At 39.1% G+C, this 136,637-nt stretch overlaps 4 protein-coding genes and 1 pseudogene across 8 annotated transcripts; 1 reads left to right on the forward strand and 4 right to left on the reverse strand.

Annotated features, from left to right (window-relative positions):
• The first annotated feature begins 28,605 nt into the window (after positions 1-28,605).
• On the forward strand, positions 28,606-31,017 carry LOC125228853. Its single transcript, XM_048133552.1, has 2 exons — positions 28,606-29,213; positions 29,302-31,017. The coding sequence occupies exons 1-2, from the start codon at positions 28,692-28,694 to the stop codon at positions 30,241-30,243; spliced, it is 1,464 nt and encodes a 487-aa protein (XP_047989509.1). The 5' UTR covers positions 28,606-28,691; the 3' UTR covers positions 30,244-31,017.
• Positions 31,018-35,271: 4,254 nt separating this feature from the next.
• LOC125231847 (UDP-glucosyltransferase 2-like) lies at positions 35,272-45,844 on the reverse strand. 2 transcript variants are annotated; one of them, XM_048137428.1, is made up of 9 exons: positions 45,542-45,844; positions 44,331-44,491; positions 41,882-41,978; positions 38,007-38,208; positions 37,402-37,599; positions 36,897-37,119; positions 36,426-36,645; positions 35,991-36,210; positions 35,272-35,453 (listed from the first exon to the last, which is right to left on the reverse strand). In XM_048137428.1, exons 2-9 carry the CDS (start codon positions 44,481-44,483, stop codon positions 35,306-35,308), a joined length of 1,461 nt encoding a protein of 486 aa, XP_047993385.1. In that variant the 5' UTR covers positions 44,484-44,491; positions 45,542-45,844; the 3' UTR covers positions 35,272-35,305. The 2 variants fall into 2 exon arrangements, with proteins under 2 accessions (XP_047993385.1, XP_047993394.1); XM_048137437.1 differs by lacking the exon at positions 44,331-44,491.
• Positions 45,845-52,581: 6,737 nt separating this feature from the next.
• LOC125230080 (UDP-glucosyltransferase 2-like) lies at positions 52,582-84,057 on the reverse strand. Its single transcript, XM_048135087.1, has 10 exons — positions 83,679-84,057; positions 69,352-69,507; positions 68,457-68,544; positions 59,204-59,399; positions 57,897-58,094; positions 57,392-57,611; positions 56,564-56,783; positions 56,111-56,314; positions 55,571-55,586; positions 52,582-52,928 (listed from the first exon to the last, which is right to left on the reverse strand). The coding sequence occupies exons 2-10, from the start codon at positions 69,499-69,501 to the stop codon at positions 52,628-52,630; spliced, it is 1,593 nt and encodes a 530-aa protein (XP_047991044.1). The 5' UTR covers positions 69,502-69,507; positions 83,679-84,057; the 3' UTR covers positions 52,582-52,627.
• Positions 84,058-84,272: 215 nt separating this feature from the next.
• LOC125230054 (UDP-glucosyltransferase 2-like) lies at positions 84,273-106,875 on the reverse strand. Of its 4 annotated transcripts, none has more exons than XM_048135051.1 (10): positions 106,697-106,875; positions 106,263-106,418; positions 92,643-92,800; positions 90,366-90,459; positions 89,869-90,061; positions 87,312-87,509; positions 86,192-86,411; positions 85,657-85,876; positions 85,139-85,358; positions 84,273-84,709 (listed from the first exon to the last, which is right to left on the reverse strand). In XM_048135051.1, exons 3-10 carry the CDS (start codon positions 92,790-92,792, stop codon positions 84,436-84,438), a joined length of 1,569 nt encoding a protein of 522 aa, XP_047991008.1. In that variant the 5' UTR covers positions 92,793-92,800; positions 106,263-106,418; positions 106,697-106,875; the 3' UTR covers positions 84,273-84,435. The 4 variants fall into 4 exon arrangements, with proteins under 4 accessions (XP_047991008.1, XP_047991023.1, XP_047990999.1 ...); XM_048135066.1 differs by having other exon boundaries at positions 106,727-106,869; XM_048135042.1 differs by lacking the exons at positions 106,263-106,418; positions 106,697-106,875 and adding an exon at positions 104,778-104,906.
• A 5,812-nt stretch (positions 106,876-112,687) lies between these two features.
• Positions 112,688-132,155, reverse strand: LOC125230071 (annotated as a pseudogene).
• Between the last annotated feature and the right edge of the window lie 4,482 nt (positions 132,156-136,637).

Raw genomic sequence — 136,637 nt, forward strand, 5'->3', positions numbered from 1 at the left:
AATTTAAAATGCTTTTAATATAAATTATAAGTCTGATAAATTAAATTGTAAATGAAAATATGTGAATAAAAATATTTCAAAAATCACTTTTTGAAGCTCATAACTCATACATAGTATGTTTTATGACAAAAATGTATATAAACTTTTTTGTAGGAAATTGTGTCTACTTTAGTTCGTACATACAAAACTTTTCGATATTCATGATAGTTTCCATGAAATATGAAAAAAAATACATTTTACCCCCCCTAACCCCACCATAACCCCCTCCAACCAGTACTAGGAAGTTTATCTTTATCGTATAAATACGACTATTTAATGCAATCTAAAAAGCACACGTAAAACATATTTTTTTAATTATTTTTAAAAATATACATTGAAACTTCTGTAATCTTTATTATATATTTGACTGAACAGTTTCGTTTTGAATTGTGTATAATAATTACAAGCACTAACTTAGTATTTATCTCCATTTTAACACAAATCAGCATGTGCAACATGAAATGAATCTACCCGTCAATTTGGGTAGATACGGGTAAATACCGGGTAGATAGGTATTTACCGGGTAAATACCGGGTAGATAGGTATTTACCGGGTAAATACCTGGGTGGGTAGATTGGGTATTTACCCACGACCCATCTCTACCTGTGAGTAACTTGTTAAATATGGTACATAAATTCACAATAATTAAAAACATAATTAAAGGATGGCAGTTCAGCCCGCAGCAAGAGCGATACGTGGCTAGCTTCGTGAACTCGCTTCGAAAGTACCCGAGTGTAACCCCACACGGCCCACACCCTCCAACCACTCAACTACTGAAACAGCTCCTCAAAACGTCACGAAATCATTGTAAGTTCAATATTTGTGTCGCTTAACTTCAAACGATTCTGCTTTAAGGTTGAATATATAAAAAATATGTTAAATAATCAATCTGAAAGATAACCAACCTTATAGCAAAATGGATTTACCCAAGTTTGAAGTTAAGCGACACATTTCTCCTTCATCCTATAAACAAGCATTTCTTCATCTACTCTCCAAGGATTGACCCTTCACATCACCGTCACATCATTCCTCATTAGTTTATCTTTTTTGGGAGTCTTCTTTATCCAGGGGTCTACCTCTGCTCGTTCTCTTATTCAATTAATCAAAAACAATATTCTTAGAGGCAGTTCCCAAAACTTCTGTATTCATAATTTTATCATCATCATTATTTATGATCTTCTAATCTGCCCGCGTCAACGTCTTTATATTTCATCTTATCAGATTCTGGAATCATTCGTATCTGGTTCAGAACTTCAGACAGCGTCAGTACGTTTTGTGCCAAGACTAACTGAAATAGCATGACACGTGGGTATATTTCCGTAAAAATACGAAGGAAAAGCTTTTTGCACATCTGTATTCGATACGGAATTCTTATTTAGACGGAACAAAACTGACAATTTTCCTTACACTGTGGTTTTTGATCGATCTACAGAATTAATGGTTAGCAATTCAACAAACATTGCAGAATGTTGCTTATTGTGTGTTTTTACAGCCCCAAAGCAATCCCATAACCAAACATTCTTAAAGAAGCGTCGTCAGTTTTGGGACAAGGCGCGACTCCTTGCCTCACTCAGTTTATATGCCAATAAAGTAAAAGAAAGTAACAAGAGACCAAGAAAGAAGAAACACACCGCCGCAGACAATTATGCAAAACAGAAGGAATACTCTATGCGAAGACTTGTAAGGTAATTTTGCATTGTCTTTCGAGGTAACACACAGAACACTCTAGAACATCATTGTGGGCTAGAATTTTATAGTGGTCGATAACGCTTTTAGGAGCATGATTTGTTTAGAATTTGCTATACGTATAGGATAATAAATTGATGAGTAACACAACATTCACTTATCCCCAGTGTAACCACCTTCGACTACTTAAACAGCGGAGGTCAAACGTCAGTAGGGAGCCGAACTAAAACAACCGAAAACACTACCTACAAGAACGTATTTAGAGAGAAATATCGCGACCAAGGAAGACCCGTGGTGAGCTATTTCATAACTATCCAAAGCCATAGTTACTTCCGTCCTATTTTAATAACACCGCAGAATATATAAGTATAAAATTACAAGTATGCATGCGACATTGAGTTCTGTTGCGCAGCGAGAAGGTCGTCGCCACAGTCGTCGCGGCCGCCGGAATGTATAAAAGAAAGTCGTAGTGAGCCAGAGCTACCCCTAATAACACTCGATTTAGGTAGTATGACAAGTTTTCAGGACGCAAATAAGCTAGGCTAATAGGCTGCCAGATTCACAAGTTAAATATAATAGTAAAAAAACCGGCCAAGAGCGTGTCGGGCCACGCTCAGTGTAGGGTTCCGTAGTTTTTCGTATTTTTCTCAAAAACTACTAAACCTATCAAGTTCAAAACAATTCTCCTAGAAAGTATTTATAAAGTTCTACTTTTGTGATTTTTTTCATATTTTTTAAACATATGGTTCAAAAGTTAGAGGGGGGGGACGCACTTTTTGTTCCTTTAGGAGCGATTATTTCCAAAAATATTAATATTATCAAAAAACGATCTTAGTAAACCCTTATTCATTTTTAAATACCTATCCAACAATATATCACACGTTGGGGTTGGAATGAAAAATAATATCAGCCCCCACTTTACATGCAGGGGGGGTATCCTAATAAAACATTTTTTTCCATTTTTTATTTTTGCACTTTGTTGGCGTGATTGATATACATTTTGGTACCAAATTTCAGCTTTCTAGTTCTAACCGTTACTGAGATTATCTGCGGACGGACGGACGGACGGACGGACGGACAGACAGACATGGCGAAACTATAAGGGTTCCTAGTTGACTACGGAACCCTAAAAAGGCTAGAATACTCATGTGCATTTGCTACCACATGATATTGAGAGCCACAGCTCATCCAGTGCAACGCACGCAAAATCTGTTCAGTGGGTGAAAGAGCTGCATTTCTATTAGTCTCACTTTGAAGATAACCCCCTATTTGCCCTATTGCCCTATTTTTAATTAAGTAAATATTCGACGGCAGTTTTGCTCACCCGGAATTTTTCGTTAAACGTAAAATCCGTTACATCCAAAGTAAAATGTATCCTTTTACGAAAAAATCGACGATATTCATAATCTTCCCATTACTGTCACTACTAGTTGTTAGAACCATTTATTTTTTGATTATGCAGATCGTAAAGCACACTTTAAACCGAGTTTCGACACAGCATTAATCTCCTGTCAGAATTGTACTACAATTTACATAATATGTAAACTTGTAATTACAATTATGTGTTCAATAAAGCACATTTCCTTACAAAATTGTTAAAAATCACCTGTCAAGTGAAAATGTTTATTGAACAGAAATATGTAAAATTGTAGCTTAACTCCTACAATTATGTAAATTTTCCACTATGACAAATTTGTAACTTGTAATTTTTATTGAACAGAAACTTGTAGAATTGTAAATTGTCGGTACAATTTACAATTTGTATTGTTTATTAAATGGGACCCTGTAGGATAAGTAAGGCCCAGCGACTTAGCACTTTTGCCTGTGGCGATGCTGCTTGGCAAAATTGTTCCTTGGGTCAAACTGATCCGATTTATTCCAATAGTCATGAAATCGCACGTGACTACTCCCCACAAAGAGAAGGGGAAGGGGCCGGTTCCCTCGATGAAATCTATGCAACCGACGCCAACGACGAGCGCCAACGCCATCTATCAATGGCTATTTCACGAAATTGATGAACGCTCTAAGGAATAAGGGCTCTTAGTGTAGTGGTTATGCCAGTCGACACTAGATGGCAGCATTAAAAAACACTGGCTTATACTGTATGACATTTTTTCATTTCAACATTAAGTAAATAGCATTCGTTATAAGTAAATAGTATACGTTAATTCGTCGCTCAGTTTTGCCGTGAAGGACGGACAAATAAATAGACACACACACACTTTCCCGTTTATAATATTAGTATGGATTAAAATAAACATTAAGTTAATAAAAACAAAATGCAGTATTATTGTGTGCTACTTACAACTTTCCTTGTTAGTATAAAACCCGAAATTCTTAAAAAAAAAATAAGAAAGTAGAATCTTATAGAAAGAAATAAGCAGGTAAATAAAATCAAATAATCCATACTGATTAAACTGGAAAGTGTGTGTGTGTCTGTTTGTTTGTCCGTCTTTCAAGAGAAGCCGCGGGCAAAAGCTAGTAGAACATAAAAGAAAAAAGTAAATAAAAATGCAAAAAGATTGCGTGAGCCGAGATTCGAACTCACGACACTCATGGCGCAAACGATTCCACCTAGAAGTCAAACCCGCTAGACCATTTGCACATTGTGAAAAACGGCGAATCTTCTGATTCTAATCACCAAATGCTAGTGCCGAAGTTTCGCGCGATGGATACGCGATGACCTTGAGCCATCGCCGTCGCATCGCGTCGCGTCGCGTCGCGTCGCCCGTCGCTCACGCAAGACAGAGCGTTACTCATTGTTCCTGCCGGTGAGTGAGGCAGCCAGAGCTCAACGAGGAAGGACCTACGGAACTAATTAGGACAATAGATTGTCCTTTGAGTCGTCGGCACCCAGGCCCCTTCTAAGTACCTACAGGTTTGTACAAGTTTCTAATGAGTCGGCAACGCACATGTGCCACTCCTTGAGTGGCAGGCGTCCATAGGTTACAGTGACCGCTTTCCATCAGGCAGACCGTATGCCTGTTTCCCACCTACGTGGTACAAAAAAACTGTCGTCGAATTCACCTTAAACATTAAAAACTAAGTCAAAATCGATTGATTCGTTCGGGAGCTATGATGCCACAGACAGACATGTCAAGCGTCAAACCTTAAATTATTATAAAACACTCCGTCGTTTTTGCGTTGGTGGTTAAAAACAAGAAACTTCCTTCAAAACTATAATAAAACACAACTTTCTATGAAAATTGGTCAAGTGCGAGTCGGATTTTGACATTTCCATACAAACAGGTCATGAGCGCCTGACGAAATGTAATGGCAACGTACATTAAATTTCGTACTTAGATTTCGCGTATATTTCGGAAACGATAAGAGATAGAGCAAAATGGACTTCTGATTTTGGTTGTCGATGGCACAATTTTTTTGTTTTCGTATATATACACCTTTTTTTGGACCTATGTGGGCAATATTATGGTCAGTGAAGTTCTAAACGGTCTTAAGCGCCTCTTTTTTAGTAGGAACTTAAGTCATTTTGGAAAATGTTTTTTTTTTTAACAATTTCTATAACAAACGAAACCGAAATTAATTTCTTTATACCTGTCCAACGCGATTACAACATTTTAAGACGTTTAGTAACTACTTGCAGCGGCAGTGAGTGAAATTCGTAATCTGAGTTTTTTTCTCTTAAGTCCGACTTACGCTTGACTGTAGATTTCTAATAGGTTTTCCTGTAATCTACAGGTAGAGGGCTATCTTGTGTATTTTTTTGAAAATTTTACGCTAAGTAATTTCGGAGATAAGGGGGGGGAATGGTCATTTTTTGCGTATTTTCTTAAATTTCTTCTAAATTACCAAAATAAAAAAAATATACTTCAAATGCTTATAAAATGCTCTTTCATTTGATATGTAACACAATATAGTTTTAATAACTTTGATTTTTAATTTTCAATGTTACCCCCCAAAAGTGGCCCCTGTGATTAAATTTCATTTAATTAAATTACATGTCCGTCTTTGGGCCACAGGTTTACATATCTGTGCCAAATTTCAAGTAAATCGGTCCAGTACTTTCGGAGAAATCGGCTGTGACAGAGGGACAGACAGACACGCGAGTGATCCTATAAGGGTTCCGTTTTTCCTCTTTGAGGTACGGAACCCTAAAAAGTACTATTTCTAAACACAAGTCTTTTTTTCAGACCGCCTTTCCAGTTTGTCCGATACTTCAAAGCAGATATGAGAAGCATTTAAAGAAATACCATGCAGTAAGTAATCCTAAGGGAAGCCTGAATGTTTTACTGAATGTCTTAAATGTAATCGTACATAATGAACGTACCTAAACTGGTGTTTAATTATTCAATTCAATTCAATTCAAAATATCATTATTCATGTAGGCCTAGTTACAAGCTCTTATGAATAGTTCATTACATATATGTTATGATCTTAATCTAACCTAATTATCAGAGCAATTTATTGTTGTAATTATTGTTCATAATAATATTGAGTCTATAATATAAATACAATTTCATATAAAAATAATCGTTTAACAAAAAATATATAATTAGGTATATATAAAAATACATGTCTAGAATATTTCTAGGAAAAATCCAATGTCCAAAAAAATACAATATTAATTTCATCAACAATAATAATAATAAAAAACGTAAAAATAAGAAACCATTTCGAATAACAATTAATCCCACGTTGTCATAATTGCCAAGGTTCGCCCGCACGTCATGTAGTTCTCATATTTACCTATGTCAACGTTTAAATATACTCTAGCTTAGGGATTGCAATCCGGCCCGCACGTCATAACATTTACGCTAACATTTGAACGTAGCTCAACAGAAAATATCACTTACTAGATTTACTAGGCCGTTTGGAAGTAAAATAATGTGCTCAAGTCTGATGAAGAAGATTAACTCATATTTACCTATGTCAACGTTTAACGGCGCGAGCTTGAGAAGGCCCTTTGCATAAGACTACAAGAACAACAACGTTTTCAGCATGATATAAGAAGTATGAGGGCACATTGCTACAAAAATCATAAAAAAACAATTCAAAGATTAAATATGAACATTTTTAAAAGGTATCCAGTAAGATTGCATGTGGTTTCAGCAATAGCAAATAATACTAAGGTCAATTACTCTTGATGACTTTAGCTAGAGTTTTTTTAGTTCTTCTTTGCGTGTGAGAAAAGTTAACTGTAAAATAACACAAAATATAATTATCTCTTTTTAAATAGTTATCTGCATGTAGGTAATGTTATAATGTCCGTTCTTAATAACTTAAAAGCTCTATAGGTATTACTGTAAAACAATACAGTAAAAATAATTTTGTTATCCTATGAACGAAAGAATTTTAATGATACTCTAGCTAGACTGTGGACGAACTAATCAGACTCATCCGGCCGGATTGGATATCTTGCAATCCCTACTCTAGCTCTGTGGACGAACTAAGTTAAGGTTACGGTTTCCAAATGCCAGGCGTTTTTTCGAGCCTTTTTGATTGGCGTATGGCGTAAAAGTTGGAACAAAACAGTTTGAAATTCTATAATTATATTTACAAACTTAGTACCTACGTCCCATAAGAAGTACACTGTTTAGAGACAATAGAGACCTAAATATAACGAAGAAAACTTCAATTTTGGTCGGTACAAAGAATTTCACCATCAGACTTCATAGAATTAGATGGATTAGATAGTAACAAAAAAAATAGGCTTGTAATTAATTAATTGGTTATGTTTTTTTCTTGCCACTGTGTATTTTTGTGCGCTGACAATAAGTTGAAAACGCTTGCAGTCGACCTCTAAAATCCCTCACGTGGCTTCGGAGGATTTTCCGACGTGTAGCAAGTGCTTGAAGAGACGACCATGCCCCTGCGAAATGCATAAGCACGTCCGTCGGATCGTAGGTAAATCATCACTATCACCAAGAAATTTAATACTGGACTGACAAAACCCATACAAAAAGCGTAAGGCCTTTTAGGCTTAAAACTAGATGGTGCTGTTCGCAGCCTGCAGCAAATCATATTTTCCCCAAATATGTTTGCGTGTTTTCATGTTTTATAAGAACAAATCGTCACTACTTTTAAAAAATCTCGTATCTCGTGCTTCTCCTCAAAGTTAAAACGCAGTAGTCTGTATGCATTCCATACATACTTACTACAATTTTCTTTTCATTGAGAGACGAAGATACAAGTTTTTTTAAAGTAGTGACGAAATGACAAATTTCTTTATATCATGATATCACGTCAATACACATTTTGACAACAATAAATTTGTAAGCATCATCAGTGTAGTTATGATAGTATTTAATATTCTTAGTATGAAGTATGTAAATCCTATATGTATAAATATAAATAATCCTTGCTATCACTATCAAATCATCAGTCATCACTCCTTACAAAGTAGCCAGAAAAAAGCCTTTTCTTTGGAAGTACTAGTGCTTAGCAATATTTATTTGAATCACGATATTGTAGTCATTTATAATTTTTATAAACCATTACATAAAGTCTGGAGAGGAGTTTTGTCAAGCTCGAGTTCTAATAATGGGATTCACGATGAGGAATATAGGTACCTAATTTCTTAAACCTTAACAGTATAGGTTTGTAACGTATATTGATTTGTATTTCCATCAAATAATCAAACATTTAAAAACGTTTGATGAAGCAAAACTGATGAGGATGATAAGATACGCTCTTTTAAAAATGTTCTATAATTAAATCTATAAATTGATTGGTAAGCAATTAAGTTACCCAACTGGCTTAGACCTGCCGGCGTATCATGCTTCTAATTTTATCACTTATCCACGTGGATAAGACGTCTGTCACGCTTTAGCAAGTATGTCAGTGTGAGAGTGACAGATGTCTTATCCACGTGGATAAGTGATAAAATTGGAAGCATGGTAGGCCGGCTGAACTCTATATTTTATTTGAGTATACTAGTACTTTTATATAACTAGTACATCCGTTTTAAATAACGATTTGGTCTGCCCCTAGATAAAGATGTTCAAGAAATAAAACAATTTGAAGACGCTATATTTTCCTGGCTTAAAGATATTCCTGTTTATCCGAATGAAAGCCCACAGGATACATTTATACGGGACACTATTGTTAAAAAATTAGCAAGAAGTCTTAATAAAGTCGATAAAGCAGATTTTGCTGTTCAGGGAAAAGAAGATATAAAACAGGCTTTAGACAAAATGCCCATGTGGTACCCGCAGGGAGAATCAGAACGAGAGAATTTTAAAAATGATGCTATTGACAACTTGTTGGAGAAAGTAAAAAACGTATATGACATGAAAATGTTTAATCAGGCTACTAGAGATTTTTTTGATGACATACAGATTGGAAAGGAAATCGACGCAGAACAAGCATTAGATAACTTCATTGCCGAATTAAATAAGATAGCACTTAATAGACCAGTAAACAATAACTTATATAGAGATCTACTAAAACTGAAAGCTTTTGAACTACTGAATGGGCTTTACATCAGAAGTAGCGGAAATAAATATGAATATTTTAATAAATTGGCAGACGAGCTTGCAGATCACTTATTGAATGTGTCGGTAAAAACCAAAGACGTGACACAAAAAAGTAACATGGCTGAAGCTATTAGAAATATGCTTAATGAGACCAATGTTCGTATAAACGATAGAGATAGTGTTGAGAGAAAGTTGCACGCTATCTTAAATGATATTGTTGCACATAATATAGACAAAGATAAAGCTACAATGGATATAAAAAGTATACTAGAAGGAAAAGTTCCACATAGTGAAATCGAAAATATTACTAATAAAACACTTTTACTAGCAGAAATAAGTCATGGTACTCATGATGTACAAATAGATCCAGACACAACAGAAATCATACTTGACGACATACGTGACATTTTAGACGACTTCGACGCACCAATCAAGGACAGAGATAAAATTGAAGAACATTTACACAAGCTTGTGTGTGATATGGCCACAAAGGGTGTCAATGAAGATAAAGCTGAATCACGTATTAAATCTTTACTCAAAGGCAAAGTATCCGAAGATCAACAGAAACATATTACTAATAGAGTATTAGAATTGGCTACTGACGCCAAAGAAACTCATTTCAAACCGTTAAATCAAGAAATTAAACGAAACTTAAATGAAGACATACGTCAAATACTAGAAAATTCTGATGCTACTATAAAAGACAAAAACAAAATTAGAGACCATTTCAATCAACTTGTATCTGATGTCGTCACAAAAGGCGTGAGTAAAGAAAAAGCAAGTTCTGAAATAAAATCTGTACTTGAAGGAAAAGTACCAATACATCAACTAGACGACATTACTCAGCAGTTACTAAAATTGGCTGATGGGACGAAAGAAATATATAAAGAAACTAAAATAATAGAAAATGAGATACGAGATCTTCTTAACGATTCCAAAGTTCCAATTAAAAATAGAATGAAAGTCCAGGAAGATTTAAGTCGACTCGTATCAGATATCACCAAAAAGGGCTTAGATGACAGTACAGTAAAAAGTCAATTAGAATCTATAATGAAAGGAAATGTACCGGACCATAAACACAAAGAGATTACTGAACAAGTACTAACATTAGCTGATCGCGTTAACGCGATTGATGATGACGCTAAGAAGGAAATAAAAAGAGACGTACAAGACATCCTGTCTGATTCACAAATCAAGAACAAGAGACAAGTAGAAGAAAATTTAGGTAAACTTGTAGCTGATATAACGAAGAAAGGAATGCATAAAAATAAAGCTGAAACAAAAGTCAAGGCCCTTCTCGAAGGTAAAGTGTCAGAAGATAAAGTAGAAGATATTACTGAACAAGCATTAAAATTAGTTGATCGAGTAAAACCGTTAGATCAGGGAACTAAAAATATCATAAATGAAGACATACGTGACATACTCGAAAATTCTAATGCAAATATAAAAAACAAAGACAAATTAACAGATAATTTGAATAAACTTGTGTCTAATGTTGTCAAAAAAGACATAAGTGCAGAAAAAGCAAGCTCTGAAATAAAATCAATACTTAAAGGAAAAGTGCCAACAGATAAACAAGAACAAATTACTCACCAGTTGCTAGAATTGGCTGATCAAACAAAAGAAATATTTAAAGAAACTAAATTAATAGAAGAAGAGGTACGGGACCTCCTTAACAATGCAAATGTTCCGATAAAAAATAAAATGAAGGTAGAGAAAGATTTAGGTAGGCTCGTGTCAGATATAACCAAAAAGGGCTTAGATGACAGTACAGCAAAAAATCAATTAGAATCTATAATCAAAGGAAATGTTCCGGACCATAAACACAAAGAGATTACTGAACAAGTACTAACATTAGCTGATCGCGTGAACGCGATCGATGATGACGCCAAGCAGGAAATAAAAAGAGACGTACAGGACATTTTGTCTGGTTCTCAAATCAGGAACAAGAGACAAGTAGAAGAAAATTTAGGCAAGCTTGTAGCTGACATAACCAAGAAAGGAATGCATAAAAATAAAGCTGAAACAGAAATCAAAGCCCTTCTCGATGGTAAAGCGTCAGAAGATAAGCTAGAAGATATTATTGAGCAAGCACTAAAATTAGTTGATCGGGTAAAACCGTTAGATCAGGGAACTAAAAATATCATAAATGAAGACATTCGTGACATACTAGAAAATTCTAATGCTAATATAAAAAACAAAGACAAAATAACAGATAATTTAAATAAACTTGTGTCTAATGTGGTTAAAAAAGACATTAGTAAAGATAAAGCAAGCTCTGAAATAAAATCGATACTGAAAGGAAAAGTGCCAACAGATATACAAGAACAAATTACTCACCAGTTGCTAGAATTGGCTGATCAAACAAAAGAAATATTTAAAGAAACTAAAATAATAGAAGACGAGATGCGGGACCTCCTTAACAATGCCAAAGTTCCGATTAAGAATAAAATGAAGGTAGAGCAAGATTTAGGTAGGCTCGTGTCGGATATAACCAAAAAGGGCTTAGATGACAGTACAGCAAAAAGTCAATTAGAATCTATAATCAAAGGAAATGTTCCGGACCATAAACACAAAGAGATTACTGAACAAGTACTAACATTAGCTGATCGCGTGAACGCGATTGATGATGACGCCAAGCAGGAAATAAAAAGAGACGTACAAGACATCCTGTCTGATTCACAAATCAAGAACAAGAGACAAGTAGAAGAAAATTTAGGTAAACTTGTAGCCGATATAACCAAAAAAGGAATGCACAAAAATAAAGCTGAAACAGAAATCGAAGCCCTTCTCAAAGATAAAGTGTCAAAACATAAATTAGAAGATATTACTGAACAGGCACTAGAATTAGTTGATCGAGTAAAACCGTTAGACCAGGGAACTAAAAATATCATAAATCAAGACATACGTGACATACTTGAAAATTCTAATGCTAATATAAAAAACAAAGACAAAGTAACAGATAATTTAAATAAACTTGTGTCTAATGTTGTCAGAAAAGACATAAGTGCAGAAAAAGCAAGCTCTGAAATAAAATCGATCCTTAAAGGACATGTACCAACAGATATACAAGAACAAATTACTCACCAGTTGCTAGAATTGGCTGATCAAACAAAAGAAATATTTAAAGAAACTAAAATAATAGAAGACGAGATGCGGGACCTCCTTAACAATGCCAAAGTTCCAATTAAGAATAAAATGAAGGTAGAGCAAGATTTAGGTAGGCTCGTGTCGGATATAACCAAAAAGGGCTTAGATGACAGTACAGCAAAAAGTCAATTAGAATCTATAATCAAAGGAAATGTTCCGGACCATAAACACAAAGAGATTACTGAACAAGTACTAACATTAGCTGATCGCGTGAACGCGATTGATGATGACGCCAAGCAGGAAATAAAAAGAGACGTACAGGACATTTTGTCTGGTTCTCGAATCAAGAATAAGGGACAAGTAGAAGAAAATTTAGGAAAGCTCGTAGCTGACATAACTAAGAAAGGAATGCATAAAAATAAAGCTGAAACAAAAGTCAAAGCCCTTCTCGAAGGTAAAGTGTCAGAACATAAGCTAGAAGATATTACTGAACAAGCACTTGAATTGGTTGATCGGGTAAAACCGTTAGATCAGGGAACTAAAAATATCATAAATGAAGACATACGAGACATACTCGAAAATTCTAATGCAAACATAAAAAACAAAGACAAAGTAACAGATAATTTAAATAAACTTGTGTCTAATGTGGTTAAAAAAGACATTAGTAACGATAAAGCAAGCTCTGAAATAAAATCGATACTTAAAGGAAAAGTGCCAATAGATGTACAAGAACAAATTACTCGGCAGTTGCTAGAATTGGCTAATCAAACAAAAGAAATATTTAAAGAGACAAAAATAATAGAAGAAGAAGTACGGGACCTCCTTAACAATGCCAACGTTCCAATTAAGAATAAAATGAAGGTAGAGCAAGATTTAGGTCAGCTCGTGTCAGATATAACCAAAAAGGGCTTAGATGACAGTACAGCAAAAAGTCAATTAGAATCTATAATCAAAGGAAATATTCCGGACCATAAACATAAAGAGATTACTGAAAAAGTACTAACATTAGCTGATCGCGTGAACGCGATTGATGATGACGCTAAGCAGGAAATAAAAAGAGACGTACAAGACATTTTGTCTGGTTCTCAAATCAAGAACAAGGGGCAAGTAGAAGAAAACTTAGGTAAGCTTGTATCTGACATAACCAAGAAAGGAATGCATAAAAATAAAGCTGAAACAAAAGTCAAAGCACTTCTTGAAGGTAAAGTGTCAAAAGATAAGCTAGAAGATATTACTGAACAGGCACTAGAATTAGTTGACCGGGTAAAACCGTTAGATCAGGGTACTAAAAATATCATAAATGAAGACATACGTGACATACTCGAAAATTCTAATGCTAATATAAAAAATAAAGAGAAAGTAACAGATAATTTAAATAAACTTGTATCGAATGTCGTCAAAAAAGATATGAGTACAGAAAAAGCAGGCTCTGAAATAAAATCAATACTTAAAGGAAAAGTGCCAACAGATATACAAGAACAAATTACTCAGCAGTTACTAGAATTGGCTAACCAAACAAAAGAAATATTTAAAGAAACAAAACTAATAGAAAAAGAAGTACGAGACCTCCTTAACGATTCCGACATTCCAATTAAGAATAGAATGAAAGTAGAGGAAAATTTAGGTCGGCTTGTGTCTGATATAACCAAAAAGGGCTTAGAAGATGATCAAGCAAAAACTCAAATAAAATCTATAATCAAAGGAAATGTTCCGGACCATAAACACGAAGAGATTACTGAACAAATACTAACATTAGCTGGTCGCCTGAACGCGATTGATGATGACTCTAAGGAGGAAATAAAAAGAGACGTACACGACATCCTGTCTGATTCTCAAATCAAGAACAAGGGAAAAGTGGAAGAAGATTTAAGTAAGCTTGTAGCCGGTATAAGTACAAATAGAATGGATCAAGACAAAGCTGAGACAAAAATCAAAGCCCTTCTCGAAGGTAATGTGCCAGAAGAAAAGCTGGAAGTTATTATTAAACAAGCACTAAAATTAGTTGATCGGGTAAAACCGTTAGATAAGGAAACAAAACAAATCATAAAAGAAAATATTCATGATATTCTTGACAATTCCAATGTACCAACTAAGAAAAGAGGAAAAGCAGATGAAAATTTAAGTAAAATAGTAGCTGATGTATTAAAAGGCATGGATAAAGCCGAAGCTGAAACAAAAACACATTCTCTTTTTATAGATTCAGTCTCAGAAAAAGAAAGAGAAGACATCATTAAAAAGGTTTTATCATTAGCCAAACAAATTAAACATAAAGCTAAACCAATAGATCCAAAAACCAAACAAAATATAGACAAACAGATAAGTGATATCCTTTATCAATCACAACCTGATATTAAAGGCAACCGAAAAATTGAAGAAAAATTAGGAAGTATTGTATCAGACATAATGATGAAAAGAATTAGTAGAGACAAAGCTAAACAATCTATCAAAAATTTACTTAAGGGTAAAACTTCGGAGGATAATGTTAAAGGTATTGTACTCCAGGTCTTAGAGTTAGCTAAACATATGGAGGAAATTCCTAATATGTCACAAGAAACCCTTTATGAAGACATAAGTGACATCCTTGATCGTACTAACATCCCCATTAAAAACAGAAACAAAGTTGAAGAACGTATACGTGATATTGTAAGCGATCAAGTCATGCGCGGTTTAGATAAAAGTAAGGCTCATGATTACATACACAGTACGCTCAAGGGAAATGTACCGGACAGTCAGATTGAAGACATATATATGAAAATATTTGCGCTCGCTGAAAATCTATCGCGAAATAGTGAACATATCGACGGCCCGATTGCTTCATCGACCCAAAATGAAGACAAAATATTATTTGATCAGGTCTTTGAAGTTATAAGGGATTGGTTAAAAAAACGGGATATCCATTTAAGTGATAAGAAATTAAATGAAGTAGCGGAAGGTATAGCAAATGAAACCTTAGACAGGCGGAAGTATTTGCAGCTTAATCCAGGAGCAAAAATCTCAGAAGCTAAGGAATCTGAAATATTAAAAGAACAAATTTATAAGGTTCTAAATAAATTAATAGAAAAAAAAATGGTGCAGTTAATTATGACCGAAGCTGATGACTTAATGGCTTCCCTAAAACAAATTCCAACTCTTCAAGTATCCAGGGATAGTAGCAAACGATTGGTTCAGAATAGTATGCAATTTGTTCAAGAAAATTTAGAAGGTGCATTGCTTAATTGGTTAAAGAAATCACCCATTTATCTAGATAGGGACCAAAAAAACAAAAAAACTCAAGAACAAATAATGGTAGAGTTAGCTGAAGCTCTAACAGCTGTTCTTGGCTCTCAGGAAATACAAAAACCAGGTACAAACTCGGATGAAATGTTGTTGAAAGAAATCACTAAAAACTTAGAGCGCTTCCCATTAGGACCTGAATTTAAATCTATGGATACTCGGAAGCTGGCTAGCCAAATACTAGACTATCTGAAAAAAATTCAGTTATTTCAAGATATTTCAGCAAGAGATTCACAAGGAACAAAGTTTTCGTTCATGTCTACAACAAATCAGTTAAATGATATTGTCAAAGATTGGTGTGACGCATTGCCGCTTTCAAACACAGATGAGGCTTTTCGAATAAAACAAGATCTCGCTTTTAGAATAATACTAAAAGTGGGAGAACTGAATGTTAACCAAGATATATTTAATGACGATATGTTATATGATGAAATTCTGCAAGATTTTATAGATCAACAGCTAAAGAATCTGCCCATGGAAGCGAATGTTACTGACGCCAATAAAAAACGTCTCATAGATCAAATAAAACAAATCAAACAAAAAATTCAAGACGATTTTATTGGAAGAAAATACAAGCAACGACTTCGCGACACTGTATCAAACGTCTTGCCTTCAATAGCATGCGCAACGGCAGAGGACCTGGCTTCGTTTGAGTTGATGAAGGAAAATCTTGCGGATGCTTTTATTAACCTCAATTATTCAGTAGAAGATGACACAACTAGGTTAAAATTTAAACGTAGAATAATTGATGAAGTCAACAAATATGTAAATGACTATCTGAAACGTTGTCCAGCAACTCCCTTTAATACAAGGAAACTTAATGAAGATTTGTATAATGCTTTAAAAAATGTACCAATACCCGATGATGAATCAATGCGAACTGAAGTAGAGTCTGTGCGAATGAAAGATGTTATAAATGATTGGCTTAAAACATTGCCTATGAGTAAACAATCGCCTTCGGAACAACTACATACGAATAAAGTAGTGACACTAATGGCACAAAAACTTCAAGAATTAGAAAAAGGATATCATCCCAATTTTGAAGAAATCGCCGTAGCCGAGATTAGCTCTTACCTGAAGAAGCTCCCTTTAAAAAATAAAAATAATCTACAAGAAATGGCTAAAAAACTGGTCGACAAGATAAAACAAACTGCTGAATCAAGATCCTTTGTTGAAAGGACATCAAAAATCAACGATGACTGTTTATGTGACGATATTCCATTAGCATATTTCCCGAGGCAAACTGGCCCGTCCTGTGCATCTTTTATACCTCCTTGTGGATTAAGTAAAGAAGACCAGAAAAAAATGCAACGAATTAGAGAGCGGGCAATACTTTGTGAAAGTGGCACACAATCACGACGATGTAAAGATGCTGCTGTGGATCCACCACCCTTGGATCATGGAAGTCAAACAGACATGCCTTGTAACAACAAATGTTGTCAACATGCAGGGAACCCGGAACCTGTGTGCTCTAAATCCGCCCAGAAAACTACTAAACCAATACCAGCCGCCAGCCGGCCTTGCACATCCACCCAAGACAATTGGCATTCGAACTTAGGTAACAAGGTAGAATACGCAACTCAAACTCCAATTGAAGAATCTGGCAGAATATGTATACCTTCGTCATTCTTAAACACTGACCACATTTGTCGCCCCCGAGCGTCACTAACATCACGAAGAGTTCCCGTTAAACGCTCACGCGCAGAAACTTCTACTTATCAAAGACCGACGGCGACACCAAGAAGACAATTCACTAGCGCTTGCCCAAACGAGTTCTTTAGCCGTCCGAAACACTGTTCGAGATGTCCTCCCGTACCAGACAGAGATTATGTAAGAAGTGGTTACAGATGTTTTGGGCAAAATCGTGGTCGAATGAAATCACCTTGCTTGTCTTGTAAGAGAGATCCCACTAAAATATGTGATAAATGCATCCGGATGCACATGTGTCCACATCCCACGTGTCTTTATTTTAAATGACCCTTATTTTTTGTATTGTTTGGTTTGTACTACATTGATATTTACGTCAAGTGTTGTTTCCTGTTTAATTAATCAATAAAATATATTTTTTTAATTAGCTTTTTATTTTAAAATGTCATTTTAGCATCCAGAAACAGAGTCAGGGTTTAAATAGTAATACCTACCTACCAATGGCTAGATTGCATGTTAAATCATACGCTTGCCCTTATCCATGCCTTATCCCTTGCTTGACTGTCAAGCAAATCCTCGCTCTGAAAATCGTCCCACAAAAAAATTATATAGGCTAGTTTCCTATACTTAAAATAATAATTTTCCCCTCACTAGCTCGGAAACACGTGTTTTGTCCTTTAATACCAGCGGGTAAAAACGCATTTTATCCACTAGTGGGTAAAGTAATTTGACCTTGAATATAATCAAATTAACTGCTTTAAAATTGATAAAAGTAGGTGAATCTATAGTAATAAAGATGATTTACCACCTGTGGAACTACTGGAAGCAGTGATAAACGCATTTTTTTGCGTTGTAGTTTCCTCGCTATAAGTGGAAAAGTTTTGTGTTACACTCAAAATTGCCTGAAAAACTTGCCTGGTGTAGCCCAGGCCAGGCATAACTTTACGCTCCGCGCACACGGATGCAACCAAGCCCCCCTAATAAAAATTCGTGTAAAATGCATATACTCATCCTTGACTTCCTTATGACTTAGATAATGTATTGAAAAAGGATGGATATATGCTAGTTATTTCTCTTTTTGGTAGGTGGTCCCAGCCGGCGTATCATGCTGCCAATTTTATCACTTATCCACGTGGATAAAGCATCCGTCACGCTTTACTGTCAGTGTGAGAGTGACAGATGTCTTATCCACGTGGATAAGTGATAAAATTAAAATGATACGCCGGCTTTTTGTGTTAGCTAGGGATGTTACTTTGTCGATTCAATTATCGATAAAATATGCACTACTACGTTCTCACCTTAAAAATAATATAAACGTTATATATATATAAAAGTAACGAAAACATACAATATTGATATAAACATTTCATTTGGATTATTATATGGCTTTTTGGCTATGAAAGTCATATATTCATACATTCTTGCCTTTTTGGCTAACCGTACCTACTGATTGCAAATAAATGGTTTGTTTATGTACTTACCTACATAAACGGTCACTTCTCTTCTCTTACCAAGTCCTAATATTACATTATCATACCTATATCTTTGATCATAGGTCTGTATGCCTCCCTTTTTCTGTAACGTGAATAAAAAGGACGGCATGTTGTCTATGACTATATTTCTATGATAGTGTAATATCGGCCTAAATAGTTTGTAAAAAATAGAAGATGGGAGATACGAGTATAAAACAAATAAATACATTCTTCTCTTCTCCTTACGCAAAGACCTAAGTAATTTAATTCATGTAGCATCCCTCTATTAATTTCTAGTCCACCACTCAAGAATCTACTTATACTTACTCAATAATATTTTCTCTATCAAATAGAAAATATAAACAAAACGGCAGTGTAGGTACCAAAATTTATTATTTCAATAGTTTCACCTATTTTTAGTTTCTTTTTAATAATGTTTGAAAATTTCTGGAAAACTAAAAAATACTATAAGTTTAATTCACTAGAAATGTTACATTACCATTTACCCAGTCTGTGATACCTGATCATCATTAATCATTTTTATGTCCTTTTCAATGCAAGAATGTCAATAGAGTTAATGTCGGGACGTCGATAAAAATGACACATCACTAGTACAAAAACATAACCTAAAAACAGTTTGGAGAAACTTCGAAAAAAACATGCACAAAATTATGCAGAATTTAACATGGTAGTAGTTATTATATAAACTATGAAAATATCGTATTTTATGCTTTGTTTAGATCCTACAAATAATAGTATCAATAACTGACCGAAATTCACTAATGAAACACAGCAGGTTCTTGGGAGTTTTCTTTTCTCCATGTACGTGAATTACAGTCCTTAATCACACAAGCCATAATCACACAAGGAACTTGAACACATCACAAATAAGAATTTAGCAGGATCATCAACTATCTATCAGGAATAAACACAATTAAATTAAAAATCGGCCAGACGACCGCCGAGATATTTGATCTAATATAATACGATTATGTACAATTGTAGACACCTGGGGAGACATCTGGGGGCCTGCTCTATTTCAGCTTCTTGGCCTTCTTTTTGGTGAAGTCTTGGGAGTAAAGGAACCGCGAGCATCGCACCTTGAACTTCGTGTTTCCGGTCTTCTTCGGAAATCTAAGAAATATATAAAGTTGAATTTGTAAAATAGCTAAATAACAAGAGAATCATAACAAAGAACAATAATCATTGATGGCGTTTTTAAGGTATGAATATTGATATGTTATTATTGCAAGGTCGATAAAACACATCACATCACTATGCTAAAAAACATAACCTTTCCGAGTTTGAGAAAACTTCCAAAAATATGCATAAATCTATACAGAATTGAATAAGATTTGAATTGTATAAACTACTAATATGTACATTTATATTTCTGCCAGGTCGTATCAATAAATATTATCAAAATTTCAAGAAACTTACCGATGAAATGATATAACCTCTTGCGTGTTTTCTTTTCTTCCTAAATGTGATTTGCAACACTTGATCACACAAGCCATAGTCAGAAACATAGAAATATTACATATAGAATACTAGTTTCCATACAACTCATCGGCCAACAATGAAGCCAAAACCCGATCGATGTGTGCGTGGAACGCGCCTGTTTTAGGCTCCCCACAGACAGTCTTAAAAATTCATAATCTTAAAAAAAACTTGTATGCAATCTAACAGTTCAGATCTGTCAGTGTCTTGTCAGTGTCAGTTTGAACTGTCAGATTGCATACAAGTTTTTTTTAAGATTATGAATTTTTAAGACTGTCTGTGGGGAGCCTTACGCTCACCCCACGCACACATGCATATAAAAAATGTTGCCAGAGAAAAATGATTTCGCTCGAAGTTGGGATTTTTACAAAGTCGTTGTACTTGGTTATAATAATTAATTACTATAGCCTGTCAACCAAATTTTGACAGTAGCAATGTACATCAAACTAAAGTATGGTATCCCTATGAAACGAACAAAAACCAGCAATGTACGTCGAACAGCCACAGATATTTTTTTTTTCAAGGGGCTCGTTCCTTCCTTACGAATTAGATAATGTATTAAAAAGGGACAGATATGTGCTAGTTATTTCTCTTTTTGGTAGGGTGGAGATTTCCACAGATAAGATACAAATGACACGCGAATTTCCACCGATTTTCAAAACTAGTGTTGCTAGCCCGCGATTTTTCAAATTTGCCGCCTTTTTCTAGTGACAAGGTTTGGTTGACGGTCTATACTTAATAATTTTTAGTGTGTGCTCCATGGAAATGTTGTAAGTAATGGTTGAAATGAATTTATTTTAAAAATAAACATATTGAGTGCCTATACAAATAAATTTCTGTTTGGTTACCTATTAAGCATCTGAAGTAACCGGGTACAGCAGGAACCCTTTTGATGCAACTCTGTCCGTCTGTCTGTCTGTCACATTCCTAAATATCTTAAGAACTGTTCTACTTATGCTATTGATTTGTTTTTAACATCTACAATTAAATTGGGAGTGTTATTATAGTGCTAACACATGACCGTGACCGTACGAGGACCCTGCCGCACCAAAGTCATCCAATTACTATCTTGTAAGTGGGAGCGAGAAAGAATTATTCTTTTCTAGCTCCCACGTACAGGCATATATCGAAAGTTGTAGTAGTGCGAAAAGCTTTTCCTTCGTATTTTTCCGGAAACGTTCGTATTTCTCATGCTAGTTCAGTCAATTTCAGTACTTCTTGTACTGAGACTGACTGAAATACGAGTACCATGACATTCGTACGTTGCACAGACAGAAGCAGATTAGTCAGAAATCTAAAATGAAGAAATATTATGCTATAATACTTAGCTAGTATTAAAATTTCGATAAAACAACAAAATTTGTGTCTTTGAGAAAACTTAGGAAATTTTTTTTTTTTCATTTTAAAATGTATTTCTTTAAATATATAACGGCGCGCGGTTTATTTACTTTGTTCGATTATTTTTAAAATAGTGAAATTGTCGGGTAGTTGTGATTTACTCATGACATTTGATTTATTTTAAGAGCGGGTAATCCCGAATGGAGTTGTAAGTGTCATGGCGGCGCGGGACGTCATTTCATTCGTTCAATGAACTGACAGCGCCCCGCACGAGATGGTCGCTTACAAAACCATTAGCTCTTGCCTTTGATTTATAATCGCGAGTTATTTTTGTAATCGGTGAATATTTTTGATGTTAATTAATCCTAATAGTAAACACAGTGATTTAAAAGTATAGTTTGAGTGTTATTTCGTGAATCCTGCACGTGCGCGCCCACACAACATCAATATGTCGAACACGCCTCCAAATACACCTGTTCGGCCTCCCGATACTCCGACATCGGAAGTGAGATTACCAGAAACGGTGCAGGATAACCCTACAGGTCAGAGTGGTGTTATTTTGAATAATACAGACAATCAAAATGTGGAGAATGTTATTTGAAATGCAGCAAAATCAAATGATGGAATTGATTCGTACCATTAAGGAACCAAATACTAGAGATACTAAACTAGTACTTCCTGAATTTAATCCTGAATCACGAGACAGCGATGCTCGGGCGTGGTGCGCTACTGTTGATTTGTGCGTACAAGAAAAAGAGGTGACAAGTAGCAACCTAATTATTGCCCTGAGTCGAGCGCTAAAAGGCACAGCAGCGTCGTGGCTGGCCCAGAATAGTTTTGCTGGGATAACTTGGCCTCAGATAAAAGACTCTTTTCTTGCTCGCTTCGATTACGTCGAAACACCAGCTGCTACTTTATACAGGCTGCTCAACGAGAACCCAAAGGATGGTGAATGTTTAGCATCATACGCTAATCGATTTTTAAGCACGCTAATGAATAGGTGGAGTTCTTTATCAAATGAGCAGATAGCTATAGCTGTAACCTTAGCACATACATCTAAAACTGACCCACGACTACAAAGACTGGCTTTTACTACGGAAATCGATACGAGAGTGAAAATGCAACAAGAACTGATGGCTTATACGTATCGTAAGAGAGGACCTGCGACACAAGATAAACAGTTGGCACAAAATGAGGCTAAACGTCCACGTGTTGATTCATTACGGAGGTGCTACATTTGCAACAAGCCGGGCCACTTGGCAAGTGATTGCCGTGTTAAAAATGACTCAAGTTCAGCATCGACATCGAAAACTACGGCGGATGTTCCAACGAAGCCTTCTTCGCTCACGTGTTTCTCCTGTGGTGAAAAAGGACACATATCAACGCGCTGCATGAAGAAAGAAAATAATTCAAGCGAAGCGGTTGCGGAGCGCCGAGTGAATATCTGCACTGTCAAGCAAGCGTCAGACCAACTGTCTACAAGTCACGGTGAGAAGTATTCATTCTGTTTTGATTCGGGTGCTGAATGCTCTCTAATTAGAGAAAGTGTAGCTAAAAATTTTCCAGGTAAACGACAGCAAAATATAGTAAATTTAATTGGCTTAGATAAACAATCTAGTGGTTTACAGTGTAGTATTCAAATTTTAGCCACGGTCAACATACAGGGGCACTCTGTGCAATTGCTTTTGTATACTGTACCTGATGATTGCATACCTCAGCCTATCCAAGTGGGGCGAGATATATTGACGTTAGGGTATGCAGTAGAAATAACTGAAAGTAAACTTGTTTTTAAGAAAGTCAAGACGGTAGCAGTTTGTGAAGTAGGGTCTAAAGTAAAGGATTTCCAAAACATCAACACTGACATTCCTAGCGACTTTCGCGGACAGGTACTGACATTACTCGAAGAAAACTCAGACCATTTTGTCGAAGGGACTCCAACTGGTAGAGTTAGCACCGGGCAGTTAGAAATTAAATTAGCTGATCCGAATCGTACTGTGCAAAGACGTCCGTATCGGTTGAGTACAGACGAGAGGGAATTAGTACGCGACAAAGTTAAAGACCTCTTAGAAGCTGGTATTATTCAAGAAAGTTGCTCCCCATTCTCGAGCCCCATTTTATTGGTCAAAAAGAAAGACGGCTCCGACCGACTTTGCGTAGATTATCGAGAGCTTAATAATAATACTGTGCCCGATCGTTACCCACTTCCTATTATTTCTGATCAAATTCAGCGGCTGGTAGGAGCCAACTTTTTCACGTCACTTGACATGGCAAGTGGGTACCATCAGATACCAGTCCACAGGGACTCGATAGAGCGGACAAGTTTCGTGACCCCGGACGGGCAGTACGAATACCTTACTATGCCATTCGGGCTCCGAAATGCGCCGGCGGTGTATCAACGTGCTATAAATAAGGCGCTAGGTCATTTAGGTGAGACGTTTGCTGTAGTGTATTTAGATGACGTCATTATTCCCTCCCGCACAGTAGAGGAAGGCTTAGATCGGTTACGCCAAGTATTAGGAGCATTGAGTAGTGCCGGTTTCTCACTGAATTTAAAGAAATGCGCGTTCTTGAAGACAGAAGTAGAATATTTGGGCTATCACGTTTCTGCCGGAGAAATACGGCCTAACCCCAGAAAGATTAAAGCTTTAACAGAACTTGCACCACCCGAAACAGTTTCGCAGTTGAGACAATTCATTGGCCTGGCCTCATATTTTAGGCAGTTTATACCGGGATTTTCTCAAAAGACAGCCCCTCTCTATAGATTGACTTCCGGAAAAGGGAAAGTTGTTTGGACGCCAGAATTTGAGAAGATTAGGCAAGATATTGTGACTATCCTAACTGATAAGCCGGTATTAACTATTTTTGACCCTGATCAGCCGATTGAGCTTCATACCGATGCCAGCGCTGAAGGTTATGGAGCTATACTGATGCAACCCGTTGATGGTAAATTACGCGTGATCGAATACTATAGCCGCCGAACCTCCAGCGCTGAGTCTCGATATCACTCATACGAGCTAGAGACCCTAGCCGTCGTGAATGGCATAAAACATTTCCGGCATTATTTGCACGGGCGTAGGTTTAAAGTAGTTACTGATTGTAATGCCGTGAAAGCGTCCAAATCGAAAATAGACCTTACACCGCGTGTGCACCGGTGGTGGTGTTTTCTACAGACTTTTGAGTTTGACATCGAGTATCGCCAGGGTAAAAATATGAGTCACGTTGACTTCCTGTCTCGAAATCCTCTTCCTGTGTCGACACAGAAAACTCCAAAGGTAGAACAAAAACGTATTAATTTGACAGAGATCTCTGATTCTTGGCTCCAGGCAGAACAACAGAAAGACGACGAAATTAGGTCGCTTATTGCGAAGTTTAATAGTAATGAGCTTAATGACGACTTGGCTAAGACTTATGAGATCAGGCGAGGTGTTTTGCATCGAAAAATAGAGCGCAATAACAGAAGTGCTTGGTTACCAGTTGTGCCAAGACAGTTTCAGTGGGCCGTCATAAACCACGTTCATGAGAACATTATGCACTTGGGGTGGGAGAAAACCTTAGAAAAGGCGTTTTGTCATTATTGGTTTCCTAACATGAATAAGTACGTAAGAAAGTTCGTGGACGTGTAGGGTATCTAAATCACATTCTGGGAAAGTTCAAGCTGAACTCCACCCAATTCCTAAAGTTACCACTCCTTGGCATACTGTTCACATGGACGCGACCGGGAAGCTAAGTGGCAAGAGAGACACAAAAGAATATGTCTTCGTAACAATCGACGCATTTACGAAATATGTACTCTTGCATCATTCGTTAAATATTGACGCTAAAAGCGCTATTAAGGCTTTGCAAGCAGGCATTTCTTTGTTCGGTGCCCCCAAGCGCGTTATAGCAGACCTGCACGGGGAGCATGGTCGCGCGATAGACGATAAAATATCAGGCCGTCCCTATCGCACTTACAAATAGTGCGATAGGGACGGCCTGCTATTTTATCACTTATCGCGCGACCATAATTGCCTGCCAGGGTAGGTGTTTCGCTGGAAAAGAGTTTAAAGATCTCTGTGCAACCCATAACGTAAACCTCCACCTCATAGCAACGGGCAGCAGTCGTGCTAATGGGCAAGTAGAGCGAGTGATGTCAACCTTAAAGAACATGCTTACAGCTGTTGAAACCGGAAATCATAGGTCGTGGCAAGCAGCATTGCCAGAAATACAACTAGCCATAAATTGCACATTTAACCGCACTACTAGGGCTAGTCCTCTCGAACTTCTGATAGGAAAGGTGGCTAGACCTTTGCAGTTAATGACTTTAGATACGAATGATATCGAAATTGACTTGGACACTATTAGAGAGCAAGCGGTCCGAGCCATAAACACGAATGCCTCAATAGAGAAAGATAGGTTTGACAAAGGAAAAGCTAAAGTAAAGAATTTTGGAGTAGATGACTATGTTTTGATTGAAAATCATGAACGTAACAAGACCAAATTGGAACCTAAATTCAAAGGTCCGTTTCGAGTGGTTGAACTGCTTGATGGTGACAGATACCTCTTAAAGGCATTGAACTCTAATCGAACATACAAGTACGCGCATGATCGCTTACGGCGAATGCCGGATTGTTATGTTCCATTGGAGTTGAATTCCGCGCTAGAAACAACCGAAAGTAGCATAGAGTCAGGATGCCCTAACGGCGCTGGTGAGTACAGGCAAATGTTTTTGCTATTTTGTTTGTATGTTGTTCTGTGTGGATTGAGTAATTTGGTAGATGATGGTCTTGGTGAAAATTAGCAACATATCATTAATGAGCCTGGGTGACCTATCGTAGACTTGGTGGCATCACTTGGCCTTGGTGGTATTACTTAGCCTTGGTGGCATTACTTGGCCTTAGTGGCATTACTTAGCCTTGGTGGCATTACTAAGCCTTGGTGGCATTACTTAGCCTTGGTGGCATTACTTAGCCTTGGTGGCATTACTTGGCCTTGGTGGCATTACTTAGCCTTGGTGGCATTACTTAGCCTTGGTGGCATCACTAAGCCTCGGTGGCAATACTTAGCCTTGGTGGCATCACTAAGCCTCGGTGGCAATACTTAGCCTTGGTGGCATTACTTAACTTGACGTATTGGTTACACAAGTTAGTTTTGCTGGTTGTTATTATGAAATTCAAGAGATCTAGAGAAAGATGGTAATTGATAATGTTTAAGTTTGTGTGGTCAAGTTGTATTTCGGTCAGAATGACCGAGCAGGTTGCTGTGTGTACATTGGTGGTTTTATTGTTCACAGATGAACCGGAGAGCAGAGACGATACACACGAGGACGTGTGATTATGCAGGACGGCCGTAACGGCGCGCGGTTTATTTACTTTGTTCGATTATTTTTAAAATAGTGAAATTGTCGGGTAGTTGTGATTTACTCATGACATTTGATTTATTTTAAGAGCGGGTAATCCCGAATGGAGTTGTAAGTGTCATGGCGGCGCGGGACGTCATTTCATTCGTTCAATGAACTGACAGCGCCCCGCACGAGATGGTCGCTTACAAAACCATTAGCTCTTGCCTTTGATTTATAATCGCGAGTTATTTTTGTAATCGGTGAATATTTTTGATGTTAATTAATCCTAATAGTAAACACAGTGATTTAATTTAAAAGTATAGTTTGAGTGTTATTTCGTGAATCCTGCACGTGCGCGCCCAATATACATACAAAGAACCTAAAATTCTTGTTACTTATATTTTAAACATCATTTGGCGGAAAAAAATCATTGAACTGGCAACATTTATAAGACATGGCGGACAACAAAAATTTCAATTTTAGTATTTACGATTTCGTAAAAATATCACATTAAACTCTATACTTTTGCATGGAATGTAATATCGGGCGGTTTATTTTTATTATATGTTGTGTTATAACATCCATTCTCGACACAAAGTACAATAATACTCGCAAATTAATTTTTTTTTCGGGAGATGTTTTTAGAACGACTTGAAATTGAGTACTGCGAGGGCCGTTCGGATACAATCACACAAGTGCGAAAAAAATTCACACTTGACATGGCTGCACTAGGAAGTTCGGACACACTATCTGGTGTTATTAATCTAAGGTCAGAAATGAAACTTGGAACTATCACAAATATACACTGAGCTATTTTTTCCACGATCTATCAGAAATCCTCACAAACAAGACGACCATTGAAGTCGCGCTAAAAATTCGAACCAATATAATACGACTATGTACAGTTAAGTTGTCAAAGATGGAGACCGAGTGTGAAATGACAAACGTATATTTAATTTTGCCGTATAATAAATGGACCCCAGGTCCGTTTTGATGGCATCAGCATTTAGGCGACAAGACTACCCGAGATTAATACAGTTAAAGAAGACGTGGAATATTGTCTCATTCGCTCATATAAAAAAGGTACTAGTCCGTTTGTGACATCAGATTTACAACCTGTCAAAACGAGCTTTGGATTTTAGCATGGCTTCCATGCTTTAGTTATACTTCCGTGATGTCACCGAGCTCTTATTTTAGCATGGCTTCCATGGATGCAACAGTTGCACGGCGACATTTTTTGTCTCTGTCGTGCGTCTAAGGAGTGACGACAGAGACAAAAAATGTCGCCGTGCAACTGTTGCATCCGTGAGCGCGGGCCTTTAAGTAACCATAGAGAACAGAATTGACACATTTCATTTTGACACTGACAACTTGACAAGCGTAATCAATCGGTGGCCGCCAGCTTCGGAGTGATTAGTCATTAGGCTTGTGCCGTTTCGTTCGTTGATCGGAGCGCTCCGATCTCGTTCAATCGCTCCCACGAACTAGTTCGCTCTTTTAGGTCTTTTGCTCATTTAGTTCAGCCAGACCAGCGACCACTGCGGTCGGAGAGATCAGAACGAATGGGACCGAATAGTGTCAAAATGATACGAATAGTCCACAGATAGTAACATTCCGGGCCGAAAGGTTGTAAGTAACCGAAGTTTAATATGAAAACTTGACTTTTTTGGTGGCTCTGCTAAGTAGCTCTCGGTCGGCGCAGTCACACATTCGTTCTCGATCCAAACCGCTCGCGCTCGCCGATCCTATACTGAACTAAATGAGCAAAGACCGATTCTCAGACCACGGAAAGATTCAGTTCATTAGTCATGTTATGTTATTGTTATGTAGTGATACAATTTTAGAAAGGTTGAAATACCGTGACCGTAGTAAACAATATTTTTTTCTTCATTAATGAAATACTTTTTAATTAATTTGCTGCTTTTAACACACAACCCTGTAGAAAAAAGTGAACACGGACGCGTGGACGCGTGTTGTGTAAACTTCACCAAAATAACGAAAATGTATGACACAAATTCTGGTTTTAAAAGTATGGATGTGGCTTCTGGTGTATCAGAGTCAGCTACCTCCCGTCTTCCGGAACGATCAAGAAAAGCATATGACAAAATTTACCAAGACTTTATGAACTGGAAAATATCAAATGATATAGAATCTTTCAAAGAAGATGTGATACTATCATACTTTAGTGAAATGTCGGACAAATTCAAATACTCCACCTTGGCAACAAATTTTTCTATTCTAAAAAATACTTTAGTACTGAATCATAAGGTGGACATCTCAAAATATTCTAAGGTGATTGCTCTCTTAAAAAGCAAAGCAGAGGGCTATACAGGGAAAAAATCAAAGACATTTTCACCCGATGATATAAACAAGTTCATAAAAGAAGCACATGATGATGAATACCTTGCTGCTAAGGTAACCTGTTTATTTTATTTTATTGTTATCCTATTCTGTGGTTTCTATACTATAATATGCACCTATTGATCCTTTATTATATTTACAGGTTGCCTTGATATTTGGCATTGTGGGTGCTTGTCGGCGGCAAGAATTGCACAGACTTCGGTTTACTGATGTTGAAGTCTATGAAGCGAGGATTTTTGTAAAAATCTATAATGCCAAATCAAATACATACCGAGTCTTCACTATCACTGGCGAATATTTTGAACTTGTTAAAAAATACATAAGTCTGCGACCTGATCACTGCCATACCCCAAGCTTTTTCATACATTACCAAACAGGCAAATATACCTCAATGAGTGTAGGTATTAATCAGTTTGGTAATTTAGGCAAAACTATTGCCAAATACTTAGGACTACCCAATCCAGAGTTATACACCGGACACTGTTTTCGGAGGACATCAGCAACAATATTAGTTGATGCAGATGGAGATATTTTACCTTTACGAGGGCAGGCTAGATACAAAACAATACCTGTATCAGAACCAGAAGACTCTACCAGCGACTCAATGTCAAGTTTAGTTGCAAACAAAAGTATTGTAGACAAAAATGGACCAAGTAAACCAGAGAACTGTTCAAGCGACATAACCGAGTTAAGAAATGATGAGTCACATCATTTTCCAACTTCCTTTGAAAACCAGAGTATTGAACATGTAAATATAAATATTTCAAATACAGATGATGTGGAGAACTCAATGGACAATAAAGATGAAGTTTGGAGCCAAATACAGAATTGTTTCTTCAAGAAAAAAACTGACACAAGTGTGAATACTCCAGGCACAAGTTTATCAGAAGACTACTTCGATGATTTAATGGAGGATGAAGATAAAGTGAAGAATCCTACTGAAAATCCTTTAGAAGACAATGGTAACAAAATTGTTAATATTAGTGTGCCGGGTACACCAGGTAATTTGAAGCAAATATTGAGTACCCTAGTGCGTTTCAACAATTGCAATATTCAAAATATTAATATTTATTGCAATAAGTAAGACATTAGTTATATTTTGAGACATGGGTGGTTATGACACTGGCCCACCAGTGTGTAAGGCTGATAGTCCACTATCATATGTTTATCATAAAAAAATATGATCATAGATCTGTATACCTCGTTTTTTCTCCAACGCGAAGACACTCCTTTTTGCTGTGTACTTAACACAGCAAAAGGGAATGTACAAGTTTCTAATGGGGTGGCAACGCGCATGTGACACTGTTTGCGTTGCATGCGTTCAGGTTACGGTGACCGCTTTCCATCAGGCGGACCGTATGCTTGTTTGCCACCGACGTAGTATTTAAAAAAAAAAGGATGACATGATGCCTATGATCATATTTCTATGATAAACATGTGATAGTTACTGGCTTACTGCTAAACATATTAGTATGGTTGTTCAAATGTTCAATAAAATTGTAAAGTCAGTGTTATAATATAAGCACTCAGGGTAGTATCTCCGAATTTTATTATTATTATTATTCAATTATAGGCGAGCAGCTATTCAGCTGATGAGCCTATGTCACACAGTTTTAATGAATGATTATTTACAACTAGGGAACAAACTAAATTATTTTATTGAATATTTTTTGATTTGTTCTTTTTCAAGTAGTCACACTACTATATATATAAATTGTAATAGATATCATACACGACGGAAAAAAAACGACAAGGCCCGCTGGTGGCCGGGGAGTTTGGTATAGTGGTAATGACGTTAGCCGCGTAAGCTGAAGACCCGGGTTCGATTCCCGGCTCGGCCACCAGTAAGCCTTGTCGTCTTTTTGTATGATCTTTTTCTGTGTATGATCATAGTGGTCATGGAAAGTCAGGGAAATGATTTGGAGGTCAGGGAAAAATTTGACACCAAGATTAACAAAAAATAAAACCGCCTTCAAAAATAAGCGCGTTACAAAACACGGAGAAACTAAAAAGCAAAAAATAATAAACCTTTGAATTCAGATTTCTTATCGTATTGCAATAATCTAAACATCCAAATTATAAACAAATCAATTATTTTTGCAGTCGGTACCAGACCTGTTCGTCACCTTGCTATTGCCTGTCTGCCCCACCCAACCATACGCAGGCTGGCACCGACTCCAAAAATAATTGATTTGTTTATAATTTGGATGTTTAGATTATTGCAATACGATAAGAAATCTGAATTCAAAGGTTTATTATTTTTTGCTTTTTAGTTTCTCCGTGTTTTGTAACGCGCTTATTTTTGAAGGCGGTTTTATTTTTTGTTAAAAAGTTTATTTATTTGTTGATTTTTAGTGGTTCCTATTGATATTATACGTATCAGTCCGAATACATGTACACTAGTGAAAGAATTATCCTTTAACTCCTAACCATTGAGGAGTTGACCTTCCATTATCAGCTCAGCCACATAAAATTATTACCATCAGGCGTAAATACTGGTTTACCTTTGAAAAATACACTAAAAACATTACATGTGCCTATAACATTTGAAGAGTTCCCTCGATTTCTCCAGGATCCCATCATCAGACCCTGACCTGGTGCCAATGGGACCATCTAGGGGTTATACCCGTTCGATCAAAAAAAAAAATTTGAAAATCGGTCCACAATTCTCGGAGATATCGAGGAACATACATACAAAAAATAAAAAAACATTCAGTCGAATTGAGAACCTCCTCCTTTTTTGAAGTCGGTTAAAAAAAAAATAAAGTATTGAAAAAATAATATGATTTCTTGGGTTGGCCACATCCATGACAGCATTGACAGCAAAGATCTTCCTAGTAGTGATTGTAAGGCAACTTAGAATTGTCTGTTTAGACTTTTTTGACAAATATAGTACCTGCCCTAGTATCCCAGTGATGGCTAATGAATGAGGAAATCTTCATGCTCTAGCTGACCTTAATCTGTCCGGCCCAAAATCGTAAATGTGGAAAAATCCAGATATTTTTTTTACATTGCGTGTCCCACCCACATATACCAAAATGGCGAGGGGGGGGTAGGGAATAAATTCAGTTATTGTGATTCAGATTAACTGGAAAGTTGCACCTCAATGTCACCATGTACAACATTCATAAGGTGGTGGTTTTGCTAGGGCGACGTGAAAGGGGGATTCTAGCCCTTGACGAACCACGTTGCGAGCCGAACGACAAAGTTACGTCCCTATCCAAATTCTAAGAATCTATCCGACAATCCAAAGCGGAGTTCCTCATAAAGCCAATGGCGCAAAACGTCACATAGAGGCGCAATTTTGTATGAGTCAAAGAAGTTTAGGAGGATTAGTAAGCGTGACGATGAGAAAACTTTAAAGCACTTGGAAACCTAAAGGCATGTACTTAGTGGCAAAACACCTAAATGGGCATCCCGACGCTGACAACAGAGAAAAAATTTCGCGCTCGCTTCGCTCGCATTTACTATTTTAGGTAATACTTCTTAATACATATATTAGTCAATATTTCACGCTCACTATGCTCGAAATCTCGTTTTCATTTCAAGCTTTTGGCTTCCTGACTCTGCCCTGATAGTACCTCGGTACTTCGGTACTCCATTTTGTTTGTTATTTTTTGTACATAATAACTACTATCAGCCCCAGGGACGTATAAGAGGGGAAACATTTTCGCTCTCGCTACGCTCGCGATATTTTTTTCTACCGCAGATTATCCAAGGGCGCCAAAACTCAAACTCGCTCTACCCTGATAAGAGTGCACGGGCCGGCAACTTGTGTAGCCAAAAATAAATAGTATAACCAACTACAGCTTTCGTTAAGTTTAGTTTTATAAAACCAGAAATTAAAGTTTAATAGTTAACCTAAAGATAAAAAAAAACGTAGGTTTAAAGTACTAGCTTTTTGCCCGCGGCTTCGCTTCGTTAGAAAGAGACAAATATTTATTTCAATTTATGAATGATTATTTAATTATAAGTAGGGTAAGATAAGGCAGGAGTTTGTAGTTATTTTTTTTAGTAATAACATCAGTAATTTGAAATACATAATTAATTACACAGTGACCAAATTACAGTACTGAGTGTTAAATGTACTCTGGTAACTACTAACTACCCAGATAATGTTAAAAAGGCCCAGATTTTTGTTAAATGAAAAATCAACTTTGTGTTATTTTCTTTGGTCTCATTTCTAATGGCAATTTAATTTTGAAAGTAGTTACTATGATGTATTTAGTAGTTATTATAATTATCATATACTCACAAATGTTGTATATTAATGTTAAGGTAACCAAAATCTACAACCTATGGAATTGGGTTACTTTTTCTTTAGCGTTTAAATAATTCAGGTAGCAATCCAACAGTTATGTCATTAATTAAGCAAGCACTATAGTACCTAAATACATGAAGTTTGCAATAATGAATTACCTGGCACGAAACTAGTAGTTCCCCCAAAGGCGGCTCACTCCGCGATTAAAGCTAGGAACACACTACGCGGACGTCCGTCGTAAATCGACCGCGGACGGGAATCTGGACAATGAAATTACACATAACCGTGCAAACTATCGGTCGACGGACGTGGACGTGGCCTTGAGCGCACGGACGTCCGATCGAAATCTGGCTCTCTGGATGTTTTGTTCCGTGCACACTGATAGGTCGCGGTCGTTTTACGACGGACGTCCACGTAGTATGTTCCTAGCTTCAATCGCCGCCCTACAAGTACATGCCGCGGCCCATTCAGTAGTGACGACCTTCGCACGGCGCAATAGAATTCAATGTCGGCTGCTCGCGTGCGGTCCGTTTGTTAACGTAGGTAAGAATGTAGAATGGCGGCATTTTGTAAACATCAAAGGAGTGAGCCTTCTGTACTTGTACTATTATCTATTCTGTGGTTCTCCATAAAATAGGCGTAATAATGTAGTTCTTGGGATCGTGATTGCCATTTTAAATGGCAATTCGGTAAAGAATCACTGTTTTTCGAGCAGGCAATGTTTAGGCAGGGTACAGCCTGGCGAAATAGAGTAGAAAATAATTGGGGCGCCACCGTCTATGTAAACCACTTCGCATATGGCAACTATTTTGACACTTCTGTATGAAAAAAAAAGTGTTGCTATGATTAAAAAAATGTTCCATTTGTACCTACTCAAACTGTAGGCAAAGTTGTAGCATTTCACAGAAAATCACAGGTATAGATAGTGCCTAACCTTTAAAATTTGTGTGTAACTACTTTGCACTCTCGTGGATAAAATGCGATTTTGTCATTTGTTTCTGAAGTATCGAGAGAGCCTTTCCCAGTTGGTGTGGTGAAAATAACTATTACAGTTCACGCCAAGTACCCAAGCACAGTCGAGTTCATAATTATGTGTACATATATCTGAAAAAATGTACACATATTTATGAACTGTACTGTACTAGCTCAAGTACGCCGCTTCTATTTAATATGTTTGCAGACTAACCCCCTTATTCATAAACGTTCACACTAAAGTTATCAAGCCGATAAAATTCGTTTGTCCCTTTCCGACGTATTGATGTGATAGAAAAGGACAAACGAACTTTATCGGCTTGATAACTGATAGTGAACGATTTTGAATAAGGGGGTAAGTAGTGTCAATCGCTGCGTGTGTTCGTTGTACGAGTCTATGTGACTGTACAGACCGACTGCAACTGCATGGGAACTGCACTCGAATTAGAACGTCGGCGTGCATCAGTTCCTATTATACAAGTTACATTCTGGCCCGAAGAGCCGGGAAATTACCTAGTGCATTACTGCATTTTATATATTTTAAATAATTGTTACTAAAATGCTTATTTATTAAAATATATAAGTACCTACTAAAGAATTATACCTACAGTTTATTATTGCACCCTATCAGTCAGTGATTAAAGAGATTCCTTAAAACGACGCCTACTGTCTAGAGTTATAATATGTAGTTCAAATTACATGGCCCTTTCTCTTCATGCCGGTGGAAGGGAGGTGATTATGTGGAATATATGACGACGGTGATTCTGACGACTTTTGCCGTCCAATATGCTAGCAAAGTAGAAAGGTAGGCACGATTTTTTTCAGAAAGTTTATTGAGTCTTTTTGCTGTTGCTGATTTCATTGCTCTTCCGCTTTAACAAACATTTCAACAAAAGTATAAAAAATAAAATATTTAAAATTGCAGCATGAGTGCGGGCGAGCGCAGATGCGGCGCGCCGCGCGTGCGCACCACGTGCTCCACCCAGTGCACCAGCTCCGCGCCCGGCGACACCGGCCGGTCGTGGTACATCTGGGATAGCTCCTTGGCTCTTATTCTGTAGCTGTTGAGGAATGCAGGTACAACTTTTTGAATATTAACATAATTATACATAGCAGTTACATTGGCTACCTTCCGACAGCATTAGGTATCTGATCGTGATTAGTCCCATGTACCTATTATTTCCGCGATATCATCGGAATTATCTACTTCTTATAATTTTAACTGAACGAGATAGATTCTAGGCTATTAATTGCTGCAAGATTTGAAGCACATAATAATATATATTCTAATATAAACGTGAACGACCCTAAGAAAATGCTCTTTAAATAAATAAATAAATATTATAGGACATTCTTACACAGATTGACTGAGGCCCACGGTAAGCTCAAGAAGGCTTGTGTTGTGGATACTCAGACAACGATATATATAATATATAAATACTTGTATACATTATCCATGACTCAGAACAAATATCTGTGCTCATCACACAAATAAATGCCCTTACCGGGATTCGAACCCGGGACCGCGGCGCAGCAGGTAGGGTCACTACCGACTGCGCCAGACCGGTCGTCTTTAGCTAGCTTTAGCCTTACCTTACCTGTCATTACTAAGAACCTCCTCAATGGCTAACTTTAAGTCGTCTGCCAAATCGTAAGCTAGCTGTACTTTCCTAGCGAAGCCTTTGTGCACGGCTCGATCTATGTTGAGAGTCTGATCATATCCAACTGGTATACCGACCACCGGCACCCCAAAGAAAACGGTTTCTGTCACCGAAAAAATTCCGCCATGCGTGATGAAAAGACGGCAGTTTGGGTGAGCTGAAACAAATGTGTTACAAAAACAATAAAAATATGTAAACATTTTGCTTGATAGGTTAATTAGGAGACTGGTAATAATGTGTCCTAACTGAATGTCTAAATATATCCCTATACTCGGAGTTTATAACAGGGTTACAGTTCCATTTTGGAATTTTCTTAGTCATCACAAAAACTTGAATAGGAAATCTCTTTTTCCTTTCGTGTCACTATCTTACCCAAAATGCCATGCTGCGGGGCCCATTTCACAATATGTACATTTTTAGGCAAATCCGGCAACTCTTCCTCTAGTTTCCAAATGATCGTTTGTTGCAGATTACTAAAGACTCTTAATATGTCACTTTTCATGGTATCCGGCATATCTTTACTTTTCCATATAGAACCCATACTGAAGTAGATAACTCCATGATATGCGCTATCCATTATTTTTTGTAGATCCTGCATCAGAAAAAAATATAATGTAACGTACCTACCCAGTCCACGTGCAGTACCTACCTAATAATGATTAGTATACTGGGTGGCTCATTCAAATCGGTCACTATGGGAAATTCTGAAACTATATAAGACATACGTAGATCTGTTCTTAGGAACCATGTCATCGATTTTAATAAAAAAAATTGTATATTATATATTCCACAAATACAGTCTTAGAAGTATTGTAAAGGCTTTCGATGATTAGTTTTGATTACCTGTGGCAAAGGTTTCGGTTCTCTTTCAATCCAAAATCCACCAATTTCTTTACAGTTCGCTGGCAGTCTCATTGATTGTCCGTAGACAGGGTGAGAATTTGAAAAAAGTAGTGTGCCATTATACAGTACTTCTTCAAAGGGCGGTAGCTCTCTATTACCTCTTTTGGCAACGTGGGGACCAAAAAGCACTTCGTAATTTGTTTTATCTCTTGATGAAAAGTACCTGAGAAGGTACATCAGTTGTTTACTTAGCACTGAAGAAAGTGAGGAACTCGCAATCAAGTTCTATGCATTCTGTTCAGATGAAGAAAGTTAGGTTAATGGCTGTTATGAGATTGTTGTGTTTAGGTAAAGTCCCCAACAAAGGGGGTCGGTTGGTTGGTCCTGTCATGGCCATAAGGAATAAACGAGCTCGTGAATGAATCTTTCTGGATACCTGTGCAGTCTCGTTCGTTCTTCCACCACCTTTGTTCAAAAGTCTTTCCTACCCAAAAAGTGCACTTACATAAATTTAAAAGCCTTAAATATCGCCTGAATGGTGAACTGCATCATTCGTTGTGCTAAACTAAACGGTGGCACAGCAGCTGAGTTCATGTCGGGCGTGTACGCAGGATTGGATGCTTCATCAATGAGAGACAGCACCATCCAATGCGCCTCCGTAGTCGATGACCAGATTAAAGGACAGTTGAACACCGTCGCGAATCTGGAAATACCATAAAGCCATTGAAAATGGTGTGGTTGGCAACCTGTTGATGCATGGTCTATATATTCGCTTAAAACACTCGCTTCGCTTTTTTTTTATTTGTGTGATGAGCACAGATATTTGTTCCTGAGTCATGGATGTTTTCTATGTATATAAGTATGTATTTATCTATTTAAGAAATAATATATATATATATATATATATATATATATATATATATATATATATATATATATATATTTTTTAACTTGCGAATACTGTCAAGCATGCGCGGATCTAGTGGGGCCTGGGCCTTTACCACGTGACCTCGTCCCTGGGCAAGAAGCTGGATCCGCGCTTGTTGTCAAGTGACTTACTTAAACCTCACATGAAGCAATAGGCTAATTTCGAATACTTAGTATACTTACCCAGCAAACATATCACTATGAAACCATTCAGCAATAACTACGTCGAAGTGAGTGGTATGGTCATTAAGAAGATCTTGTACATTTTGGTTTCTGATTGTCTCTTCCTCATACGAGAAAAACATTTTGGAGGTGGTTTTCATTATTTTCCAATATTGCGACATCGTCTCATTCCATAGTACAGCTTTGATTGTAAATACTTCAGCTACCAGTATAAACATATTGATTATGTGTCGATAGAATAGGATTTTTTTTAAGAATCTATTTAATTTGAATGTCAAAGTAGTCTCGTCACGTTCCCGTTATTTACAAAAGTATTAAATGAAAATGAAAATGAAATATTTATTTTTCAAGTAGGCATATTACAATGCGCATATGAACGTCAAATAAAGCTACGCCGGCTCTAACCCTACGCCTCAGCCTCGAGAAGATTTCAGTCCCCCCTCAGTTGGGTGGGGGGTATCCACTATGGGACCGGCAAGAAACTCGGCGGGCAACTTCTTTTCAAAACATTACATCTTATAATTAACATGCATTAAATAACAAGATACAATTTAACATGCAAAAGTATTCATCAAAGAATATGAACAGACTAGGTACTCTATGGAAATTAATTTCAATAAATTATATTATTGCTTAATAATACGTCGTTCTTCTTCAGAGAAAACATATCAAATTGTCACAGAAGAAAAAGATAATATGAATCTCAATATCATTAAATATGTAATTTACCTACACAACATAAAATATAAAATATTTGATGTGCTGTGTCCTCTATACATAATACAATTATTTTAATTGCTATTCGTTTTTTGTAGTTTCTGGTTCGGGCCATGCATGTTTGTCTGTCAAATAGTCCTCGACTCTGTAATAAGCCTTTAACATCGATGTTTTTTTTAAGTAGTTCTTAAGAGCTGGGAGGGGTAATCTCAAAGCAGTGTCAGGTAACTTATTATAAAAATGAATGCATTGCCCAACAAATGACTTCTGTACTTTACGGACACGAAACTTCTTTATGGCAAGCTTATTTTTGTTTCTAGTGTTATAATTATGGATATCAGAATTCTTAGTGAAACAGTCTAAATTCTTAACAACATAAATTATACTATCATAAATGTATTGGGAAGCTACAGTTAAGATATTAATTTCTTTGAAGAGTTCTCTTACTGATTCACGTGTTCCTAAGTTGTAAATAGAACGAATGGCTCTCTTTTGTAATACAAAGATAGTCTGTATGTCAGCTGCTTTGCCCCAAACCAGAATACCGTATGACATTACACTGTGAAAATAACTATGATACACTAGGCGAGCTGTCTCAACATTAGTCAGTTGCCTGATTCTCCTAACGGCGTATGCGGCTGAACTTAATTTGCTTGCTAGTTTCTTTATATGAGGACTCCATTGTAGATTTTTGTCCAATGTTAAACCAAGGAACAGTGTTGTATCTACCATCTCTAAGCATTCATCATTCAAAAGTATTTTTGTATCGATTGGTTTAACATTCGGCAGAGAAAATCGAATACATTTGGTTTTCTTAGAATTAAGAAGTAAATTGTTGACAGTAAACCACTGCAGTACATCAGCTAACGTGCTATTAATTACATTGTAATCCGTAGATTTTCGGTCAACATTAAAAAGCAGTGATGTATCATCAGCAAAAAGTACTATTTCACAAAAGTTTTTTACTATATATGGCAAATCATTTATATAAACCAAAAAATTGTCTATCACTACTGTGAACATGCATTAAATCGAATTGTAATTATATGTATATGTTTGTTCCTTTTTACGCAGTATGGAAACCAAACGAGTAGGTATAATTTAAAAAATCTTACGTCAGTCGATTTGTTTTTATCTTCCGAGTAAAGTGCACTTCATGATCATTAAAGTTATTAATGTACCTAAATAATGCTTTAACAACTTAAGTCTCCATTATAAAGGTTAGGCACCACAGACATTAGATTCGACAGAAGATTCATAATCTGAATTTGGATTTGTATGCAACCTGTCAGTTCAAACTGACACTGACAGATCTGTCAGTGTCAGTTTGAACTCAGACAGATCTGTCAGTGTCAGTTTGCATACAAATCTTTTTTAAGATTATGAATTTTTCAGACTGTCTGTTGCCGGGCTTATATCAAGTAAAGGAATTCGTTCAAACCTCACAAGGATTATCTATTTGTAGATTTTTGTTTATCATGCAGAAACGTCTCCATGATAAAATATACCTATTATATACTAGCTTTTTCCCGCGGCTTCGCACGCGTTAGAAAGAGACAAAAAGTACCCTATGTCACTCTCCATCCCTTCAACTATCTCCTCTTAAAAAATCACGTCAATTCGTCGCTCCGTTTGGCCGTGAAGGACGGACAAACAAACAGACACACACTTTCCCATTTATAATATTAGTAAGTATGGATATTTTCCCCTCACTAGCTCGGAAACACGTGTTTTGTCCTTTAATACCAGCGGGTAAAAACGCATTTTATCCACTAGTGGGTAAAGTAATTTGACCTTGAATAACGCCAAATTAACTGCTTTAAAATTGATAAAAGTAGGTGAATCTAGTAATAAAGATCATTTTCCCCTCACTAGCTCGGAAACACGTGTTTTGTCCTTTAATATCAGCGGGTAAAAACGCATTTTATCCACTAGTGGGTAAAGTAATTTGACCTTGAATAAAGTGGAATTAACTGCTTTAAAATTGATAAAAGTATGTGAATCTAGTAATAAAGATGATTTACCACCTGTGGAACTACTGGAAGCAGTGATAAACGCATTTTTTGCGTTGTAGTTTCCTCGCTATAGTGAGGGGAAAAGTTTTGTGTTACACTCGGGTGCAAATGTATTTTTCCCCTCACTAGCTCGGAAACACGTGTTTTGTCCTTTAATACCAGCGGGTAAAAACGCATTTTATCCACTAGTGGGTAAAGTAATTTGACCTTGAATAACGCCAAATTAACTGCTTTAAAATTGATAAAAGTAGGTGAATCTAGTAATAAAGATCATTTTCCCCTCACTAGCTCGGAAACACGTGTTTTGTCCTTTAATATCAGCGGGTAAAAACGCATTTTATCCACTAGTGGGTAAAGTAATTTGACCTTGAATAAAGTGGAATTAACTGCTTTAAAATTGATAAAAGTATGTGAATCTAGTAATAAAGATGATTTACCACCTGTGGAACTACTGGAAGCAGTGATAAACGCATTTTTTGCGTTGTAGTTTCCTCGCTATAGTGAGGGGAAAAGTTTTGTGTTACACTCGGGTGCAAATGTATTTTTCCCCTCACTAGCTCGGAAACACGTGTTTTGTCCTTTAATACCAGCGGGTAAAAACGCATTTTATCCACTAGTGGGTAAAGTAATTTGACCTTGAATAAAGTCAAATTAACTGCTTTAAAATTTACAAAAGTAGGTGAATTTAGTAATGAAGATGATTTACCACCTGTGGAACTACTGGAAGCAGTGATAAACGCATTTTTTGCGTTGTAGTTTCCTCGCTATAGTGAGGGGAAAAGTTTTGTGTTACACTCGGGTGCAAATGTATTTTACTTCTCGTGTATTAAAAAACTCGCAAGTTCAGGATTCTATTCTCGAACCACTCGCTTCGCTCGTGGTTCAACTATAGAATCCTTTCACTTGCTCGTTTTTCAATTCCACACTCGGCATTAAAATACAACTTTGCCCCCTTGCATAACAAATAACTATTACTTCTCGTGTGTTGGAAAACTCGCAAGTTCAGGATTCTATTCTCGAACCACTCGCTTCGCTCGTGGTTCAACTATAGAATCCTTTCACTTGCTCGTTTTTCAATTCCACACTCGGCGTTAAAATACTACTTTGCCCCCTTGTATAACAAATAACTATTGTAGAACATACGTGTAAATATCTTCAAGCTTTCACTGACATCCACCACTCGCAGTTTGGGATGGCCAATTTCTTTAGCTTCCTTAGGATATGGCGTAACGATGGTTACCTAAAAATATACAGAAACTTTACCATCTAAAGTCTTAAAAGATTTGCCTTTTCTACTTTTCCGTTTGTACATACATATATCTCTCCAAAATTGGCAGAAAAGAAGATGCGAAGCTCTTCTGTCTGAGCCGTATAGGTTCCGTATGCAAATTAAAGGCGTAAGGCCGTTTTCACATTATCCGATCCGATATCGGGTGTCGGACCGACATCCTACATCCGATAAACGCTTCCGATAGTGTCGGATGTCGGTCCGATAAAACTCATTGTTCCAAATCAATGAAGTATGATTTTGTATATAAGCACTATATTTCAAATATTTTATTGTAAAATTAAAATAACGGGTATAAAAATACTCAAAGAGTGGCAAGTAAAATAAATACTTATAATTTTACATTTAACTATGTATATCGTCTACTAAAAGATGAAAAAATTAGTACTTAATCCGCAATTCGGACCAATGAATGACAATTTTTTTTTTCAACAGAAATTCATCATTAACAGCTGTTTAATAGACGCCATTTTTGTCACGCACACTACTACAAACGTATACCTACATTATATACGCACACACACAAATATTATCGGCCGACAGCTGGCGGGGGTCCGGCATGTCAAAAATGTCAGACGCGTCCTTAGTAAGGGGAAATTAGCTAAAATTAGGTACGGAATAATTAATGGAAGGTTTTTTTAAATTGAAATATGTACCTTATAGACCGAAGTTATTTTTCATCAACCCTCCCCACTCCTCCCCCCTTTGCGTCACCCCTCTACCCTCCCTTAAAGTGCCGAAAATGCGGTTTTTCTCGATTTCTGACAAAAATGTTGAAGATACAGAAAAAGCGCATAGCAACAAAGTAATCCTTAATAAATTTACTACAAATCATTCATTAACACTTTGGTTCTAGCACTTATAGTTTTCGCGCGATCCGTCACGAAAGTTGGTCCTTTGCTGCAATTTTCTTTAATGAATGTTAAGTTTTCGCCCAAAATGCTTACGAAATCGTCGAAATTTGTTTGATATGACTAAAATATTGTAACTCATGACTAAAATAAAATTAAGGGGGAAAACTCACTACCATGGGTGGAATTTCCGATATGTCTTGGAATTCCAGTAACTATTTAAGAGGTAATATTTTCACGGTAGTAGTCGCTAGGAGTACCATTGATCCATATAGTATATCGATGACTGGGGATGAGCTTTTGGTAGCTGTTGGTAGAGCCCTGCACGGGAAGCATGGTCGCGCGATAGACGATAAAATAGCAGGCCGACCCTATCGCACTATTTGCAAGTGCGATAGGGACAGCCTGATATTTTATCGTCTATCGCGCGACCATGCTTCCCGTGCTGGAGTATCAATCCAGAAGCCGTGAGTTCAAATTCCACCCATGGTAGTGATTTTTCCCCCTGAAATTAATTTTCAGTTTATAATATTTTAGTAATATCAAACAGATTTCGTAAGCAATTTGGGAGAAAACTTAACATTCACTAAAGAAAATTGCAGCAAAGGACCAACTTTCGTGATGGATCACGCAAAAACTATAAGTGCTAGAACCAAAGTGTCAATGAATGATTTGTAGTAAATTTATTAAGGATTACTTTATTCATACACGCTTTTTCTGTATCTTTAACGGTTTTGTCAGAAATCGCGAAAAACCGCATTTTCGGCTATTTAAGGGGGGGAAGAGGGATGACGCAGAGGGGAGGGATGGGGAGGGTTGATGAAAAATAACTTCGGCCTATAATGTACATATCCCAATAAAAAAAAATCTTCCATTAATTATGCCAAAATTTTCATACATAACTTTCCAGAAGGAACGTTCTACCTGCCGATATCGGCAGTTCGATGGATAAGAACTGTTGTAGGAGAGTCTTTGCGTTTTATATTGTTTTTTAGTAATAATGATCTATTAAATACATAAACAAAGACCTGGAAGCGCATAAATCTTACATTTTACATCCTTCCTACATCCGATATCGGATCGGATAATGTGAAAACGGCCTAAGTACACAAGTTGCAAAAACAGTGTTGTGACCAAGAATTTTCCCAGCAGTTTCCCAGCACTTGGCAGTTTCAAAGAAGCTGGGAAAATTCTTGGATATTTCTTAAAATGTTCTTTCGGTGCATCAGTACCTAATACAAATAAGGTGAATACTTACTCCAGAAACGATACCTACTTATATACAACATACAAAATAATGCAATAAACACATTGAAACTTATAAATAGAAAATTTGGCCCAGGTCTTGCTCGTTAGGTAAGGTGCCCATAAGGCTGGCCGCGTTGCCCCGCTAGGTAGCAATGCTGATCCGCTGAGCAAAGTATAGACCAGCCCTCTGGCACCTTATACTTACTTCGTGTCCAGCTCCTAAGAGATGCTTTGCATAACCGAAAGCCAGTGTGGTGTGGCTTTTGCTCAAATTTGGAAATACTAGTAACGTATTGTAGGCCTCGCAATCCAACGCTGATTTCAACACAAGTAAGAGAGCGAAACACAGCCATTTCATAATTTTATCTGAAACGGTACGGTAATTTTTATATGATTAGGTTAGGTATACAAAAGATAATATTCTGAGTTTCTGACTAAGTTCCAAGGAGTCTTTTAACTGAGCTGCTCGGCCTACTTTAGTCTGACATCCACGGATCAAAAATTTCACGGCGAATGCACCTAAATGACGATAAGTTAAGGAAATCTTTGGATTGTCCCTTATGGTTATGGCCAATGATCCTACTAAGTTTTAACTGGACAGTTGGACACTGATGTAGGTATAAGTCCGCTGCTGAAGACACTGACCTCCTTGCACAGAAGTTTGTATGCAACGGTGCTCGGTGCTGAGTGAATAATGTTGCTGAATGTACCTACAGTTTTGCTCTATAAATTTTATCCAAATATTTTACCGACGACCCAAATAAATATTTCAAAGAGTGTCTTCTGACCACATTTCTGATATTTCTGATCAAAAGAATTTAGCTCGAACAAGCCTTTATTCATTCGCCTATTTTTAACATTCTAGCAAATGTTTAAATATGTGCATTCGTGCTACAAAACGTTGAAGCAGGGGCTCATTCCGCGATTCTATCGCCGCGCTACAAGTATATATATGCTGGCGGCCGCGAGTTCGGGGCTTAATCTGGGGGCCGATTTTTGAATCTCACTTTCACTAAAATACCGGTTGAAATCGGTGAATTGCCTATTATTTTCAGTGACAATTTTCTGAATTCGAACGCTGTGAGACTCAAAAATCGGCCCCCAGGGGTGGCGCGCGTTCTCACGAAAGGCACGTTCGCACTTTCTATTGGTACTTTACGTCGTGAGTTTTTCGGAACAACATCGGAACGATATCCGAAAGATGTCATTCAGTGTACGTGCTCAATATAGCTACGGGCAGGGCAAGTACGAGCGAAATGCACGATATCCGAATGTCTGAATGAATCCTAATTTTAATGATATCAGTGTGCGTTAGAACTGGCCCGTTGCTAAAGCAGATTATTATGCGTATAGATAGTCGAAATAAATACCCCGCTTACTAATTTTGCATATTTAAATATAGAAAAGGCAACTTACAGGTTATCGTAGATATCTGTAGAAACGTAGAACTAGGAGCGATTTGCTGCCTGCTCTGCGCAGGCCCCGTAGCCGAATGGCATTTCTCCGACGCCAAACGGAAACGAAACCTGTCCGGCTCTGTCGCACCAATACGCAAGAGCGATAGGGATAGATATCTACTAGCGCTTCGTTTCGTGAGCGTTTCGTGAACGTTTGTGCCGTTCGGCTACGCACCCTGGTCACGTTCACGAGTAACACTGGTTTATATTTAGGTAGGTATTGCATACGTCAGTGTTTGTTGTTGTGTATACAAACACTGGATTCGCGTGGTAGTTGTAAAGCTATTTACGTGTTTAGGTTCGTTATTGTTATTTATAGATTGATGTTATCAGCTTTTTATCATTTCGACAAGGAGTAATATAAAATGGTATCGATATCGATCTACATAATATATGGTACAGTTAGCTGCATATGATGCATTTATCGCCTTTTTATACGTATTTAACTTGAACATAATATTATTTAACTAATCATTTAGTGTCTATGTATTTGTTTTTGATTCTAGATTTGTTTCTAAAACAGCAATGAGATTATTGTTTCAAGATATACGTCATATACCTACACCATGTTTTTGTTTTCCTTCAAATTCAACACGTCTGCAGGTTCATTAACAGGATCCAACTAGAGTTTGCATTATCCGACGAGTTTTTATATTCGAATAATTCGGATAATACCATTTTTATTATTCGAATATTCGAATAATTTGGATAATTTCGGATAATTTATTAAACGGAACAAAATTAATGTTCCAGGTGCGTATAAGCGTGAAATTGATAACGGCTGAGATAGATGAGCGCCATAATGCGAAATGTACCTACATATTTTATTTATTTTTTGCGTAAATCAGCAAACTGTAGAAATTAAAACACACCTAGCTCTCTATCTTTAGTTCTATGACTAGAATCTTGCAATCAGATAGTGAGCTGTTGATATAAGACAGTAGTAGTAATTAGTTAGTAAGGTATAAGGAGAAGTTTTTCTGACAACACCTTTATCTTGGAAATGGATGGTAGAGAGGATGGCTTGTTGAGAGTGGAACGTGAGACAACATCATTGGATATAATGATGGTTATAGGGCCATACAGCGTTGTCATGTTATCCGATCCGATATCGGATGTAGGAAGGATTTCAAAGACAAAAATCAAAGATGGCGCCTTGAATGATTTCGAGAATGTATAGGAGTCGGTCCTCCGCTCGATCGGATCGGATACTCATCTTAAATCTGCGGGGGCCCTTCCGGATACACTTCGACCCATCGGGATCTTTTGTGAAATTACCCCCTTCGATCTTAAGATCCTTCAGCTATTCAGGAGCTTCTCGACCATCTCCACGTATCGGATGATGAGGCTCATGGGTAGCTCTCTGATGTCCTTTGGTACAAGGTAGCCTGCTCCAAAGTTCTTCATTCTTTGTCTGGCGAGGGCATGACATTCACACATTAGATGTCTGATGGTCTCTTCCTCTTCGCCGCACATGCGACAAGGAATTTTGGCCAAGATGGGACACGCTGACTACACAGTCAGCGTGTCCCTTCTTGGCCAAAATTCCTTTGAGCCCGTAATGGCCTGTGAACACTCCCGTTATAATTTGGAGTTGTCTTTTGCCTAGCTTTCCTAACTTTTTGCTCCATCCAGATTCAACCCTCCGCATAAAGAGCTTTGAATGCTTCAGACCTAGCAGGGCATCCCACTCTTTTTGGTGATTAGCCTTTGCTTGGTCTTTCATAGCCGTTTTAATGGTTCCTTCAGATCTGTGAAGTTGTCTACAGATCTGGCCTGGCCTTGGCAAGTTCATCAGCATTTTCATTGCCAATGAAGCCTTCGTACGCCGGTATCCATACCAGTTGCACCTTGTTTTGCCTTCCAAGCTTGTTAAGAGCTTGGATGCCGTTTAATACCAGTCTAGAGTCAACTCTGGGCGATGTGAAGGCTTTGAGTGCCGCCTGACTGTCGCTGAGTATATAGATATTCTTTCCTTGGGTTTGTCTAACTATATTCTTACTAGCTTTTACCCGCGGCTTCGCCCGCGTAATAAAAGTATTCATTAAGATTTTCATTTGGATCCGTAGGGACCGTAGGTTTCTCTGTAGGTATATTCATCTGCGATTATTTCGATTGCACATAATACTTTTGCTTGCAATGATTGTAGAAATATTACACATCGACCACAGCGTAGGTAATTCTATATACGCTGGGGAAACCTTTATAAACATCCCACATAGCCCGTATTTCGACACTATGATCGGTGGATAAAAAGTACTTTTTTCTATTATCCCTTACAATTTTTTACATTTTGCTTATACTTATCGCAAACGTAATGTTCAAGCAAGCAAACAACGATCGTCTTAGAGCACTTTGATTGTAAGAGACCGCCGACCGATTATCCGTATCCCTCTAACGATACCCATATTATCCGTATCCGTATCCGTATCGCTATCGCTAACGCTATCGTTATCGCTATCCCTATCCCTATCGCTATCCCTATCGCTATCCCTATCGCTTTCCCTATCGCTATCCCTATCGCTATCCCTATCCCTATCCCTTATCAAGATGTTTAATGATATAACACTTTAAGTTCTCGCGCTTTGTACACATATTTAAAGTCACATACAGGTCGAACGCGATTAATTAACATTATTTTTATCTTTTTTCCCAACGTTTCGGCCAGGTTGCACTGGCCGTGGTCGCGGAAGACTGACGTCCCAGCAAAATGTCACCGGAGATGTAAACAACACAAAACTACCCGATATTAATTTATATAAATGTTCGGGGTAGACAAATAAATATAATCTACCCGCTTTTAGTTAATGTTTATTTCCCACCATGTTTATTTTAAAGGTAAAAATAATGTTAATTAATCGCGTTCGACCTGTATGTGACTTTAAATATATGTTTAATGATTTCTTATCAAGTGCTAAAATATAAAGTTTCACGGTTTTTTCATTTAAAATTAAGAAATCCCATACAAACTTTCAACCTCTTTTTCAACCCCTTCATCCCTTTTTTTCGAAATAAAAAGTAGCCTATGTTCTGTCTCAGGGTCTAAAGATTGTCTGTTCCAAATTTCATCAAAATCGGTTGCGTGGTTTAAGCGGGAAAGAGTAACAGACAGACAGACAGACAGACAGACAGACAGACAGACAGAGTTACTTTCGCATTTATAATATTAGTATGGATGGATAGTATGGATGGATGTACACAGGTAATTATTGGGTATGTCTCGGCTTGGAAGACAGTGGCATAATTGTCCATGCTGATACTACCACTGTAGTCACTAGTCATTTGCATAAATGCCTACGCCCGTACCAAATGCCATCTTGGACCGGATCGGATACTTAATATAAAAAGTTGAAAACTCTTTTCGTAGGCTCTAAACAAAAGCGTCCTGGTTAGGGTCTTAGAACAGGAATGAGCAAAGATATGGGTACTTGTTCAAAACAGAATAACCAAAAAAAGAGAAGCAATTAGTCGAAGACACTTTCTATCCAGGTGTGGATCATTTTAAACCTTAGTTGCACAGTGGCTGGTACCAAAGTACCACTGGAAGGGAAGAGGTGATAAATAAGTAAGTAAATTCTTTACTGTACCACCAACATAAAATATACCAGACATAAAATATAAAAGAATGAAGAAGGAGGAGGTACAAAGGCGAACTTATTTAAACATTCAAATCCAAAACGCCTCAAATTGCTCGGCAGCGATTTGATGGGTTTTAGTTTCCAAGCTGATCAGTAGATCGGCTAAGATTTCAAAGTATAAGTAGTAATTAGACCGATTTTTGTGTATGCATGTAACTAAAGACTTAAAAGGAAAATGCCTTATATTTCTTAGTGAAGTGGAGGGAATTCTGGAGTACTAAATTGCCATGGAACTGATAACAGCTAAATTCGGAGTGAGGCGCTAAATTTCAATTTCAAAAAAACAAGGGACCAGGAAATCTAGGTATAAATCTCCCTTATTAAGTATGGTTTTACAGATAACTTCACGTTAGCTATTAGCAGTAATGAAAGTAGGTTGGGGTAACGTTTTCATATTAAAAAATAATACTTGAACGTTTTTCTGTTTTTTTTTAATCATCCAATTAATCGAATATTCGATAAGAACTCAGTGCGTGGGGTGAGGCATTCTGCTTACTTCTTGTTCACGAATGCTTTCTTTGTTTTGTAAATACAGTGAAACCTGGATAAGTGAGACTTCAAGGGACGACAAAATTTATCTCACTTAAAGAGGTATTCCACTTATTCAGGGTCTCAGTTAGACAGGCATAATTAAATGTTTGTCTCATTTACAGAGGGTATCACTAATAGAGGCCAAAATAGAGGGTATGCCAGTTATAGAGGTGATAAATAAGGTATTTTGCATAAATAGTTATTATTAGTTGCATACTACTTAAAAGAAAAGGTCTTATATTTTATTTAAATACAGGGCTTATTTGCCCTGTATTTAAATAAAATATAAGACTAACGTCATTGTGTCTTAAAACTTTTATAGGTACCTATATTATGAAAGTATTTTTTTAAATATTTTTATGTAAATTATTGAGATTTTAGTTTTAATTACTTACAAATAACCAAGAAAACCCTTAAACTCATCTGAACACAAAAAGGATCAATAGCGTAATTTAAAGATAGGCTAAGAATTATTAAAAATATGGAAGTAGGTTTTCAATGAAGTCCAAGTTACAGAGGTCATAGCTTGACTGTGTCTCAGATACAGAGGTAAATTTTTATAAAATTCTTAACAAACAATTAAGTTCACATACATTTCAAATATAGTCTCAGTAACAGAGGTAAAATATACACTCTGTTTCACTAATAGAGGGAAATGTGACTATAAAATCGAAAAGACTAATCTCACTTATAGAGGTCTGTTTTGTCTCACTAATAGAGGTAAATCGGTGCGAAAGTGTCGGGACCACACCTTGGGTCCCAACTAAAGAGGTTTCTCACTTATCCAGGTCCCACTTAACCAGGTTTCACTGTATTAGTTTGATTTTGAAGATAAATAGGTGTTAACTTGTTAGCAATAACATTATCCGTATTAAGAATTGATCGAAATTGGTTCAAGTGACGTCTACCTATTAAATATATCACTTATAAATAAAAAATAATGTTTATAGAAATTATCCGTTTATCCGGATAATTTCACTTAGATTATTCGAATATTTTCGGATAAAAATATTGGCGGATATTCAAATAATTCGGATATTCGAATATCCGGATTGCAAACCCTAGATCCAACCTTCCCTTAAAGTTAACGGAAATCTATAAAGGAAGGTAAAATTCAAGTAACAAGTACACAATCATTATAAATACTTCTTCTCTTTAATAACAATCAAGTTGCATAATCTTCGTAGTTTTCTAATCACATATACGACAGGGACCGTAACCACCATCATCAGTGCTAAAGCGTCCAAGTACATCTTCTGGTACCAGGGCAGCATGAGCGCGGGGGAGCGCAGATGCGGCGCGCCGCGCGTGCGCACCACGTGCTCCACCCAGTGCACCAACTTCGCGCCCGGCGACACCGGCCGGTCGTGGTACATCTGGGATAATTCTTTTGCTCGTTCACTGTACCTGAAATTAGTCAGCAGCGTATCCTGAACTTGATCATCTGGGTCAGGTCAGACTGCTACATGCCAAAGCAGCAGCGGCAAACGAGATAGAATAGAAAATATAAATAATTTATTCGACAACACGAACACAGTTGAGAAAGATTATACGTGGAGCAAAGGAAGGCCAGGATATTTAGTGCTAAGTATAGAAGAAGATAAAAACATAGAAAGGAGACATTACCATGAAATGGTCTCATCCCAACGTGACCCCTTTTTGGATCATGTTTTCCACTACCTACCAGCGTACCGTAGACAATACTACAAACCTTGTATCACTGGTCACCTCGTCAATAGCTTCCTTTAAATGTTTATCTAAATCGTAGCTCAATTCGACCACCTTGGCGAATCCTTTGTGCGCGGCGCTCTTACTGTTGATGTATTGGTCTCCGAACACTGGTATAGCCATGATGGGCCAAGCGCGGATCCAGCTTCGTGCCCAGGGGGGGGGGTCACGTGGTAAAGGCCCCGGCTACAGGGGGGGTCACATGGTCTATTTGTATGGCCAACCTAGGCTCCAGGGGGGGGTCATGACCCCCATGACCCCCCCCCTGGATCCGCGCATGTGATGGGCTTTCCAAAGTGAACAGATTCAGTCGTAGAGAGTAGTCCTCCATGGGTTATGAAAAGGATACAGGATACAGTTAGGGTGTGCTGCAAAAGATGATATGGTTAACAGTGCCTAATTTATAAGAAAACTAAAAAAGTCGTGTCGCATAAACTGGTACTAGACTGGAAAAAACGTATATAAACTGAAATAGATACCATACACTAAAGAACGATCAAGCCCACTGGTGGCGAAGCCGGGAATCGAACCCGGGTCTCCAGCTAACGCGTCTGACGTGATAAACTGCTACTAGGTGGTGTAGCGGTTTATCACGTCAGCCGCGTTAGCTGGAGACCCGGGTTCGATTCCCGGCTTCGCCATCAGTGGGCTTGATCGCTTTTTCTTTAGTGTATAGTATCTATTTCAGTTTATAATTTATATATAGTGTTACTACTTAAAAAAACAAATCAAAAAATATTTAATAAAATAATTTGATTTGTTCCCTACATTGAATAATTCTTACAAATAGTTTATCATTAAGGTCGATATATTTAAATCAGATACTATTTCAATCATTTCAATGTCAAAATGTGTAGATGATTGTCAATATGATCAATTCTGAATCGGCAAATATCTAATAATACTTAAGTATAACGTAGGTACTCGATTTGTAGGTTTAGCAACGCTTCTTTTTCTGTCATCGAAAGTGTTAAAAAAAAATATAATTTTGTTATTTTCTAGTAGGTATACCTATTTAAGTTTTACTATTTGCCACTACCTACTCTTATGTGTACCTAAAATCGTAAGAAGACGTTTTCTGGTAGGAATTGACAAAGAAAAAAACAGTTAAAATATTATTTTATTAACTTTATAAAACAAGTAATTACTTAATTAGTCTTTTTTTGCTTCTTAACAGGCGATTTAACTAGCCCTAAATTTCTTAAAACATTTTTTGCAATATCACACAACTTCTTCAATATTAATTTCACTACATACAATGCTAGGAGAACTACTGCTAGAAGATCCAGGTACATCTTCTGGTACCAGGGCAGCAGGAGCGCGGGGGAGCGCAGATGCGGCGCGCCGCGCGTGCGCACCACGTGCTCCACCCAGTGCACCAGCTCCGCGCCCGGCGCCACCGGCCGATCGTGGTACATCTGGGATAGCTCCTTCACTCTTTCTGTGTACCTAATACATACAGTGATCATAATTAGAAAAGATTTTTTTCTACTCCCGTGTTGTTATTCGTCATTTACCGTGTCGTGCATAGATCGTTAAAACCCTACATAAAAGATGCCCGCCCCCGGCCGGCGCCCCGCGCACCCACGCATACGATATAGCTCTTACAGCATAGTTAGGTAGCCGTTAAGGGATATAGCGGGCCGCGGGGCGCCGGCCGGGGGCGGGCGGCGGCGCGGGGGAGTGCGAGCGACAGGGTGAGTGCAGAAACATTGCAGAGGACAAGTCAAAATACTTATAGGAAACAGTGCGAATTTCACGAAAGTTATTCTAGAAAACTATTCAAAACTAAGTGCATGGTCGTAGAAAAAGTATTGTATGCAACGGTGTTTAACTGAGTCAAAAAATACTCGTGTCGTCTTAATAACAATTTTCGGCTTCGCCTCAAATTGTTACCTACGCCACTCGTCTTTTTTGACCTCCTTTAAACGCCTGTTGCATAAAATACTATATTAAGAACTAGGTTTTCATATGAACTAGGGTATGCAAACCGGTTAACCGGTTAACCGAAAACCCGGTTAACCGAGACTTTTTGGCCTCGGTTAAAAACCGGTTTTCATAGTCTGTAACCGGTTAATAACCGAAACTATATTTATTTCCCAAAATGACCAAATTAGGTTTAAAAAAGGGTAAAAAGTACGTAATTCTTCAATGTTTTGTAACAATAAAGATTTATTTATTACTTTTCATTCACAACATTACGCACCTGCACTGAATTCCTTAAAGAAGTCATAGTATAATCATGATTTTATAATCTAACTAAACGTGAAGATTAAACAATAGTCCCGAGTCCACTCAAATATACATTTTATACAGTAGAGTCCGGTTAGTATTACGACTTCGCATATACCTAACGTCCAACCGCTTACAATAACCGAATAACGGAAGCACAGGTATTGGTTTGGTTTTCATATGTGATATTATGAAAGTACATCCGTTTATTACGACTCCGGTTTTAACGACCAATCGCTTTTTACGAAGTAATTTTACACAAAATCCGTCAAGTCCGGTAACCGATTACAACGATGAGTGACAACATTTTTACTTGAGGAAACAAAGCTATTTCCACCCCAAGCATGGCCCCTTGTCTTGCCTACAGGTAGCAGGATGAGATTGTAGCCATGTGACTTTTTGGACCATTGTACATACATACATACATACAATCACGCCTGCCTCCCACAAAGGGGCAGGCAGAACACACGAAACTACTAAAGCTTCAGTGCCACTCTTGGCAAATAAGGGGTTGAAAGAAAACGAAACTGGACCATTGGACCATTGTGGTTTTAATAATTTTAACAATTGGTTCGCCTCGGGTCTAATCTTATAAGCTAAATAGAACCCACTTTTTATTTTTCGATTGCGTATAACGTAGTTTTACTTAATAAAAAAATCTATTGTCATATTAATTACGTAAATCGAGGTTCAACGAATGAGACTATTTATTATTACGAATTACGACAGTAATTTGCCGGTGATGAGCAAGTCAAGTACGCATACTAAAACATGACATATCTTTGGTAGATCTGGCAGAAACTTTTTACGCATATATTTGATTCATATAATAGTTCTTGGCAGAAGTCACGTTTGGCAGAAACACCTTACGCAGAATATGCTTTGGCATAAATCATTTCGCAGATTTTTGTAATACCGAATCGTCTGTTGTCATAATCTTGATGAGCATAATAGTCTTCTAGTCGAAAAATACTTTTGCAGATAATATTTGTGCATAATAATTATGCGGCATAAAGTTGCAATTTGCTATTTGATAGTGAGTTGGATGTGTTGGGGATGCAAGATACCTATTAACACTCCTCCTCGCTTCGCTCGTCGTCGTACCTAACGGTGACTCTGGGGCAGTTTTTCTTTTTTGATAGCGCGTAATAATTCTGCTAATGTTATATTATGCCATAAGATTATTATGGTAGGTACATACAATTATGCTAAATCAAAGTCGACCAAAGTAATGTTCTGTAAAAAAATATTCTGCCAAATGTGTCTTATGCGTAGTAGTAATCATGCCAACTAAGTTTTCTGCAAAATTACCATTCTACTGAAAGTGTTTCTGCGAAACATGTTATGCGAAGTGTGTTTCGGACTAAAATTATTCTGCCAGATGAGGGTAACCCCTTATCTTTAAACCGAAATGAAATTCGTTTTGTACGACGTAATATCAGTGGTCCCTTGGGCGTCGTGATAACCGGACTCTACTGTATATTTCAAATTGTATATTGAAATAAAGGGAAAATGAAGATCTTGGTTTTCTTACGTTAATTCCTTGTATTACTAGTGCCTCTGCTCTGGGAGCTGTAGACTTCCGCGACATGCTTAGAAAACGCACAACTGACAAATATTTAGTCACGACAGTTTTAAGCGCCACATACGCTATGGGGACTCAAGTCCTTTATGGCAACTTCTGTATTTTACAAAATTTCCAAAAAACTGGATAAAAATGATCTTCATCGTGCAAGTAATACCTGTTACGATATCATAAACAACAGAATTCTTGAAGGTAATGGTAATATTATTGCGTAGTACGGTAATTTACTAAAAATCCGCAAAACCGGTTAAAATTTGCATCCCCTAATATGAACCTATTTTGGGCTGTCACTAAATTGATTACATTTTAATTTAACCCACTTCCCTCCACTTTTGGAGCTAAAAAGTGTATACCTAAGTATTAGTATTTTGAATGACAATGCAATACTATTGTAGGTTAGGTAGGTACCATTAAGATGATCTGAGTATGTAGCCAAATGCTCAAACGCTCGCGACCATATCTGTTTCGTAGTTAGGTATCTTGTGTATCTACTCTATCGCTCTTGCGCAGGTATTACGCGACAGAGCCAGACTGCATTTCTGTCGGCGTCTGGCGTCGACGATTGCATATTCGGCTACGCCGGCTGTTAATGAAAACAGAAAGTGCCCTTATAAACTCTGTGATAAAACAACGACTCCTAATTGGGTTACAGTTTTTTGTCAGCAAATGTCGCTAGCTTCAAAAGCTTGTATACTAAAATTTTCATTTTATTTTATCTGACTGTTTTGTCCTTTACTAAAAACGCATTTTATCCACTAGGGGTTATTCATAAAGTCAAATTCCTCAATAAAGCCAGCTTCATTTCGGTCCAGACATCTCGTAATAGCCAACTTCATGGGTCCAGCCATCTCGTAAGACAGGTCGACTTTCAGTGCAAAGCCCTTGTTGACAGCCCTCTCTGCGTTGAGGTGTTGGTCAAGTCCATATGGAATCACTACTGCTGGGACCCCGAAGAAAACTGTCTCAGTAGTGGAGAGAAGACCGCCATGCGTGATGAAGACACGTAAGTTCAGATGGGCTAAAACAAAAAGTAGGTTGGTGGTTGGAATTATTGTTTTTTTAACCTACCTATCGTGACCCACTACTTGGCAAAGGCCTCCCAGTGATTTCCATAGCTCCCGTTGTTGTGCTATTTCTGAGTCATTCACACTCGTGAAGGCTTCAAAGTCCCACCTAAGATATAGATGCATTTGCGCACAGACTAGACGTGGCCTTGTTACTTAATTAAAAGAACAATACAATGGCGAAATAATAAATAATAACATACCAAGAATACTGTGTTGCGGCGCCCATTTCAAAATCTGGACATTTTTAGGCAGATTCTGAAGCTGTTCTTCAAACTTCCAAAGTACAGTTTGTTTCAAAGTGCCAAACATTTTCAGAATGTCCCGTTTTAGTTCGTCGGGGAAATCTTTACTCTTGGCATTGCTGCCCATACTGAAGTAGATGACACCGTGCTTGGATTCATCCATAAGTTTTTGGAGATCCTGAAAATAATACGATTGTTGATAAAATTCTTAAATATACACCTGATTTTTTTATTTCAGCTAATTAGAAATTAGTATAGAAAGTAAATGTTTTAGCGATAACTGTAACGCCGTGTCTTGCGTGGGCGACGGTCGCGCGACCGTCGCCGACGCGTCTCATACTTCCATATCGATAAGGTTTGGTTTCGTATGCGTCGCATCGCCGTCGCGCGACTATCGCGCGGCCGTCGCCCACGCAAGCCACGGCGTAAGTAAGTTTTCACATTATCCGATCCGATATCGGATGTCGGAATGATTTCAAAGGCAAAAATCAAAGATGTCGTCGTGTATCGGTGTGTCGGATATCGGTCCTACATCCGATATCGGATCAGATAATGTGAAAACGCACTGACGATAATGATTTACCTACTCGTAACATATTCACTGCCCGGAAAACCTTATCTGTGGATGTCTAAGTATGTAGTAGGATACGGGGCGCTTCTGACGCTTGGCATTAGCCATTACAAAGAGAGCGATTGACTGTATGGCAGACTCAGACTGTTGTTTTCGACTCCATTCAAGTACGAGTAATCATACGAATTTTCACTGTTTTACTTTTTGCTACTTACTGCGGGTAAAGGTTTCGTATTAGGATCAATATGATATCCGGAAATTTCCTTTGTATTCGGAGGTACGCTAACGGGCTGGCCCAGCGAAGAGTGGGAGTTAGTCAAGAGCATAGAACCGTTGTATAGAACTTCTTCGTAGTTTGGCAACGGTCTTCCTCTGATTTGCAGGAATGGAGCAAAATATTCTTCGTACACTGTTTTTTCAGCAGGGCTAATGTAGCTGAAAATAAATTTGATATTTTAATTTTTATTTTAAAAAACTTCGGCTCGCTTTTTTCTCAAATAATCATTTAATTTTTTCTGATGTGTTAGGGCCTCCCCAAACATTTCGACGCCAATCGGCTTTCGCCGACCAAAAATCACTCGGACAGATCATGCGCACGGATGCGCAAGCATCTTACACGTACGGATGCGTAAGCATCTTCATACTGGCGAGCGATTTTTGATCGATTCCGCGTCGATAGATCTGGGAAAACCCCTATGCATTTAAAATTCTGATACTTACAAGTATCTAAGAGCTGAGAACAAGAACATGCCTACCAAGCTGCCAGCTCGCTCAACGAAAGAGAACGGCGGAGATGATGTGGACATGATGCTCGGGTTGAATGCTGGGTTTGAAGTCTCATGGACCAGCTGCAGGACCATCCAGTGGGGCTCAGTTGATGCGAACCAGATTAACGGACAGTCGAAAACGGTGGCGAATCTAAAAAAGGTTTGTATACCACATTAAGGTGTACAAGGGCAATTTCGACTGGTGAAAAATTTCAAGTAGGTAATCAAAAGTGAGCGTGCACGGGAAAACGTCCCACTTTGTCGATTGCTATAAAGCCGCTTTGTCAGTTTATGTCAGTATATAAAGATACAAGTAAATCTCGCCTAAATGGTAACCAACAAAGTGGGACGTTTTACTAAACATACTCACAAATATTTCCACTTATTACTATAAAAAATTAAACTATTAACTAGAATGCTAAATTATGTGTCCACTGGTCACATGTGGCACGCTTGTTTAGTGGACACATAAGGCATTTTACTAAAATGATTTTAGTTAATAGAGTAAAACATAGAAAATATTTCTACTAGTTTAAATTGCAAAAAAATAATATGTAATGTATCAAAGCCTCAAAGGTTAGTTTAGGAGTAAAGGGGCATCCATATTCTCTTCTTAAAATTCTCTCCATCTGACAGTCAATGGTTTTGTTGCGGCAGATACTTAATATCCCAATAAAATGTAGCTAAATTGGGTCAAAGAAATCCAGTATTTCAAACTTCAATAAAGGTGTATTAACTTCACCTGCACTCCTTTCATTTCGCATTTAAAGGATGACAAAACGCTGTGAACGGCCCGGGCATCAATTTCTAAAGGCTCACTCGTGATCTCCTGGTTATCAGTGTCATCACGTGACTCTTACAAAAATAAGTTTTTTTGCAAAAATGTCATTTTTTACACAAGCCGACTTTCTTTCAACAGTCATCTACTGCTCTCTGAGACGTTTCTAAAACTAAAAACCCCTTACTCGATGGGGATACGACGTTTCATAACAGAGCCACCTTTCTGCTCAATCATCAGATCAGCTCCATGATACTATAATATTGCATTGACTGCATTGTCACGTGATTGACATGTGTGCATGTGCATCTGTGCAAAATTTAAGCTCAATCGGAAACCGGGAAGTGGGTCAAATTTAGCTTCTACGTTTTGACCCAAACTAACATACTAACAAGGCAAGTTGAATAAAAGCTTGTAAAGAGTGGCACATCATCCCGTCCCGGCCTGTTCTTGCGCGAGTCATTTGTTTTTCTTTTTCTTACCCGGCATACGCATCACTGAACAACCACTCTGCAATGACGAGGTCGAAACTCTGCGTGGTGTCTCCGAGAAACTTCTTCAAGTTATCATTGTCTAAATTCATCTTTAACATTTTTATCATATTGGGCAACATGGTCAACATTTGTTGGTTGCCTGACTTGTCAAGTATTGTCTTCAGGTTAAACAAGTCATCATTCGCTGAAATCAATTAATAAATAAATATTAGGGGGATATCCAGAGGGGATATCTTATGTTGACCTTACTCAAAACGGAGCAATTACGAGTAAGTATCAGACACATAGCGGCTGTTAAAACGTCCCATACAACCATTTCAGTCGCAAAATCTTCAAATCAGTAACTAACTGTCAAATGTGACATAACGCGTGGTAACGTCGTGCAAACAATGCGACCGTATTGATACAATAACAAAATGTAGTCGTCGTGTGCACTCGTTACGGTAACAAAATGTGTACGAATTTGTGGCTGTCAATGTCACTGTCAGAATGACTTTTAACGACACTTTATTAGTCGACGTTTGCACACATAACGGTAACAACATGTGGACGAATTTGTGGCTGTCATTGTCACTGTCAGAACGGTTTCTGACAGTGACATTGACAGAATTTGTACACACATGTGTAGGTCTGATTACCGAACTGCTCCTAAACCACTGTATCCGCAAATGACAATCTGAAATACGAAGGTTTCTCAAACTGTCTTGTGAAGTTGTGGACTGGTTGCTTTGAATCATTTAAATATGAGCGAATTAAATAATAATAAACGACGACGACCATTTAAGCACTTTTCGACATTTTATAGAAATGTGGGAAAGTTAAGAAAAGTGCAGAATGATACAAATAGATAAGCACTTTATAGTTACTTAATGTATTAAATATATAATTTTCAATTCTTATTGATAAAAATAAAGTGTAGTGTTGCTTTACACAATAAAAGTAGGAATCAAATGAAATAGAGTATTTACTGTGATATTAATAGAATTTCTGTTGCGCAATGATAGTTTTTTTCAGTACAGATGCTGCTTTTTTTAACGCAGTAGTGCGAGCAAATCAAGCAATGATTCATTTCTTGTCTGGTCGAAACTCTTAGCTTATGTTAGCGACGTGCTCAAACGGTTTATTTTAATTTGTTTTTAGGGTTGTTATTAAGTAATATTACTTTATGGTTGAAATTTGGAGGTAGATATACGTGTGACGCAGCGACAAGGTTGTAACGGTTTCTTTTCCGACCGCTCGTCAGTCGGCTTGTCTATCCGCGCGCGACACACGTACATACTGCTCTCATTTAAATATCACGTGGTGTCTGTAACTTTACGGAATAAAACTTTCTTTTCGTGTCCAGTACTGTGTGCTTTCATTGTGGAACACCCTCACCATCAACAGTGGTCACTTCGACCGGATTTATGTTCCATACTCCGCCTACGAAGATGGTTAATACTCGCAGTACAACGCGCAAGGAACGCGAAAGAAAGGCAGAAGAGGATAGACAGCGTCAGCTGCAAGTACCTTCGCAGCCAACTGAAGGAAATACAAACCAGAACAATGACGAAATGAAGATTAACGTCCCCGCGTTCAAACTGTCGGGTAGCAGCGTAAAATCAGAGCGCCGTCCGGCGCCACGAACGGCCGCTTCGCTAACGGGGCCGAAGTCCAAGTCGTCATCGTCGTCTGTCCTGGCTCGAAGAAAACAGCTGGAACTAGAAGCCGCTCAAGAAAAAGCGCGTATCCAAATGGCCCTCATCGACAAGAAGCTCGAGGCTGATTTAGCTAACCTAAGAGATGAGGAACAAGAAAACTACAGTCCACATGATGATCTGCACACTGACAAACAGAGTGAAGTGGAGAAGTGGCTAGAACAGAGCCAACGCGAGCTGGAATCCGCCGCGCAGCAAGTCCCCGATCATGGTACACAGCCGGACCTGCCGTGCCCGCCGCCGGTCGTTGACCCCGGCACCTCTAATGGAGCGATCCATATGCTCGCAAGTGCACTACAAAATCTAACCGCAAGTACAGCTAAACAAAGTACAGACAAAAACCTGCTAAGCCGATTATGTACTCCCAGAGACCTGCCTAGCTACTCTGGCGACCCTTTGGACTGGCTACAATTTAAGCAGGCCTATCAAGAGTCTACAGAAGTGTGCGGATTCAGCCCGAAGGAGAATCTATGGAGACTGAGAAAATGTCTACACGGAACTGCCCGAGAAGCAGTTTCAGCTTTAATGGTTACTGCCACGTCGCCTGACATTGTGATGAAAACCTTGGAACTGGTATGTGGAAATCCAGAGAGCATCTTAACTCGCATCATGCAAGGATTACGGAAACTACCATCTATGTCAAACGAGTACAGTAAAGACATCGTATCATTCTCAGTCAAAGTTCAGAACTTCATCGCAGCCGTACATGCAGTCGGCCGCAAAGAATACCTACACGACGTAAACATGGCAAATATAATTTTATCTAAATTACCTACGGTCATTATATCGAAATGGTCTGACTACAGTTTCCCTATAATAGAAGAAGGCAAGAAACCACGCTTGGAGATACTCGGAGACTTCTTAAACATCGAAGCAATCAAAATAACTACTACAGCGAACATTCACGTCACTGACCAACGGAATAGTTATCAAAATCACTCTAGAAACAAAAGTGATAATAATAACACAAACCGCCAGCAAACGGTATTACTACAATCGGCGGCGCCCAGTGACAACAAGTGTTTATTTTGCCGCGGTGCTAATCACGAGTTAACTAAATGCAAGATGTTTAAAAAGGCGTTAAGGAAGGACCGGTGGCGTCACGTGAAACGCCACGGAATTTGCTACAAGTGCCTGGTGTCCCGCCACGACCGCGAGACGTGCCCCGCGCCCGCGTGCGACAAGGACGGGTGCGGCGAGGCGCATCATCAACTATTACATTATGTGCAAAGTCGCGATAACGATAAAGATGCAACTGTGGAATCTTCACGTACACCGGAAACAGCTGAGTCGGGCCCTACCACGGAAACGGTATCCTTTATAAACTTAAATACTCAAAAAGTGTTCCTAAAAGTAGTGCCGATAAAAATACGCGGACCTAACGGTGTGTTTACGACAGGTGCATTTTTAGATGACGGAAGTAGTATCAGTCTTATCAGTAAATCGTTCGCCGAGCGCGCCGGCCTGCGCGGGCGCACCGAGACTATGCGAGTGAACGGTGCATGGAAAGATAGCCAGTTAGAGTGTACTGCTACAGTTATATCTATTGATGTATCTAGTTATAATGGTAACGATGTATTTAATATAGATTTCCGTGCTGTAGATAATTTAGACATTCCTAAGCAGGACTTTAGGTCCATTGATTGTAATAAATTTGCCCACTTACAAAAATTAAAGGACGAATGGTCCCCTAATGTAATTTCTAGTGTACCTGAGGTTTTAATTGGGCAGGATAATTATAATTTAATTAAGCCGTTAGAAATATGTGAGGGTAAGCCCTTTGAGCCGTTCGCTACACGTACTGTCTTAGGTTGGTCCATACATGGGAAGGTGCGCGGGCCGCACGGCCGAGCGACCCGCCCCGCCCACAACCTGCTGCTGGTGGCGGCGAGCGGCGGCGGCGCGCCCAGCGCGAGCGCAGCCGACGGCGCGCTCCAAGACCTTCATGAGGAGGTAAGACGTTATTTTTCCATCGACTCCTTAGGTGTGTGTAACAAACCTCGTCAGAACAGCGATGATATTCGCGCTTTAGCTCAGCTAGACCGCACGGCGACCTTCGCTGCCGGCAGGTGGCAAGTGGGCCTGCCGTGGCGCGACGAGAATAGCGTGATGCCTGACAGTTATCCTAACGCTCTAAACAGGTTAAAGGGAGTTGAAAAGAAAATGGCGGCGAACGGTGAGTATGCCCAAAAGTACACGGATCGAGTAAATCATTTGTTCCAAAATGATTTTGCACGAGAGGTCATTGACCCACAGTCCACGTCCCCTCACACATGGTATTTGCCACATCATGCTGTGAATAATTTAAACAAAAAAAAACTACGTCTTGTTTTTGACTGCGCAGCAAAAAGTAAAGGTATGTCCTTGAATGATTACCTACTGCAAGGCCCCGACCTACTCGCGTCCCTATTCGGCATCATGGTACGATTCAGAGAGAATAGGTACGCTGTGGCCGGGGATTTGCGTGACATGTTCCTAAGGGTCAAAATACGACCCGAGGACCAGGACGCACTCAGGTTTTTATGGAGGACGGACTCTAAACAGCCAGTCAAAACATATGCTATGACGTCACTAGTTTTCGGCGCTAATTCGTCCCCTTTTATCGCCCAGTACGTCAAAAATAGGAATGCACAGCGTTTCGCGTCCACAATGCCTGCTGCAGTTGCCGCCGTCTGCGAGCAACACTACATGGACGATTACTTGGACAGTTTGCCAGACGAAGCCGCGGCCATACAAATGGTAAAAGATGTTACTTTTATTCACAAACAGGGCGGGTTCGACATGTGTAACTGGACGAGTAACAGTAAGGCAGTATTGGACAGCGTGCCAAAAGAAGCCTTAGGCAGTGCAGCCTTAAGGTTCAAATTAGATCGGCAGCCTGAAGGTGAGAGAACGCTTGGTCTTATCTGGTTCCCCGCTACAGACGAGTTTGGGTTCGATCTGTCGCTCAAACGTATACCTAGCGATATTATTAGCGGTAAACAAGTACCTACCAAAAGGATCATGCTTCGCGTAATTATGTCGATCTTCGATGTGTTTGGTTTCTTATCACCATTCACAATTCAAGGTAAGATAATGTTACAGTCTTTATGGCAGTTATCCATTAATTGGGACGAAAATATTCCAAATAATATTTTCGTCAAATGGACCGAGTGGATTAAACTTTTAAAAGAAATGCATCATGTACGTATACCTAGATGTTATTTGAGTCCTGTAGGCACGAGCGGTTTAGGTATAGGTGTAGGTATAGGTAACCTATCAGCTGGGTCGCCGGTCAGTGCTACGACGCGCGTAGCAGATGACCCCTCTCCCGCGCGCCCCGCAGTCGCCGCGCAGCCGGCGCCTACTACGCCGCCACCTACCTGTCAGGGCTACGCGGCCAGTGCTACGCCGAGTATGCGGGCACCGACTACGAATATGGATTATGGTAATAATTTACAAATGCATATTTTTTGCGATGCGTCCACTAAAGCTATGTGTGCTGTTGCTTACTGGCGCTGGATTTATAATAATGAAATATACGTGGCCTTCATAGCAAGTAAGTGCAGAGTCGTACCAGTGAAACCTTTGTTGACTATACCTCGCGCAGAGCTACAGTCAGCTCTTTTAGCAGCGAGACTTGCGGACAGTCTACAAAAGGATCACAGATTAGCGGTGCAGCGCCGTTATTTCTGGAGCGACTCAACCACATTTCTTTACTGGGTTAAGAATGACGCGCGCAATTATAAAACTTTCGTAGCGAACCGGTTGGGGGCTATTGATGAGCTCACGCATAGCAATGAATGGCGGTACGTACCTACCAAAATGAACGTTGCGGATATCGCAACCCGCGATACTTACGATGACACTCTTTTCCAAAGCGAGTGGTTAAAGGGACCTTCGTTCTTGAGGAGTGACGAGTCATCTTGGCCGCATAACATCGTCAGCCCCGTAGCTGATGAACCTGAAAGATCAGAAATAATAAATGTAATTAGCGACTTACCTGCTACATACTTACCTGTATTTAATCCGGAGCGTTTCTCTTCGTGGTTGCGGCTGGTGAAGAGCACATATCATGTGTTAGTATTCGTGCACAATAGTCGTAAGCAAACTTATGAAGACTCTGAGCTTATGCGTCGGGCCGAGCTGCTTCTGCTGCGACAGGTCCAGGAAGAATGCTTCGGCGCGGAGCTGGCTGCAATCAGAAAAGGTATGAGTCTCGATAAGAATAGCCGAATACTTACCTGGTCACCTTACCTGGATGATTGTGGGGTCCTTCGCTGCGGCGGCCGTATTAATGCCGCACAGGGTGTCACTGCCGAAACCAAGTGTCCGATTATACTGGACGGGCGGCACCATGTGACGCGATTGCTCGTGAAGCATTATCACGTGAGGGCTGCACATGATTATCAGGAGACAGTAGTGAATAATCTTAGGGAAAAATATGCAATCACGAGGATAAGACCAACGGTTAAACATGTAGCAGCGAGATGCATGTATTGTAAAATTCGCAAGGCGCAACCGCATGTACCTGTAATGGGTGAGTTACCTCCAGGTCGAATGGCGCATCACCAGAGGCCATTCACGCATTGCGGCCTTGACCTGTTTGGCCCGATGGAGGTGGTGGTCGGCCGAGGACGCCAAAAGAGGTACGGTGTCATATTTACCTGCCTTACTGTAAGGGCGATCCATTTGGAGATCGTGCATTCTCTCACGACCGACTCCCTTATTATGGCGTTACGACGCATGGCGTCGCGTCGAGGATGGCCAGACTGTTTCTACTCGGATAATGGTACTAACCTACGGGGAGCCGATTCCGAGCTGAAACGATCTGTCCAGGAACTCGATAACAAAGCAGTCAATGACTTTGCATTGACTAATGGTTCAAGTTGGAAGTTTATTCCTCCCGCGAGTCCACATTGGGCTGGAGCGTGGGAACGCCTCATACGCAGTGTTAAGAGGAGCCTTAGCGTTGTCCTGAAGGAGCGGGCGCCGAAGGACGAGGTCCTCAGCACCTTCATGGCTGAGGTCGAGAATATCGTCAACAGCCGCCCGCTAACCCACGTCTCCGTGGAACCGGGCAGCGATGGTGCTCTGACACCCAACCACTTCCTTCTCCACTCTTCTCCTAATACCCCCGCTTTAGGTGCCTTCGACGACTCCGATTTGTTTCTTCGGAAGCAGTGGCGAAAGAGCCAACGACTGGCCGACATGTATTGGCAGAGGTGGGTAAAGGAATACTTGCCGGAGCTACTCCCTAGAAGGAAGTGGAACAGCGAGCAAACTCCACTCAAGGTAGGAGACCTAGTTCTAGTAGTTGACCCAGGAGCACCACGCAATGTGTGGCCGAAGGCAGTCGTCCAGCAGGTGTTCCCAGGTAGGGATGGTCGGATCAGACTGGTTGAAGTAAAAACCAAATCCGGTGTCTTCAAACGGCCTGCGGCGCGCGTCGCTAGAATCCCTTTGGTTAATGAGTGCTGAGCCAGCACTAGGGTGGGGCGTGTTAGCGACGTGCTCAAACGGTTTATTTTAATTTGTTTTTAGGGTTGTTATTAAGTAATATTACTTTATGGTTGAAATTTGGAGGTAGATATACGTGTGACGCAGCGACAAGGTTGTAACGGTTTCTTTTCCGACCGCTCGTCAGTCGGCTTGTCTATCCGCGCGCGACACACGTACATACTGCTCTCATTTAAATATCACGTGGTGTCTGTAACTTTACGGAATAAAACTTTCTTTTCGTGTCCAGTACTGTGTGCTTTCATTGTGGAACACCCTCACCATCAACACACCGAGTAGTCAATAATATTATTACTGGTTAAACTGAGGTAAATTGATGGCGCGTTGATAAATTTAGACTTATTTTATGAAATCACTCGAGCAATTTAATTGGCCATGGTAATTAGCCCACATTATATTACAAATGCAAACAATATTTATCTTTAACAAATTCTTACGCCATTACATTTTAATGTCAAATGATTTTATTTCTTTTTTACTTTGACGTCTCTGACAGTCGCCATTTGAAAAGAATGAAATGAACGAATGATTTTGGGAAAGTAGTCGCCAAAGGGTAACAATGTGTGCACGCGTAGTGCACACTTCTGTCACTTCTGTGACCATTTGTGCCTGTTACCAATCGTCCCCATTTGGGTCGCCGCGACTAAACGTCGACCGTACTGCGACTAAGCATTGAGACCCGAAGACTTGTGTGTACGTACACAAAATAGGAGGATTTGCGTAGGAACGGCGACCGATTATGGTTATAATATGGGGTAGTGATTCAATGCTCTTTGGGCTGTTGTTTGTAACACAACGAATAAAGTACTTATCCGCAATTCGGACCGCACTTTATTGTTTTTTTTTTTTTTTCAGAAAAAAGTTTCAGTCTCGAACTGTCAATTGAATTAAGACAGGTTACCAGGGAGTATAGAAGTATAAAGGAGGAACATCTGTCGAAGTACAACAATCGCAAAAATGACCGGCTGAGGCCTTGTAATTGCAGTTACAAATCTCTCCGCTTGGAGCGCATGTCTCGCTCAATGATCAGTGATGTGACATGACATTAGACGTTCTTTTCTCTAGGCTGATTTCGTCAGACTGAGCAAGTCTAGACGTAGTCCCGTGGTAGTGCGCTGGCTTCGTACGCAGATGTTCTCGGGTTCGATTCTGACAGCGATCTTTTTGCTTTTTGTTTTTTTTTATACATTAATTTTCTTTTTGTGTATTTTTATTTGTGTTTATTTATTGTTTTACTCAGACAAATGTCAATTTAAGCCCTTTAACATTGTTTGCCCCATGTTAGGATTCTTAGGTAATGTTGTAAGTCTTGCGAATGAAATTTCGAAAAGTAGTAACAAAACAAAATATTTTTGGACATTAAAAAAAAAAAAACGAAGAAAAATATCAGTAGAAAAAATAAAAAAGATCTCATCAGGATTTGAACCCGGGACCTCTTGCTCCGTAGGCGGGGTCACTACCGATAAGGCTAAGAGATTGTCAAACCCTTATCTCCCTGCTATTGCAGCGCCACCTATCTTTTCTTTTATATGTGCACTTCTGATACTTAAAGCTTTCGCTCCTTATATTTCTAAACTCCATACAGGTTACACTTTTCAAGGTATTAGGTATATTTTTCCTTCTATACTAATATGTTATCACTGCTGAGGTGATTCTATATGGGACACGAGACCAAAGTTAATAATTTACGTTTGGTAACATGAATTGTGGTTTAAGTAATAAATCTTATAGGACGTACGTGGCATATAAGACGTAAGTGGCAGTTTTGAATGAGGGTAATTTTCAATTAATGGGTACCTATAATGATCACTACCTAATCTATCTGATCCTTTAGCACAACTTGCCTACATAGACATACATCAAGCGCGACTTCAAAATAATATGGAGCATGAACTCGCGCGCGACAAGGCAAGTCTTGCTAGAGGCTCTGGTGGGCAAAACACTGTCCCACCCCATCATGTGCTTGCCCTGCTGATCAAGTATTTCATTTGATAGTTGAATGAAACAAAAGACCGGTTTTTTAAAGACAAATAAACAAAACTTACTTTGATAGTTGTCCAAGTTCTTGCTGAGATCGACCTCATGGTACTTATCGGTCGTTTTACTGGTGGGAAAAGGTGTAACGTATGTGACCTGGAAATAAATAAGTAAGTAGGTAATTTCAATGTTGCATGTACATTGTAAATACATATGTATTTAATGAGGAAACCATTTCCTAGTACTGAAACTTCTGTCCTTGGTTTTTCGGTTCAGTGATAATTAAACTTGTGTTCTTAAGATTAGTGTTTGTATATAAATAAATATACAGTTGTTAGTTGTTTAATGTTTACGTGATCAAAATTGTGTGGGCCTAGTGAAAATGGGTATAACTCAAATTGACCGAGTCACTTTGAGTTAAGTATACCCTTTTTCCATAGGCCCACAGAAATATATTATATTATAGTTATGTACGCTCAGTTCTGATACTAAATTATTGGCTCAAAAATAAGGAAACAATGACAATTCTTTAGTTAAGAGCGTGAAAAATATGTCTTTTGCACGCTCCCTACTCAAGATGACTTTAGTCCCTATTTTTCCCCCTTTTCTTAACATGTCTTATTGAGCGAAATCCCGTGTAGATCTTTTGGATCCTGGGAGGCAAGCACGGTTGCGTGATAAACCATATACGTCAGGCCATCCTTTTCGCACTAAAGTGCGATAGGGACGCACCGATGCGATAAAGTTCATCCAATAAATAGTGTGCTACGCCCGCAGGTGTACAGTCGCCATCAGATATATAAGAGCGCCCGAGGTACTCAAAAATATCTGAACACGCCTCTAACGCCTAGGCAATAGAGGCGTGTTCAGATATTTTTGAGTACCTCGGGCGCTCTTATATATCTGATGGCGACTGTACAAAAATATTCGTTGTAAAGAGTATGAGAAATTAAATTTACCAACCTCATGTCCAGCATTCAACAGGTGTTTGACTGTCGCCTGTCCGAGAATGTTGTGACTTTTGCCGGGCAACGGATACACCACAAGAATTTTGTACGAAGAACACACTTGTAGGAACGTCGCTAATATAATCAGGTACTTCAATTTTTCCATTTTACACTGTAATTAAAAACATTAGTTAATATAGAAATGAAGGTAACTCGACATTACTTATTTTCGATTAGGTGGCTACCTACATAGAGGTTCGTGACGGGGCTTTTACACGGGCAACACAATCTAAGCAATTTACATAGGTACCATTGCCGCGTTTGCTCCATAGTTAGTTGGTGCGTAGCGTATTGAACAAACGCGGCAATGGTATGTAGATTGCTGGCAATTGTATTGCCCGTGTAACAGCACCTTAAAGTAGCTTAAAGAACATAAATATACCGTTCATAAACAGCAAATTATGACCAGTACCGTTGAATAGGTGCACACACATTGAACACTAGTAGGATACGTAGTATTTTCTTAGTAGTCTGTGCTAGTAGGTTACAATAATGCTAGGCGCGCGGTTGACTCGGCGTGCGGTTTAAGATTGCATCAAACAATGTTGTTGTGTACAAGACCTTGAAACGCGCGTTAGCGTCAAGCCGCCGTCATCTGGGTACGTAGCCAAATGCAAACGCCTACGATAATATTGTTATCGTAGCTAGCTAATCTCTATCGCTCTTCCGGATTGGCGCGACAGAGCCAGCATGCGTTTCGACCGGCGTCTAGCGTACCTACTTGCACTATTAATTATTATACACTAGCTTTTGCCGGCGGCTTCGCTCGCGTTAAGTTCGAAAATTTCGGAATGCTCCATACAAACTTCCACCCCCCATTTTAGGGAAGTGGGGGGTTAGAAGGAGACAAAAAGTAACTTATGTCACTCTCCATCCCACCTACCTATCTCCACTTAAAAAATCACGTCAATTCGTCGCTCCGTTTTGCCGTGAAAGACGGACAAACAAACAGACACACACAGTTTCCCATTTATAATATTACTTAGTAGATAAGTATAAGTATGGATAATTATATTCTGTGGTCTAGCGTCAACGATTGTCATTTCGGAGAGACCCGCTGTACAGATTAATCACTTACCCCCCTTATTCATAAACGTAGGTACTCTAAAGTCTAAAGTTATCAAGCCGATGAAGTTCGTTTATCCTTTCCTGTCACACCAATACGTCGGAAGAGGACAAACGAAAAAAAAAAAAAAAAGAGGTCAAACGAACTTTATCGGCTTGATAACTTTAGAGTACCTACGTTTATGAATAAGGGGGTTAGCCTAATTGCAATATAATAGGGGTTTTCTAGGTATGGGGTTCGTCGGGCGAAGTATTTAACAGTTAAACGTGAATTTGAAAATTAAGAGGGCATTCAACGAAAACGTCGTAATAATGTAAAATTGATAGTTTTAGTCGGCAAAATGCTACACTTTCCGTCATCTAAAAGACTTATTAAGTTCAGGATTCGATTAGGACATCTTCTTAACTTACATGTTGTGAGACTGGATTTTTAAAAACTAACTCACTTAATAAATTATGATTTTTTTTCTGGTGCATGTTTAGGAAAACCCGCGAAAAGTGCTGACTTAGTCCGTCTAATTTGTAAAATTTGGATAGTTTTGAATGCTTCAAGTGGTAAATTTGTATTATGTATATCCTGTACTACAATCATCTGAGACTATTTCTTTGTTATAAGGCTTTAGAATAGAGTAAATGAGGATATGATAAATCCAATTTGTTTCAGAAATCACCTCAGAATAAGTGTTAATTTCTTCGAAAACTTACGTGTTTTTGAAGTAGTTTTAATATAAAAATAATCTGCAACGCTTACTCAAACAGATTTTATGCAAAAGTTTTCTATTAATTGCAATTTAATATTTTTGACGATTTTTTAAAAATGCCTCCTTATTACCGGTTACGCGCGCTTGCGATGTCAGTACCGCGGCAGAGCTTGTAGAGGCAGGACGTATGTTAGTCCGCTCCGCACGCGGCTCGACGATCGCGAAGTTATTTTGTCATTGTGTGCGGCACCCGCCGTGTCCAAAACCGCACTTGTGTGCGTGTTTGGCTGTACTGTTGCATGTATACTGCGACCGAAAACTTTGATCCTTGGGTTGACGACTTTGGTAACTAACTAATTAACTTGACTAATATTTTTAGTAAGTATTATTTATTATTGAATATCATTTGAGGTTACTGACTCGTCTCAACAAAATCTTTGACAATAGATGGTACTCAGGATCTGATGATGAAGTCAGATGGTAGTCATGAGTTCTCATCAACCAGGTCTTGAAACCATTTCGTGTTTGGGCTCGTTTGATTCGCCTCAACAAGATCTTTGACAAGAGGTGATGGTACCCAGGATCTGATGATGAAGCCGGAAGGTAGTCATGAGTTCTCATCAACCAGGTCTTGAAACCATTTCGTGTTTGGGCTCGTTTGATTTGCCTCAACAAGATCTTTGACAAGAGGTGATGGTACCCAGGATCTGATGATGAAGCCGGAAGGTAGTCATGAGTTCTCATCAACCAGGTCTTGAAACCATTTCGTGTTTGGGCTCGTTTGGTTCGTCTCAACAAGATCTTTGACAAGAGATGGTACCCAGGGTCTGATGATGAAGCTGGAAGGTAGTCAAAAGAATTCATCAACCAGGTCTTGAAACCACTCCGTGTTTGGGCTCGTTTGGTTCGTCTCAACAAGATCTTTGACAAGAGATGGTACCCAGGATCTGATGGTGAAGCCGGAAGGTAGTCAAGAGTATTCAACAACCAGGTCTTGAAACTCTTCTGTGTTTGGGCTCGTTTGATTCGTCTCAACAAGATCTTTGACAAGAGATGGTACCCAGGATCTGATGATGAAGCTGGAAGGTAGTCAAGAGTATTCCACGACCAGGTCTTGTAACCACTTCGTGTTTGGGTTCGTTTGATTCGTCTCAACAAGATCTTTGACAAGAGATGGTAATCACTCTTTTATACTCTGGCGCATCCACTGTCTCAGTGTGTCAACAGTCAACTAAAGCAGGTAGGCGTAGCGTAGTGTTGTATTTCCTTACAAAAAACCAATACATAGATGTGGACCTTCCTGTGCTCCATGCAATTAAAACAACTTAATATTTAAAAACCGGCCGAGAGCGTGTCGGGTCACGCTCAGTGCCTACACTGAGCGTGGCCCGACACGCTCTCGGCCGGTTTTTAAAGCCGCGTTGGTAAATAGCCGCTCGGCTCTTCCGTAGTTTTCCATATTTTTCAAAAACTATAGAACCTATCAAGTTCAAAACAGTTTTCCTAGAAAGTTTATAAAGTTCTACTTTTGTGATTTTTAAATATTTTTTTAATATATGGTTAAAAAGTTAGAGGGGGGGGGGACACTTTTTTTTTCTTTAGGAGCGATTATTCGCGAAAATATTAATATTATCAAAAAACGATTTCAGTAATTCATTTTTAAATACCTATCCAACAATAAATCATACGTTAGGGTTGAAATGAAAAAAAAATCACTCCCTACTTTACGTGTAGGGGGGTACCCTAATAAAACATTTTTTCCGCTTTTTATTTTTGCACTTTGTCGGCGTGACTGATATACATATTGGTACCAAATTTCAGCTCTCTAGTTCTAACGGTCACTGAGATTATCCGCGGACGGACGGACGGACGGAGGGACAGACAGACAGACATGGCGAAACTATAAGGGTTCCTAGTTGACTACGAAACCCTAAAAACACATTTTAAATATTAAACTTATATTGACCGGGATATAGACCGTGAATATAAGTCTAATGAAAATAACCGTGAATCATTCAAAACTCTTACATTTTAAATATAAAAAAAACTACTTAAAATTAAAGAAAACCGATCTTAGTTCCATTATATACAGAGTGGGGCCTGTAACAAAGGCGAAGAATTGAACTGTAGGCTATTCTCCTTATACTGATCAACATTTATTCAGTGACTTTTAAAAATTATGAAGTCTTTAAATTTTTAATTTTTCATACAAAATAAATATTAGCTTCAATGTACGCCATTATTGTTGTCATTGACGTTGTCTGTCACACTTTAGACTTAACAGAATTCGCAATACATTACCTCTTAGAAAAAACTTTCAAGGGTGATAAAAATCAAAATAAAAGTTATTTTTAAAAGTCGCCGAACAAATGTTGATCAGTATAAGTGCGTTTTCACATTATCCGATTCGATATCGGATGTCGGACCGATATCCCATACATTACAGGCGCCATCTTGGATTTTTTCTATTGAAATGCTTCCGACATCGGATATCGGATCGGATAGTGTGAAAACGGCTTAAGGAGAATAGCCTAGAGTTCAATTCTTCGCCTTTGTTACAGGCCCCACTCTGTATATGTACCTAGAAAACATCATCATCTTCCTTGCGTTATCCCGGCATTTGCCACGGCTCATGGGAGCCTGCGGTCCACTTTGACAACTAATCCCAAGATTTGGCGTAGGCACTAGTTTTTACGAAAGCGACTGCCATCTGACCTTTCAACCCAAAGGGTAAACTAGACCTTATTGGAATAAGTCCGGTTTCCTCACGATGTTTTCCTTCACCGAAAAGAACCTAGAAAACATATCATATACAAAATAAAATAAAACTAAGAAAACGGATTATATTCATTATACGCGATATAATCTGATTCCATAAATTTATTTCATGAGTAACTATCGCGGTGACAGAAGACAATATTATATACACAATTTATTATATTATAAAAGTTTTTTAATTTATTTCTTCCAAGGCTACACACGTTTTAATAAAAAAAACTGTGATAAGTTTAATAATTAAACTAAAAGGTCAAGTATTTATGCACGAAATCATGTATGCAAATATGTAATATATATGGTGGTGTTTTTACGCAAGTATCAATAATGGTTAGTCCGCAACGCCACTGACGGCGTGGCGGTACCGACCGTGAATGCTATCTCTTTCGCTCTAGCCGCACGTAAGGTTGGTTCGAAGAGGATCGCACGCTATGTCTGTACCGCAGGCTACAATCGTTATGCTTCTGGTTATAGTGTGCGTCTGCACACAGGCGCACGCCAGCGCCGCCGGCGTCGAAATGCGAGCAAGCAGATTTTTTGAAAGCGCTCTTAAATGTGCATTGAATTGAGTTTCTTCTGAGGACTTCTCTTTAGGCTTTCCTAGTTTCCTACATCATACTGTACAGTTACGTCCAGTCCAGTACACCTTCATTTGAGGCACTGTGTTTCCTAATAAACCAATTCATTTATGTATAAATCACTAATATGATTATAATACTTATATTGACCGGGATATAGACCGTGATTACCTTTTTGATTTTTGTCGAGCTCCCGATATTTCGACGCAGTTGCATGCATCATGATCACGGAAAACTGACGAAGGCGGGTGGATGTTAAAGTTGCATAGACAGCGCGCGATCTACCCTCCTTCGCGCGCGTCGGCTGCGTTCACTTTCAGCGTTACCACTGGTCGCATTCACACTCGATGGTCTGTCCAAACACACTACACTCACAGTGTCACTACGTTTGTTCAATACACGTACAATGTACGTGATCATGATGCATGCAACTGCGTCGAAATATCGGGAGCTCGACAAAAATCAAAAAGGTAATCACGGTCTATATCCCGGTCAATATAAGTCTAATGAAAATAACCGTGAATCATTCAAAACTCTTATGATTATAATATATGAAAATGTAATACATATTGTCTTCGGTTACCGCGATAGTTACTCATGAAATAAAACTATGGAAACGGATTAAATCGCGTATAATGAATTTAAAATACATCCCGACGTGGGACAGACGAAACGAAGTATTTCCACACGGGTGAAGGAACACATAGCGGATGTCAAGCACCGTCGGCAAAGGTCTGCAGTCTCTGAACATGTCATGGATAAAGTCAATCATGCTATAAAGTTTGACAAGCCTCTGGTTCTGGCTAAGGAGAAGCGATATATACCCAGAATGTTGCGAGAGGCCATTGAGATCAAGAAATATCCAAACTTTAATAGAGATGGCTTTACTTTACCACCGGCTTGGGATCCAGTAGTACATCTGATAATGGAACAAGCACGACGAAGGCTGTGAGGCATTTGTGTTGTATGGTGTTGGACTTTTGCAGTTTGTTCTTTGTCAATTTTGTGTAGATTAATTGGTTAATTATTTTTTAACATAGTAATGGTAATTTTTATTAATATTGTATAACTAGCTTTATTAATAGTGTGTGAACCTGCCTTAGAAATCTATATTATTTGTGGTCATGGTTCGTTAATATTTCTTCTATGTGGGTAGCTTTTGCACATTGTTATTTTTCCTCAGTCACCCGATGACCACGAACGCTGTAAAGAGTTCGAAACGTCGGGATGTATTTTAAATTCATTATACGCGATTTAATCCGTTTCCATAGTTTTATTTCATATTAAAATGTATTGTCCTATTGAATCCCCAGTCTTTGATTTTTGTCACATCAGCTTGGCACTGTGAGCTGTAGATTTTCGTGATATCCTTTGAAAACTCAAAAAAAAACACTCGATCAAGTCACGATGGTCTTAAGAGCAATAATAGTCTTTTGGCGCTTAAGTCGTTTATGGTAACTTCTGCATTTTTTTAAAAATCCAAAAATCGATTTAAAAAATAGTTATTTGTCATACAAGGGGGCAAAGTTGTATTTTAACGCCGAGTGTGGAATTGAAAAACGAGCAAGTGAAAGGATTCTATAGGTTCGAGAATAGAATCCTGAACTTAGCGAGTTTTTCAATACACGAGAAGTAAAATACATTTGCACCCGTGTGTAACACAAAACTTTTCCCCTCACTATAGCGAGGAAACTACAACGCAAAAAATGCGTTTATCACTGCTTCCAGTAGTTCTACAGGTGGTAAATCATCTTCATTACTAAATTCACCTACTTTTGTCAATTTTAAAGCAGTTGATTTGACTATTATTCAAGGTCAAATTACTTTACCCACTAGTGGATAAAATGAGTTTTTACCCGCTGGCATTAAAGGATAAAACACGTGTTTCCGAGCTAGTGAGGGGAAAAATTGTTTAACTGATCACTTGATGTGAATCGGTTGAGAATGACCTACCCCGAACCTACAAAATGCAAATAGGTTTAAACCGTAGACCTACGCCGTCGCTCGGGTCAATTACTGGTTTATAGAAAAGATGATTCTTTGATAGGGCCCCACTGCACACACACAGGTGTCGGTTTTAATACCTTAATAAAATGATCTTAACAATTATAATATATCTCACACGTCTAGCCTTGACAGTGATAAAGCCATGTTTAGTTGCTTATCAATCTTATCATATTGTATTTATCCTTGTGATACTATTAAAATGTCTTATTCTATGTATATATCGTTTGTTCTTAAAACGCCTTACGCATTTAACTCGTACCTAATCGTACTAAAATCATAATAAACAACAGAAAATCTCATCTTTTAGGGTTCCTTAGTCAACTAGGAACCCTTATAGTTTCGCCATGTCTGTCTGTCCGTCCATCCGTCCGTCCGTCCGTCCGTCCGCGGATAATCTCTGTAACCGTTAGCACTAGAAAGCTGAAATTTGGTACCAATATGTATATCAATCACGCCGACTCTTTCTGACTCTTGGAGACCATATACATCTCCAAGGAAAAAAGTAGATTAAGAGGGCATTCAACGAAAACGTCGTAATAATGTAAAATTGATAGTTTTAGTCGGCAAAATGCTACACTTTCCGTCATCTAAAAGACTTATTAAGTTCAGGATTCGATTAGGACATCTTCTTAACTTACATGTTGTGAGACTGGATTTTTAAAAACTAACTCACTTAATAAATTATGATTTTTTTTCTGGTGCATGTTTAGGAAAACCCGCGAAAAGTGCTGACTTAGTCCGTCTAATTTGTAAAATTTGGATAGTTTTGAATGCTTCAAGTGGTAAATTTGTATTATGTATATCCTGTACTACAATCATCTGAGACTATTTCTTTGTTATAAGGCTTTAGAATAGAGTAAATGAGGATATGATAAATCCAATTTGTTTCAGAAATCACCTCAGAATAAGTGTTAATTTCTTCGAAAACTTACGTGTTTTTGAAGTAGTTTTAATATAAAAATAATCTGCAACGCTTACTCAAACAGATTTTATGCAAAAGTTTTCTATTAATTGCAATTTAATATTTTTGACGATTTTTTAAAAATGCCTCCTTATTACCGGTTACGCGCGCTTGCGATGTCAGTACCGCGGCAGAGCTTGTAGAGGCAGGACGTATGTTAGTCCGCTCCGCACGCGGCTCGACGATCGCGAAGTTATTTTGTCATTGTGTGCGGCACCCGCCGTGTCCAAAACCGCACTTGTGTGCGTGTTTGGCTGTACTGTTGCATGTATACTGCGACCGAAAACTTTGATCCTTGGGTTGACGACTTTGGTAACTAACTAATTAACTTGACTAATATTTTTAGTAAGTATTATTTATTATTGAATATCATTTGAGGTTACTGACTCGTCTCAACAAAATCTTTGACAATAGATGGTACTCAGGATCTGATGATGAAGTCAGATGGTAGTCATGAGTTCTCATCAACCAGGTCTTGAAACCATTTCGTGTTTGGGCTCGTTTGATTCGCCTCAACAAGATCTTTGACAAGAGGTGATGGTACCCAGGATCTGATGATGAAGCCGGAAGGTAGTCATGAGTTCTCATCAACCAGGTCTTGAAACCATTTCGTGTTTGGGCTCGTTTGATTTGCCTCAACAAGATCTTTGACAAGAGGTGATGGTACCCAGGATCTGATGATGAAGCCGGAAGGTAGTCATGAGTTCTCATCAACCAGGTCTTGAAACCATTTCGTGTTTGGGCTCGTTTGGTTCGTCTCAACAAGATCTTTGACAAGAGATGGTACCCAGGGTCTGATGATGAAGCTGGAAGGTAGTCAAAAGAATTCATCAACCAGGTCTTGAAACCACTCCGTGTTTGGGCTCGTTTGGTTCGTCTCAACAAGATCTTTGACAAGAGATGGTACCCAGGATCTGATGGTGAAGCCGGAAGGTAGTCAAGAGTATTCAACAACCAGGTCTTGAAACTCTTCTGTGTTTGGGCTCGTTTGATTCGTCTCAACAAGATCTTTGACAAGAGATGGTACCCAGGATCTGATGATGAAGCTGGAAGGTAGTCAAGAGTATTCCACGACCAGGTCTTGTAACCACTTCGTGTTTGGGTTCGTTTGATTCGTCTCAACAAGATCTTTGACAAGAGATGGTAATCACTCTTTTATACTCTGGCGCATCCACTGTCTCAGTGTGTCAACAGTCAACTAAAGCAGGTAGGCGTAGCGTAGTGTTGTATTTCCTTACAAAAAACCAATACATAGATGTGGACCTTCCTGTGCTCCATGCAATTAAAACAACTTAATATTTAAAAACCGGCCGAGAGCGTGTCGGGTCACGCTCAGTGCCTACACTGAGCGTGGCCCGACACGCTCTCGGCCGGTTTTTAAAGCCGCGTTGGTAAATAGCCGCTCGGCTCTTCCGTAGTTTTCCATATTTTTCAAAAACTATAGAACCTATCAAGTTCAAAACAGTTTTCCTAGAAAGTTTATAAAGTTCTACTTTTGTGATTTTTAAATATTTTTTTAATATATGGTTAAAAAGTTAGAGGGGGGGGACACTTTTTTTCTTTAGGAGCGATTATTCGCGAAAATATTAATATTATCAAAAAACGATTTCAGTAATTCATTTTTAAATACCTATCCAACAATAAATCATACGTTAGGGTTGAAATGAAAAAAAAATCACTCCCTACTTTACGTGTAGGGGGTACCCTAATAAAACATTTTTTCCGCTTTTTATTTTTGCACTTTGTCGGCGTGACTGATATACATATTGGTACCAAATTTCAGCTCTCTAGTTCTAACGGTCACTGAGATTATCCGCGGACGGACGGACGGACGGAGGGACAGACAGACAGACATGGCGAAACTATAAGGGTTCCTAGTTGACTACGAAACCCTAAAAACACATTTTAAATATTAAACTTATATTGACCGGGATATAGACCGTGAATATAAGTCTAATGAAAATAACCGTGAATCATTCAAAACTCTTACATTTTAAATATAAAAAAAAACTACTTAAAATTAAAGAAAACCGATCTTAGTTCCATTATATACAGAGTGGGGCCTGTAACAAAGGCGAAGAATTGAACTGTAGGCTATTCTCCTTATACTGATCAACATTTATTCAGTGACTTTTAAAAATTATGAAGTCTTTAAATTTTTAATTTTTCATACAAAATAAATATTAGCTTCAATGTACGCCATTATTGTTGTCATTGACGTTGTCTGTCACACTTTAGACTTAACAGAATTCGCAATACATTACCTCTTAGAAAAACTTTCAAGGGTGATAAAAATCAAAATAAAAGTTATTTTTAAAAGTCGCCGAACAAATGTTGATCAGTATAAGTGCGTTTTCACATTATCCGATTCGATATCGGATGTCGGACCGATATCCCATACATTACAGGCGCCATCTTGGATTTTTTCTATTGAAATGCTTCCGACATCGGATATCGGATCGGATAGTGTGAAAACGGCTTAAGGAGAATAGCCTAGAGTTCAATTCTTCGCCTTTGTTACAGGCCCCACTCTGTATATGTACCTAGAAAACATCATCATCTTCCTTGCGTTATCCCGGCATTTGCCACGGCTCATGGGAGCCTGCGGTCCACTTTGACAACTAATCCCAAGATTTGGCGTAGGCACTAGTTTTTACGAAAGCGACTGCCATCTGACCTTTCAACCCAAAGGGTAAACTAGACCTTATTGGAATAAGTCCGGTTTCCTCACGATGTTTTCCTTCACCGAAAAGAACCTAGAAAACATATCATATACAAAATAAAATAAAACTAAGAAAACGGATTATATTCATTATACGCGATATAATCTGATTCCATAAATTTATTTCATGAGTAACTATCGCGGTGACAGAAGACAATATTATATACACAATTTATTATATTATAAAAGTTTTTTAATTTATTTCTTCCAAGGCTACACACGTTTTAATAAAAAAAACTGTGATAAGTTTAATAATTAAACTAAAAGGTCAAGTATTTATGCACGAAATCATGTATGCAAATATGTAATATATATGGTGGTGTTTTTACGCAAGTATCAATAATGGTTAGTCCGCAACGCCACTGACGGCGTGGCGGTACCGACCGTGAATGCTATCTCTTTCGCTCTAGCCGCACGTAAGGTTGGTTCGAAGAGGATCGCACGCTATGTCTGTACCGCAGGCTACAATCGTTATGCTTCTGGTTATAGTGTGCGTCTGCACACAGGCGCACGCCAGCGCCGCCGGCGTCGAAATGCGAGCAAGCAGATTTTTTGAAAGCGCTCTTAAGTATACATATATTTTTTTTTTCCTTTGCTTAAGACAACAAGAGTCTTTTACAACTCTAAAGTTATTTTAGTTATTCGGTTTTTTTCTTCATGTATAATTTTTTTAGATGTACTTTGACACTTAGAGACTCTATACATCTCTAACATCTCTTATTAATAATCATAATAGCTTTGTACTTTGTATAATTTCTTGTGTTAATATTTTTTTTTATGAATACTTTTGCTTATTAAATTGTATCTTGTTTTTTTTTTAATGCATGTTAAATATAAGATGTAATGTTTTGAAAAGAAGTGGCCCGCCGAGTTTCTTGCCGGTCCCATAGTGGATACCCTCCTCCAACTGAGGGGGGACTGAAATCTTCTCGAGGCTGAGGCGTGGGGTTAGAGCCGGCGTAGTTTTATTTGACGTTCATAAGCGCATTGTAATATGCCTACTTGGAAAATAAATATTTCATTTCATTTCATTTCGACAAAGTGCAAAAATAAAAAATGGAAAAAAATGTTTTATTAGGGTACCCCCCCCCCCTACATGTAAAGTGGGGGCTGATATTTTTTTTTTCAAACCAACCCCAACGTGTGATATATTGTTGGATAGGTATTTAAAAACCGGCCAAGAGCGTGTCGGGCCACGCTCAGTGTAGGGTTCCGTAGTTTTCCGTATTTTTCTCAAAAACTACTGAATCTATCAAGTTCAAAACAATTTTCCTAGAAAGTCTTTATAAAGTTCTACATTTGTGATTTTTTTCATATTTTTTAAACATATGGTTCAAAAGTTAGAGGGGGGGGACGCACTTTTTTTTCCTTTGGGAGCGATTATTTTCGAAAAGATTAATATTATCAAAAAACGATCTTAGGAAACCCTTATTCATATTTCAATACCTATCCAACAATATATCACACGTTGGGGTTAGAATGAAAAAAAATATCAGCCCCCACTTTACATGTAGGGGGGGTACCCTAATAAAACATTTTTTTCCATTTTTTATTTTTGCACTTTGTTGGCGTGATTGATATACATATTGGTACCAAATTTCAGCTTTCTAGTGCTAACGGTTACTGAGATTATCCGCGGACGGACGGACGGACGGACGGACGGACGGACGGACGGACGGACGGACGGACGGACGGACGGACGGACAGACAGACATGGCGAAACTATAAGGGTTCCTAGTTGACTACGGAACCCTAAAAATGAATAAGGGTTTACTAAGATCGTTTTTTGATAATATTAATATTTTCGGAAATAATCGCTCCTAAAGGAAAAAAAAGTGCGTCCCCCCCACTAACTTTTGAACCATATGGTTAAAAAATATGAAAAAAATCACAAAAGTAGAACTTTATAAAGACTTTCTAGGAAAATTGATTTGAACTTGATAGGTTCAGTAGTTTTTGAGAAAAATACGGAAAACTACGGAACCCTACACTAAGCGTGGCCCGACACGCTCTTGGCCGGTTTTTTTAAGTACCGGACAGGCGGACACAAATTAAAACTAGATGCCGATAAATCCTACCTACGATTGTTTTCATTGTATACTATCAATAAGTCTTTTCAAAATTAGAAGGGCATAAAACACAGGTCCTAGCCAACATCACAACTTCTTACGCTCCGTACGAGTAAGCGTATCTTAGAAATCGCTATCGCTTTTCTCTGTAGTGGCGCGACAGAACTAGACTGCGTTTAGATCGCCACGTAGCCTCAACGATCGTGATCGTGGCTATCGCTACGTCTCGACCGGCTGATACTACGAGTAAATAAACTAGCATCATGAGTACTTGGTACTCAATGAGTGCTAGCCAAGGTCGCGGTCGCATCGTAAACACGGAGCGAGATAAACGTGATTACTTAATATTAAAGTGATATTGACGGTCTATTCAAACTTTTAAAAAGCACGTAAGTTTAACTCTGACCGTTATTGCGCAGAAGTCAACGCCCCGTAGCCGAATGGTATTTCTGCGACGCGAAACGCCGCAGAAATGTAGTCTGGCTCTGTCGCGCCAATACACAAGAGCGATGGTCTCTTAGGAATTACAGGAAGCGAAAGGTACGCGTCTCCGTGCGTAGCTATAAGTATTATAGTGGTAGCTATCCCCTCCACATTTCACTCGGCGCTAAACTTACGGGCCGCCATAGATTAAATATAACAAGATCATACCATCCCATACATTAAAATGCGACCGCCTAAGACCGCGCTTACACTCCACCACACATAGATGGCGCCACAAAAAAAATGTCTTGTAGCTTTCGATTATACTTGTAGATGGCGTTAAGTGTCACTTTTGACATAGATTTACGGCTCGGAATTGACACTTAATGCCAATCTACAAATAATCGGTGGCAACAAGGCATTTTTTGTGGCGCCATCTATGTGTGGTGGAGTGTAAGCGCGTTCGTAGGCGGTCGCATTTTAATGTATGGGATGGTAGAATCGTCCCACGATAAGTTTGCAATGATTTTCACAGCCTCGCCAGTGCAGATGTTATTTTAAACGTCAAACTTTGATGAAATTATGACGTTTACTTAACCCTTGCAGAGGCGGGGCTATTAAAATCTATGCAGACTTATCGTGGGACGATTCTATGATCTTGCTTGTTATAAGTATTTAATTTATGGTGCCGCTACTTTGTATGTACATCGTATTTAAAGCTAATATTTTGTTACTAGGTACTTTGAAAAAAATCGTATCTTCTTCTGTCAATGAAAATACAATATTTAGTAACTATGTAGGGTATGCATGGAGTTTGAAATTTGACATAAGTAGGTAAAATTAGATAACAACAAAAGTTTGTTTAAATACGCTGGATACACTAGACAGTGGACGTAAATAATTAATGAACACTAATTACCTAGTATAATACCTACATGAAAATTGATTTTTCATTACTTCTGGTTCCACTTTAGTTACTTACGTTAAGTGTGCAATTTCCCGGGAACTTTTAATATCGTAAAATAACCTTAAGTAACTACTTCAGTTGTACAACTTTAATATTCACAAGTCAGCTTCAACATGTTATATATTCAATATACTTTTTGGTATATACCTGAAGCAGGGAAACTTTACATAATAATTATTCACAACCTAACAACTGTATGCCACAAGTACTGACTGGATACTTACATATTATGTAGCTGCTTGCTTCTCCTAGATAACGATAAACGGTTACACTCAGGTTCTGATTCTCTTTTTTCATCGAAATCAAATTCTACTATCTCGTCAATAAGGTATACGAATACGATGCCTATATTACTCGATTTTGATATTAGTTGTGAAATAACTATATATATTGTTTATCTAACTAGGATGTTTCATAAGATAAATCCTTGTCGCATACTTATAGTATTGAAAGTTTCAGATTCAATTTAAGTAATAACATAATATATTGGTCAAATGTAACGGTGCCAATGTGGAAATCATAAAAGTGAATGCAAACAAGGATCGAAACAGTCACACAACAATTTGAAACAAATTTATCTCACGCTGAAAAAATCTCTCCACGCTCAAAGTTAAAACGCAGTAAGTCTATATGCATTCCTTACATACTGACTACAATTTTCTTTTCATTGACAGACGAAGATTTTTTTAAAGTAGTGACGCTATGTTTATTTGATAGACCTTAATTCTATATTTACAATAGGTATCTAACAATTATATGTATTTTCATTTTATTAATTCGTTTTCTTTTTAGTAATAGGCGCTTTTCTAAATACTTTCCTGAATAATAATTTCATTACTACTTTAATAACATATAGAATTACTAAAATTAATACAGCGAGATCTAAGTACATCTTCTGGTACCAGGGCAGCATGAGAGCGGGGGAGCGCAGATGCGGCGCGCCGCGCGTGCGCACCACGTGCTCCACCCAGTGCACCAGCTCCGCGCCCGGCGACACCGGCCGGTCGTGATAGATCTGGGATAGTTCTTTGACTTTCTCAGAGTACCTGAAACAAAGAGTTGAACAAAAAGTATAAAATTTTATTTTATACACCAAGAGTATGCTGGTCCGCACTCAGTACTTGGTAAAATTATTAGCAGATAATAGATTTTTAAGCCTGTTTCTTGAACCTATCTATCAATTTTGACTCTTACATATCTTAAGGCAGAAATTACAGAAGTCAGGCTACTACCAGTGTTTATTCATTTTCTCAGGTACTGGTACCGCAATCAAGAAAACCGCGTGAGGTAGGCAGGTGAGGTTACGGAACTATATAAGCTCGAGTTTGGCGTCCGGCAAGGTGGTTTAAGTTCACCTACTTTATTTAACATATACGGACGCGCTGATTGAGCAAGCAACACTCTTGTCAGCTGCCATGTTGATGGCGTGTGCATGGTGTCACATGGTGTGTGTTGTAGAAAGCCACTTTACTCACTTAGGATTACTTAGCACTTCTTCTATGGCGACCTTCATGTCAGCAGCCATTTCGTAAGACAGGTCAACCAACTTCGCGTATCCTTTGTTGACAGCTCTGAGTGCGTTGATGCGCTGATCGGCCCCATACGGCATGACGATCGTGGGGACCCCGAAGAAGACAGTCTCGGTGGTGGACAGCAGGCCGCCGTGAGTGATGAAGAGGCGAATGTTGGGGTGGGCTGAAACGTTAAAACGGTATTGCAATATATATGAATAATTGATACCAGGGGCTTGTTTCTCGAAAGGTACAAGCCTTGTATTACAAGTGCGCGAACTGTCAAATCGTATGGGTTATCGTGGAAACACACTTGTAATACAAGGCTTGTACCTTTCGAGAAACGGGCCACAGGCTGCGTAACCAACATAATATTTTTTAACGCCAAAAAGTTTTCAACACTTTAGTTTTCTAAGGAACTGTATCTAAGTAACGTTTAACGTAATCTTAATGTCAATATTTTTAAACAAGTAATATCTCACCAAGAATACTTTGTTGCGGAGCCCAATTCAAAATATGAACATTTTTAGGTAAATTTGGTAATTGTTCTTCAAACTTCCATAGCACAGTTTGCTTCAATCCACTAAACAGTTGCAAGAACTCTTTTTTTAAAGAATCTGGCCAGTCTTTGCTTTTGGCGTTAGTTCCCATACTGAAGTATATTACTCCATGTTTTGCCTCGTCCATTATCTTTTGGAGATTCTGTAAGTGTAAGAATGAGGTGTAGGTACAATCAATCTAGTAACTATAAATAAATGAATACCACAGTTGGCGTTAAATTTGTTAGTACCATTTTTGCAGAATTATTGTATGCAGGACCAATGATATTTGCATTTTTTCTCAAAATTGAAACAACTGCGAAAGTTTGATTAAGACGTTGAAAAAATATCACACAATTTCACAAAAACGAATTTATTGAGAATTGCGAACTGTAGGAACATCCAATCTTATTCCGGCCACAAAGCAAAGTAGGTACCTCAGTCAAAACGTTTACATGTACTACCTACTCATACTTACAGCTGGAAGAGGTTTGGGATTAGGATTGATGTGATATCCTCCAATTTCTCTGACATTCGGCGGTACACTGATGGGCTGGCTCAACGCAGTATGGGAGTTTGTCAGCATAAACGTGCCGTTGTACACTGCTTCCTCGTATGCAGGCAGCTGCCTACCCCGTTTTTCGTACAAGGGCTTGAAGAAGTCATTGTATGTTGCGACCGTATTTGGCTGTATGTAACTGAAACCCAAGTTATAATTTATGATATTACAGTGAGACTTGAAGAAGGAAACACCTCAGAAGGTAGCTCATTCCAGAACTTGCACGTTTTGGGCAAAAACGAGCGGGAGGCCCGTTTGTTCTTGGTTTGCCACGTGTCGAGAAAGTGAGGATGAACTTTGTTTCTTTGGCGGGAGGTACGGTGATAAAAGCGCGACGGTGGCACCAAGTCAAAGAGTTCATCAGAACATTCCCCGTTGTACAGACGGTAGAACAAGCACAGAGAGCCAACATCTCTCCGAAGGCTAAGAGGATCTAAACCGGCTGTGAGATCGGGATCGCCAACAATACGAATTGCCCGACGTTGGATAGAGTCTAGCGCGACCTGCGCACTCGCCGTCTATATTTGATGATGTCGCGCTTAATGTATCGACTTGTCCGCGAGAACGCAAGTTGTGCTAAACCCCCAGTAGGCCTAGCACATGATGGCCGCGGGAGTATGTCGCCGCGAGATAGATGACACGTCTTTGTCTAATTGTATTAATGACATAAGGACAGGTAGTCTATCTCGCGGCGACATACTCCCGCGGCCATCATGTGCTAGGCCTGCAGATACTATTAAATATAAATAGTAAAGTAACCCTAACAAAACTTTGTACAGTCAACCAATTGGAACTCTAGGCCACTGTAGAACTATGTCATAGTGACGTTATAAATCAGACTGTAAGAAATCTCCTGTTGCTTGTCATTTTAACATGGTTGTAAAGTGGCCTAGGGTTCCAATTGGTTGATTGTATATTTTCATTAAAATATACTCGTGGTATCTAGATATTTCATAATCATAATCATAATATCGTTTATTGCACCATGGTAAAAAGTTGACACAAAAAATTATAAAGCATCTCATGGACTACAACTTACAAATATTTTGCAGCCGTAAACGCAACCATGGTGAACAGATTGACGAATCGCTCAAAGAAGGAGAACGGCGGAATTGTGGAAGCGAGGATATTGGGGTTGAACGAGGGGTTCGAAGGCTCGTGCACCAGCTGCAGCACCATCCAATGTGCCTCCACGGAAGACGACCAGATCAGTGGGCAGTTATATAGAGGCGCTATCCTGTAAGTACACAATAATAAATTTGACTGTGTTAAAGGTTGAACACGCCAAAAATGGGGCACACTTAAATGTTTATTATAAAAAAAATATAATAAATAAATAAAAGATGTTTGATTTAAATATGAGCAAATTTAATGTATTTTAAATGCAAACCATAATGGGTGTGTAATGATTGGTATAACTTTTTTTGGTATAGTAACATTTGGTATAAGTATATTTAAAGGATATAATTACTCATTTGACATAATTAACATTTTGTATAACCACAAAATATCTACTTTTATTTTGTATAATCATTATTTCGTATAACACTTATTTATAATAACCGTTACATGGTATAACTATCTATTGACATACGACTAGTATAATATAACTAGCAAACAGTATAAAGCATTTCATGAATTAATTTTATTCTTTTTTGAAGGGATCACAGTCCTAACCTAACCTAACCTACTTTTCTGATAGCAGTACCTATGTTTAAGGGTCACAGTTCTAACCTAACCTAACCTATTTTTCTGGTAGCAGCGCGTTTTGTGTAGGGGTCACAATTGTAACCTAATTTACTTTTCTGATAAGTGATGGATTTAATTTATTGTACATTTTTTGTTATTCTAACTGTGCTTTAGAAATAATTTTTGTTATACAATTTATTTATTATCGGAAACAAGCATTATACTCAAAGTATGTTATAAGAAATGTTATTCGATAAAATGATCATTATATTAAATAAGAATTATACAATTTGTTAGTATATTATTTGTTGTTATATGATTCAATAATTATATCAAATGATCGTTATAACGACTAAAAATATATCAAAAAACGTTATATCGATCGATACGCACCCAACCATAATTAGTCAAGGTTTCTCGACGAATAAGCCCTCGATCGTACTTTTCTTTGAACACGACTCATAAGAGTTTGCACCATCACGTCAGGATACCTCTTTGTCGCCAGGTCCACAGTTTTCGCCGCTCCTCCGCGGAATTAACCTCCCCGCCTCTCTTTTTAAGAAACCCTTTCATTATACTCCAATATTCCTCGATAGGCCGGAGTTCTAGGCAATTTAGTGGATAGCTATATTTCGGTACCACGGCTACACCATTTGCTTTGTACCACTCCATGACAGGTTTCGCGTAGTAACACCTGGCAAGGTCTGGCCAAAATGAAAGGCCAGGAGTGGTGTTTCTTAATAAACGGAGGTAATCGCATTTGTAAGCACTCTTTTTGATAGATGCTGCCCTTTATTGTTCCGGTAGTGACAAAAGAGCTGCTTCTTTTCCCGCAACGGCTAATTGCCTGCCAAAGTAGGTATTTTTTTTGGAAACTTAGATCTTTTTTTATTTGACAGTCTTTGGGAGCCTCTGTGCTACTTTTGCTAGTATAAAACTCTTGGCCGGGGATTTCTTAGAAATCGGATTTTATGTAAATTTCACCATCCATCAGAACGCAGTCAAATTTTGTTAATAAATTTTCGTATAGTTTCTCAATCGAGTTTCTGCTGCTGATTTTTGTCTTATATTCCGATCTGGTACCGTTTTGTTCTTTAAAACATCTTAGCCCTGCTCTACGTTTCACCTTTTGAACATACGATTGGGACATCTTTACTTTTTAGCCACGTCACGAGGTAACATCATACAATTTGAAGCAAATATCCTTAAGATGCGTTCCTTCTTTTTTTTTATCCTTTATACCCTGCAACCCACCAATTCCTGGCTTTCGTTCTAAAGTTAGGCGTTCCCGAAACCTTTTCAATACGCAACAAACAGTGGATTGTGGAAATTTTAATCTTTTACCAACATCCATGTAGCTGAGTTTTGGATTTTTTGTGTTTTCGTGCAAAATAAGTTCACGTTGTTTCAGTTGCCTGTTCGATATCGCTACATATATAAATCTTTCACAAAAGTAACTGATATATTTAAAAACTATACTTTTTTACGATTTATTTGGCATCAAAAAAAATTCTATACCTTTTATTATAACGAAGCAGCAAATGAATTTTTATGCCTCAGTTTTGGCGTGTTCAACCTTTAGTGAAGTAAGGTACAGCGGCAAATCTCGACTGGGGACAATTATAACTAATCCATTTTTTCCATTATTACACTATGATATTGAATTCTACATGTATCCACTGAACATCCCTAGGTACCATGTACCTACAACCCATGGAAAAAATGGACCAATTATATTCGTCCCCCAGTCGAGATTTGCCCCGCTGTACCTTACCTAATTGTTGAAAACTTAATTGATATTTATATCCCGCTTTGAGCAATATAATTATGTGCCTATCTTACACGTTGGCGACCGATCGTAAGATCCAGAGATCCAGATGTTTTTCTTGGTACGAAGGTACTCTTACCCGGCAAAAACATCGGTGAAAAGCCACTCTGCTATGACAACGTCAAACTCCTGCGTAGTGTCACTAAGGAATTTCGATAAATCTTCGTTTACGAGCATGCCTTTCATCATTTCAACAAACTTGGGTGCCATGGATAATAAATCCATTGATGTTTCCTTGTTTATAATTGCCTTTAAAGATAACATTGTGCTAGCTGAAAAAATACAATATACAATTTTATGTACGGTCCTGGATTCAAATCCAGGGTAAGGCATTTATATGTGCTGTTAAAATAAAGCATTTAGGTATATTATGTTAATTATATGAAGAAAAATACAATTTGTAGTTAAGTGAACAAAAGAAAAAATATACCACATATTGATAGAGAACGCTTTCTGGAATTAACTCCGCTTTTTGTACTATTTTTGTTTCTTTTTGTGCAATTAACTTTCGTGAGACATTTAAAATCTTGAAAAAAAAAACAAGAGTAAATATTGTGTGTGAAACTATAAACTCACTTTGTTCTTCAAAATACGCTATATTTTTGCTAAGATCAACTTCATGATATTTGTCCGTAGTTTTGTGCGTTGGGAACGGAGTTGCGTAGGTAACCTGGAAGTTTAATTTAAAGATAATAAAACAATTTTTATCACATAACGGTGTACCTATACCTAGTTTAAGACGCTACGGGAGCAAAAATGCTAAAATGGAAATGTGTTATTAACTAGATTTATCGAAAAAAAATGTCCATTAAGAACAACTCAGTTAAAAGATATTGCAAAAAAATCTTTAAAATCGAGGTTCTGAGACTGTGTTTCCTCCTTCAAAACTTATTTAAACGGAAAAATTTGAGAATCTGAATAACAATGAAATAATCTGTATCGGGTCGTTCAGATTTTTTGGCAAATTGTTACCGATCTTGAGTATATCACACCTTTTTTGAGCCATATTGAAAAAAGCCGTTTTTAGACATTTTTCATTGGCTCTAGCGTCTTTTAAAATAAAAATAGCAAAAAACAGCACAAAACCTCGGTCGGACCGCGACACAGATAAAAAAAAATCTGTTTTGAAAAAATCATTTTTCTATCTTCAAAAATCATGGAGGAAATAGTCGAGAGCGTTTGTATGGAGAATTGACCTGTATCGTATCGTCTTAAAGTATCTAACCACATAAACCCGGATCAGAAATATGTGACTACGCGCCATGTTGCGGAACTTCATTAGAACTATTTTCTTCATACTAAACTGAACTGTCACCCCATACATTTGACGACCGGTCTGGCGCAGTCGGTAGTGACCCTGCCTGCTATGCCGCGGTCCCGGGTTCGAATCCCGGTAAGGGCATTTATTTGTGTGATGAGCACAGATATTTGTTTCTGAGTCATGGATGTTTTCTACGTATATAAGTATTTATATATTATATATATCGTTGTCTGAGTACCCACAACACAAGCCTTCTTGAGCTTACCGTGGGCCTCAGTCAATCTGTGTAAGAATGTCCTATAATATTTATTTATTTATTTATTTATTTATTTATACATCAGAAAATCAGCGCCCTCCTGACAATAGTCATATATTTCTGGTCAAGCTTTACAGTCACCTGCAATAATATCGCACAAAAGGGACGCCCCAAAAATATCTGACACGATCTTATTTCTACAGACGTACCCTAAATATATATTTCGCCTAAAAATCCAGAAATGATTACGTGACATTTACCTAAGTCTTAAAATGGGATCAGGAATAAGCTGTTTAAAGTTGTCGAGTTTCAGATTCAATGATATGCGACCTCCTCTGGTTGCATATTTGAGCCGTTTGGGGTGGAGACCCTTGGACCTTGGGGACCCGGAGTACACTCTATTTTCAAGGAGCTGGCGAAGCGAATCGTAGATGCTACGGGTGACAAGAGGGCTGGTTCGTATCTTGCGCAGTGGATAAGCATCGCGATCCAGCGCGGAAATGCTACCAGCCTTCTGGGCATCCTACTATCCGGCGCCGAGCTTGCTACTGTTTTTTATTTGTAAATATTTTTATGTACATATATTTATTTTGTGTTAGTTTGTTCTTTTTATGTTTTTACAACACATACATACATACATAGATATAATCACGCCTGTATCTCTTAAAGGGGTAGGCAGAGCACATGAACTACTAAGTTTCAGTGCCACTCTTGGCAAAAAGGGATTGAAAGAAATCCAAATTATGACATTGCAGCACAGAGAACCTCCTATAGAGTACCAATATTGTAAATTTTGTGCGAGGAGCGGGAGGGGAATGTGTTTAGCAGCAGTCGCGCCAGATGAAAACGGAGTCGCGTAAGTAGCCAGTGTAAGTTGACCTATGCCGGCTCTGAATAAATTATAAATATGACTTATTTGTGGAATGTAATGCTGTCTGTTTTTAAATTTGAGCTTCTTGTTACCTTTCCACACCATTTCACACTACAGGTGGACATCTTTAAGGCATCAAAATACCCTTTTTCAATTTTTTTATTGCGAAAAACACGCGCTGCTTTCGGGTCGGTTACTTGGTCGCTACTGAACGGGCATGGCGAGCGCCCGCGCTTATATCATGGCAAATACAAGTAAGGCTGGTGACCGCGAGTCGTCTCGTAATGGATGTCTATAGGGGTTGGTCTGTGCATTGCAGTGACAGGTTGCTGCCAGCCTCTCGCCTACGCCACAATTTAACCCATATCCCACAGTCGACTTCTACGACACCCACGGGAAGAAAGGGGGTGATGAAATTCTTAACCCGTCACCACACGGTTATCAAACACATGTACTGATATTTACCTCATGTCCAGCGTCCAGTAGGTGTTTGACGTAGCCCATGCCAAGTATATTGTGGCTTTTCCCAGCTGACGGGAAAACCACTAAAATCTTGTAGCCGCCACATACTTGTAATAAAGCTACCAGCAATAAAGATAGAAAGAGTTTTGCCATGGTGTTAACTGAAAAAAAAAATACTGATGAAGAATAAATATAATTTTTAAGAAAAAAAACCGCCTTCCTTTGGGGTTCTGGTGATAAATACCAATTATCAATTCGTCTGTATATTTTTAATGTTTGTTATTAGATATCTCCGTCATTTCTGAACCAATTTTGAAATTTGGATGATTCTGAAGTACTTACAGATGAGAATGATTATCAGAACCACAGAGAACCTCCTATAGAGTGCCAAAATTGTAAATTTTGTGCGCGCTACAAATCACCAGTGCTTGGGGCGCGAGGAGCGGGAGGGGAATGTGTTTAGCGCGCTGCGATTGGTCGTTTCAAGGACGGCGGGCAATCGCGCCAGATGAAAAGGGAGTCGCGTAAGTAACCAGTGTAAGTTGACCTATGCCGGCTCTGAATAAATTATAAATATGACTTATTTGTGGAATGTAATATCGTCTGTTTTTAAATTTGATCTTCTAGTTACCTTTCCACACCATTTCACACTACAGGTGGACATCTTTAAGGCATCAAAATACCCTTTTTAATTTTTTTTATTGCGAAAAACACGAGCTGCTTTCGGGTCGGTTACTTGGTCGTTACTGATCGGGCACGACGAGCGCCCGCGCTTATATCATGGCAAATACAAGTAAGGCTGGTGACCGCGAGTCGTCTTGTAATGGATGTCTATAGGGGTTGGTCTGTGATCAGAACGGAACTCTAACCAGGGGCGGCTCACTCTTCATCAGCAGTTCCACTGCGCCAAATGTCACTGTTCTGGACGTAAGTGCATGCTGTTCTTATAAAAATACCAAAGTCACTATAAGTGTGCCGTTCAGATTTGAGGAGTTCCGTTCAGACCATCATCAGCAGTTCCACTGCACCAAATGTCACTGTTCTGGACGTAAGTGCATGCTGTTCTTATAAAAATACCAAAGTCACTATAAGTGTGCCGTTCAGATTTGAGGAGTTCCTTTCTGACCATCATCAGGAGTTCCACTGCACCAAATGTCACTGTTCCGTACGTAAATGCATGCTGTTCCTTTAAAAACACAAAAATCACCATATGTATGCCTTTCAGATTTGAGGAGTTCCCTCGATTTCTCCAGGATCCCACCACCAGAACTGGGTTCTGAGAAAAATGGGACCAATCTGTATGCATATACATTCAATCAAAAAAAAAACTTCAAAATCGATCCAGTAACGACGGATATCGAGGAACAAACATTAAAAAAAAAATACAGACGAATTGAGAACCCCTTCCCTTGAGATTTGGAAGGCGGTTAAAAATTGAACCTTGAACTATGAATATAGCCTGTTTTTAGGGTTCCGTAGTCAACTAGGAACCCTTATAGTTTCGCCATGTCTGTCTGTCCTTCCGTCCGTCCGTCCGTCCGTCCGTCCGTCCGTCCGTCCGTCCGTCCGTCCGTCCGTCCGTTCGTCCGTCCGTCCGCGGATAATCTCAGTAACCGTTAGCACTAGAAAGCTGAAATTTGGTACCAATATGTATATTAATCACGCCGACAAAGTGCAAAAATAAAAAATGGAAAAAAATGTTTTATTAGGGTACCCCCCCTACATGTAAAGTGGGGGCTGATATTTTTTTTTATTCCAACCCCAACGTGTGATGTATTGTTGGATAGGTATTTAAAAATGAATAAGGGTTTACTAAGATCGTTTTTTGATAATATTAATATTTTCGGAAATAATCGCTTCTAAAGGAAAAAAAAGTGCGTCCCCCCCCCCTCTAACTTTTGAACCATATGGGTTAAAAATATGAAAAAAATCACAAAAGTAGAACTTTATAAAGACTCTCTAGGAAAATTGTTTTGAACTTGATAGGTTCAGTAGTTTTTGAGAAAAATACGGAAAACTACGGAACCCTACACTGAGCGTGGCCCGACACGCTCTTGGCCGGTTTTTATTGATTTCCGTCACCTAACTTTAAAGGAAGGTTCTTTAGGCCAATTACAATTAATTTCTCAAAGAAACATGCTATTCATACCCCATACTGTTATCGAGTTAATAAAAAAAAACATGTTTAGTTCCTACTTTTTTTTTTAATTTAACAAAAAAATAATACCTATAGCATGTGTTCCCTGACCTAACGACGTGTTGAATTTAACCGAAAACAAAAAACACGGTGTGTATATCCTATTTAGGTACCTATAATTAAATTAAATGATTAAATTTAACGTCATTAACGGATTTAACACGATTAAATAAAAAAAAATGTCAAAGAGCAAAAATTGGAATCCAGTAAAAGTAAAGTTGATTCTCATTTCATTATAATTATACTCTTGGATATCACGGTCCACTTCAAGGGATTCTAATTTCTAATTGATCACTAGACGATTACCAGGGCAAATTTGCTGGGGTATATTTAAAGGGGGGTTAGCTATATTAATGGTCAGCCAAGTAAACCCTGACCAGAAATATATGACTACGCGCCATGTTGCGGAATTTCATGAGAACTATTTTCTTCATACTAAACTGAACTGTCACCGCATACATCAGAAAAACAGCGCCCTCCTGACAATAGTCATATATTTCTGATCAGGCTTTAAGTAGTTAGGTTAAGAACGTTACACATGGTAGGTATATTTATTCCGTAATCAAAGAAACTTACCTCATGTAATGCTAGCTAAAAATAGAATTGTTGGATTGCAACCCATAGGCTTATTAAAAAAAATACTGATAAAATAACTAAACTTATCTATTATGAGCTACAAAATGAGCCACAATAGTGCCACTACTGAATTGTTCTAATCACTCCTTTTATTTAAATATTCAACAACCGTAATCGCTACACGTGAAAATGGCCGTACGTGTTTTTTTTTGAGCTGATCTGATGATTTCAAGCTTAGAAAAGTCTTGTAATGAACTATGACTACGATTAGGTTTCAAGGCCTGATGATGGTGCCGGAAGATCAGAACAGAAAAGGGGGGGGGGGGGGGCTCGAGGGGGAAGCATGAAAGAAAGATCAACGTAGTATTTAAAATAAGTTGGGTTAGCGTTTTCTTGTGACCTTTCAGAGCAAATAAAGGGGGGCTCGGGGCAAAGCCCCCCGCATGAAAGAAAGATCAACGTAGTATTTAAGATAAGTTGGGTTAGCGTTTTCTTGTGACCTTTAAGAGCAAACAAAGGGGGGCTCGGGGGGCGAAGCCCCCGCATGAAAGAAAGATCAACGTAGTATTTAAGATAAGTTGGGTTAGCGTTTTCTTGTCACCTTTAAGAGCAAACAAAGGGGGGCTCGGGGGGCGAAGCCCCCCGCATAAAAGAAAGATCAACGTTGTATTTAAAATAAGTTGGGTTAAGGTTTTCTTGTGATCCTTAAGAGTAAAGAAAAGGGGGCTCGGGGGCGAAGCCCCCCGCATAAAAGAAAGATTAACGTAGTATTTAAAATAAGTTGGGTTAGCGTTTTCTTGTGACCTTTAAGAGCAAACAAAGGGGGGCTCGGGGGGCGAAGCCCCCGCATAAAAGAAAGATCAACGTGGTATTTAAAATAAGTTGGGTTAGCGTTTTCTTGTGACCTTTAAAAGCAAACAAAGGGGGGCTCGGGGGGCGAAGCCCCCGCATAAAAGAAAGATCAACGTTGTATTTAAAATAAGTTGGGTTAAGGTTTTCTTGTGATCCTTAAGAGTAAAGAAAAGTAGGGCTCGGGGGGCGAAGCCCCCCGCATGAAAGAAAGATCAACGTAGTATTTAGAATAAGTTGGGTTAGCGTTTTCTTGTGACCTTTAAGAGCAAACAAAAAGGGGTTCGGGGGGCAAAGCCCCCCGCATGAAAGAAAGATCAACGTAGTATTTAAGATAAGTTTGGGTTAGTGTTTTCTTGTGACCTTTAAGAGCAAACAAAGGGGGGCCACGGGGGCCAAGCCCCCCGCATAAAAGAAAGATCAACGTAGTATTTAGAATAAGTTGGGTTAACGTTTTCTTGTGACCTTTAAGAGCAAACAAAGGGGGCTCGGGGGCGAAGCCCCCGCATAAAAGAAAGATAAACGTTGTATTTAAAATAAGTTGGGTTAAGGTTTTTTGTGATCCTTAAGAGTAAAGAAAAGGGGGCTCGGGGGCGAAGCCCCCCGCATGAAAGAAAGATCAACGTAGTATTTAGAATAAGTTGGGTTAGCGTTTTCTTGTGACCTTTCAGAGCAAACAAAGGGGGGCACGGGGGGCGAAGCCCCCCGCATAAAAGAAAGATCAACGTTGTATTTAAAATAAGTTGGGTTAAGGTTTTCTTGTGACCCTTAAGAGTAAAGAAAAGGGGCTCGGGGGCGAAGCCCCCGCATGAAAGAAAGATCAACGTAGTATTTAGAATAAGTTGGGTTAGCGTTTTCTCGTGACCTTTAAGAGCAAACAAAGGGGGGCTCGGGGGGCGAAGCCCCCCGCATGAAAGAAAGATCAACGTAGTATTTAAGATAAGTTGGGTTAGCGTTTTCTTGTGACCTTTAAGAGCAAATAAAGGGGGACCCGGGGGGCGAAGCCCCCCGCATAAAAGAAAGATTAACGTAGTATTTAAAATAAGTTGGGTTAGCGTTTTCTTGTGACCTTTCAGAGCAAACAAAGGGGGGCTCGGGGGGCGAAGCCCCCCGCATAAAAGAAAGATCAACGTTGTATTTAAAATAAGTTGGGTTAAGGTTTTCTTGTGATCCTTAAGAGTAAAGAAAAGGGGGGCTCGGGGGGCGAAGCCCCCAGCATGAAAGAAAGATCAACGTAGTATTTAGAATAAGTTGGGTTAGCGTTTTCTTGTGACCTCTAAGAGCAAACAAATGGGGGCTCGGGGGGCGAAGCCCCTCGCATAAAAGAAAGATAAACGTAGTATTTAGAATAAGTTGGGTTAGCGTTTTCTTGTGACCTTTAAGAGCAAACAAAGGGGGACTCGGGGGGCGAAGCCCCCCGCATGAAAGAAAGATCAACGTGGTATTTAAGATAAGTTGGGTTAGCGTTTTCTTGTGACCTTTAAGAGCAAACAAAGGGGGGGCACGGGGGCGAAGCCCCCGCATAAAAGAAAGATCAACGTTGTATTTAAAATAAGTTGGGTTAAGGTTTTCTTGTTACCCTTAAGAGTAACGAAAAGGGGGCTCGGGGGCGAAGCCCCCGCATAAAAGAAAGATTAACGTAGTATTTAAAATAAGTTGGGTTAGCGTTTTCTTGTGACCTTTAAGAGCAAACAAAGGGGGGCTCGGGGGCGAAGCCCCCCGCATAAAAGAAAGATCAACGTTGTATTTAAAATAAGTTGGGTTTAGGTTTTCTTGTGATCCTTAAGAGTAAAGAAAAGGGGGCTCGGGGGCGAAGCCCCCGCATGAAAGAAAGATCAACGTAGTATTTAGAATAAGTTGGGTTAGCGTTTTCTTGTGACCTTTAAGAGTAAACAAAGGGGGGCTCGGGGGCGAAGCCCCCGCATGAAAGAAAGATCAACGTAGTATTTAAGATAAGTTGGGTTAGCGTTTTCTTGTGACCTTTAAGAGCAAACAAAGGGGGCACGGGGGCGAAGCCCCCGCATAAAAGAAAGATCAACGTTGTATTTAAAATAAGTTGGGTTAAGGTTTTCTTGTTACCCTTAAGAGTAACGAAAAGGGGGCTCGGGGGCGAAGCCCCCGCATAAAAGAAAGATTAACGTAGTATTTAAAATAAGTTGGGTTAGCGTTTTCTTGTGACCTTTAAGAGCAAACAAAGGGGGCTCGGGGGCGAAGCCCCCGCATAAAAGAAAGATCAACGTTGTATTTAAAATAAGTTGGGTTAGCGTTTTCTTGTGACCTTTAAGAGCAAACAAAGGGGGCTCGGGGGCGAAGCCCCCGCATAAAAGAAAGATCAACGTTGTATTTAAAATAAGTTGGGTTTAGGTTTTCTTGTGATCCTTAAGAGTAAAGAAAAGGGGGGCTCGGGGGGCGAAGCCCCCCGCATGAAAGAAAGATCAACGTAGTATTTAGAATAAGTTGGGTTAGCGTTTTCTTGTGACCTTTAAGAGTAAACAAAGGGGGGCTCGGGGGGCGAAGCCCCCCGCATGAAAGAAAGATCAACGTAGTATTTAAGATAAGTTGGGTTAGCGTTTTCTTGTGACCTTTAAGAGCAAACAAAGGGGGGCACGGGGGGCGAAGCCCCCCGCATAAAAGAAAGATCAACGTTGTATTTAAAATAAGTTGGGTTAAGGTTTTCTTGTGATCCTTAAGAGTAAAGAAAAGGGGGGCTCGGGGGGCGAAGCCCCCCGCATGAAAGAAAGATCAACGTAGTATCTAGAATAAGTTGGGTTAGCGTTTTCTTGTGACCTTTAAGAGCAAACAAAAGGGGGCTCGGGGGGCGAAGCCCCCCGCATAAAAGAAAGATCAACGTTGTATTTAAAATAAGTTGGGTTTAGGTTTTCTTGTGATCCTTAAGAGTAAAGAAAAGGGGGGCTCGGGGGGCGAAGCCCCCGCATGAAAGAAAGATCAACGTAGTATTTAGAATAAGTTGGGTTAGCGTTTTCTTGTGACCTTTAAGAGTAAACAAAGGGGGGCTCGGGGGGCGAAGCCCCCGCATGAAAGAAAGATCAACGTAGTATTTAAGATAAGTTGGGTTAGCGTTTTCTTGTGACCTTTAAGAGCAAACAAAAAGGGGTTCGGGGGGCAAAGCCCCCCGCATGAAAGAAAGATCAACGTAGTATTTAAGATAAGTTTGGGTTAGTGTTTTCTTGTGACCTTTAAGAGCAAACAAAGGGGGGCACGGGGGGCCAAGCCCCCCGCATAAAAGAAAGATCAACGTAGTATTTAGAATAAGTTGGGTTAACGTTTTCTTGTGACCTTTAAGAGCAAACAAAGGGGGGCTCGGGGGCGAAGCCCCCCGCATAAAAGAAAGATAAACGTTGTATTTAAAATAAGTTGGGTTAAGGTTTTTTGTGATCCTTAAGAGTAAAGAAAAGGGGGCTCGGGGGCGAAGCCCCCGCATGAAAGAAAGATCAACGTAGTATTTAGAATAAGTTGGGTTAGCGTTTTCTTGTGACCTTTCAGAGCAAACAAAGGGGGCACGGGGGCGAAGCCCCCGCATAAAAGAAAGATCAACGTTGTATTTAAAATAAGTTGGGTTAAGGTTTTCTTGTGACCCTTAAGAGTAAAGAAAAGGGGGCTCGGGGGCGAAGCCCCCGCATGAAAGAAAGATCAACGTAGTATTTAGAATAAGTTGGGTTAGCGTTTTCTCGTGACCTTTAAGAGCAAACAAAGGGGGGGCTCGGGGGCGAAGCCCCCGCATGAAAGAAAGATCAACGTAGTATTTAAGATAAGTTGGGTTAGCGTTTTCTTGTGACCTTTAAGAGCAAATAAAGGGGGACCCGGGGGCGAAGCCCCCGCATAAAAGAAAGATTAACGTAGTATTTAAAATAAGTTGGGTTAGCGTTTTCTTGTGACCTTTCAGAGCAAACAAAGGGGGGCTCGGGGGCGAAGCCCCCCGCATAAAAGAAAGATCAACGTTGTATTTAAAATAAGTTGGGTTAAGGTTTTCTTGTGATCCTTAAGAGTAAAGAAAAGGGGGGCTCGGGGGGCGAAGCCCCCAGCATGAAAGACAGATCAACGTAGTATTTAGAATAAGTTGGGTTAGCGTTTTCTTGTGACCTCTAAGAGCAAACAAATGGGGGCTCGGGGGCGAAGCCCTCGCATAAAAGAAAGATAAACGTAGTATTTAGAATAAGTTGGGTTAGCGTTTTCTTGTGACCTTTAAGAGCAAACAAAGGGGACTCGGGGGCGAAGCCCCCGCATGAAAGAAAGATCAACGTGGTATTTAAGATAAGTTGGGTTAGCGTTTTCTTGTGACCTTTAAGAGCAAACAAAGGGGGGCACGGGGGGCGAAGCCCCCCGCATAAAAGAAAGATCAACGTTGTATTTAAAATAAGTTGGGTTAAGGTTTTCTTGTTACCCTTAAGAGTAACGAAAAGGGGGGCTCGGGGGGCGAAGCCCCCGCATAAAAGAAAGATTAACGTAGTATTTAAAATAAGTTGGGTTAGCGTTTTCTTGTGACCTTTAAGAGCAAACAAAGGGGGGCTCGGGGGGCGAAGCCCCCGCATAAAAGAAAGATCAACGTTGTATTTAAAATAAGTTGGGTTTAGGTTTTCTTGTGATCCTTAAGAGTAAAGAAAAGGGGGGCTCGGGGGGCGAAGCCCCCGCATGAAAGAAAGATCAACGTAGTATTTAGAATAAGTTGGGTTAGCGTTTTCTTGTGACCTTTAAGAGTAAACAAAGGGGGGCTCGGGGGGCGAAGCCCCCCGCATGAAAGAAAGATCAACGTAGTATTTAAGATAAGTTGGGTTAGCGTTTTCTTGTGACCTTTAAGAGCAAACAAAGGGGGGGGCACGGGGGCGAAGCCCCCGCATAAAAGAAAGATCAACGTTGTATTTAAAATAAGTTGGGTTAAGGTTTTCTTGTTACCCTTAAGAGTAACGAAAAGGGGGGCTCGGGGGGCGAAGCCCCCGCATAAAAGAAAGATTAACGTAGTATTTAAAATAAGTTGGGTTAGCGTTTTCTTGTGACCTTTAAGAGCAAACAAAGGGGGGCTCGGGGGCGAAGCCCCCCGCATAAAAGAAAGATCAACGTTGTATTTAAAATAAGTTGGGTTAGCGTTTTCTTGTGACCTTTAAGAGCAAACAAAGGGGGCTCGGGGGCGAAGCCCCCGCATAAAAGAAAGATCAACGTTGTATTTAAAATAAGTTGGGTTTAGGTTTTCTTGTGATCCTTAAGAGTAAAGAAAAGGGGGCTCGGGGGCGAAGCCCCCGCATGAAAGAAAGATCAACGTAGTATTTAGAATAAGTTGGGTTAGCGTTTTCTTGTGACCTTTAAGAGTAAACAAAGGGGGCTCGGGGGCGAAGCCCCCGCATGAAAGAAAGATCAACGTAGTATTTAAGATAAGTTGGGTTAGCGTTTTCTTGTGACCTTTAAGAGCAAACAAAGGGGGGCACGGGGGGCGAAGCCCCCCGCATAAAAGAAAGATCAACGTTGTATTTAAAATAAGTTGGGTTAAGGTTTTCTTGTGATCCTTAAGAGTAAAGAAAGGGGGCTCGGGGGCGAAGCCCCCGCATGAAAGAAAGATCAACGTAGTATCTAGAATAAGTTGGGTTAGCGTTTTCTTGTGACCTTTAAGAGCAAACAAAAGGGGGCTCGGGGGGCGAAGCCCCCCGCATAAAAGAAAGATCAACGTTGTATTTAAAATAAGTTGGGTTTAGGTTTTCTTGTGATCCTTAAGAGTAAAGAAAAGGGGGGCTCGGGGGGCGAAGCCCCCGCATGAAAGAAAGATCAACGTAGTATTTAGAATAAGTTGGGTTAGCGTTTTCTTGTGACCTTTAAGAGTAAACAAAGGGGGGCTCGGGGGGCGAAGCCCCCCGCATGAAAGAAAGATCAACGTAGTATTTAAGATAAGTTGGGTTAGCGTTTTCTTGTGACCTTTAAGAGCAAACAAAGGGGGCACGGGGGCGAAGCCCCCGCATAAAAGAAAGATCAACGTTGTATTTAAAATAAGTTGGGTTAAGGTTTTCTTGTTACCCTTAAGAGTAACGAAAAGGGGGCTCGGGGGCGAAGCCCCCGCATAAAAGAAAGATTAACGTAGTATTTAAAATAAGTTGGGTTAGCGTTTTCTTGTGACCTTTAAGAGCAAACAAAGGGGGGCTCGGGGGCGAAGCCCCCCGCATAAAAGAAAGATCAACGTTGTATTTAAAATAAGTTGGGTTAGCGTTTTCTTGTGACCTTTAAGAGCAAACAAAGGGGGGCTCGGGGGGCGAAGCCCCCCGCATAAAAGAAAGATCAACGTTGTATTTAAAATAAGTTGGGTTTAGGTTTTCTTGTGATCCTTAAGAGTAAAGAAAAGGGGGCTCGGGGGCGAAACCCCCGCATGAAAGAAAGATCAACGTAGTATTTAGAATAAGTTGGGTTAGCGTTTTCTTGTGACCTTTAAGAGTAAACAAAGGGGGCTCGGGGGCGAAGCCCCGCATGAAAGAAAGATCAACGTAGTATTTAAGATAAGTTGGGTTAGCGTTTTCTTGTGACCTTTAAGAGCAAACAAAGGGGGGCACGGGGGCGAAGCCCCCGCATAAAAGAAAGATCAACGTTGTATTTAAAATAAGTTGGGTTAAGGTTTTCTTGTGATCCTTAAGAGTAAAGAAAAGGGGGCTCGGGGGCGAAGCCCCCGCATGAAAGAAAGATCAACGTAGTATCTAGAATAAGTTGGGTTAGCGTTTTCTTGTGACCTTTAAGAGCAAACAAAAGGGGGCTCGGGGGCGAAGCCCCCGCATAAAAGAAAGATCAACGTTGTATTTAAAATAAGTTGGGTTTAGGTTTTCTTGTGATCCTTAAGAGTAAAGAAAAGGGGGCTCGGGGGCGAAGCCCCCGCATGAAAGAAAGATCAACGTAGTATTTAGAATAAGTTGGGTTAGCGTTTTCTTGTGACCTTTAAGAGTAAACAAAGGGGGGCTCGGGGGGCGAAGCCCCCCGCATGAAAGAAAGATCAACGTAGTATTTAAGATAAGTTGGGTTAGCGTTTTCTTGTGACCTTTAAGAGCAAACAAAGGGGGGCACGGGGGGCGAAGCCCCCCGCATAAAAGAAAGATCAACGTTGTATTTAAAATAAGTTGGGTTAAGGTTTTCTTGTGATCCTTAAGAGTAAAGAAAAGGGGGGCTCGGGGGGCGAAGCCCCCCGCATGAAAGAAAGATCAACGTAGTATCTAGAATAAGTTGGGTTAGCGTTTTCTTGTGACCTTTAAGAGCAAACAAAAGGGGGCTCGGGGGGCGAAGCCCCCCGGATAAAAGAAAGATAAACGTTGTATTTAAAATAAGTTGGGTAATGGTTTTCCTGTGACCCTTAAGAGCAAATAAAGGGGTGCTCGGCAAAAAAGAAATACTTAAATTTTGTTTGAATTAGCTGAGAGCTCCCACTAGCTGAGAGCTTCAAAACAATGTATGGCGAAAGTATGTCTCTCTAATGTCTTCAAAAAGTCCGCGATGGCACATGTCTATATTGTCTATCTTTTACGGATAACTTACTAGGTATAAACACTGCCTCTAGACCGCCTCTTGTTTTACCTCTTATGTTGTTGTTTATACTTCCTATGTTGTTTCGTGTATTGAGGTGTGCAATAAAGAGTATTTGTATTGTGTATTGTATTGTATTGTATAAACATTTTTATGATTATACCGTAATAAGAAGGTAGCCGCTAGTTATTATTAAGTAGCAATTAGTAATAAGTACACGTTAAGCCACAAATGGCATGTAAAATCCGCCTACTTGAAATAAATTTATGTATAAATGTTAAAAGTATTTCATTATTAATGACTAAAAAGTATAAAATAAATTAATAGTTTAAAAAACACTATAAAACACGCTTTTATAAATGCACGTAAAAGCCAAAAATAAATTATGGATCGTTCAAGTTGTCTCTATTTGTGAGCTGAAGTTTAAAAACTATGTGCTTTTAATTATAATATTTGATTGTAAAAGTTTTTTTTTATTTCAAGCATCTGACTTACGTTGGATGTTTCCCATTCAGACCTCACTGAGTTCTAATAATTGACTCCATGGGGAATTGAAAGAACTTTTCAATTCTATAAGAGTAGAGTTGAGGAGTTCCGCTTTACTAGTTATATATGGCATATAATTAACTTGGCAACTAAAATATTAAACGGGAAGTTAAGTCGGACATACAATAATATAATTTGGCTCTGTTTAAATAGTGTGGGAAAAATATATGAGCCTCAAATATTAAGCATCATATTATTGAAAAAACCGGCCAAGAGCGTGTCGGGCCACGCTCAGTGTAGGGTTCCGTAGTTTCTCGTATTTTTTTCAAACCTATCAAGTTCAAAATAATTTTGCTAGAAAGTCTTGATAAAGTTCTACTTTTGTGATTTATGAAAAAAACGTGTGGTTCAAAAATTAGAGGGGGCGCATTTTTCATAAATAAAGACTTCTACTTGGCGTATTTTTTTCTGACGGTGTCGTGTCTTATTTCAACCTATTTACACATAAATTCAACAAATTAAATACTTACCAATCTTTCTCAAGAAACTCTATATTGTTAGATGAAAATCACGAGAAAATCCATTCAGTTATTTTTGAGTCTGCAGTAATTTTATATTGTAGGCAGATTCCCGTGGACTCTGAGCGAAAACGCGTGATATCGCATCGCTCTAAACCGAGGAATATGATAATCCGATTTATATATAAATTAGTGATATTCATTATTACTATGCATGTACTAGTTTGTGTAGAACCTTATCAATAGAGATAAGATAATAATGGTAACGGGCAATATCGTATCAATCAAGTATGTACTTGTGAACTACAGGGTAGATAGATAAACTACGGAAGTGTATACATTTTATTCAACAGGATAATGTACAATTACTTAGTTAGATTTCACACAAATACGAAGGTAAATTGAGCAAAAATATCAGTGATTACGATCGTCAACTTTGACAGATAGCACGCCCAACGAACACTTTTTCACCACACCCACTGGTAAAGACTGCCTGTCGGGGGAAATAATTCGTGTATAAGCGAATTTTGGCATAGTTGTAGAGAATGGTGTCTTAATTAACATACTCAAAGTACTCGTGGGTGGGGGTGGAGACAACGGGTGGAGGGGGGGTGTAAAGGTCCCTTATTGTAGTTTTTCGTGAATACCTCTTAAACTGTGTCACGTAGCAAAAAAATTTTCTAAGACACAAGTAATCTTCATAAAATTTTCTACAAAAAAAGTATGTACACATTTTATCTGGGATCAATAGTTCATGAAATATGGATGGGAAAAGATGGACATTGTGTTTCACTCGGTGGCAAAGTTTGTTTAACCTTCGTGCCTTGAAACCCTCGCAATTTAACGCTCAAGATTCCACTTTTTGAACCGCGAGCGTACATTTTGCAACAAGGGGAGGAAGTTGAATAATGCTAACGAGAGTAAGTTGGCTTGCCGGAGCGATTTAAAGACTCGAGTTAGTAATATTCATACTTCCCGAGTTACACACCATGTTTTTCATCACACTTGCATTATAAAAAAAATTCTTTTCTGTGTGTGATTTTATTATTTTCCTAATTTGTACTGCCAGAAGAAGAAAGAACATATTCAAAAGTGTAACTAATTAGGTATATAAGTATTATTTTAAGAGCTGCTTGAACCCGGGAATTAAAGTAATTCCCCTGTTTACAAAGAAATTCTGGGTTCGATAAGATAACCAATTCCTCCCGGGAACCAAATTACGATATCGTTATACATAGGTAAATTAAACGTCGGCGCTTTTAATGTTAAGTAAATAAAAGACTCATTTCTTACTTTAGCATTCTTCTTGAGTGTATTAAATGGACCCACGTTTGTAGCGATGTTTAAAATTAGATCAATGCAAGTAGCTCACACAATTTATTATTTCGCGCCTGTTTAGCTATGGATAGAGTTGGCTTACCAGAAGAGTATAGGTATACCTCAGACAAATATATCTTTGCACTTCGCACACAATAAAGACAATATAAAAATACACACCTCAATCGTTTGTCTAAGTAGGTACTTAGTTTTATTCACACAACACTGATTTATCTGCTTGCCGGGCAACGGATACACCACAAGAATTTTGTACGAAGAACACACTTGTAGGAACGTCGCTAATATAATCAGGTACTTCAATTTTTCCATTTTACACTGTAATTAAAAACATTAGTTAATATAGAAATGAAGGTAACCCGACATTACTTATTTTCGATTAGGTGGGTACCTACATAGAGGTTCGTAACGGGGCTTTTACACGGGCAACACAATCCAAGCAATTTACATAGGTACAGGTACCATTGCCGCGTTTGCTCCATAGTTAGTTGGTGCGTAGCGTATTGAACAAACGCGGCAATGGTATGTAGATTGCTGGCAATTGTATTGCCCGTGTAACAGCACCTTAAAGTATCTTAAAGAACATAAATATATACCGTTCATAAACAGCAAATTATGACCAGTACCGTTGAATAGGTGCAGGCATGAACACATTGAACACTAGTAGGATACGTAGTATTTTCTTAGTAGTCTGTGCTAGTAGGTTACAATAATGCTAGGTGCGCGGTTGACTCGGCGCGCGGTTTAAGATTGCATCAAACTAATGTTGTTGTGTACAAGACCTTGAAACGCGCGTTAGCGTCAAGCCGCCGTCATCTGGGTACGTAGCCAAATGCAAACGCCTACGATAATATCGTTATCGTAGCTAGCTAATCTCTATCGCTCTTCCGGATTGGCGCGACAGAGCCAGCATGCGTTTCGACCGGCGTCTAGCGTACCTACTTGTACTATTAATTATTATACACTAGCTTTTGCCGGCGGCTTCGCTCGCGTTAAGTTCGAAAATTTCGGAATGCTCCATACAAACTTCCACCCCCCATTTTAGGGAAGTGGGGGGTTAGAAGGAGACAAAAAGTAACTTATGTCACTCTCCATCCCACCTACCTATCTCCACTTAAAAAATCACGTCAATTCGTCGCTCCGTTTTGCCGTGAAAGACGGACAAACAAACAGACACACACAGTTTCCCATTTATAATATTACTTAGTAGATAAGTATAAGTATGGATAATTATATTCTGTGGTCTAGCGTCAACGATTGTCATTTCGGAGAGACCCGCTGTACAGATTAATCACTTACCCCCTTATTCATAAACGTAGGTACTCTAAAGTCTAAAGTTATCAAGCCGATGAAGTTCGTTTATCCTTTCCTGTCACACCAATACGTCGGAAGAGGACAAACGAAAAAAAAAAAAAGAGGTCAAACGAACTTTATCGGCTTGATAACTTTAGAGTACCTACGTTTATGAATAAGGGGGTTAGCCTAATTGCAATATAATAGGGGTTTTCTAGGTATGGGGTTCGTCGGGCGAAGTATTTAACAGTTAAACGTGAATTTGAAAATTAAATGTGCATTGAATTGAGTTTCTTCTGAGGACTTCTCTTTAGGCTTTCCTAGTTTCCTACATCATACTGTACAGTTACGTCCAGTCCAGTACACCTTCATTTGAGGCACTGTGTTTCCTAATAAACCAATTCATTTATGTATAAATCACTAATATGATTATAATACTTATATTGACCGGGATATAGACCGTGATTACCTTTTTGATTTTTGTCGAGCTCCCGATATTTCGACGCAGTTGCATGCATCATGATCACGGAAAACTGACGAAGGCGGGTGGATGTTAAAGTTGCATAGACAGCGCGCGATCTACCCTCCTTCGCGCGCGTCGGCTGCGTTCACTTTCAGCGTTACCACTGGTCGCATTCACACTCGATGGTCTGTCCAAACACACTACACTCACAGTGTCACTACGTTTGTTCAATACACGTACAATGTACGTGATCATGATGCATGCAACTGCGTCGAAATATCGGGAGCTCGACAAAAATCAAAAAGGTAATCACGGTCTATATCCCGGTCAATATAAGTCTAATGAAAATAACCGTGAATCATTCAAAACTCTTATGATTATAATATATGAAAATGTAATACATATTGTCTTCGGTTACCGCGATAGTTACTCATGAAATAAAACTATGGAAACGGATTAAATCGCGTATAATGAATTTAAAATACATCCCGACGTGGGACAGACGAAACGAAGTATTTCCACACGGGTGAAGGAACACATAGCGGATGTCAAGCACCGTCGGCAAAGGTCTGCAGTCTCTGAACATGTCATGGATAAAGTCAATCATGCTATAAAGTTTGACAAGCCTCTGGTTCTGGCTAAGGAGAAGCGATATATACCCAGAATGTTGCGAGAGGCCATTGAGATCAAGAAATATCCAAACTTTAATAGAGATGGCTTTACTTTACCACCGGCTTGGGATCCAGTAGTACATCTGATAATGGAACAAGCACGACGAAGGCTGTGAGGCATTTGTGTTGTATGGTGTTGGACTTTTGCAGTTTGTTCTTTGTCAATTTTGTGTAGATTAATTGGTTAATTATTTTTTAACATAGTAATGGTAAATTTTTTTAATATTGTATAACTAGCTTTATTAATAGTGTGTGAACCTGCCTTAGAAATCTATATTATTTGTGGTCATGGTTCGTTAATATTTCTTCTATGTGGGTAGCTTTTGCACATTGTTATTTTTCCTCAGTCACCCGATGACCACGAACGCTGTAAAGAGTTCGAAACGTCGGGATGTATTTTAAATTCATTATACGCGATTTAATCCGTTTCCATAGTTTTATTTCATATTAAAATGTATTGTCCTATTGAATCCCCAGTCTTTGATTTTTGTCACATCACCTTGGCACTGTGAGCTGTAGATTTTCGTGATATCCTTTGAAAACTCAAAAAAAAACACTCGCTCAAGTCACGATGGTCTTAAGCGCAATAATAGTCTTTTGGCGCTTAAGTCGTTTATGGTAACTTCTGCATTTTTTTAAAAATCCAAAAATCGATTTAAAAAATAGTTATTTGTCATACAAGGGGGCAAAGTTGTATTTTAACGCCGAGTGTGGAATTGAAAAACGAGCAAGTGAAAGGATTCTATAGGTTCGAGAATAGAATCCTGAACTTAGCGAGTTTTTCAATACACGAGAAGTAAAATACATTTGCACCCGTGTGTAACACAAAACTTTTCCCCTCACTATAACGAGGAAACTACAACGCAAAAAATGCGTTTATCACTGCTTCCAGTAGTTCTACAGGTGGTAAATCATCTTCATTACTAAATTCACCTACTTTTGTCAATTTTAAAGCAGTTGATTTGACTATTATTCAAGGTCAAATTACTTTACCCACTAGTGGATAAAATGAGTTTTTACCTGCTGGCATTAAAGGATAAAACACGTGTTTCCGAGCTAGTGAGGGGAAAAATTGTTTAACTGATCACTTGATGTGAATCGGTTGAGAATGACTTACACCGAACCTACAAAATGCAAATAGGTTTAAACCGTAGACCTACGCCGTCGCTCGGGTCAATTACTGGTTTATAGAAAAGATGATTCTTTGATAGGGCCCCACTGCACACACACAGGTGTCGGTTTTAATACCTTAATAAAATGATCTTAACAATTATAATATATCTCACACGTCTAGCCTTGACAGTGATAAAGCCATGTTTAGTTGCTTATCAATAGGCTTGGGACTTTTGGATGCTCGCTATGGTTCTGGCATCCGCAGAGTCGCCATTATGTTAAAAAAATTTTTTCGAAGTCAAAGTCAAAGCCCGGAAATAAAACATGTTAGATGTCATGATCTATACGTATACCTATAACAATATGCAATTAATACTTTCTGGCGGGCGCTCTCTATTGGTACGGTGAGCTACATAAGGTAGGTAAATATACCTGTATTCAATTTTGACCTGCATTCTTCCCAAGTAATGTTTCGATATGTATAGATATTTATAGACGAGACTGTAAAGGCCCATTTGAGTCTTCGAAAACAGATAGCAAAATTGCGTTTTATCCACAAGAGTGCAAAGTAATTTCATACAAAATTTTAACTTGATGTCTGCTGGCTGATAGAATTTACCTGTGTATAAATGATGATTTTGAATCATAAATTATAAATAAATTGATGGATTTCATTTAGGCCGCCTTTACACATGTAAGTTACTTACGTAAATCTTTGGTAAGCGACTGATGGTTCCATTTACACCTATGAAAAACTTATCGTAAGTTTCGCTTACGGAAGTTTTGTGGTTTTCAACTTACTAAAAGTCTACATTTTTCCAAGCAAGCAAAGTTGAAATGAAAAAAAAACGACCGCCTTGTTCGTAAGGCCAAAACTTATCAATTTTAGAACAAATTAAATTATTCTCATTTGAAAATATTTTAATTTGTATTTTTTTAAGTAGTAACACTACTATTATACTATAAACATTAAATAAATGTCATATACAACTTGGTCACTTTTTCTTTGTATATGACATTTATTTAATACTTATCAATTTATTTCGATAAACTGTGAGTCGCTTCCGTAAGCAAACTCGTACTCATCTCACTTAAAGTTTTCAGCTTACGAAAGTACCAAGTCAAAACTTACCGTAAGCTGCATATACAAAAACCACCATTTGAAAGTTTTACATAAGTCGCTTACGTAAGCGGTAAAACTCACAGGTGTAAGGGCGGCGTGCTACCCACCAAAAACATACCTGTTAAATAGGGGCCAAGTTCATATCGGCTAATTGGGTATGTAAAGTTTTCCTGATAGAATACTTTATAACGATCTTGGAAATGTGGCTTGTTTGTTTTTATTTCTTATTATTTATTAATTATCTTTTTTTAAGTGACCGAAATGACGTTTGTGAAATTTAATGGCGGATGAACTATGAAGTGACAATGCATTTGCGCGTTTTGAATGTATGAAATTCCCAAGAAATTACCACATACAGTTCTCCGTTTCAGAATACTTCTAAATTTGACCTTGGCAGGTTTTCATGCTGTACGTAATTATTTAAAAGATTAAATGAATCTATTTATACAAATAATTAAATTAACCTGCCAAGTTCAAATTTAGAAGTATTCTGGAATAAAGGACTGTGTGTAGTAGCGCTGGCGAGTCTTGAGAATGGAATAGGAACTGAGCTACAGGGGGTCAAAAGTGGGTCGAAACAGTTCGTGTAAATAGTGCATGGCATGTGCGCCGCCTGTTGCTGGAACTTGGCCTGCGCACTACCATGCGTGTGTTTTTGTTGCATAGTAACATAGCAGTAACCTATAACAATTTATTAGAACAAACATGTAATTATTTCTACGCATGTCAGGGGCACCATTGACCTATTTCATAATGGTTATATATATAATTATCTTCGTCAAGTTAAAATTTGTATGAAATTACTTTGCACTCTTGTGGATAAAACGCAATTTTGCTATCTGTTTTCGAAGACTCAGATGGGCATTTACAGTCTCGTCTATAAATATCTATACATATCGAAACTTATTACTTGGGAAGAATGCAGGTCAAAATTGAATACAGGTATATTTACCTACCTTATGTAGCTCACCGTACCAGTTGGCGTGGTGAAATTTCTTGTAAATATGTGATGAACATTTTCTAAGATTGTCATGTAATTTAGAACAACTCTCGTACATATTTTCTGATTTACAAGAAAGTTGAAAACTGGGCTGTTACATAGTGAAACAGATAGCGCCCGCCAGAAAGTTTGCGTCCTAGCGGTGACATATAAATCATTGTTTTCATGTAAATACGCGTAGTTATTTTTTTTTAAGTATCGGACAGCTTAGTACAATTCTCGTACATTTTTTCTGATTCATAAAAAAGCTGAAAACTGGACTGTTACACAGTGAAATAGATAGCGCCCGCCAGAAAGTTTGCTTCCTAGCGGTGACATATAAATCATTGTTTTCTTGTAAATACGCGTAGTTATTTTTATTTTAAGTATCGGACAGCTTAGTACAATTCTCGTACATTTTTTTTTATTCATAAAAAAGCTGAAAACTGGACTGTTACATAGTGAAATAGATAGCGCCCGCCAGAAAGTATGCTCTCTGGCGGTGACATATTGATCATTGTTTTCTTGTAAATGCGTGTAGTACTTTTTTTTTTAATTAGCGTACAATTTAGTACAATTTCCGTACATTTTTTTGATGTCGCTTTGGATTCCATACGATATCATGTCACCGCTAGAAAGTATGACACAATATAATCACAAATCTATTACACACACGTGTCGAAGTTCACAGTTGACGCGATATGCATAATATATACTATATACGTACCTACGATTTACTTTACTATGCATCCTCTTTGTATGATGGTATGGTAGTTAGCAATTATTTTATTGAGTGTAGAGCTAAAAGTCAAGTCGAGCTGTACAGAAATCTAAAAATTCAATTTAAAAAAAAAGTAACCGTCAGATTATAAGATGAATACTCTAGATGAGTTTAAAAAAATAAAAATCTGTTGGGGTGTCTGAGGTTTTGAGTGATACCGGAAACACGTTGTATTTTCATTTTATTAATTCGTTTTCTTTTTAGTAATAGGCGCTTTTCTAAATACTTTCCTGAATAATAATTTCATTACTACTTTAATAACATATAGAATTACTAAAATTAATACAGCGAGATCTAAGTACATCTTCTGGTACCAGGGCAGCATGAGAGCGGGGGAGCGCAGATGCGGCGCGCCGCGCGTGCGCACCACGTGCTCCACCCAGTGCACCAGCTCCGCGCCCGGCGACACCGGCCGGTCGTGATAGATCTGGGATAGTTCTTTGACTTTCTCAGAGTACCTGAAACAAAGAGTTGAACAAAAAGTATAAAATTTTATTTTATACACCAAGAGTATGCTGGTCCGCACTCAGTACTTGGTAAAATTATTAGCAGATAATAGATTTTTAAGCCTGTTTCTTGAACCTATCTATCAATTTTGACTCTTACATATCTTAAGGCAGAAATTACAGAAGTCAGGCTACTACCAGTGTTTATTCATTTTCTCAGGTACTGGTACCGCAATCAAGAAAACCGCGTGAGGTAGGCAGGTGAGGTTACAGAACTATATAAGCTCGAGTTTGGCGTCCGGCAAGGTGGTTTAAGTTCACCTACTTTATTTAACATATACGGACGCGCTGATTGAGCAAGCAACACTCTTGTCAGCTGCCATGTTGATGGCGTGTGCATGGTGTCACATGGTGTGTGTTGTAGAAAGCCACTTTACTCACTTAGGATTACTTAGCACTTCTTCTATGGCGACCTTCATGTCAGCAGCCATTTCGTAAGACAGGTCAACCAACTTCGCGTATCCTTTGTTGACAGCTCTGAGTGCGTTGATGCGCTGATCGGCCCCGTACGGCATGACGATCGTGGGGACCCCGAAGAAGACAGTCTCGGTAGTGGACAGCAGGCCGCCGTGAGTGATGAAGAGGCGAATGTTGGGGTGGGCTGAAACGTTAAAACGGTATTGCAATATATATGAATAACTAGCTTTTACCCGCGGCTTCGCCCGCGTAATAAAAGTATTCTTATTGAAACGTTTACAAAAAATAAGATTTTCATTTGGATCCGTAGGTTTCTTTGTAGGTACATCTGTCCGCGATTACTTCGATTAAGGTAAAGCGGAGCAATTCTCGACTGGGGGGCCATTGTAACTGATCTATTTGCTGTACGGTCAGCCAAGATCAGTCAGTCAAGTCTATTGATCGAAAAGTGGTAAACCACTTTTTTGGCTGACTGTAGTACTTACACATATTACTATTATTTTAAAAGAAATTCTTGCAATGATTGTAAAATTGTTACACAGCGACCACAGCGTACGAATATGTTTGTATTTTACCTATATAAATATTTATACTGGGGAAACTTCATACAACCCACATAGCCAGTATCTCGACGCTATTGTCGGTAGGGTAAAAAGTACTTCCTTGCATTATCGCTTACAATTTTTTCCATTTTGCTTATACTTATTGCAAACGTAAACATATAAAAGGCAAGCAAACAACGATCTTCTTACAGCACATTGAATGTAATAGTTATTACGGATGCAGGATACTCGCCGATGCCTACTTACTAATCCCTTCGCACTGAGCCACCTGCATTTTACACTGCCTAGATATCGATTGTCGACCGATTAGTCCGACCCCAATCCCTATTCTTATCCCCGTCCATAGGGACGGGGATAAGAATAGGGATTGGGGTACTATCTCTATCCTTGTCTCCGTCCCCGTCCCCGTCCCATCCCTGTCCCCGTCCCTCCCCTATCCCTATCCCCGTCCCTGTCCCCTATTCCTATCCCTATCCCCTATCCCTATCCCTATCCCTGTCCCTGTCGCTGTCGCTGTCGCTGCCGCTGCCGCTACCCCTGCCGCTGCCCCTGCCGCTGCCCCTGCCCCTGCCCCTGCCCCCGTCCCCGTCCCCGACCCCGACCCCGACCCCGTCCCCGTCCCCGTCCCCGTCCCCGTCCCCGTCCCCCCCGTCCCCGTCCCCGTCCCCGTCCCCGTCCCCGTCCCCGTCCCCGTCCCCGTCCCCGTCCCCGTCCCCGTCCCCGTCCCCGTCCCCGTCCCCGTCCCCGTCCCCGTCCCCGTCCCCGTCCCCGTCCCCGTCCCCGTCCCCGTCCCCGTCCCCGTCCCCGTCCCCGTCCCCGTCCCCGTCCCCGTCCCCGTCCCCGTCCCCGTCCCCGTCCCCGTCCCCGTCCCCGTCCCCGTCCCCGTCCCCGTCCCCGTCCCCGTCCCCGTCCCCGTCCCCGTCCCCGTCCCCGTCCCCGTCCCCGTCCCCGTCCCCGTCCCCGTCCCCGTCCCCGTCCCCGTCCCCGTCCCCGTCCCCGTCCCCGTCCCCGTCCCCGTCCCCGTCCCCGTCCCCGTCCCCGTCCCCGTCCCCGTCCCCGTCCCCGTCCCCGTCCCCGTCCCCGTCCCCGTCCCCGTCCCCGTCCCCGTCCCCGTCCCCGTCCCCGTCCCCGTCCCCGTCCCCGTCCCCGTCCCCGTCCCCGTCCCCGTCCCCGTCCCCGTCCCCGTCCCCGTCCCCGTCCCCGTCCCCTTCCCCGTCCCCGTCCCCTTCCCCGTCCCCGTCCCCGTCCCCGTCCCCGGCCCCGGCCCCGGCCCCGTCCCCGTCCCCGTCCCCGTCCCCGTCCCCGTCCCCGTCCCCGTCCCCGTCCCCGTCCCCGTCCCCGTCCCCGTCCCCGTCCCCGTCCCCGTCCCCGTCCCCGTCCCCGTCCCTGTCCCTGTCCCTGTCCCTGTCCCTGTCCCTATCCCTATCCCTATACTTTCCCTATCCCTATCCCTATCCCTTCCCTATCCCTATCCCTATCCCTATCCCTAACCCTAAACCTATCCCGTTCCTGTCCCTGTCCCTGTCAAATTATCATGCTAGGAGGTGAACTTTGAAAAATCCTTTCTTAGTGGTCCTCTAAGGAACATCCGTGTCAATTTGAAATCTCTTGAACCAGAAGTAAATATAAAAACTAAACCTATACTTATGGCTATTTTGGATATTTTACCTCATTGCACAACAACAGGGAAGAAAATTTCTTTTCCACCTCATTAGATTTTAAAATCGTTGTATTTATCGTGATCAGCGACCCGATAAACCGTAAAAACGATACCCATATTGTGTTTTTGACTTTACCCCCTTTGCACCCCTTTAGGGGTCAAATTTTCAATCCTCCTATGAAGTTTCGAATAAAATAGTCAAACTAATCTTGTTTCCCCATACAAACTTTGAACCCCCATTTGACCCCCTTAGGAGGCGAATTTTGAAAAATCCTTTCTTAGTGCTCCTCTCACTATATAAGGAACCTACGTGCCAAATTTGATATCTCTAGGACCAGCGGCTTCGGCTGTGCGTTGATATGTTAGTCAGTCAGTCAATATCTTCTTTTATATATATTTTTTGATATTGAAACCCCATTGCACCACAACAGGGGAGAAGGTATTTCACTTCCGCCTCATTAGATTTTAAAAACGTTGTATTTATCGTGATCAGCGACCCGATAAACCATAAAAACGATACCCATATTGATTTTTTGACTATCACCCCCTTTATCACCCTTTTAGGGGTTAAATTTTCAAAAAACCTGAAACACGTATTCAGTCATATGTCCTAAGGAATCTTCCTGTGAAGTTTCGAATAAAATAGTCAAACTAATCTTGTTTCCCCATACAAACTTTGAACCCCCATTTGACCCCCTTAGGAGGTGAATTTTGGAAAATCCTTTCTTAGTGCTCCTCTACACTATATAAGGAACCTACGTGCCAAATTTGAAATCTCTAGGACCAGCGGTTTCGGCTGTGCGTTGATATGTCAGTCAGTCAGCTTCTTCTTTTATATATTTAGATTGATACCAGGGGCTTGTTTCTCGAAAGGTACAAGCCTTGTATTACAAGTGCGCGAACTGTCAAATCGTATGGGTTGTCGTGGAAACACACTTGTAATACAAGGCTTGTACCTTTCGAGAAACGGGCCACAGGCTGCGTAACCAACATAATATTTTTTAACGCCAAAAAGTTTTCAACACTTTAGTTTTCTAAGGAACTGTATCTAAGGAACGTTTAACGTAATCTTAATGTCAATATTTTTAAACAAGTAATATCTCACCAAGAATACTTTGTTGCGGAGCCCAATTCAAAATATGAACATTTTTAGGTAAATTTGGTAATTGTTCTTCAAACTTCCATAGCACAGTTTGCTTCAATCCACTAAACAGTTGCAAGAACTCTTTTTTAAAGAATCTGGCCAGTCTTTGCTTTTGGCGTTAGTTCCCATACTGAAGTATATTACTCCATGTTTTGCCTCGTCCATTATCTTTTGGAGATTCTGTAAGTGTAAGAATGAGGTGTAGGTACAATCAATCTAGTAACTATAAATAAATGAATACCACAGTTGGCGTTAAATTTGTTAGTACCATTTTTGCAGGATTATTGTATGCAGGACCAATGATATTTGCATTTTTTCTCAAAATTGAAACAACTGCGAAAGTTTGATTAAGACGTTGAAAAAATATCACACAATTTCACAAAAACGAATTTATTGAGAATTGCGAACTGTAGGAACATCCAATCTTATTCCGGCCACAAAGCAAAGTAGGTACCTCAGTCAAAACGTTTACATGTACTACCTACTCATACTTACAGCTGGAAGAGGTTTGGGATTAGGATTGATGTGATATCCTCCAATTTCTCTGACATTCGGCGGTACACTGATGGGCTGGCTCAACGCAGTATGGGAGTTTGTCAGCATAAACGTGCCGTTGTACACTGCTTCCTCGTATGCAGGCAGCTGCCTACCCCGTTTTTCGTACAAGGGCTTGAAGAAGTCATTGTATGTTGCGACCGTATTTGGCTGTATGTAACTGAAACCCAAGTTATAATTTATGATATTACAGTGAGACTTGAAGAAGTATTTTATTTCAAGGCTGCGCACGACGATCTAAATAGATACTGTAGGTTTTTTTTTTTTGAAATAGGCAGCAAACGAGCAGACGAGCCGCCTGATGGTAAGCAGTCATCGCCGCCCATGGACATAAGCAACATCAGGGGAGCCACTTATGCGTTGCCGAGCTTTGAGAACCCTAAATACCTGCTTCTTGAAGAACCCCATGTCATAGCGCAAGGGAAACACCTCAGAAGGTAGCTCATTCCAGAACTTGCACGTTCTGGGTAAAAACGAGCGGGAGGCCCGTTTGTTCTTGGTTTGCCACGTGTCGAGAAAGTGAGGATGAACTTTGTTTCTTTGGCGGGAGGTGCGGTGATAAGAGCGCGACGGTGGCACCAAGTCAAAGAGTTCATCAGAACATTCCCCGTTGTACAGACGGTAGAACAAGCACAGAGAGCCAACATCTCTTCGAAGGCTAAGAGGATCTAAACCGGCTGTGAGATCGGGATCGCCAACAATACGAATTGCCCGACGTTGGATAGAGTCTAGCGCGACCTGCGCACTCGCCGTCTATATTTGATGATGTCGCGCTTAATGTATCGACTTGTCCGCGAGAACGCAAGTTGTGCTAAACCCCCAGATACTATTAAATATAAATAGTAAAGTAACCCTAACAAAACTTTTTACAGTCAACCAATTGGAACTCTAGGCCACTGTAGAACTATATCATAGTGACGTTATAAATCAGACTGTAAGAAATCTCCTGTTGCTTGTCATTTTAACATGGTTGTAAAGTGGCCTAGGGTTCCAATTAGTTGATTGTATATTTTCATTAAAATATACTCGTGGTATCTAGATATTTCATAATCATAATCATAATATCGTTTATTGCACCATGGTAAAAAGTTGACACAAAAAATTATAAAGCATCTCATGGACTACAACTTACAAATATTTTGCAGCCGTAAACGCAACCATGGTGAACAGATTGACGAATCGCTCAAAGAAGGAGAACGGCGGAATTGTGGAAGCGAGGATATTGGGGTTGAACGAGGGGTTCGAAGGCTCGTGCACCAGCTGCAGCACCATCCAATGTGCCTCCACGGAAGACGACCAGATCAGTGGGCAGTTATATAGAGGCGCTATCCTGTAAGTACACAATAATAAATTTGACTGTGTTAAAGGTTGAACACGCCAAAAATGGGGCACACTTAAATGTTTATTATAAAAAAAATATAATAAATAAATAAAAGATGTTTGATTTAAATATGAGCAAATTGAATGTATTTTAAATGCAAACCATAATTAGTCAAGGTTTCTCGACGAATAAGCCCTCGATCGTACTTTTCTTCGAACACGACTCATAAGAGTTTGCACCATCGCGTCAGGATACCTCTTTGTCGCCAGGTCCACAGTTTTCGCCGCTCCTCCGCGGAATTAACCTCCCCGCCTCTCTTTTTAAGAAACCCTTTCATTATACTCCAATATTCCTCGATAGGCCGGAGTTCTAGGCAATTTAGTGGATAGCTATATTTCGGTACCACGGCTACACCATTTGCTTTGTACCACTCCATGGCAGGTTTCGCGTAGTAACACCTGGCAAGGTCTGGCCAAAATGAAAGGCCAGGAGTGGTGTTTCTTAATAAACGGAGGTAATCGCATTTGTAAGCACTCTTTTTGATAGATGCTGCCCTTTATTGTTCCGGTAGTGACAAAAGAGCTGCTTCTTTTCCCGCAACGGCTAATTGCCTGCCAAAGTAGGTATTTTTTTTGGAAACTTAGATCTTTTTTTATTTGACAGTCTTTGGGAGCCTCTGTGCTACTTTTGCTAGTATAAAACTCTTGGCCAGGGATTTCTTAGAAATCGGATTTTATGTAAGTTTCATCATCCATCAGAACGCAGTCAAATTTTGTTAATAAATTTTCGTATAGTTTCTCAATCGAGTTTCTGCTGCTGATTTTTGTCTTATATTCCGATCTGGTGCCGTTTTGTTCTTTTAAACATCTTAGCCCTGCTCTACGTTTCACCTTTTGAACATACGATTGGGACATCTTTACTTTTTAGCCACGTCACGAGGTAACATCATACAATTTGAAGCAAATATCCTTAAGATGCGTTCCTTCTTTTTTTATCCTTTATACCCTGCAACCCACCAATTCCTGGCTTTCGTTCTAAAGTTAGGCGTTCCCGAAACCTTTTCAATACGCAACAAACAGTGGATTGTGGAAATTTTAATCTTTTACCCACATCCATGTAGCTGAGTTTTGGATTTTTTGTGTTTTCGTGCAAAATAAGTTCACGTTGTTTCAGTTGCCTGTTCGATATCGCTACATATATAAATCTTTCACAAAAGTAACTGATATATTTAAAAACTATACTTTTTTACGATTTATTTGGCATCAAAAAAAATTCTATACCTTTTATTATAACGAAGCAGCAAATGAATTTATATGCCTCAGTTTTGGCGTGTTCAACCTTTAGTGAAGTAAGGTACAGCGGCAAATCTCGACTGGGGACAATTATAACTAATCCATTTTTTCCATTATTTATTACACTATGATATTGAATTCTACATGTATCCACTGAACATCCCTAGGTACCATGTACCTACAACCGGTGGACACTCTATTTAAATATGCAAACTTTGTAAAACATGGAAAAAATGGACCAATTATATTCGTCCCCCAGTCGAGATTTGCCCCGCTGTACCTTACCTAATTGTTGAAAACTTAATTGATATTTATATCCCGCTTTGAGCAATATAATTATGTGCCTATCTTACACGTTGGCGACCGATCGTAAGATCCAGAGATCCAGATGTTTTTCTTGGTACGAAGGTACTCTTACCCGGCAAAAACATCGGTTAAAAACCACTCTGCTATGACAACGTCAAACTCCTGCGTAGTGTCACTAAGGAATTTCGATAAATCTTCGTTTACGAGCATGCCTTTCATCATTTCAACAAACTTGGGTACCATGGATAATAAATCCATTGATGTTTCCTTGTTTATAATTGCCTTTAAAGATAACATTGTGCTAGCTGAAAAAATACAATATACAATTTTATGTACGGTCCTGGATTCAAATCCAGGGTAAGGCATTTATATGTGCTGTTAAAATAAAGCATTTAGGTATATTATGTTAATTATATGAAGAAAAATACAATTTGTAGTTAAGTGAACAAAAGAAAAAATATACCACATATTGATTGGTAGAGAACGCTTTCTGGAATTAACTCCGCTTTTTGTACTATTTTTGTTTCTTTTTGTGCAATTAACTTTCGTGAGACATTTAAAATCTTGAAAAAAAAAACAAGAGTAAATATTGTGTGTGAAACTATAAACTCACTTTGTTCTTCATAATACGCTATATTTTTGCTAAGATCAACTTCATGATATTTGTCCGTAGTTTTGTGCGTTGGGAACGGAGTTGCGTAGGTAACCTGGAAGTTTAATTTAAAGATAATAAAACAATTTTTATCACATAACGGTGTACCTATACCTAGTTTAAGACGCTACGGGAGCAAAAATGCTAAAATGGAAATGTGTTATTAACTAGATTTATCGAAAAAAAATGTCCATTAAGAACAACTCAGTTAAAAGATATTGCAAAAAAATCTTTAAAATCGAGGTTCTGAGACTGTGTTTCCTCCTTCAAAACTTATTTAAACGGAAAAATTTGAGAATCTGAATAACAATGAAATAATCTGTGTCGGGTCGTTCAGATTTTTTGGCAATATGTTACCGATCTTGAGTATATCACACCTTTTTTGAGCCATATTGAAAAAAGCCGTTTTTAGACATTTTTGATTGGCTCTAGCGTCTTTTAAAATAAAAATAGCAAAAAACAGCACAAAACCTCGGTCGGACCGCGACACAGATAAAAAAAAATCTGTTTTGAAAAAATCATTTCTCTATCTTCAAAAATCATGGAGGAAATAGTCGAGAGCGTTTGTATGGAGAATTGACCTGTATCGTATCGTCTTAAAGTATCTAACCACATAAACCCGGATCAGAAATATGTGACTACGCGCCATGTAGCACACTCAATGAAGCCTATCTCGCGGGAAATAATTCGTGTATAGGCGAATTTTGGCATAGTTGTAGGGAATGGTGTTCTAATCCACATACTCAAAGTACTGATGGGTAGGGGAGGAGCTAACGGGTGGAGGGGGGTGTAAAGGTCCCTTTTTTTAGTTTTTCGCGAATAACTCTTAAACTGTGGCACATAGCAAAAAATGTTCTGAAACACAAGTAATCTTCATAAAATTCTCTACAAAAAAGTCTTATACACTTTTTATCTGGGACCAATCGTTCATGAGATATGTAAGGGAAAAGATGGACAATAATGGAATAAACTCATTTGTTTATGAACAATACGTTTATTCTTATAGAGACGCGGTAGCGTGTCAAGCCAGGATCAAGTAACAAAAGTAGCAAGCAGCACCGTGTGTAATATTACACGACCCGTTTGGAGCCACATTTGACCCCCTTCTAACTCAAAAACTATTTCACATAAACGTGTTATAATGCAACGTAAAAAGAAATCAACGCGCGTAGCAAAAGTATGAGCTATAAGCGCTCCTCAATAAGCCCGGTACTAGCAGCCCGCCTTAGTGCGTTTTCACATTTTCCGATCCGATATCGGATGTCGGAAGGATTTCAAAGGCAAAAATCCAAGACGGCGCCTTAAATGTACGGCGGAATCGGATAATATAAAAACGCATTTACCCCGCGCGCAGCCCTTTATAAGCCACCGCGCGGCCGGCGCTCGCTCATCCCAGTCGTCCTCAAAACGTTGACGTAAGACCGCCCCACAAAGATGGGGCGCGACCAGATACAGCCCTCACAGCGCCCAGCGCGGAAGGGGCTACTCACACCCCAACAGGGGTGTTGAAAGACATTACAGCAGCGCTCGCTCAGTTTGTCTCGCGCAGCGATCCGATCACATTATAGCTGACTTGACGAGCAAAGCATCACGAACCAACGACCCAGTGGCACCTGACTCCATTCTCAAAACTATATTTTGCCGATGCAAGACTGGGTGTGGGGTGCGATGCGGCTGCCGAAAAGCAGGAATTGCCTGATCCAGTGTCTGTGGTGTATGCTCGGGAGCATGCACTAACGGAGCTCCCATCGAAGTAGAGACGGAAGATAGTTAGGAATTTTATTTATGAATTTATCCCATCAAAGCAATACTGGGCGGTCGTGATGCTTTGCTCGTCAAGTCAGCTACAATGTGATCGGATCGCTGCGCGAGACAAACTGAGCGAGCGCTGCTGTAATGTCGTTCAACACCCCTGCTGGGGTGTGAGTAGCTCCTTCCGCGCTGGGCGCTGTGAGGGCTGTATCTGATCACGCCCCATCCTTGTGGGGCGGTCTTAGTCCGTTTTCACACTATCCGATCCGATATCGGATGTCGGAAGGATTTCCATAGAAAAAAATTCAATATGGCGGCTGTAATGTATGAAATATCGGTCCGACATCCGATATCGGATCGGATAATGTGAAAACGCACTTACGTCGACGTTTTGAGGACGACTGGTATGAGCGAGCGCCGGCCGCGCAGTGGCTTATAAAACGCTGCGCGCGCGCGCGGGATAAGTGCGTTTTCACATTATCCGATCCGATATCGGAAGTAGGACCGATATCCCGTAGGTATTTTTAAGGCGCCTTCTTGGATTTTTGCCTTTGAAATCCTTCCGACATCCGATATCGGATCGGATAATGTGAAAACGCACTAAGGCGGGCTGCTAGTACCGGGCTTATTGAGGAGCGCTTATAGCTCATACTTTTACTACGCGCGTTGGTTTCTTTTTACGTTGCATTATAACATGTTTATGTGAAGTAGTTTATGAGTTAGAAGGGGGTCAAATGTGGCTCCAAACGGTTCGTGTAATATTACACACGGTGCTGCTTGCTACTTTTGTTACTTGATCCTGGCTTGACACGCTACCGCGTCTCTATAAGAATAAACGTATTGTTCATAAAAATCATAAACAAATGAGTTTATTCCATTATTGTCCATCTTTTCCCTTACATATCTCATGAACGATTGGTCCCAGATAAAAAGTGTATAAGACTTTTTTGTAGAGAATTTTATGAAGATTACTTGTGTTTCAGAACATTTTTTGCTATGTGCCACAGTTTAAGAGTTATTCGCGAAAAACTAAAAAAAGGGACCTTTACACCCCCCTCCACCCGTTAGCTCCTCCCCTATCCATCAGTACTTTGAGTATGTGGATTAGAACACCATTCCTTACTACTATGCCAAAATTCGCCTATACACGAATTATTTCCGCCGACGGACAGTTAAATGTCTTCGTTGCGGAACTTCATTAGAACTATTTTCTTCATACTAAACTGAACTGTCACCTCATACATCAGAAAATCAGCGCCCTCCTGACAATAGTCATATATTTCTGGTCAAGCTTTACAGTCACCTGCAATAATATCGCACAAAAGGGACGCCCCAAAAATATCTGACACGATCTTATTTCTACAGACGTACCCTAAATATATATTTCGCCTAAAAATCCAGAAATGTTTACGTGACATTTACCTAAGTCTTAAAATGGGATCAGGAATAAGCTGTTAAAAGTTGTCGAGTTACTCAGATTCAATGATATGCGACCTCCTCTGGTTGCATATTTGAGCCGTTTGGGGTGGAGACCCTTGGACCTTGGGGACCCGGAGTACACTCTATTTTCAAGGAGCTGGCGAAGCGAATCGTAGATGCTACGGGTGACAAGAGGGCTGGTTCGTATCTTGCGCAGTGGATAAGCATCGCGATCCAGCGCGGAAATGCTACCAGCCTTCTGGGCATCCTACCATCCGGCGCCGAGCTTGCTACTGTTTTTTATTTGTAAATATTTTTATGTACATATATTTATTTTGTGTTAGTTTGTTCTTTTTATGTTTTTACAACACATACATACATACATAGATATAATCACGCCTGTATCCCTTAAAGGGGTAGGCAGAGCACATGAACTACTAAGTTTCAGTGCCACTCTTGGCAAAAAGGGATTGAAAGAAATCCAAATTATGACATTGCAGCACAGAGAACCTCCTATAGAGTACCAACATTAAATTTTGTGCGAGGAGCGGGAGGGGAATGTGTTTAGCAGCAGTCGCGCCAGATGAAAACGGAGTCGCGTAAGTAGCCAGTGTAAGTTGACCTATGCCGGCTCTGAATAAATTATAAATATGACTTATTTGTGGAATGTAATGCTGTCTGTTTTTAAATTTGAGCTTCTTGTTACCTTTCCACACCATTTCACACTACAGGTGGACATCTTTAAGACATCAAAATACCCTTTTTCAATTTTTTTATTGCGAAAAACACGCGCTGCTTTCGGGTCGGTTACTTGGTCGCTACTAAACGGGCATGGCGAGCGCCCGCGCTTATATCATGGCAAATACAAGTAAGGCTGGTGACCGCGAGTCGTCTTGTAATGGATGTCTATAGGGGTTGGTCTGTGCATTGCAGTGACAGGTTGCCAGCCTCTCGCCTACGCCACAATTTAACCCATTTCCCACAGTCGACTTCTACGACACCCACGGGAAGAAAGGGGGTGATGAAATTCTTAACCCGTCACCACACGGTTATCAAACACATGTACTGATATTTACCTCATGTCCAGCGTCCAGTAGGTGTTTGACGTAGCCCATGCCAAGTATATTGTGGCTTTTCCCAGCTGACGGGAAAACCACTAAAATCTTGTAGCCGCCACATACTTGTAATAAAGCTACCAGCAATAAAGATAGAAAGAGTTTTGCCATGGTGTTAACTGAAAAAAAAATACTGATGAAGAATAAATATAATTTTTAAGAAAAAAAACCGCCTTCCTTTGGGGTTCTGGTGATAAATACCAATTATCAATTCGTCTGTATATTTTTAATGTTTGTTATTAGATATCTCCGTCATTTCTGAACCAATTTTGAAATTTGGATGATTCTGAAGTACTTACAGATGAGAATGATTATCAGAACCACAGAGAACCTCCTATAGAGTGCCAAAATTGTAAATTTTGTGCGCGCTACAAATCACCAGTGCTTGGGGTGCGAGGAGCGGGAGGGGAATGTGTTTAGCGCGCTGTGATTGGTCGTTTCAAGGACGGCAGGCAATCGCGCCAGATGAAAAGGGAGTCGCGTAAGTAACCAGTGTAAGTTGACCTATGCCGGCTCTGAATAAATTATAAATATGACTTATTTGTGGAATGTAATATCGTCTGTTTTTAAATTTGATCTTCTAGTTACCTTTCCACACCATTTCACACTACAGGTGGACATCTTTAAGGCATCAAAATACCCTTTTTAATTTTTTTTATTGCGAAAAACACGAGCTGCTTTCGGGTCGGTTACTTGGTCGTTACTGATCGGGCACGACGAGCGCCCGCGCTTATATCATGGCAAATACAAGTAAGGCTGGTGACCGCGAGTCGTCTTGTAATGGATGTCTATAGGGGTTGGTCTGTGATCAGAACGGAACTCTAACCAGGGGCGGCTCACTCTTCATCAGCAGTTCCACTGCGCCAAATGTCACTGTTCTGGACGTAAGTGCATGCTGTTCTTATAAAAATACCAAAGTCACTATAAGTGTGCCGTTCAGATTTGAGGAGTTCCGTTCAGACCATCATCAGCAGTTCCACTGCACCAAATGTCACTGTTCTGGACGTAAGTGCATGCTGTTCTTATAAAAATACCAAAGTCACTATAAGTGTGCCGTTCAGATTTGATGAGTTCCATTCTGACCATCATCAGGAGTTCCACTGCACCAAATGTCACTGTTCCGTACGTAAATGCATGCTGTTCCTTTAAAAACACAAAAATCACCATATGTATGCCTTTCAGATTTGAGGAGTTCCCTCGATTTCTCCAGGATCCCACCACCAGAACTGGGTTTTGAGAAAAATATTGGGACCAATCTGTATGCATATACATTCAATCAAAAAAAAAACTTCAAAATCGATCCAGTAACGACGGATATCGAGGAACAAACATTAAAAAAAAAATACAGACGAATTGGAAACCCTTTCCCTTGAGATTTGGAAGGCGGTTAAAAATTGAACCTTGAACTATGAATATAGCCTGTTTTTATTGATTTCCGTCACCTAACTTTAAAGGAAGGTTCTTTAGGCCAATTACAATTAATTTCTCAAAGAAACTAATGCTATTCATACCCCATACTGTTATCGAGTTAATTAAAAAAAACCGGCCAAGAGCGTGTCGGGCCACGCTCAGAGTAGGGTTCCGTATTTTTTTGTATTTTTCTCAGAAACTACTAAACCTATCAAGTTGAAAACAATTTTCCTAGAAAGTCTTTATAAAATTCTACTTTTGTGATTTTTTTTTCATATTTTTTAAACATATGTTCAAAAGTTAGAGGGGGGGACACACTTTTTTTTCTTTAAAAGCGATTATTTCCGAAAATATTAATAGTACCAAAAAACGATTTTATTAAACCCTTATTCATTTTTAAATACCTATCCAACAATATATCACACGTTGGGGTTGGAATGAAAAAAAAAACAGTCCCCACTTTACATGTAGGGGGGGTACCCAACAAAATATTTTTTTCGACTTTTTATTTTTGCACTTTGTCGGCGTGATTGATATACATATTGGTAGCAAATTTCAGCTTTCTAGTGCTGACGGTCACTGAGATTATCCGCGGACGGACGGTCGGACGGACGGACAGACAGACATGGCGAAACTATAAGGGTTCCTAGTTGACTACGGAACCCTAAAAAAAAAAAGAGTACAAATGGTGGACTTAACGCCTTGAGGAACTTGAACCTTAGTCTGGTGCAGGATTTTTAAAATTAAATAAGAAAACACAAGTTAGTATTCATACTTATCGCAATAAACCTACTTATACAGGGTGTAAACCTAATACGGGCGAACCTCTTAACGGTGGTGAGTATAGGACATAAAAACCGGCCAAGAGCGTGTCGGGCCACGCTCAGTGTAGGGTTCCGTAGTTTTTCGTATTTTTCTCAAAAACTACTAAACCTATCAAGTTCAAAACAATTTTCCTAGAAAGTCTTTATACAGTTCTACTTTTGTGATTTTTTTCATATTTTTTAAACATATGGTTCAAAAGTTAGAGGGGGGGGACGCACTTTTTTTCCTTTAGGAGCGATTATTTCCGAAAATATTAATATTATCAAAAAACGGTCTTAGTAAACCCTTATTCATTTTTAAGTACCTATCCAACAATATATCACACGTTGGGGTTGGAATGAAAAAAAATATCAGCTCCCACTTTACATGTAGGGGGGGTACCCTAATAAAACATTTTTTTTCATTTTTTATTTTTGCACTTTGTTGGCGTGATTGATATACATATTGGTACCAAATTTCAGCTTTCTAGTGCTTACGGTTACTGAGATTATCCGCGGACGGACGGACGGACGGACGGACGGACGGACGGACGGACGGACGGATGGACGGACGGACGGACGGACAGACAGACATGGCGAAACTATAAGGGTTCCTAGTTGACTACGGAACCCTAAAAACATGTTTAGTTCCTACTTTTTTTTTATTTAAGAAAAAATTAATATAGCATGTGTTCCCTGACCTAACGACGTGTTGAATTTAACCGAAAACAAAAAACACGGTGTGTATATCCTATTTAGGTACCTATAATTAAATTAAATGATTAAATTTAACGTCATTAACGGATTTAACCCGATTCAATAAAAAAAATGTCAAAGAGCAAAAATTGGAATCCAGTAAAAGTAAAGTTGATTCTCATTTCATTATAATTATACTCTTGGATATCACGGTCCACTTCAAGGGATTCTAATTGATCACTAGACGATTACCAGGGCAAATTTGTTGGGGTATATTTAAAGGGGGGTTAGCTATATCATAGAGGAATAAGTAAGGGAAGAGTTGTAACTCCATACATCAGTAAATGCGAGTTATTTGTAGTGACATCTATCGTCATTCACTCGTCAATCACGCGCCAACTAGCGTAAATTATCAGTACTGCTACTTGTCAATAGACGTCACGACGAACAAAAAGTCTATTGCTCAACAATTTTTAGCTAATATTACAATAGTATTAATCAGTACTTTGCTTTCAATTACTTCAGCTTATAATATAAGGTGTAAACTGTTTTAAATATGGGATATTATTAAACGCACAGCAAAAAAATAATCGCCTATCAATTTATCATCATCAATAATATACGTCTGTACATCAAATTAATTACTTCACTGAAAATAAACTAAATGATTAACAAAACTAGTACTGCAAATTATTCCAAAATACACATCAGCACGACATTACTTTTTTCCTCTAATGCAAGACAATTAAATTCCTTTAGGAACAAAAATACAACAATCTTATCAAAAATACTAATTGCGCAGCAATTTAACCGTCTTCATAGCAAATTATTTAATTCGAAGAGCATACATCATTTTTCCTTATGTTTTAAGTATTCACGTTCAGCTAATTTAATAATTATTATAGCTACAATATCTTAATTCATTGCATTATTTCTAAGGAGCAGAACTGTCACCGTCACGGAAACAAACTTTTAACAGAAAATTGGGTTAGGTTAGGTTAGAACTGCGACCCTCACGGAAACAAACTTTTGTGAGAAAAGTGGGTTAGGTTAGGTTAGAACTGTGACCCTCTAGGAAACAGACTTTTGTGAGAAAAGTGGGTTAGGTTGGGTTAGAACTGCGACCCTCACGGCAACAAACTTTTGTGAGAAAAGTGGGTTAGGTTAGGTTAGAACTGCGACCCTCACGGCAACAAACTTTTGTGAGAAAAGTGGGTTAGGTTAGGTTAGAACTGCGACCCTCACGGAAACAAACTTTTGTGAGAAAAGTGGGTTAGGTTAGGTTAGAACTGTGACCCTCACGGAAACAAACTTTTGTGAGAAAAGTGGGTTAGGTTAGGTTAGAACTGCGACCCTCACGGAAAAGCTTTTGTGAGAAAAGTGGGTTAGGTTAGGTTAGAACTGTGACCCTCACGGAAACAAACTTTTGTGAGAAAAGTGGGTTAGGTTAGGTTAGAACTGCGACTCTCACGGAAACAAGACTTTTGTGAAAAAAGTGGGTTAGGTTAGGTTAGAACTGTGACCCTCGCGGAATCAAACTTTTGTGATAAAAGTGGATTAGGTTAGGTTAGAACTTGCTCGATCCGCCAATCGCGTCGTCTTGCGTAGGGATGGACTATCACTCGTTAGACCGTAAAAGCTGTCTAATGCAGTCAAAAAAGCCGTTCTGCTTCTCTGTGCATTGAACCTTTAAATTTTATGTTTTTTTGCCGATCACTTTATGTTGTAATTAATAAAAAAATTGATTGCAATTAGAATAAAATGCTGTATCATTTAGATAAACTGCTGTATATTATGTAAAAATAGAAGCTACATTTAAAAAAAAAAGCGTTGCTAGGTATAATGTGCGTTAGTAATTATTAGCGACGCGTTAATGAAAAAGCTTTACTAAAAGTTAAAATAGATGAACGCCACGAATATATATTGTAGTGTATTTAGTAATATTTTGAGTTGCAAATTTTGCTGTGCATTTAGTATTTTTGATATGAATTTGGATTATTTTTGCGTAAAAAAAGTTATTTTTTTGATTTGCGTTTAAATACCACCCTTTTAATATTACATTTTTGGCAGACGCAACACTGTCGGCACCTAGTGTCGAGTAGCAGTACAGGGTGGCTAGCCGAATGGCACAATCGCTCACGAAACGCTCACGAAACGAAGCGCTAGTAGATATCTATCTCTATCGCGCTTGCGTATTGGCGCGACAGAGCCAGCGGCGTATCGCTTTCGTTTGGCGTCGGAGAAATGCCATTCGGCTACGGGGCCTGATAATTTACGCTAGTTGGCGCGTGATTAACAAGTGAATGACGATAGATGTCACTACAAATAACTCGCATTTACTGATGTATGGAGTTACAACTCTTCCCTTACTTATTCCTCTATGGCTATATTAATGCTCAGCCAAGTAAACCCTGACCAGAAATATATGACTACGCGCCATGTTGCGGAATTTTATGAGAACTATTTTCTTCATACTAAACTGAACTGTCACCGCATACATCAGAAAAACAGCGCCCTCCTGACAATAGTCATATATTTCTGATCAGGCTTTAAGTAGTTAGGTTAAGAACGTTACACATGGTAGGTATATTTATTCCGTAATCAAAGAAACTTACCTCATGTAATGCTAGCTAAAAATAGAATTGTTGGATTGCAACCCATAGGCTTATTAAAAAAAAATACTGATAAAATAACTAAACTTATCTATTATGAGCTACAAAATGAGCCACAATAGTGCCACTACTGAATTGTTCTAATCACTCCTTTTATTTAAATATTCAACAACCGTAATCGCTACACGTGAAAATGGCCGTACGTGTTTTTTTTATTTCAAGCATCTGACTTACGTTGGATGTTTCCCATTCAGACCTCACTGAGTTCTAATAATTGACTCCATGGGGAATTGAAAGAACTTTTCAATTCTATAAGAGTAGAGTTGAGGAGTTCCGCTTTACTAGTTATATATGGCATATAATTAACTTGGCAACTAAAATATTAAACGGGAAGTTAAGTCGGACATACAATAATATAATTTGGCTCTGTTTAAATAGTGTGGGAAAAATATATGAGCCTCAAATATTAAGCATCATATTATTGAAAAAACCGGCCAAGAGCGTGTCGGGCCACGCTCAGTGTAGGGTTCCGTAGTTCCTCGTATTTTTTTCAAACCTATCAAGTTCAAAATAATTTTGCTAGAAAGTCTTGATAAAGTTCTACTTTTGTGATTTATGAAAAAAACGTGTGGTTCAAAAATTAGAGGGGGCGCATTTTTCATAAATAAAGACTTCTACTTGGCGTATTTTTTTCTGACGGTGTCGTGTCTTATTTCAACCTATTTACACATCGACGACTCCAGGCGTTGAAAAGGGAGGCTGAGAAGATCACGACCAACCCCGTAATGCCTGCCCACGAGGAATTCTGCCACCCACCCCCTCAGCGACTTAAATCCCGGAACCCACCCTGCACTGTAGCCGAGAGCCTGAGCAGTTTTAGCAGTGCAGATAGGTGGAAAGCGGATTGGTCTGCAACATCACGGGAAAGCCACATATCTGATCCGACTGAAAAACCAAACGGGTTTGATCTTCTTCGGAAAATCTGGTGTCGCTTGAACATGCTGAAAACCGGTCATGGCCGCTGCAAATCAGCCACACACAAATGGGGTTGGACGGATTCACCACTTTGCGAATGCGGAGAGGAAGAGCAGACTACTGAACATATCTTCCAACGCTGCCCACTCCACTCATATCCCGGGCCTGCCGAAGATCTGTTCGTCGTGACACCGGACCTGGTTGCCTGGCTTAGCAACCTCAAGGCTACACTCTGATTGTTTTTATAATTTGCCATACGATTAAATAAATTTACACATAAATTCAACAAATTAAATACTTACCAATCTTTCTCAAGAAACTCTATATTGTTAGATGAAAATCACGAGAAAATCCATTCAGTTATTTTTGAGTCTACAGTAATTTTATATTGTAGGCAGATTCCCGTGGACTCTGTGAGCGAAAACGCGTGATATCGCATCGCTCTAAACCGAGGAATAATGGCATACTCTTGTGTAGTTGAAGGCCAGGGCTCAGTTTGGGTCATCGCGCCAATCACAGAACTAAATAAAGATAGAAGGAAAAAGTGTATCTACTTCGCGTGCGAAAAAGTTAAATAGCGAGCAACATTGTTCGCCGCGCAAGTCAGTCTGCTCCCGACCGCTGCCCGCGAGTGACATACAGTGAAAAATATTGGGTTGGTAAGAAAGTAATGAGCGAATCATAACCAATATCCCACCAAACGGACAGCATAACTTTTTTCGGGTGAGGCTCTGTTTTTGGTGCCTCTATTCCTTTTTCGTTTGGAGCTAGCCACTGACGTTTGCGTGTGTGATTTATATATAAGACCCATTTTTCATCTCCAGTGATAAGGTGGTCCAACCAGTTGAATGTGCGGCGAAAAGACAGAAGTTGGATGCAGATATCGGCACGGCGGTTTAGTTGATCTCTATCAAGTTCGTGCGGTATCCAAACACTGTATTTGTAGTTTTTTCCCAACTCGTGTAAATGTTTTTCTATGGTGACATAAGAGCAGCCTAACTCGGTAGCAAGAGTACGACTCGTTAGCCTCGGATCTCCTTCAATTAAGGTTTTTAATTTGGCTACATCAATCTTCACCGGTCGACCAGAATTAGGTTGATCTGATAATGAAAAGTCGCCACTACAAAACCGCTGGAACCATCGTTTCGCCGTGGCCTCAGACACAACTTCAGGAGCAACACGCCGACATATATTACGCACTGCTTCGGCGGCTGAATGGCCTGACTGAAATTCATATAGTAAGCAATGCCTTACATGCACTTTTAATTCGTCCATTTTCTTCCTTATATTAGCTCGGCGACAGCTAGTGAATGACTGACGAGAAACTGTGCGACTCGCCCTTTATATACTTTCGACCATAGAAGATTCTAGAACTCTCTCAAAAAATTTATGTGGAATTCAATCGATCGCTCATTACTTTCTTACCAACCCAATACAAAATGGGTCGGTATTCGATAATTAACTGTTCAAACACCACCAATAAAAGCAAGGGTGTTAAACAAAGTGTTTCCTATCATCGGTAAGTACCATTTGTCCTAAAATATTTTTTATTAAATAAAAAACACGATTTTCCTATTTTTATCATCAAAACATTAGCTGACGTACGGCCGTCAAACTAGTTTTCCATTGCGGCTTTAATTTGACGAGTCCGACTTGGCGTGCGTTTAAAACAAGCGATATAAAAATAGGCTATTCAAACTGTCGAGACAAAGTGAAGGTAGATTTGTTATTTTGTCCGTCGAACTCACGTCGAACTTAAGAATACTGGTGCACCACGGAACTATATCGTCATGTATGCTGCGATTTCCTTATTCGATTTAAATCGATTTTGCGAAGCAGTGGAAATTATAATTATGTTTTTATATTGTTATGAAACTATACATATAAAGTACGAGTGAAAAGTAAATTTAACTTTAAAATAGGTTACAGTTACGGTATTAACGTTGAATTTGTGGTCGGCAGAAAAACAAATACAAACATAATACGCTCTATATTTATTATGAATAAAAATAACTGTAAAAATGTGTTAATGGTTAATTATATTTATATATTACTAAAAGTTGTAACAAATAACATGAGGATAATGCTGTGAGGACATGGTCGATTTTCTTAAAAATATTACGAAATATTAACTAGTATTAATACCTACCTACTAAAATCTTTGTTCCTGGCCTTAGGCAAATTATATACCTACTAGTGAATTGTTTGTCGTCACACGAATACAGGTATATACTTACTTCATTTCACAACGAAGATGAACATCCGATATTTTTAACTTCGGCGGGCATCCCGCACGCAACCTCCACAATCGATCGAATGAGTTACGCGGCGACAACGTTCCCATCACTAAAGTACACTCGTGACGTCATAGGCTCGACACAAAACGTTACACGCTCGGTTTCGCTGTTAATCGCCGAGCATTTTCCTTCTATCTTGATTTAGTTCTGTGGCGCCAATACATAATATATATGTATATTGTACTTATGGCCATCTGTCGCGTCTTGGGTTAATAATTTAAATGGCATTTTGAAGTCAGTTCCATTAATAGTTATTTGTTATACAAGGGGGCAAAGTTGTATTTTAACGCCGAGTGTGGATTTGAAAAACGAGCAAGTGAAAGGATTCTATAGTCGAACCACGAGCGAAGCGAGTGGTTCGAGAATAGAATCCTGAACTTGCGAGTTTTTTAACACACGAGAAGTAAAATACATTTGCACCCGAGTGTAACACAAAACTTTTCCCCTCACTATAGCGAGGAAACTACAACGCAAAAAATGCGTTTATCACTGCTTCCAGTAGTTCCACAGGTGGTAAATCATCTTTATTACTAGATTCACCTACTTTTATCAATTTTAAAGCAGTTAATTTGACTTTATTCAAGGTCAAATTACTTTACCCACTAGTGGATAAAATGCGTTTTTACCCGCTGGTATTAAAGGACAAAACACGTGTTTCCGAGCTAGTGAGGGGAAAAGATTATTTACACTGGGTGTTTATAGAACTGAAATTTCAGATACGAAATTCCTTAACACCGGCGTAATCTGATACTCGTGTGATAATCCGATTTATATATAAATTAGTGATATTCATTATTACTATGCATGTACTAGTTTGTGTAGAACCTTATCAATAGAGATAAGATAATAATGGTAACGGGCAATATCGTATCAATCAAGTATGTACTTGTGAACTACAGAGTAGATAGATAAACTACGGAAGTGTATACATTTTATTCAACAGGATAATGTACAATTACTTAGTTAGATTTCACACAAATACGAAGGTAAATTGAGCAAAAATATCAGTGATTACGATCGTCAACTTTGACAGATAGCACGCCCAACGAACACTATTTCACCACACCCACTGGTAAAGACTCACTTTGCTATTCGAAAACAGATAGCAAAATTCCATTTTATCCACAAGAGTGCAAAGTAATTTCATACAAATTTTAGCTTGATGTCTAAAACTGGCTGGTAGAATTTACCTACAAAGAATGATTTTGAATCATAAACATTAAATAAATTGATGGATTTGATTTAGTTTGATGTTTCATAGTCAGTATTTTGTTCGTGTTGGTGTGGTGAAAAATTTTGTGTTTCACTCGGTGGCAAAGTTTGTTTAACCTTCGTGCCTTGAAACCCTCGCAACGCTCAAGATTCCACTTTTTGAACCACTCGCTACGCTAGCGGTTCAATATTGGAATCTTTCGCTTGCTCGGGTATCAATAGCAGTTAAACAACAACTTTGCCCCCTTGTAAAACAAATAACTATTAACTGCCTGTCGGGGGAAATAATTCGTGTATAAGCGAATTTTGGCATAGTTGTAGAGAATGGTGTCTTAATTAACATACTCAAAGTACTCGTGGGTGGGGGTGGAGACAACGGGTGGAGGGGGGGTGTAAAGGTCCCTTATTGTAGTTTTTCGTGAATACCTCTTAAACTGTGTCACGTAGCAAAAAATTTTCTAAGACACAAGTAATCTTCATAAAATTTTCTACAAAAAAAGTATGTACACTTTTTATCTGGGATCAATAGTTCATGAAATATGGATGGGAAAAGATGGACATTGTGTTTCACTCGGTGGCAAAGTTTGTTTAACCTTCGTGCCTTGAAACCCTCGCAATTTAACGCTCAAGATTCCACTTTTTGAACCGCGAGCGTACATTTTGCAAGGGGAGGAAGTTGAATAATACTAACGAGAGTAAGTTGGCTTGCCGGAGCGATTTAAAGACTCGAGTTAGATATTCATACTTCCCGAGTTACACACAATGTTTTTCATCACACTTGCATTATAAAAAAAATTCTTTTCTGTGTGTGATTTTATTATTTTCCTAATTTGTACTGCCAGAAGAAGAAAGAACATATTCAAAAGTGTAACTAATTAGGTATATAAATATTATTTTAAGAGCTGCTTGAACCCGGGAATTAAAGTAATTCCCCTGTTTACAAAGAAATTCTGGGTTCGATAAGATAACCAATTCCTCCCGGGAACCAAATTACGGTATCGTTATACATAGGTAAATTAAACGTCGGCGCTTTTAATGTTAAGTAAATAAAAGACTCATTTCTTACTTTAGCATTCTTCTTGAGTGTATTAAATGGACCCACGTTTGTAGCGATGTTTAAAATTAGATCAATGCAAGTAGCTCACACAATTTATTATTTCGCGCCTGTTTAGCTATGGATAGAGTTGGCTTACCAGAAGAGTATAGGTATACCTCAGACAAATATATCTTTGCACTTCGCACACAATAAAGACAGTATAAAAATACACACCTCAATCGTTTGTCTAAGTAGGTACTTAGTTTTATTCACACAACACTGATTTATCTGACGCCGTGTCTGGCCGACTCGCAGTTTATAGAGGAACTATCAGTTTGAAGGCCAACATCCTTTATTTGGCCGTTATAGTT

This window comes from Leguminivora glycinivorella, chromosome 1 (assembly GCF_023078275.1).
Source record: "Leguminivora glycinivorella isolate SPB_JAAS2020 chromosome 1, LegGlyc_1.1, whole genome shotgun sequence".
Taxonomy (NCBI): domain Eukaryota; kingdom Metazoa; phylum Arthropoda; class Insecta; order Lepidoptera; family Tortricidae; genus Leguminivora; species Leguminivora glycinivorella.

What these genes read in the sequence shown, in the direction of transcription:
- LOC125231847 (XM_048137428.1), bottom strand. Translation starts at nt 44,483, where the DNA reads ATGAAATGGCTGTGTTTCGCTCTCTTACTTGTGTTGAAATCAGCGTTG. An exon ending in CATAGTGATATGTTTGCTGG is followed by an intron (nt 37,600 to 38,006) that starts GTAAGTATACTA and finishes TGGTATTTCCAG; the next exon opens with ATTCGCGACGGTGTTCAACT. An exon ending in GAGGTTCTTAGTAATGACAG is followed by an intron (nt 35,454 to 35,990) that starts GTAAGGTAAGGC and finishes ATTCCTCAACAG; the next exon opens with CTACAGAATAAGAGCCAAGG.
- LOC125230080 (XM_048135087.1), bottom strand. Translation starts at nt 69,501, where the DNA reads ATGGAAAAATTGAAGTACCTGATTATATTAGCGACGTTCCTACAAGTG. An exon ending in TTCAGTGATGCGTATGCCGG is followed by an intron (nt 58,095 to 59,203) that starts GTAAGAAAAAGA and finishes AACCTTTTTTAG; the next exon opens with ATTCGCCACCGTTTTCGACT. An exon ending in TTCTCAGCTCTTAGATACTT is followed by an intron (nt 57,612 to 57,896) that starts GTAAGTATCAGA and finishes ATTTATTTTCAG; the next exon opens with CTACATTAGCCCTGCTGAAA.
- LOC125230054 (XM_048135051.1), bottom strand. Translation starts at nt 92,792, where the DNA reads ATGGCAAAACTCTTTCTATCTTTATTGCTGGTAGCTTTATTACAAGTA. An exon ending in AGCGTATTTTGAAGAACAAA is followed by an intron (nt 90,062 to 90,365) that starts GTGAGTTTATAG and finishes GTATTTTTTCAG; the next exon opens with CTAGCACAATGTTATCTTTA. An exon ending in ATCCCAAACCTCTTCCAGCT is followed by an intron (nt 85,877 to 86,191) that starts GTAAGTATGAGT and finishes TTACACTTACAG; the next exon opens with AATCTCCAAAAGATAATGGA.
- LOC125228853 (XM_048133552.1), top strand. Translation starts at nt 28,692, where the DNA reads ATGAAATACTTTTTAATTAATTTGCTGCTTTTAACACACAACCCTGTA. An exon ending in ATGAATACCTTGCTGCTAAG is followed by an intron (nt 29,214 to 29,301) that starts GTAACCTGTTTA and finishes TTATATTTACAG; the next exon opens with GTTGCCTTGATATTTGGCAT.